The sequence below is a fragment of the Lepidochelys olivacea genome, assembly GCF_965140295.1.
Source record: "Lepidochelys olivacea isolate rLepOli2 genome assembly, chromosome: 8".
In the NCBI taxonomy this organism is placed as follows: domain Eukaryota; kingdom Metazoa; phylum Chordata; order Testudines; family Cheloniidae; genus Lepidochelys; species Lepidochelys olivacea.
This window is the reverse complement of record NC_140418.1, coordinates 102,290,542-102,425,208: the sequence shown is the minus strand read 5'-3', so window position 1 is coordinate 102,425,208 and position 134,667 is coordinate 102,290,542. Positions and strand designations below refer to the sequence as shown.

The 134,667-nt window shown below is 44.9% G+C and overlaps 3 protein-coding genes and 1 long non-coding RNA gene across 4 annotated transcripts; all 4 read left to right on the top strand.

Annotated features, from left to right (window-relative positions):
• Positions 1 to 7,185: 7,185 nt before the first annotated feature.
• LOC311524810 lies at positions 7,186 to 14,640 on the top strand. The gene is made up of 3 exons (XR_014712621.1): positions 7,186 to 7,318; positions 13,488 to 13,575; positions 14,097 to 14,640. It is a non-coding gene; the product is annotated as an uncharacterized lncRNA (long non-coding RNA).
• A 21,470-nt stretch (positions 14,641 to 36,110) lies between these two features.
• Positions 36,111 to 64,259, top strand: LOC311524809 (cytochrome P450 4B1-like). The gene is made up of 12 exons (XM_084636333.1): positions 36,111 to 36,437; positions 38,807 to 38,945; positions 41,191 to 41,235; positions 45,936 to 46,063; positions 47,833 to 47,954; positions 50,064 to 50,215; positions 51,106 to 51,212; positions 51,991 to 52,181; positions 56,193 to 56,326; positions 60,355 to 60,419; positions 62,325 to 62,407; positions 63,281 to 64,259. Exons 1-12 carry the CDS (start codon positions 36,231 to 36,233, stop codon positions 63,447 to 63,449), a joined length of 1,542 nt encoding a protein of 513 aa, XP_084492459.1. The 5' UTR covers positions 36,111 to 36,230; the 3' UTR covers positions 63,450 to 64,259.
• Positions 64,260 to 77,336: 13,077 nt separating this feature from the next.
• On the top strand, positions 77,337 to 97,853 carry LOC311524808 (cytochrome P450 4B1-like). The gene is made up of 12 exons (XM_084636332.1): positions 77,337 to 77,643; positions 80,246 to 80,387; positions 82,013 to 82,057; positions 83,735 to 83,862; positions 84,302 to 84,426; positions 85,565 to 85,716; positions 86,178 to 86,284; positions 87,228 to 87,418; positions 88,725 to 88,858; positions 92,697 to 92,761; positions 93,479 to 93,561; positions 97,373 to 97,853. The coding sequence occupies exons 1-12, from the start codon at positions 77,434 to 77,436 to the stop codon at positions 97,539 to 97,541; spliced, it is 1,551 nt and encodes a 516-aa protein (XP_084492458.1). The 5' UTR covers positions 77,337 to 77,433; the 3' UTR covers positions 97,542 to 97,853.
• Positions 97,854 to 106,854: 9,001 nt separating this feature from the next.
• Positions 106,855 to 130,490, top strand: LOC311525726 (cytochrome P450 4B1-like). The gene is made up of 12 exons (XM_084638073.1): positions 106,855 to 107,261; positions 108,855 to 108,996; positions 110,155 to 110,199; positions 112,655 to 112,782; positions 114,390 to 114,514; positions 114,603 to 114,757; positions 115,575 to 115,681; positions 120,017 to 120,207; positions 120,994 to 121,127; positions 125,122 to 125,186; positions 125,871 to 125,953; positions 126,873 to 130,490. Exons 1-12 carry the CDS (start codon positions 107,076 to 107,078, stop codon positions 127,039 to 127,041), a joined length of 1,530 nt encoding a protein of 509 aa, XP_084494199.1. The 5' UTR covers positions 106,855 to 107,075; the 3' UTR covers positions 127,042 to 130,490.
• Positions 130,491 to 134,667: the final 4,177 nt, after the last annotated feature.

The window sequence follows — 134,667 nt, the reverse complement described above, 5'->3', positions numbered from 1 at the left end:
CAATGTGGCAGGGGACTCCATTCATTTTTGTCTAGTGCTTGTTTTAATGTCATCACAACACCCTCTGCCAGTCCATGAGATGCTGACTTAATATGTTTCACTGAATTTTGCTGTGGGAATGTCTGAAAATCCCAGAACTAAACTGTGGACTGTTATGTGGAAAGACATCCTCGGGTAACCCATAAGTGGCAAATATTGCAAAGCACTTCAGTTGTTTATTACAGAAGAGGTTTTAAATCATGTGCTCCACCTCTGGCCACCAAGAATAATCATTAACCACTACTAAATATATTTGCTTTTTCTGCAAAGCCAATGCACAGCTGCTGCCAGGGGGACAGTGTCTCTTCTGGCATGTTCCTGTGGCTATAACAGGAGTCACACTGGCTACTTTCCATTTCTAAATCTTAATCTAAAGCCGGCCACCAAAAACAATTTCTGGCCATCCCTTCCATATGTATTAACCCTCAGTGCTGCTCGTGTAATTCCACCAGCATCCTTTTCTGTTCACATATTGGTGTTATCACTTGTATTCCCCATAGCAAACAACCCTTCTGCATGGCTATCTCCAGTTTCCTGAAATAGTAACAGCTAAGTTGCTCTTTGGTTATGTGATTTGGGCAGTCTCAAGTGTGGTGCATCATCTTTAGCTAAATCACATTTTTGTCTTGTTAAGAGAGCAACTTCCTTAGCTGTAATAGGGAGGTCATCTAGGAAAGAGACTCTGTCCACGGAATTTTCCTCTCTCCGATTCCCTGTGTGCAAGGGCAAACAGGACAATGCAGCTGCATTAGCATGGTTTTCAGATGGCCTATAATATATCCCATCTTAGTAGGTAGCTAAGATCAAAACCCCCTCTTTGAAGTCTAGCTGCCGCTAGTGGTGGAAAGCCTTCATCTGGGTCCATTATTTTTACCGTTGGTTTATGATTGGTAACAAGGGCAAATTTTTTTACAAACAGGTACTCATGGAAATTAATAACCCAAGTCTCTTTTTCTATCTGTGAGTATTTTTTCTTGGCCTTTGGCAACGTTCTGGGAGCAGATGTTATGGGTTTTTCACTCCCGTCTTTACAAAGGTGAGAAACAAAAACCTCAATTCCTACAGGAGACACATCACAGGCTAGCATTGTGGGAAGCTCCAGATTAAAATGCACCAATAGGCTGGCATGACTTAATTTCTTTTTTGTTTTCTCCAAAGCCTTATTTTTTTTTTCTGTCCAAACCCACTTCATATGTCTCCATAACCAGGCAGACATCAGACTGGTTACTGCTGATAAGTTTTGAATGACTCTTCCATAATAGTTTTAACATAGCCTGAAACAATCTAAGCTCCGAGACATTATATAGCCCAAGGGCATTCTGAATGGCTTTTGTCATCACTTTTAACAGGTGTACTCCTGCATCTAGAAAATGGCTGGATGAAGTAACCCGATTTTGAAGAAAAGCACACTTATCTTTAAAGCCATGTTTTTACAAGCTCTTTAGAACCCCCTCTATGATTTTTAAATGTTCTTCTGACATAGCAGACAAAGGTAACACTATCCAAAGGTTGGCAGTGGAAGTTAGACAAATTCAGACTGGAAATCAGGTGTATCTTTTTAACAGTGAGGGTAATTAACCATCGGAACAATTTACCCAGACTTGTGGTGTGTTCTCCAGCAGCCAACTTTAAAATCAAGATTAGATTTTTAAAAACAAGATCTGCTGTAGAAATTATTTGGGGGAAATTCCCGTGTTATCCAGGAGGTCAGACTAGATGATCAGAGCGGTTCCTTCTGGCCTTGGAATCTATGAATGAATGTGTCATCCAAATAAAAGGCAACACCATTTACCACCAGCACTAACTGCTCCATTATTCTTTGAAACATAACACACGCACTAGCTACCCCATACGATAATATTTCATATCTAAATAGCACCTTATATGTGTTCATTGCCCACATTTTTTTGAATCTAGCTCCAATGCCATCTGCAGGTCAGCTTGAGACAAGTCTACTTTAGTAAACTTCACTCCCACTGTCAGCTTTGCAAATAAATCTTGTGGTTTAGGAACTGGATATTGGTCCAATTTCAGCCAGGGGGATATGGCACATTTATAGCCCTGCAAACTCTTATGCTGCCATTACCCTTTGGGCTACCTACAAGTGGTGCATCCCATTCGCTGAACTCCACAGGTAAAATTATGTCCTGCTTTTGCAATTATGCCAGTTGGAGTTAGATAACGTAAAATACTCTTGCTGGAAGGTTGCAATGTAACACTATTTTGTTTCTTAGGATGCAGAATGGTACCCCAAAAGAGAGAGTGACAAAACAGGCACAACTCAAGTCAACTCACCTCACTCTAGGATGGCTCTCTGCAAGTTGCTTACTAAAAGACCCAGATCATATGCCTCCTATAGAGCCCCCAAGCCTGCAAACAAGACCAGGAAAACCCCATAGAATTTAAAGTGATAGATCACAATTTTAACCCAGCTATAGAGGCCCAGCTACAGCCTCAATAATAAGGTTACAATCTAGCTAGGCCATAACATAATGAAGATATATCAAATATGGGTCTGATCCAAAGCATATTGACATCAATGGGAAGTCTTGCTAATGACTTTAGTGGCCTTTGGATCAGTTCCTATGTACATAGACCTCCGTGGACTAAGCAACCAGTCACAGGCTCTTCTCACTATTGTGTTTTGAATGTGCTAAATCCGTTAGCCCCTGTGAGGAAACCAAGTACCAAATAAATGTCCGTTGTCTTCCCTGTGGACTATTTGAATGTTAATTTCCTCGGAGGGTTCTTCCTTCAGGTGAAGGTCACGCCTTTAGTCAGGCAGAAGGAAAGTGAAGATTATGCCAAGAGCCTGTCTGATCTGAATGACAAGCACCGATGATCTTTTTAGCTCTTCAGAGGAAGGACTATCTCTAATGATGTGTTTGTGCAGCACCTCACACAATGGTGCAGCGGCCTTGCATGGGAAATAAATAATAAGAACAACAGCAATGGTGGAGCATTCCTCCATGACCCTTGTAAATTACACACGTGAGTTAAAGTGGCACAGACTTACTCTTTCAAAAGATGACCAGCTTCAAGACTGTGGACACAGAGCACTTTGTATCCTTTTAATTCAGAACACCACTAGCCATCACCTTCAGCCCCCAACTAAAACCTCTCCAACGCATCATCAAGGATCTACAACCTATCCTGAAGGATGAACCTTCACTCTCATGGATCTTGGGAGACAGGCCAGTCCCTGCTTACAGACAGCCCCCCAACCTGAAGCAAATACTCGCCAGCAACCACACACCACACAACAGAACCACTAACCCAGGAACCTATCCTTGCAACAAAGCCCGTTGCCAACTGTGTCCACATATCTATTCAGGGGACACCATCATAGGGCCTAATCATAGAATCAAAGAATATCAGAGTTGGAAGGGACCTCTGGAGGTCATCTAGTCCAACCCCCTGCCCAGAGCAGGACCAATCCCCAACTAAATCATCCCAGCCAGGGCTTTGTCAAGCCTGACCTTAAAAACTTCTAAGGAAGGGGATTCCACCACCTCCCTAGGTAATGCATTCCAGTGTTTCACCACCCTCCTAGTGAAAGAGTTTTTCCTAATATCCAACCTAAACCTCCCCCACTGCAACTTGAGACCATTACTCCTTGTCCTGTCATCTGCTATCACTGAGAATAGTCTAGATCCATCCTCTTTGGATCCACCTTTCAGGTAGTTGAAAGCAGCTATCAAATCCCCCCTCATTCTTCTCTTCCGCAGACTAAACAATCCCAGTTCCCTCAGCCTCTCCTCATAAGTCATATGTTCCAGTCTCTACGTAAAAGAATAAATGGACACAAATCAGATGTCAAGAATTATAACATTCAAAAACCAGTCGGAGAACACTTCAATCTCTTTGGTCACTCGATTACAGACCTAAAAGTGGCAATTCTTCAGCAAAAAAACCTTCAAAAACAGACTCCAATGAGAGACTGCTGAATTGGAATTAATTTGCAAACTGGATACAATTAACTTAGGCTTGAATAAAGACTGGGAGTGGATGTGTCATTACACAAAGTAAAACTATTCCCCCATGTTTATTCCCCTCCCCCCCCCACTGTTCCTCAGAAGTTCTTGTCAACTGCTGGAAATGGCCCACCTTGATTATCATTACAAAAGGATCCCCCCACCCCACCCCCCCATTCTCCTGCTGACAATAGCTCACCTTACCTGATCACTCTCATTACAGTGTGTATGGTAACACCCATTGTTTCATGTTCTCTGTGTATATAAATCTCCCCACTGTATTTTCCACTGCATGCATCCGATGAAGTGAGCTGTAGCTTGCGAAAGCTTATGCTCAAATAAATTTGTTAGTCTCTAAGGTGCCACAAGTCCTCCTGTTCTTTTTGCGGATACAGACTAACACTGAAACCTTTTAATTCTGTTACTCCTCCCACTTTCTTTAAGTGGGAGGAGTAACAGAGGGAAATAGGGAGTTCCAATAAGGAACTCCCTCATCAAATACATTTTACTCAGGTCAGGCAAATTCCTAGTAAAAGCATCCAGGTTTCCCCTTGCAATGTGAGATTAAACCCTCTCCCCATCTATACCTGCAAGAGGACTACTTGGAAGCTTATTTGGCAAGGAGAGATGTCCTTAAAATAATAATAATAAAAAAAGGTCTTGGGCTAAATGGCGACTATCACAAAATGTAATGTGCAAGATGTCACACCAATGTCAGCAAATGGGACACCTGTATCACTTGACGGTGCTGTATACAGAAGAGTTTTAAGAATAAGTGTGACCTAGGAGCTAAATATTATTATATATTGAAGAATTCAGTTTGTTGTGTATTTGTTAACAGATTGTTTCTAACTTCTCATTGAAGTATTACTGCTCTCTTTCATTGTATTGCTGAAGCACATTTGCTCAACAGAGGCTTGGGCTGGGCTTCTCAAAGGAACCCAAGTGAGTTAGGCATTGAAATGTCACTGTGTTTCAGTGGGAGTTGGGCGCAAAGACCCCACTCTCAGTAGTGCAACATGCTGTGTTCATCCCCTAAGAAAAAACCCCATCTCTTGTGACTTCACACCAGCTTTCCAGGTTGGGCCTTTGGTTTGCATATCACATTCCCTCCACAGCTTTATAATCTGCTAATAAGGAACACAGCATTGTAAGGAATTAACATGAACAAGGTGGGAGCTACTCTTCTCTGGTGAAGATACACCACTTTATTTAAACATACTGTTACCCGATTGAAGTCAAGTATGTGTCGGGGTGGTGTGGGGGAGATGTAGTGGCCATGCAGACATGCCCTGAGACTATTCTTTCAAGCAGATCAGGAGACCAATTTCATAGCTAGGCTCATAAAAGAAGTATGCCCTTCCTTGAAAACTAATGCTACCATGCCCAAACTGATGGTTTAGGACTGTAGAAAGATTTAACCATATCCTTGAAAATATGCCCAAGAAGTGTACATCCCATGAACCCCACCAGTGGGATCAACTATTCCTGGTTCCTATTCTTTGCTGCACGTTGGATACCTCAACAGGATTACCCAACTGAAGTTACTCTATGGCAGTCAACCTCAGGGTATTCTTGATTTGCCGAAAGGGCATGTGGGAAGAATAGGTCCCCAGATGGGAAAGTGTTCAAAATGGCTTAATCCATTGAAATAATTTCATTAAATTCTATGGATGCTGAATCAGGTCCCATGTCTTTACACTGTATGAGAAGTTAAAAGCTCTAGGGACTTATATAACAGACCTTATAGATTGCTTTGCAGGTCCAGGAACAACATCACAGCTAAACAGATGCTAATACCGCTGACCCAAAACCGGAATTTGAGATTTTGAAATGTCACATGTCCCAGACCTGGGCAAAAAGTAAAAAATCTCAGAATTTTTCATGAAATGAAATATTCTGAAACATTTTGTTTTAACCTTATCATTTTTGACATATCATATATTACAAAAGTCAAAACATTTGCACTTTTGTATTATAAATAATAACATAACAAAAGTCACAACAAAACATTTCAATACACATGTATTGAAAATTTAGACAGAATTGATACATTCCTCTGAACCACTTCCATTTAACTGCACAGCAGACTTCCACTGATGTGCAGCCTATTGCTTTGGAGCATCAGACTCCTTCCCTTCTTATTGATGTTCCTGTTTCTACTCTTTCAACCCAGGAAAAGTTTGTACAATTCAGCAGCAGAGTAGCACTTGGGTCTATATGCAACTGCCTCTTTGCACAACGTGTGAAGATGCCAACTGAACTCAAATGGAAGGTTGCAGGATGCTTAATTAATTATATGTGGGAACATGCAGTGCTGCAGGAACATGAAATCTGTGGTAGAGAGGGTGGAAAAACATCTCTTAGTCATGAGTGTAGGAGGATGTCTCTTGGATTGATCACCTTCCTGCTGCTGAAAGTGATCCAGCTGTGTCACAGGAGACAGGAGATGATCAAAAACTTAGTTTCCCAGGTCCTCCGACCTACTTGTTTTATGGCAACCGCCACAAGGTAGGAAGGAGTTGGACTGATGCTACATGCCCTGAAAGAATGAGCACTGACACAGCAATAGACATATTGCAACTGAAACTTAACTCCAAAGCACTGGACCTTGTGGCAGATAAGGGATGGGTTCCTAGTGCTGGCTGCCCTGTCAACGGCTCTTTGTGCTGGAGTGTGGAGACAACTGCCTGTTCCAGTAGGGATAAGAATAGTTATATACGTTACTGGAGGTTGTGGGGAGTCCGTTACCCATGATCAGAGAAATAATTCCCTTTCCAGGCTTAATGCTAAGGTAATTTCTTTAATGCTACATGAACTATGGGGCCTGATCTCTCTTAAACTGGTGTAAGTCAGGAGTAACTGTGTTTAAATCTGTGGAGTTACACTGGTGTACATGAGAAGCAAATATAGCCTGCTGGTTTAGATCGGGCTGGTAGTCTGTAGGACGTCTGCCTCATTTGTTGCAGAAGTTGGAAGGTGTGTAGTAATAAGGGCATTGCAGAACGAGAAAGGACAGTTTCACGGGTAAGGCAGTTTAATGCCACCCACGCATCTTCCAGGGGTATAAATTAGTTAATGTTTGTGAAGCAGTCAGATACCTTAGCAACAGGAGTTAATAATTCTGTCTTTAGAGGAATGTTTGAATAACCTGCCATGAATAAGGCATGGGGCCACACATTGAAAGCAGAGGAGCAAACAAAATATTGAATAGCTGCTCATTCACTGAACACCGTCCATCCTGTGCTCTGAATGAGGCAGGGGTTTCTGGGCCTGTGCTTAGCTACTGCAGTGATGGAGGCCATGTAAGTATCTCTGTATCTAGCTATTGCTAAAAAGGAAAGGCTCAAGATAGTGATCTGCTCACACCATATGAGCACATCTCACAAATCCCGCTCTAAGCAGGTCACATGGGTTTCCCTTATTAACAGGTCATTATCTATTTGTTAAAAAGTTAAATATGCTTTGCTTATATAGATGCCTTAATATATATTACTAATTGAGGACCAAATTCTGCTTTCAATTATACCAGTATAATTCTGAAATAAACTCACATCACTGGAATTATTCTGGATTTACACTGGTTTAGCCAATAGCAGAATTTGAGCCTGACTGTCAAACTGGTGTCCTCGGGCCTGATTCTGATCTCACTTACAATGGCGTAAATCAAAGTTAATTCTACTGAAGCCAATAGAGTTACATCCTATATCTGAGGTGCAGTTCTTCTCAATGAAAATAGCAGTGTGGAGTTCCATGTTAATTATCTCTCAGTGACATCGAGAGCAAAACATGTTTGTTCAGTTACAAGAGAAGAGTGGTTGGGGTTTTTTTGGTCAGCTCTGCAAACTCAGCTTGGGATCTGAGAAGCAAGCTGGGTTCTTTCTGGCTCATGGAACATCACTACTAATAAAGCTTTAAGATCAGCCAGAGTGCTTATGCTCAGAGTCCATAGAAGCATTTCTCTAGAGGATTGCAGAAGGGCATCCTCAAGGCGGGATTCCTGATTTTGGAATTCATCTTTCTAATTAATCCAGCAAAGCCCAAATCTCAGGACCTCCATGGGACACTTACTACTTACTTAGACTTTCCCTGAGTACAGCAAGTTGCATAAGAAGGCTTGGCCTTAGATCTCTAGCTAAGCTGATTCTTATCCAGTGGGCTGTTTTTAATTATGTTTTAAGATGTTTTTAATTATGAAAATATGCCCAAAGCATATAAAGGCGTGTATCTTACATGTCTAATAATTGCTACATGCAGCAGTGTTTGTGTTGCCTCTTATTCTTTCTCATGTTTTCTTCTAGCTACTATTGTGAGTCATTGCTATTAATGTTTATAGAGAAACAACTAAAAGTACAGAAAGGTAAATGGTTTACAGCTCGTATATGATCCCAAATACAGCACACTTCACAAGATCACCGATGGAATGGGACTGTTACTCAGTTTTACAACTCATCAAAATGACACAACCAAACAATGCTGCATAGACACAACTCATTTGGGTGGGGATTACTGAAATAAAATAGGAGAAGATGTATATGAAAGGGAAAGGAGGGGACTGGGAGGAGGGAAAAGGATGAAAGATTGGGGGTGGGAGCCATAGGTGGAATGGAAGTCTGGCACTCTTTGAGCTATCTTAATGGTCTTTATTCAAACGTATCTAGAAATAAGTTGTAAATTTCTTTAAATTCATGTCACTGATCTCTGCGGTGATAAGTGATTTTTTCTTTGGCTGCTAACTAGAACATGTCTGAATACCACTGCTGTATTGTGGGCATGGGCAGATGGTACCATAGGCTGAGGAAGACTGCCTCCCAGAACAGCCTGGTGTGGCCCCACCGTCAGGCCCCTTCCTGCAATTCCCGGCGTTCTGCCCTGGCCCTGGCTGGCTGGGGCTCAAGGGTGGGCTGCCAGGCGCTGGGGACTGTGGTGTGGGTGCTCTGGGCTCCTGCGGGGATGGGGTTGGGGGGGTGGGAGATGAAGGGAGGGCCTCAGGCACAAGGGGAGGTGTCAGGGGCTAGCTTCTCCCAATGGCCGGGTCATAAGTATACTCTTCCACATTTGTAACCACATGGGCTTGGTGATCATTACAGCCCTCAAGAAACAAGTCTTTGAGGCAGAGTGAAACCCAGCCCAGCCAGCACATGTCCTAGGATATAAGTTCCAGGAGAGGTCTGGCTGCTGAAGTTGAGTAGCATTTGAACTCTCATATCCACCTCTTTCTGTAGCTCCCTGGTGGTTGGACAGTCCCATAGCATATGCACCAGGGTCCCTTTTTCCTTATTAAGCACCACAGACATCAGAAGACAAGGGCTTACGTTGTGTGACCTCAGTGGCATCCAGTCGTGGTATCAAGTATAGCCTGAGATCCACAGAGGCATTTTTAACATTATGTGACATGCACCATGGCAGGGGGTTAGACTAGATGACCTGTGTGGTCCCTTTTATGATTCTACCATTGGGGTTCTTTCACATACAACTGAAGACTAATGAAGTTCCTCTTAATTCATAAATCATAGAGTGGGCATGAGCCTGGGGAGTTTATGAAGCATTTCTAAGGTTCTTGGTAGTTCTGGGGCCTTGGGCAGTGTCCAGATCAAATTGATCTGTCACCATTTGTTTTAGCTGTAAGTACTGCAACTCTGCTGAGGGTAGCAGGTCATAGTTTTGCTTCAGCAAATCCCTCATCATTCACTAATCCATATGATGGCCCTACTCAGTCAATTCTTCCAAATTATAGACTCCCCTCCCCGCAATTTGTAAGGCTGGGTTTTCCCATATAGGTGCTTTTGGAGGAAGGTTAGGCTGAAATTGGTACCTCTTAGCTAGGATAGATCAAATTCTTCTAAAGGCAGCTACCACTTCAGGCTCTTAAGTGAATTTTTGAAAAATATAGCAAAAGAGATAGCCCATTCTTTGATATCTACCAGTCCTCATGTTCTTTCTTCTCAGTAATACCCCTGGTAGATTGTTTTCTTGTCTTTTGTCTCATGGATCACATATGACAATTTTGGATCCTTTTCAATACTGCACGAGCTGCTGCTTGAGTATGAAGAAGCTGAATATGAATGTCTGAAGGTGAGTTCACGCCCATGACCCCACTTGTTGCACTTTCGAAAAAGCACCTTCATGCTTGTCTCTCATCCTGGCCCTCATGGTTGGGAGGAGTTCCCCATTAACACCAACCCATTATCCTGCTCCAAACTCTCCTTTGCTGTGATGCCTTCAAAAAACTTGACTGACGGTATACTGAAATCACAACCTATCATGCTGATCAATATTGTCTCATTGTTTCCTTGTACACCCCCATTTATCTGCATACATCCGTTGTCGCTTGTCTGATACTTAGACGGTAAGACCTTTGGTGCAGGGACCGTTGTTTTGTTCTGTGTCCATACAGTACCTAGCATGATGGGGTCCTGGCCCGTGACTGGGGTGCCTAGGTGCTCCACAAACACAAATAATAACTAATGATCATTAAAAAGACTCTTGGAGTTGATTAAAAATGCCAAGTGGCACTGCAATACTCTCATGCCAGCTGGCATTTCAGCACTGACACGGAGACATATTTGGATAGATCATAAACACATAACGCCCCGTATATATTTATTATTAAACCATTCCAAAACAAAACACCCCACCACAAACAATTCTGCCCCTGAAGAGCCAATGAGAACAAACACAAGACCAGGTGTTAGTCATGCTGCTTAATGCACTACAGAATAGTCATTCTATTCTATTTAGGTTTTTTACACTTCACCCATCAATTTGGTCTCTGAATGGCTAATGAGCCATTGCCGGTTTGTAATAGCCTCTGGTGATCATTTTTTGACTCTGGAAAGACTCTTGCACTCTGTAGGAAGGAGGTTTTGTCAACAATCTTATTTTCCTCTGCTGTCCCCACCGACCCCCTTATTGCCGCCATTTCAGCAAGATGAAAATGATGTAGGCAAGGTGGTGATTTGGAGCCACAAATACTTCTATGACTTTCCTGTTGAGTGGAGAGTTTCTCGGTGTATTTAAGGATCAGCTGCCCTGATTACATTCAGGCCATATCTGCCAGAGAAGGGAAGAGTTATTGCATTCTATTTCTGAATGGTCACAAAAATGCCAAGTGCAGCGCAGATCCATCCCTTCATAGGACAGCCTGGTTCTCCAAATCTATTACAAAGAGCTCACCGTTCCCTATAGCCAGCTGTGTAAAGTTGTCTGATAACAACCACTGACTGTTATAAGCTCAGTACTGTTAGCATATTATCTGTCATGGAAGAGCCCATTGTCTTTCAAGGAAAGACACCAGTCACCCCTTCCATTGCAGTAGCAGCCATAGCTTTGTTGCAAACCTCATTTTCTAGAATGCTACGTACAGATATGTTCCTAAACAGGAATCTTCGCTCCAGACCATTGAACTTTGTCTGTTTGGGTAAAATGGAACCCAGAACCAAACCAGCCCCCATTTGGGGTTTATTAAACCAACTGATGACGTTTTCAAAAACATAAAGCAAATCCACACTCAGTTTGCCCATGATGATCTTTCATCCTCCACCCTCAAACTTCACTGAGTCAATTAAAAAGAAACCCAGCTCTGAATCAACTCTGGTTTGCGCTCTGAGGGTGCAAAACCTAAGCCCAGTTTCCCAAGACAACTAGGAACGTTGGAACTGCCAAAGAGGGTCAGACCGCAGGTCCATGTAGGCCAGCGTCCTGTCTGACAGTGACCAGCACCAGATGAAGGTGCAAAAATCCTCACATCGGGCCGATGTGGGATAATTTGTCTTCCATTTTAGGTCTCAGCCACTGTGATGATTAGAGCTTGTTGCTCCTAGTGCCTTCAGAGAGGGATTGGTTTAAACCCTGAAGTGATTGGTTTAATTCTAATTTGGACTTAGCCACTATCTAAATCATTGATGAAGATATTGAGCAGAACCAGACCCAGAACTGATCCCTGCAGGACCCCACTCGATATGCCCTTCCAGTTTGACTGTGAACCACTGATAACCACCCTCTTGGAATGGTTTTCCAACCAGTTACGCACCCACCTTAGAATAGCTCCATCTGGGTTGTATTTCCCTAGTTTGTTTATGAGAAGGTCATGCGAGACAGTATCAAAAGCCTTACTAAAGTCAAGATAAACTATATCTACCACTTTCCCCTTACCCACAAGACTTGTTACCCTGTCAAAGAAAACTATTAGGTTGGTTTAACATGATTTGTTCCTGATAAATCCATGGTGACTGTTACTTACCACCTTATTATCTTCTAGGTGTTCACAAACTGATTGCTTAATTATTTGCTCCATTATCTTTCTGGGTGCTGAAGTGAAGCTGACTAGTCTGTAATTCCTCGGGTTGTCCTTATTTCCTTTTTTATAGATTGGCACTATATTTGCCCTTTTCCAGTCCTCTGGAATCTCTCAATAGGTAGCTTTGTACTTCTAGACCCTCTTGGTGGCTACATCACAAATTTGCTCAAATTGAAAGATTATTTTTGTAACTGGCTAGTGATGTGGGAATTGAAAAAAAATAATCCCTCACCAGTAATAGGGATTATGCAAGCAGACCTCAGCTAGTAATTTTATTGCTGATGGATGAGGCAGAATGGGATTCAACTCTTTCTTCCACAGCTGCATGGATGCTCCAGGGATAAGGGAAGGTAAAAATTATTTCAGTCATAAAGGGTCAAATTTCCAAAAGCGCTTAAATAACTTAGGATCATAGGTGCCTATGGGATTTTTGAAACTGGGACTTATGTGCTTTTGAAAATGCTGCCCAAAGTCATTAAGTAAATGGCTGTGACCCTGAGGCTCCATCTATATTATGAGCTAGGGGTGTGATTGCCCTGCTTGCATCAGCATTCTTGCACTAGCTCTCATCATGCTAGCTCGACTATAAATAGCAGTGTAGCCAAGGTGGCACATTGAATGACAGAGGAAGCGCGACCTAGCTGTGCTGAGTACACGCCCACTGGTTTCGGGGGGGTTGTACGCGGCATGGCTAAGTGATGTCTCTGCTGATTCTACCTGTGCTACCTTGGCTACACAGCTACTTATACCCATGGTAGTTTGATGAGAGCTAGCGCGGGTATGTATACACGAGCAGGGGAATCGCCCCTCGAACTCATAGTGTAAATGTAGCCTTAGACACACAAGATCTATAAAGTAAGAAGGAGTCACTTTTCTGCTCATAACTACACTTTAAAGACTACTCTAATCTAACTATTAAAGTAGCTGGAATTTAACTCAGGCAGAGAAAGAAAAATTACTTTGGGCCTCTACCATAAATGAAAGGTGCAATCATACATCTTGTTCTTATTTTAAAGATGGCATCTCTAAAATGTAAATAACCAGGCATCATTCTCCTTTCTGCCCAATTTTGTTGCATAAACGTTGAAGGTACCTTGGGTGTATTTTAAAAATGAAAGGACAATGGCATCTCACCAAATCATCTGGTTCCCTCTTATCCCTGTCTCCTTTTTTAGGTTAAATGGGAAAAACTGATCACAGAGGAGAAACTGGAGGAAATCTCTGAGCCAGTTACCAGGAGGCAGTATTCCAGGGCATGTCTAGGTGGGTGAGGGGGCATGTCTGGGGGCAATGCTGCATGTTGGCATAGTGAAACAGTCCCCACCTCCATGCAGTTCCAGGAAGTCATCTCACCCCATCCCAGCCCTAGGATGAACTTGGCCCTAGGTCATAGAATCATAGAATACCATGGTTGGAAGAGACCTCAGACGGTCATCTAGTCCAAACCCCTGCTCAAAGCAGGACGAATCCCCAATTTTTGCCCCAAATCCCAAATGGCCCCCTCAAGGATTGAACTCACAACCCTGGGTTTAGCAGGCCAAAGCTCAAACCACTGAGCTATCCCTCCCCCCTCCAGAATTTAAGGCCAGAAGGGACTGTTACGACTATGTAGTCAGGAGAATTTAGGTTTGAGTCAAATCTGAAGTGAAATTCTTGGCTGTTTCTTACTTTAGTCAGCCCTTGTCACCCTCATGACTGGTGCAGTGAGATCCAGCAAGATCTGTGAACATAATGTCCAATGGCTGGCTGATTTGCACCCCTGAGTAGTATCCTTGCTTTACCAGGAGAAAAATGGAGCTGGATTATCCTGTGAAGATCTACGTGCTGAGGTGGACAATTTCATGTGTGAGGGGCCCGATACCATGGCCAGTTGGATCTCCTGGCTTGTACATTGCCTGGTCCTGCACCCAGAGCACCAGCAGAGGTGCAGGGAAGAGATCAAGCAGATTCTGGGAGACCGGGATACAGTTCAGTGGTGAGATGTCACATTGTACTTGATGACTTTCCCCCTCAAGATCATTTTCAGGAGACTGATCTACTCTTGAGAGCATTATTCACCAAACCAAGAAGCTCAGCATCTCTTCGGACACCTTATGTCATTGTGTGTCTTGAAGGGCTGTATGTTGTCATCAGTTGCATAGGACTTTCACCTTCCTAATTATGAGTGCTACTAGAATCATTTCAGGAACAAATGGCTTACGTCAAATAGCGGAGGCCCAGAGTTTATCCTACATTAAAAATACCAATCAAAGAGGTGCATTCCCTGGATTTTGTGTATCTGTCTTTAAAATCCCACCAATGAGAAATTAAACAAAACACAGCTACTAAGTCAATGAAACTCATACCCCATTATTTGTGTGCTCTATGTACCCTCCGCTGGACCTGTAGAAGCATTTACCAAGCACTGTTCCCCAAACAGTGCTCATACCATCAGCAGCACTGGGATACAAATTGGGGAGCAAATGGTAAATCTGTTTAAAACATAGTCGGCAGGTGGAGAGGGGGAAACATTTTCCAGACAGAAAACGACAATCTCGCTGGCACTGAAATTAATGGCAGTATTCCTCTTGCTTCCGAGATCAGGATAGGACTCAGAATGGATAAAGGGAAAGAAATTGTACTGTGGGGCTTCTACATAACAGCCATAATAATAGAACCTCCCCTGAGAACGAAGCACATAGGAATTGTCACACTGGCTAGATCAGCTGCTTGCACGAGTAGACACACCGACATCAGTGGGCTGCGCTCACCAATGTGAGTAAGACTGTGGTTCCCAAACTTTTGGGCCTTGAGTCTCCTTCAGGAGAACAGAACCAACCATGCCCCCCTGCAAACCCGCCATAGGGGGACCCCTCCTGGGGCACCCTCCAGCCTCAAGCCACAGAACGAGAGGTCTGTCCGGCCTCACTTTCCCTTTTTTGTCCGACCATGAAAGGAACATGATCTCTCCGACCCAGGGTTTTAAAGGTATTTAGGTGAGGCTGCACAGCTTTGCAACACCTAAGTCATTTAAGAGCCTACCTCTTATCTGAAAATGATTTAGGCACGTAGCAACCTAAATCCTACTGAGGCCTGGTCTATACTACAGAGTTAGATCGATGCAAAGCAGCTTATGTCGAAATAACTCTGCAAGTGTCTACATTCAAATTTTGCTCCTCCACTACACCGATTTACTAACTTCACCTCCACGAGCAGCATAGAGACAAGGTCAATGTAATTTGGTTGTCCGTGTCCGTGTAGAGACCGTGTTGCTTTCGTTCGCTGTTGCTGCAGTTCAGAAGCTGTCCCACAATGCCCTGCACTGACAGTTCAATTGGTGCAAGTGCTCCTGGTGAGGACGCGCATCGCTGACACAGGGAGCAAAGTGTAGACATGCACAAGCGATGTGATTACTGCAGCGGCTGTGTGCCGACGTAAGCTAGGATGACTTAGTTGTGTTGTAGAGACGTGGGCGATCCGCACCGTCAATGGGATTCTGGCTCCAAGGTGACTAAATCCCTGGTGAAAATGAAACGTCGAATCCTACGTCAGTTAGGTGCTGCAACGCTGAATCCAGCGACGCCTTCACCTCTTCAAAAATCTCGGCCCCAGTGTCCAGCACACAGCTCACCGCTGGGCACAATGCATTCCCACGGGCCAGCACAGCAGCTCCCCAAAAGCCTTCCCGTAAAAGCATTCTGCAGTTCCCACCATCAACATCTAATGGGACAGCTTTCTCCAGCCCCCTCTCCGGGGCCATCCTCGAGCTCACCCACCCAAGAGTCAATAGCACCATATTGTTCACAGTTCCTGAGTCAGGGCCCCGCTCTCCAGGCCATTCACCTCTCCAGCCTTTTGACTCTTTTACCACCGCCCTCAAGTCAGGTCTCTCACGAGAGGCCCCTCCCCACTCCTGCTTGCCTAGGACTCCGACCCCTGCTCTGGGAACGGCCCTCCAGGCCCAACCCCTCATACCTTGGCTCTTCCTGGAGCCATTCACCCTGGGAGATCCCATAGCGTTTCTCTCCCTGCGCCTCCCTGCTTGTGAGTCCCATCCCTGCTCAGGGGAGCCAACCCTTTTGCCTTTGGGTTCAGCTTCCCCACACCAGCCTGGATCTTCCCCTCTGCCTGAGCCGGCCACTCACGGTGCCCAGGTTTGGTCAAGTTCTCACCAGCAGTTGTGTTCCAGCTCCCATCAGAACTCAGCTCGCTCTCTTCCAGGTCTCCTGTGGCTCTTTCCCAGTAGCTCTTGCCAGAGCTCCCCTGCAGCCCTTACCTGTCATGTCTGACTCCTCTCCGGCGCCGACTGTCCGAATGTCCTCCCTTGTAGGGCCCCGGTGCCCTTTCTTAAGCCCAATTGGGGTCAGATGACCAGTCACAGGTAGACTGGCCTCTTTTCTCTTAAAGGGTCCATGTTAGCCCCAGACAGTTATTAACAGCTTGCACATTGAAATTATATATCTCCCATGTGCCTCTCTCCTCCTTCCATACAATTTGAGCAACAGAGCTTTATGCTATGACCCTTCCTCTCCTTTTTTACATGCTTCGATGAGCAGTGAAATAGTTAACTGCGCTGACATTTAAAGTATCACCTTCCGCATCAGCAAGACACATGGAGCAGTTCACACCTCTCAGAGCTGCTCTTTCCCTCTCTGCTCCATCAGTCACTCTCACTTCACATTTTGAAGGTTCCCTCCTCTATAATAGCTAGAGGCTTACCTAAGAAATGGAACCGGATGGGACCTGCTGGGTCATGGAGTCCAGTCCCCTGCTCTCACAGGCTACCCCATCATGCAATTCCTTCGCTTTTAAACAGAAACTGAGACTCTGGAGGCAACTGAGGGTTAAGCCACACCCTTCCTTCTCCCCCAGCTAGTCCCTACTGCCCCCATCCTCTACAAAACGCTGGAGAAAGCGGGGCACAATCTTGCCCTATCCAAGTTTAACTATGTAAAATCCTATATAAAATATTGAATATGTAAAATCCTATATTTCCAGATTCCCATACTTCCTGCATTCATCATATTGATCTCCTCTCTCACCTCTCCACACAGTACCATGATACTTTCACTAACTGTTGTTCAATATTAGAGCTTTTTACAGGCTTCCAGCCCACCCTGGATCATGTGACAAAAAGGTTGGCATGTGATCAAGCAGCAATTTCAGGGTCTTTTAATCCAAATTCTTTCCCTAAAAAATGAGATTAGGCAGGTTCTTAGTTTGTAATGTGGGTTGCTCCTTGGGCAGGTTGTTGGCACATAAATCAGCAAATGACAGGACTCCATAACAAAGGAGCACATTGGTTTTCCCGCACACCGTTCACTTAAAAACCATGAGCCGGATCCTCAGCTGGTGTATATCGACGTCGCTCTGTTGGCATCAGTGAAGCGCCACCCATCTAGATGAGCTGTGGATTTGGCCAAAGTGATTTCCAGAAGCTGAGAAGGGAGCTACTAAAAAATGAATTCAAAAGAATTTAAAAAAAATATATTTTAAAAGCCCGTGTGAAGAAGTTGAGTGCCACACTTTCAGAGCGCCAGCAGCTCTGCTTCTAAATTTGCACACCCCAAAATGTGTGTGATGCAGGCTCCAAATTTGGACTGCGGTCACAAATGCCGTTTGGCCATGTGCCCTGGAGAGTTAGATGTCTCATCATCATTGTTCTCTCTGTGGACTTTTTATCTGAATCTGAGTTCAGATACTGAATAACCCCAAGGTTTGGTGGGATTTGGAGATGGGGTTTTAATTAGGGGCCCATCCTCAGATGTAAAGAAGAGACAGAAGTGCAGTATTGTTTTTTATCCTCTTTAAAATTGTTTGGGGGAAAAATAAATTATTGTGGTGTACCAGAGAGACAAAGTGGGTGAGGCAACATCTTTCATTGGACCAGCTTCTGGTGCTGAAAGACGCAAGTTTCTGAGCTTAGACAGAGCTCTTCATCAGGTGTGCCAGTCGTTTGAACAGATCCCATATCAATATAGAGATTTGCAACTTGCAAATGGCATTGCACTCTGTGTACCAGCGTTGGGCATGGGTTGCCTACTCGACTTTCTGTACCAAGAGGCAGGTGCCACTCATTCACAGTCTCTGTCTTTGGTTCGTTTTAAGAGTGACTGTGTCAAGATGCCCTACACCGGTATGTGCATTAAGACGAACCTTCACCTTCATCCTCCAGTACCTTTTGTGTCCCGACAGCTCAGCAAACCCGACACATTGCATGATGGACACTCATTACCAAAAGTTCTGCTTATTCCATTGCCCCCTTTCCATTAAACCTTGGAAGATGGAACCTGTGATGATTGAAATGGGGACATATGGAATGACTCAGACTAATAATCATCAGGTAGTCCCTGGGTGGGGCCTCTGCACCCCAACCGCCACCTTATGATGAGAGCCAGCAATTTCTGGCAAATCCTAAATTGAAACCTAGAATGGTACCTGTTGCAATGGGAAAAGTGAGTGCACAGGAGGAAGAAGTAGCAAACAATACTGTCACTGGCTTGGTAAGTCAGATGGAGGAGGATATGGAACAGTTAGCCGTGCACATTAGATGGCAGAGGCTGTGACTTGATTGCAGGAGAGTGGATAGAAAAGAATTTGAAAGTGAAAAACCAAGAGTGAGTGAGTTAGCACCTAGAATTGAGGCAGTGCGGTGCCCAGAAATGGTTAACTGCAGCAGGGACGGGCACTTCAGCAATCCATTTGGCAGGCAGACAAAAGCAACAGACGCTGAGGGGGAAACAAATGCAGGTTTTTCAGGAGCAGGTAGCAACCCCCACTCTCCTCCGAGAGTCAGGATAAAAACTAGGAGTCCGGATTTCCAGCCCCCTGCTCTAACCCATGGAGGCCCCCTCAGAGGTAATAATATAACCATTTTTCTCAGACAGTTTTGCACACCCCTTAAGCTTTCCTTCATATCCTCGGTGAGTTTGCTAAAATTCACTGCTACACTGGCTCAGGTCTCTCGCCCTTCCTAGGTTGCTCTCCACCCCCTCTCCTCACTTCTGCCCTCTCTTTGTTTTAAATATTAAAAGTCATAGTTATTACAGAAACCCGCATCACAGAAAGAAATGGAGCTGCTGAAAAAACCCATAAGAAATAATCAGAATGCTGAAGACGGTAACATTACTTTAAATAAGTCCAGTAAAGTCATTATTTTAAGAGTATTTCCAGCTGTTGCACTCCTGAAGTGTTGACTTTCTTGACCATATGGTTGCCAAGCAACGGAAATGTTAACTGCTTCCAATTAACTAATATTTGAAACATGGGTTTACTTATTTCCACATAGTAGCGTTTTTACAATAAAAGTCACATGAAGCAATGGAAACTGCCATGAGATAATGAAATTAATACAACAAAGTGGGCAAATAACTTTATAGGAATTTGGTACCGATTCTTATGAAAAGTTTTAAATAAAAAAGGGAATAACTTGCCTGTTTAAAGATTTAACTCTTTTGTTTACCTATCTGCTTTCTAAAATGCATTGCCTTAATAACTTTAAGCTCGTAATGCCTTGTCTTGTACAGCTATAAATTCAATTCTGGCACCGTTCATCTTTAATTGTAAGTTTGTGTTGTATGTTGTCCTCTCTCGTCATATGTTATGTGTGTTACATGACTAATTTTTTGTTTGTTTTTATTTTGTAGCAACAAAAGCCAATTTGATACTCATTTTTAATATAAGTGGTATCACACTATTTTAATATTATGGTTGGATTATAACCATCATAATGGTTTTTAGATGCATGGGTGGAATAATGGTGAGCGTAGCTGCCTTCCAAGCAGTTGACCGGCGTTCGATTCCTGGCCAATGCAGGGATAAGAGATTTGGGGGGAAGGATAGCTCAGGGGTTTGAGCATTGGCCTGCTAAACCTGAGATTGTGAGTTCAATCCTTGAGGGGGCCATTTAGGCATCTGGGGCCAAAAATGGGGATTGGTCCTGCTTTGAGCAGGGGGTTGGACTAAGATGACCTTCTGAGGTCCCTTCCAACTCTAATATTCTATGATAATACCAATTAATTTTTGCAACGCCCAAAAAGGCCTCAGTTATTGATATATGTACATAGATTTGTGCCTCAGTTACTATTGCAATTACAAACATAAAGGGTTCTCTTTTATTGATCAAACGCTTTTTGTTCAAATTAAAAACCTCAACATTAATGCAAAGGTCATATTAACAAAATGTCAGTTCCTTTTGGGGGTTTTGATAAACTTGTTTGTGCCTTTATTGAATATTCAAATATAATTATAGGAATGCTATAGCAAAAATGTCAAAAAATGTAATAATATTTACTAGGACTGGTTATCTTGCAAAATGTTAAAGTGAACCAAACAATTTCAACAGGTTTCCACATTTGTCTCCCAGACACAACCAAGTGTCATGAAAATTTAATACCCTCAAGGAGTTTGCATTTAAAATTAATTTGGGTTTAATTTTTATGTTATGTTAAAAAGAAGTAGTGGTTGTTAAAGTTTGTGCTTTCAAGCAGTTAACAAAAGGGGATTGCTATCATAAACAAATAACTCTTTCACTAAAACAGAAAGCTCAGCAGGGGAAAGCAATACACCCTCTCACAGAAGATAGTGAGCATCTATTTTAGCAGCCAAGCACTTTATTTATTATGAAAAAATTAATAGTGCACATGTTAAGTGAAAATGACTGCCTATGCAACAACTGTAAGAGCATCGAAAACAGGTATATTTAAGCTAAAGAATTGGGAAAATCAGAACAAAAGCACAGCTTGCGCTATAGAAGATTTGATTCCTATTATATGGTAAACAAGCTAAGTTAATGTATTAAATTCGGGTTATTGAAAACAAGAGAAATGTAAAACGAAAAGACTTGATTGTGTTAACCAAGTTAAGCTGTTTAAGGGTGCATCCGAAATACTGAAGACACCAAAAGATATCAGTGCACAGTGAAGAAACCCCGAGGTGTCAGAAGAAGAAAAGATAAAGTGCTTTATAAACAACAGACTAGTCAACCACATTTCAACCTACCATATATGGGCAATTAACTGCAAACAACTATAAACCACAAGCTGGACCAGTCTGTTAGTTAAACAATATGCTACTAAGCAAAGTGAGTTCATGTGCTGGTGATTTTAAATCTTTCTTCCTGAAATATGGCTGAATTTGGTTAGCGTGTGTAAGCAGTGTCAGGATGAGCTCCACCCTGACATCTGGTGGTGAGGTGTGGCAAGTTGTGGAAAAGAACTTCAGGGGCTGATCTCATTTGCATAGGCACATCCACCACGCCTAGAATGAGACCATAGCTGCCCAAATGGTCACTTTGGCTGCTGTGGGATCCCCAGTGTCTCTGTTATTGGGGCAGGAAGAATAAATTGTTATTACCCTGATTATGGGAACTGTGCTTGGAACTGTACGTGGCCTTTTGTTATGATGGAGGGATTCACCATCAACTAAGTAGCACTCGCTAGGCAAGGGTCATGGGTTCCAAAACTGTGTGAATGGAGAGAGGCTGGGGACAAGTATTAATACTTAGTGGCATGGGCCCCTTGGTGAGGGCCTTACATGCTGATTGCACTTCCTCCTCTCTCCACTGTGGAATATCAGAGCTAATTTTGATTTCATTAGAAGTCTAGTTATAGGCTGCTGAGCTCACTTTGGGCTGACAGTGCACTAGCACTGGGGCTCCCCTACTATAAGCTGAATTCACCTAAGAGCTGAAATCACTGAGTGTTGTGTTAAGTAGTGGGGGAGCCTGAAGATATATTGTGGAGCAGGTTGCGGGACGGCTGGTGAAGCAGTTCGACGCGGAGCAGTGTGTGGATGGCAGGAGCTGCTTGTGGGCCGTGGAGCTGAGTGAGGGAGTTCGTGGGGCGGCTGGCGGAGCGGAGCGCAGCTGAGCGAAGGAGTTCGTGGGGCGGCTGGTGGAGCGGAGCGCAGCTGAGCGAAGGAGTTTTGTGGGGCGGCTGGCGGAGCGGAGCGCCGCTATGGAGCTATGGGGCGGTCAGCTTCAGATCACGTAAGGTGCCTCTTACCCCCGTCCCATTTCCACCCAGGTTGGGAGGTAAAGCTCTGCCGATAAACTTTCGAACTCTGGGGCTGCCCTGACCAGGGACAGAGACTTTTGGGGCATTGGACTTTTGGGACTTTGGGTGATTTGGGGTTGCTGGACTCAAGAACCAAAGGGAAAAGGGCATGCCCCAATTTGCCTGGGGTGGGGTTGTTTTTGCTCATGGGTTGTGTTATGAATCCTGTTGGTGGTGTTTCCCCAACATAATGCCACATTGTTTCTCTCTGTTATTAAAAGACTTTTGCTACACTCAGACTATGTGCTTGCGAGAGGGGAAGTATTGCCTCTTGGAGGCGCCCAGCGGGGGTGGTATATATTTGTCCCAGGTCACTGGGTGGGGGCTCGAGCCGGTTTGCATTGTGTTATTGGAATGGAACCCCTAGATATTGAACCCGGCCCTTGTTGCTGCCAACTCTGACGGGCAGAAGGGTTACACGTGTAAAAGCAAATCTATTATTACCATATACTTCTTCGTTAATTAACACACTAGCATCTTATCAGGAATATGCACAAGGCTCAAGGGTTGGGTAAGAGACTATTCCACAGTCTGGTATCTTTCAAAATAGGAGACTCCAAATCAAACACAAGTAAAAATGAACAAGCTAATTGCAGCAAACAATATGAAGGCAAGGAAAAATTGGATTGGTAAAGAAATTATTTGTACTGCTTATGAGAGTTGCATAGTAACTTCCATAACTAACTCATCAGAGAATATTTAAAAAAGGAAAGTCACCTGACCTTATTAGTAATAAATAGTTAACTGGGATTGCCCTCAGGGTATAACAAAAACAGTGGTAAATTGGCAATGTGTCAAACTGTGTAGACAGACAAATTCCCTGTTACTACCAGTTGTAATTGAGGATCAGTGACACTGCATCTGAACTGAGGTACATGCTATTCAAAACAATCTTGTTCAGTGTCTGGTTACCAATATTGAATCCTGACACAGCAATATTTGTAAAGTAGTTACTCTCCATTCAGTAGGGTATCTGGAAGACAGCATCCATAAGAAACAAGTGCATCTGCATCAGCTGCTGGTGTATCACGCAGCAATGCAAAGCTGAAGAATTCTGCACACGTCTTGCAATGCCAGGAATGCTGTTGACATCGCAACTCGAGTGTGTGGCCACAGTGGTTCAGGCCAATCTAATAGAACAGAGAAGCTAGTCGCTCCTGGGTCCTGCCCGGCAAAGTGCTGTGTAGAAACAAATGACAAGAAATTTATATATGAAGCCCTCATTTGTGATGTCATTGCTTTCTATTATATTCCTCATGTACGTCGCATCGTGGGACACACTGTAATAGTGCCTAGACCAGGTTTTCAAAGTGAATGGAGGGGCTTGTCGTCACTACTGAGGTAAGTCGACCTAAGTTACGCTACTCCAGCTATGTTATTCACGTAGCTGGAGTTGACGTACCTGAGGCTGACTTACCGCGGTGTCTTCGCTGAGCTGCGTCAATGAGAGACGCTCTCCAGTTGACTTTCTTTACTCTTCTCGGAGAGCTGGAGTGCCGGGATCCACCGGAGAGCGCTCTGCCATTGATTTAGCGGGTCTTCACTAGACCTGATTGCAGCAACGTTGATCTCCCCATAGTGGAGACCAGCCCTAAGACTACGCCTCTTAATGTCTCAGACCTAACATTCCCAGGTCCACTATATGGGACTAAGAACAAATGGAAATGGAAAAAGTCCACAGGTCGTACAAGGGAATGTGCGGACCATTGGACACATGGGGCACGAATGTATGGTGGGCAAAGCACAATGGCCAAAACACTGTTTAGCCCACTGGGTCATTTTCAGTTCATATGTTATGCGTTTCCGGGATGATGGATAAACATCCTCCCCATAAAAAGACAAAAAGAGGGGAACATAAGCCTTGCTGGAGCCCTAAGCATAAGTAACAGTAGGAACCAAAGCCTGTGAATGAGAGTAGGCCTGGACTTGGCAAAACAGAAGTGTACCAGGTGTCAGCTCACCAAATAAGCACATTCCTGACCAGAAAGGATGGTATAAAAACACACAGATCTCTCAAGTACCTATGTAAACACATTCCTAAGAGATGGTAGAGGAACACACTGACCCCTCATAAGATAAGGATGGGGTGACAGGATAATGGATGAGGATGTTTTGTTCAGACTAGCAGGTACAAGGTGTAGGGTGGTAACTAGCAACTTCTGGGGTGTAATACGGAACTTGTTTGTATCAAGGTGTAACAGGAGATGTCACAGGAGATGCAGCGTTGTTCTTGCCGATGGGCCAACATCCTGCTGTGCCGGTTGAGCTGTACCATTGGTGCTAGGACTGTGCTTTGTTGACCATAAACCTGACTGAGCTCCTTCACCGCCGAACTGAGCCCGTGGTCCTTCTTTGTGAACGACATCGAGGTCTGCCGAATCAGCCAGCTGTGCTCCCTGCTAGCGCAGCTGATATCGGAGCTCTGGAAACAGCAGCACCTAGTGGTCTTAACAACCCTCTGCAACACTAAGAACAGGAGTAACTGAGTGCCCAGGGAGTGATGTTTCCAGGGGTACAGCTAGCTACATTTATAATTTCCTTAACCTGTATTTTATGATTTTCCTCTCATTTCCAATAATTTGAAATAAAACCTGAAAATCTTCTTTGATGTGCATGGAACTGACTTGGGCCTTGGGTACTGTTAAGTGGGTCAGTCACTCTTCAGAGAGAGATTTGAATTCTGATCTCCAGGAGGCAGGGCCAGGATAAGGTGAGCCCTTGAATAAAAGTCCATGGCACTGAAGAAAACGTTATCTCCCTCATAGAATATTAGGGATAGAAGAGACCTCAGGAGGTCATCTAGTCCAATTCCCTGCTGAAAGCAGAACCAACTAAATCATCCCAGCCAGGGCTTTGTCAAGCCAGGCCTTAAAAACCTCTAAGGATGGAGATTCCATCACATCCCTAGGTAACCCATTCCAGTGCTTCACCACCCTCCTAGTGAAATAGTGTTTCCTAATATCCAACCTAGACCTCCCCCACTGCAACTTGATACCATTGCTCCTTGTTCTGTCATCTGCCACCACTGAGAACAGCCTAGCTCCATCCTCTGTACTGGGCCCAGTCCTATTTAACATATTCATAAACGATCTGGAAAAGGGGTAAACAGTGAGGTGGCGAAATTTGAAGATGATACAAAACTACTCAAGATAGTTAAGTCCCAGGCAGACTGCAAAGAGCTACAAAGGGATCTCACAAAACTGGGTGACTGGGCAAATAAAATGGTAGATGAAATTTAATGTTGATAAATGCAAAGTAATGCACATTGGAAAACATAATCCCAACTATACATATACAATGATGGGGTCTAAATTAGCTGTTACCACTCAACAAAGAGATCTTGGAGTCATTGTGGATAGTTCTCTGAAACCATCCACTCAATTTGCAGCGGCAGTCAAAAATGCGAACAGAATGTCGGGAATCATCAAGAAAGGGATATTGCCTCTATATAAATCCATGGTACCCCCACACCTTGAATATTGCGTGCAGATGTGGTCACCCCATTTCAAAGAGGATATATTGGAATTAAAAAGGTTCAGAAAAGGGCAACAAAAATGATTAGGGGTTTAGAACGGGAGAGATTAATAAGGCTGGGACTTTTCAGCTTGGAAAAGAGGCAACTAAGGGGGGATACAATAGAGGTCTACAAAATCATGAGTGGTATAGAGAAAGTAAATAAGGAAGTGTTATTTACTCCTTCTCACAATACAAGAACAAGAGGCCATGAAATGAAATTAATAGGTGGCAGGTTTAAAACAAACACAAGAAAGTATTTTTTCACGCAATGCACTGTCAACCTCTGGAACTCCTTGCCAGAGGGTGTTGTGAAGGCCAATACTATAACGGGGTTCAAAAGGGAGCTAGATAGATTCATGGAAGATAGGTCCATAATGGCTATTAGCCAGGATGAGGAGGAATGGTGTCCCTAGCCTCTGTTTGCCAGAAGCTGGGATTGGGTGACAGAGCATGGATCACTTGATAATAACCTGTCTGTTCATTCCCTTTGGGGCACCTGCCATTGGCCATTGTCAGAGGACAAGAAACTGGGCTTGATGGACCTTTGGTCTGACCCCGTATGGCCATTCTTATGTTCTCTTTGGAACCCCAGTTCAGGTAGTTGAAGCCTGCTATCAAATCCCCCCTCACTCTTCTCTTTTGCAGACTAAATAACCCCAGTTCCCTCAGCCTCTCCTCGTAAGTCATGTGCCCCAGCTCCCTAATCATTTTCGTTGCCCTCCGCAGGACTCTCTCCGATTTGTCCACATCCCTTCTGTAGTGTGGGGGGGGACCAAAACTGGACACAGTATTCCAGGTGTGGCCTCCCCAGTGCTGAATAGAGGGGAATAATCACTTCCCTCAATCTGCTGGCAATACTCCTACTAAAACAGCCCAATATGCCGTTGGCCTTCTTGGCAACAAGGGCACACTGTTGACTCATATCCAACTTCTCATTCACTGTAATCCCCAGGTTCTTTTCTGCAGAACTGCTGCTTAGCAGTCGGTCTCCAGCCTGTATTGGTGCATGGGATTCTTCTGTCCTAAGTGCAGGACTCTGCACTTGTCCTTGTTGAAGCTAATCAGATTTCTTTTGGCCCAATCCTCTAATTTGTCTAGGTCACTCTGGACCCTATCCCTACCCTCCAGCGTATCTGCCTCTCCCCCTCATCTTAGTGTCATCTGCGAACTTGTTGAGGGTGCAATTAATCCCATCGTCCAGATCATTAATAAAGATGTTGAACAAAACCGGCCCCAGGACCAACCCCTAGAGCACTCCACTTGATACCAGCTGCCAACTAAACACGGAGCCATTGATCACTACCCGTTGAGCCCGACAATCTAGCCAGCTTTCTACCCACCTTATAGTCCAGGAGTGGCACATAAAGGCTGTCCAAGGCCTCATCGGTGAAAGGATCCATGGAACTTGCACCTAGGGGTGAGGAGCCTGGGACAGCTGATAGTCCCACATCACCACCAGGAAGCCATACAGTGTTACCTCCAAGAAGCACTGTGGAGATAAGGCGCCGCAGGAAGTACTCCCCAAAGGGGCCAGAGCAACAGCACTCTGTGGCCTTCTGATCAGTCCATGCTCAATATTTGATCCTGCAGATTGGCCCAGGAAGTTGTCTGGGCCCACTACACAGACTTCTGACCTGCTTGACTCCAGACCTCACTGTGCTTTCTGTTCTCCAGTTTCTGACCCCAGCCTGACCCTGACTGTTGCCTCCTGATTCCAGCCTGGTTACTATCTCTGGTCTCCAACCCCAACCTGGCTTTGACCCTGACTCTTGCCCATTGATCTAGGCTCTAGTAATTATGCTGATCCCTGCTTGCTGGTTACTGTCTTGTGGCCATCCTTGACTTGTGGACACCACCCAGCTGTGACCACTAGGCCAGACTAGTGCCCTAGTTCCTTACAGTGTGTGTGAGAGTCAATCAACCTGGAAGGAACTGGGTGCAATGACAATCCATGACAGATACCTATATCCTGTGTTTTCACTAGCATTTTATTCCTTCTCTTGCTTTTCAAGCTCCTTAGCTGCAATAAGTATTTATTCTCTTCATAAGAACTGCAGTGAGTGGCAAGACCCAGAGGTATGGTACTTCTTTAGTCCTTCTGATAAGCTGCTTAACATAAACTAGGTTATTAAACAGCTGAAAAAAGCTCCCCATTACAGATCGGCCATCCCCTTGGAAAATGGTGGATTCCATAAATTTCAAAGATACTGTTCTATGATTCTGCTGACTTTTGATTTTCTCCGCTGTTTAAAAACATGTCTGTGGAGCAGTGCTATTCAGTTCCCTCTCCATAGAGAAGGGGCATCAAGATGTCTGGGTTGTATTCCTAGATCAGCCATTGATTCACTGGGCAACTCCTGGGTGAGTCACTAGAGACCTCTCTTCTTTAGTTTGCCCCAGTTCAAAATTGGTCCAATGACACCATAGCAAAGGTGGCAGAAGAGGGAAGGGTGGGGAAAGAATGATTGAAAATAGAGAGCAGGAGAGAGAGATGGGTGGGGTAATGAAAGAAATAGAGCGAGATAAGGTGCTGTCTGGAATTAATAAGAGTGCAACTGTATCTCTCTACAAATTCATGACTAATACCAATATTTAGATCAAACCCCTTTTCGTCCCAGTGCCGTTTTACAAAACATCATCCTGGGGAACTGGAAGGAGAAATAGAATTGCCCCTGGAGTGCATCATCACACAGTGAGACTGTCAGTAGCTTCCTAGACCTTAAGGCAGAACAGACCATTCTAAACACCTAGTCTGACTTCAGTCATGCCAGGTCACCTGTCCAATCAGAACTTTCCTTATTAAGGAAAGTAGCAGGGTCCAGAAGCTTAGTCCCGCTCAAAGCCAGCACACAGAAAGTAAGAAGTGTGGTCTTCTGAGGAAGCCACTGGCCTGAGATTCAGGAAACCTGGGTGTAATTCCCAGCTCTTCCCCTTGGTTTCTTATGAAACCTTCAGGAAATCACTTCATCTCTCAGTGTCTCAGTTTCCTCTCAGTGAGCTGGATGTAATAGGACTACCTTCCCCAGTCTTTGTTTCTCTTCTCTGCTTAGACGGGAAGCTTTTCGGGACAGGGACTGTCACTTACTATGTGTACATCAGCTAACACAATGAGGTCTTGATCTCAGATGGGTTGTTGCAGTTGCTATCAGAATACAAAGAAGAAATAGTAAGAAAAATCTTCGGGAAAACTCTCTCCTTTAGGCCCTGCTCTCACTGCAGCATCTGATTGGTGGCTTTACAATGCTATAATCCCAGTTATACAGCCAGTGGGCAGCAGTTTACTTAACCACAAGAAGACTAGAGTGAGTTGTGAAACCAAACGATCACTTTAGAGTGAAATGCTCCTTTTAGTTTACAATGGAACTGACTATTTCTGTTTCAGGCGTTTGACCCATTGAGGATTTTCTCCACAGAGCCCACCCCTCAGACATTCTCATGCCTTCCGACCTTTGGCATCTGTGACTTAAAAAGAGAGGAAAGAATCCCTACAGAATCAGTCTTCCCTGCACTTTGATGAATAGGATTTGGAATGATTCTTTCCCATTTGATGTGGCTTAGTGGGAACTGGGTGCAGTGAACGTATTTTGGTGTTTTGTGAACATGGGTATATAATTCTGGGACAGAGTGCTGGGCAACAGCAGCTCTCCCAGCTCTCTGATCACTGGATCACCAAGTAAATCACCCCACAGTTAATCTGAGGGGCAAAACTGAGCCTAATTGATAGATTAGGGATGGGTGGGAGAGAGCTACAAGGCTAATCAAGTCGAAAGTAGAAAAGCACTGGAAGGAAGTTCTCAGAGGGAAAGAGAAACCGGCAAGTTTTTCAGAGTCAGAGCCAGGACCAGGAGAGCTCTCTTGGGTGGACGATACCTTCTCTCTCCCCACTCCTTGGCTGAGTGAGCTAAGGAGCATACACTATTGTAAACACAGAGCTGCATGAGATTTTAAGGCTGTAGGAAGAACTCTGTAAAGACATTAAACAAGCTGTTTGACCAGAAGAAGATCTCCGAGAGGTTTGTGGCTCAACGAGGAACAGGAATGGGGTGATACTCTTTCTTTCCTTCCCGACTCGCAGTGGAAGAGTGTGTTGGTTGATAGATCATTGACTGAGGAGGCTTTGCGGAACCATAAGCAGCCCTGGTTATGCCCACCACTATTTATTATTGTGATGGATTGTGCCAGGAGTGATAGAAGACACTCACTTGACCTTTGGCCTCATGGCTAAGTGTGCGATGGTAACTAATAACACACACCTTTGTAGGGGTTTATCATGGCAGTTAACAAAGAAGAGGAGGGAAACCTCAGCTCTCCTGCTGCCTTTATACCCAAGCCATGCACGGTATATTATTACTATTACGTTCCTACTGGGCCCAAACTTGAGGTCTTTATGAATGAAAATTACCTGTAACCTGAGTTCTTTGTGATATTGTTGCATGTCATGGTTATGGGTAATGCACCAATCTTCCAAGCAGTGCTCATCAGAGCATCCATGCACCCCTTGCCCCCCCCCCCGCCTTTCCCCTCAGGGTCTTAGACTGTTCTGAGTGTGAGGGTATACCAGGGAGTCCTGCACCCTCTATCCTTCCACTGCAAACCCAGAGAAACCACTGCAGGATACTGAGAAAGAGAAGAAGGTGGATGGGAAGTAGGAATATGCAGAGTCATCTCAAAGAACTCCATTTACAAGCAATTAACCCTCATTTATTCTTCAAGTGGCTCAGCATATTCCCACTTATGGGTAGTTTGCCAAGCAGTGCTGAAGATGCAGGAGGAGGGAAGCGGAATCCCTGATTAAATAATGTTTGGAGCACTGCTCTACCAAGTCTAGCATCCACTCTCGAAGGCAGAACCAAAGCACAAAGTTTAGGAAAGGTGTGAGCAACCTTAACAGATTTTCTCTGATAGGAACATGTTTAAGGCAAGCAAAACATGCCACAACTGGCCTAGCAAAATGAGACCTTAAAAAAGTAGGCGCAGAGACTGCTGTTAAGTTGTACCATTCAATGGTATGTTGTTTAACCCATCTGGAAATAGTCTGAGAAGAAAGACACATGTGATTATGGGTAAGGTTAAGATTTTGTCACTGTTATTTTTAGTAATAGTCAGGGACAGGTCTTGTGACTTGTCCCTGTGACTTGCCCCTGACTTTTTCTAAAAGTAACAGTGACAAAATGGGGCTGATGGGGGGTGGGTGTGTTAGACCTCAAGACCTGCTGTGGTAGTGGAGAGTGGGGGGTCCAGCACCAACCACCATGGTGGCTGACAGCTCCGGGGTCCCCCCCAATCGCCCGTGGCTACTGACAGCTGCAGGCGCCCCCTGCCACACACAATGGCTGAGAGCTCTAGGGACCCTGCCAGCTGACAGCTGCAGTCCCACCACCATGGGGCTGAAGTGGAAAATGTCATAGAGGTCTCTGTGACTTCCGTAACCTCTATGACATAATCTTAGCCTTAATTATCAGCATAAGAAACAACCTAGATGACTTTCTAAAACCCTTTGTTCTATTTAAATAATATGCTAAAACCTTTCTAACATCTGAGGTATGTGACACAGATTCCCTTTTATTAGTATGCAATTTGGGGAAAAATACCAGTAAATTTAGTCTGACCTGAACTCAGATACTATTTTTGGTTAAAAATCCAGGACCAGGCCTAAGATCCACTTTGACTTTGTGAAGGCTTATCGGCCATCACAGCAAGCAATTCACTCACCCTTCTGGCTGATGGTTATAGCAATAATAAACAGTTCTGAGAGATAAATAAAACAAAGAACACTGTGCTAAGGGTTCAAATAGTGGCTTCATAAGCACCGATAAGATTAGTTTAAGGTCCCTTTGTGGAACCAGATCCCTCAAAGGGGGACACATATTATACAACTCCTTCATAAACCTTTAACTGTATTCTGCACAAACAATGATCTACCATCAATCAAAGCATGCTAAGCTGAGAAAGCTGCCCAGTGAACTCTTAGGAGAGGAAATAAATAACCCTTCAAACTTTCAGTACACTAAATTCTCTAAAACACAAGGAATAGAAGCTCTAACTGCTGAATGAGATCTTCCCACATTCAAGAGGCAAATCTAGTCCATTTCAAACAATGAGGTTGGGTCAGCTCATCCTGTTCCAAGTAGGCATAGACAACCTGTTGGTTATAAACAATGGGGTGGCCATGCCTACACAAGTGCTCCCACTATTCCTGCCCCCACTGGAGCTGTACTAGGAGTATCTACAATAGGAAATTTCTAAGAGGAAAATGAGACTGTATCAGAGGCCTAAGAGATCTTAACCCTAGATCTGTGGAGGATGTAGAGCATCTTCCCACTGAGTTCAGGGCAAGGTCCCTGCGTCTAGATGAACTACACTTAAAGAACCCAGGGCAGGGGAAGAAATGCTATCTACGTGAAATTTCCACTGCCTTGAGCAGCCTAAGGGCTGCTTTAAATTACTCTGGCAAGAGCAGTCCCATAGGGATTTCCCTACGGACTGGGAATCACTGGAAGACAGAGTACAAAGAAGTAATAGTAAAAAATACTTCAGTTCTGCCCCTCATGCTTCTGGCCCTCCCAGAAAAGTCCCATCCAGCTTTGGGTGAGCAGGTGGCATAGAAGAGTTTATGCCAGGTTTGCTGTACCCAGCGACTCATCATGTGTCAGAGCCGACACGTTGGGAGAGATGTCTGTGCCCTTTGTACCACCAGGCAAACACAAAGTGACCAGGAATTGGTTCTGAGGATGCCCGGTCATTTACAAGAGGCCCACTGACTCTCACAGGATCTAGCCTTTTGTAAAACAGGAGCACACACTGTGTCTAGGCTTCAATGAATTCGAACACAAACACTCACCTCTTCTTTAAGGTTAAGTAAGTAACAGCTGTAAATTCCTGCAGTTCCATTAGCCTTAAAAGACAGCAAATAACAGATGGATGGGACAGCTCCCCAGCTGATACAGCTGCATTGAATTCAATGGAGCCACTCTGATTTACGTCAGTTGAGGGTCTGGCCTTGGGCCTCAGAAGGACAAAGAATTTTAACTCAACTTTTAATTGCTGGTTTGTTCTAAGCTGAGGAATGCGCAGGGGCCTAGAGACCTTTCAGCTACTGGACTGGGTACATGACCATGGGAAAGTCAGTAGGTCAAGTTTTTGAAACTGGGGGCTTGATTCTGATCTCACTTACAACAATGTAAGTCTGGTGTAAACTCCACTGAAGCCAATAGGGTCACACTGCTATACGCCTGGTGAAAGAGACTGGAGAATCTGGCCCTTGGCATCTAAGATTAGGCACTGGATTACAGTCTTAGTCTCCTTGCCCAGCCAGTCCCAGTGGTCTCATGACCACTCATAGTCCTGTGACTTTATTAATAATAACCTGTGACCGTATAGATCATTGGTGCAACCACTGCTATATATTTGCAGCAAATATTGTACAAAGGTTGTTGTGTAAGGTGTCTATGGAAAGGTTATGATTTGCTAATTATGATTATGCTATCTGTGTGTGTATCATTTTTGTAGCTGAAGTTATGAATATTGGCTATGTACTTGTATATCAATGTGTTTTGATTCTGAAGTAACCTTAGTGAAGCATTTGGTCAGCTTCTTGAGAAAGGAATTTGCAAGTTAAGGGCCCAATCAAGAAACACTTAACTGACAAAAGACCTTGGAAGACTCCAGTCCACATAAGTCCTCCTGGGGACGTTCAAGGTAGCATGTGAGCAACGGCTGCCACCTGTAAAGAACTGTGTCATGCATGGACATGTGGCTTGCCCAGGTGACTCCAGGCTCCATCTTGCTGCTGTGGTCTTTCACAGGGCAGAGGATATAAAAGGCCCTGGAAACCCCTCCATTTTGTCTTCAGTCCTGCTTCTTGCCTCCGGAGGGACTGTGCTACAAACTGATGTTCTGAATAAAGGACTGAATGACTCATCCCAGCTGTGGGTGGTCTCCAGAGACTTGATTTGAACCTGCAGTTTTTTCCATCACTGATACAAGCCTGAACCAAGACCTCTGCCATGACTGTATGTCATTGATTCCATTTAACCATTTCTAGCTCTCCTCTGTATCTTTTTCCTTTTATGAATAAACCTTAGATTTTAGATTCTAAAGGATTGGCAACAGCATGATTTGTGGGTAGGATCTGATTTGTATATTGACCTGGGTCTGGGGGACCTTTGGAATCGAGAAAACCTTTTTTATTTATGGGGTATTGGTTTTCATAACCATTTGTCCCCATAACGCGTGGCACTGGTGGTGATACTGGAAAACTGGAGTGTCCAAGGGAATTGCTTCTGTGACTTATGGTTAGCCAGTGGGGTAAAACCAAAGTCTTCTCTGTTTGGCTGGTTTGGTTTGCCTTGTTGTTCAAAGGAACCCCAGCCTTGGGCTGTAACTACCCTGCTTTAAGCAGTTTGCCCTGAATGGGCACTCTTAGTTGGGGCCCACCAGAACCAGCATCGCTACAAGTCCATGTTTCTCTTCCCCCTCCTCTTGGTTCCTTGTTCCAAACTGCTCCCCTCTCCCTAGGATCTGAGTCTTGTTCCCTGATTCTAAACAGGGAGGTCACTCCCCCACAGAGCCTGCAACCAGCGGGCAGACACCGGCATGGCGAATGTCAGCCCAAACAGTTTAAGTAAAGCAACTGAAAATGGTCTGATAATGGGAAGTGTTGGATAGCACCGCCAATGACTGAGGTTATCAGCCCCCCCAATATTATATATGTAAGCAGTGTCAGGATGAGCTCCACCCTGACATCTGGTGGTGAGGTGTGGCAAGTTGTGGAAAAGAACTTCAGGGGCCGATCTCATTTGCATAGACACACCCACCATGCCTAGAATGAGACCATAGCTGCCCAAATGGTCACTTTGGCTGCTGTGGGATCCCCAGTGTCTCTGTTACTGGGGCAGGAAGAATAAATTGTTATTACCCTGACTATGGGAACTGTGCTTGGAACTGTACGTGGCCTTTTGTTATGATGGAGGGATTCACCATCAACTAAGTAGCACTCGCTAGGCAGGGGTCATGGGTTCCAAAACTGTGTGAATGGAGAGAGGTTGGGGACAAGTATTAATACTTGGTGGCATGGGCCCCTTGGTGAGGGCCTTACATGCTAATTGCACTTCCTCCTCTCTCCACTGTGGAATATCAGAGCTAATTTTGATTTCATTAGAAGTCTAGATATAGGCTGCTGAGCTCACTTTGGGCTGACAGTGCACCAGCACTGGGGCTCCCCTACTACAAGCTGAATTCACCTAAGAGCTGAAATCACTGAGAGTTGTGTTAAGTAGTGGGGGAGCCTGAAGATAGATTGTGGAGCAGTTTGTGGGACGGCTGGACTGCCTTGCGGACTGGCTGGTGAAGCAGTTCGACGCGGAGCAGTTTGTGGATGGCAGGAGCTGCTTGTGGGCCGTGGAGCTGAGCGAAGGAGTTCGTGGGGCGGCTGGCGGAGCGGAGCGCTGCTATGGAGCTATGGGGCGGTCAGCTTCAGATCATGTAAGGTGCCTCTTACCCCCGTCCCATTTCCACCCAGGTTGGGAGGTAAAGCTCCGCAGATAAACTTGTGAACTCTGGGGCTGCCCTGACCAGGGACAGAGACTTTTGGGGCATTGGACTTTTGGGACTTTGGGTGATTTGGGGTTGCTGGACTCAAGAACCAAAGGGAAAAGGGCATGCCCCAATTTGCTTGGGGTGGGTTTTTTTTGCTCATGGGTTGTGTTATGAATCCTGTTGGTGGTGTTTCCCCAACATAATGCCACATTGTTTCTCTCTGTTATTAAAAGGCTTTTGCTACACTCAGACTATGTGCTTGCGAGAGGGGAAGTATTGCCTCTTGGAGGCGCCCAGCGGGGGTGGTATATATTTGTCCCAGGTCACTGGGTGGGGGCTCGAGCCGTTTTGCATTGTGTTATTGGAATGGATCCCCTAGATATTGAACCCAGCCCTTGTTGCTGCCAACTCTGATGGGCAGAAGGGTTACATATATATACATGTCTGTATGTGTGTGTGTATAAATACATACAAAGGTTTCTGTCTATATATGTAAAAAGAACTTCCCCTGCTGGTTTAACAGGGTACGAATGTACTGATCTTCAGACCATGCTGCAAAGTCCGTCTGTTTACTTGTGTGTTGTGGGGAGGGGCTCAGCACTGGACTGGTATCAGTTTACCTCTGGCCACTGAGCATTTCTCCTCATCCCTGTGTGATCGCTGATAGGTTGCTCCAGTTTCCATCTGGGCGGTTTAGCTCTGTAACAGGATATCTCAGGGCCAGTCCAGCTCTGGCTCTTCACTCCAGCTTCCACCACAGAGGGATAGGTGTGCGTGTGTGTAGATTGTGAAGTCTGTGTATATGCAAGAGAGACAAAGGCTGACAGCACCATGACATCTGTGCTGGACAGCATGGGGCCCTCCTGGGCCTGGCCGCATGTGAACATCTATCAGATTTTTTTCCTGGCTGCTGTGTTTTGCCTGATCTATGTGCTGCTGAAAATGATCCAGTTGTGTCAGAGGAGACAGCAACTGCTCAAAGCCCTCGATTGTTTCCCAGGCCCACCAAGGCACTGGCTGTATGGCCATGCCCATGAGGTACAGTCTACTTATGATACTACTTGATAATGTATTAGGGAGCGTGTCGGAGTGTGTGTTACAAACGAATGAAGTCTTGGTAATCTCAGCACACTTCCTTGCTGTCCTGTACTTGCAGAGAATTGGGGAGATGTCATTGGTTTTATGTGTGAATGGCAAAGGACACCGTCACCATTGGAGGGGGGCTGCATTTTTCAGTGCCCAACCTTCAATACCTAGGGCTCGATTTCTTCAGAGGTGCTGAGCATCCTCAACTCCAATTCAACCAGGCTCAAGGTACCTTACTTAGGCACCCAAAAATGGAAGTACCCCCAAAATAGAGGCCACTTTTGAAAACTTGGGCCAAAATATTGCAAGGCTGTGCTGTAACAAGGATCAGTGCCAATTCTCACACATCAGCAGCTGCCAGTGGCTTCCTGAGGGGTCTTACATCAGAGGGGAGCTATCCCAGCTGGAATTTTACCTAACGGGTTTTGGAATTCATACCCCTCTCTATTTTACTGTTCATGCTGATCTCGCTGTATTTAATGCTTTGAATATTTTGTACTCGTGAGTGTGAATGTTTGTGTGTGTGTGGACTGGACTTGGTAACACTTGTATTTGCCATCCTAAGCACCAGGAGGCTGCCTTAGACTCTACAGATGTGAACAGGATTGTGAGGTGTCCGGTTTTTGACCAGAACAACTGGTTGACAGGGGACCTTGGTAGCTCCTGGAAGCATTGCTGACTGGGCCGTTAAAAGTCTGGTCGGTGGCACAGTGGGGCTAAGGCAGGCTCCCTGCCTGCTGTGGGTCCGTGTGGCTCCTGGAAGCAGCGGCATGTCCCTCCCTCTGGCTCCTACGCATAGGGGCAGCCAGGAGGCTCCATGCACTGCCTCCCCAAGCACCAGCTCTGCAGCTCCCATTGGCCAGGAACTACAGCCAATAGAGCTGTGGGGGCGGTGCTTGCAGATGAGGCAGTGCACAGAGCTACCTGGCCATGCCTCCATGTAGGAGCTGGAGGGGGGACATGCAGCTGCTTCCGGGAGCTGCATGAGGTAAGCACTGCCTGGAGCCTGCCCCCCTCACCACCTCCCATGCCCCAACCTCCTGCCCCAGTCCTGATCCCCCTCCCACCCTCCAAATCCCTCAACCCCAGCCCAGAGCACCCTCCTGCACCCCAAATCCCTCATCCCCAGCCCCATACCAGAGCCTGCACCCCCAGCTGGAGCCCTCACCCCCCCCCGTACCCCAACCCCCTGCTCCAGCCCAGAGCTCCCTCCCACACCATGAACCCCCAATTTCTGGCCCCAATCTGGAACCTGCAACCCCAGCCCAGAGCCCATACTCCTCCACACCCCAACCCCCTGCCTCAGCCAGAGACCCCTCCCATACTCTGACCCCTCAGCTCCACCCCGCAGCCCCCTCCTTCACCCCAAACCTCTCATCCCCAGCCCTATCCCCAGAGCCTGCACCCCCAGCCAGAGCCCTCTCCCACCCCATCCCAACCCACTGCCTCAGCCTGGAGTCCCCTCCCACACCCTGAACTCCTCACTTCTGGCCCCATCCACAAGGGCCCGCACCCTCACTCAGAGCCTTCAACCCCTCCCGCAGCCCAGCCCACTGCCTCAGCCCAGTGAAAGTGAGCAAGCAAATGAGGGTGGGGGAGAGCAAATGATTGGAGGGGGGATGGAGTGAGCAGGGGGTGGGGCCTTGAAGAAGGGGCTGGGCCTCAGAGGAGGGGCGGGGCACGGATGGAGCAAGGGTGTTTTGTTTTGTGCGAGTTGAAAGTTGGCAACCCTAGATGTGAATCATACTAATTAATACTTGGTATTTATTGTTTCTCTTATAGGGGCACCCACAGACCTCTCTTTAGTTCAGGGTTCCATTGTGCTAGGCACTGCCAAGAGTTTACAATCTAAGTAGATGAGACAGGCAAACAGTAGGAGAAAGAAAATATTATCCCCCTTTGAGATACAGAGGTCCAGACTGGAATGATCTTTCCTATGTAGGCTACTAACTTTGTCACAAGTACAGCAACTGAAATCAATGGGACTATTTGGTGGGCTGGGGAAAGGTGCTACTCAGACTATCAAAAACTGACCCAGGGGAGTTAACTGATTTGTCCAAGGTCACACAGGGAGTCAGTAGCAGAACTGTGAATTGAACCTAAATCTGCATCCTAGTTCAGTCCCTAAGCTCTTCAGGGCAGGGATTGCCTTTTTTTCTGGGTTTGTACAGCTCCCAGCACAATGCGGCCCCAGTCCTGATATATTTGGGTGCTACCATAATATAAACCTTTATTAATACTTAACCACAAGACCATCCCTTCCTGTACCTTTATTTTCTCCATAAACAGTATTTTTTTTTCTTTGTAAAAAATCATTACAGCTTCAAGATCAAGAACTCAACAAGATCATATCTTGGGTAGAGAAATACCCAGGTGCTCACTCTGTATGGTTTGGAGGTTTCTTAGGATTCCTGAATATCTACCACCCCGAATACGCCAAGGCTGTATATAGCAGAGGAGGTGAGAATATGCAACTTTATTTCTGAGTTATACAGAAAAATCGTTTTAGGATTACCGTTGCTAAGTGCTCATGCCACCAAAGTCCAGTTTTAGTGGAGCACTGATATCTTTAAATCTGTAGCCTTGTTATAGAACTATTTGCTCCTACCTATTAACATCCCTCGCCCCAGACACACCCCAACTTGCATCCTTATAGAAAATTCCTCTCCTGTTTGGTGGGTTTACTCTCTATACATATTTGGACACCATTCTGCCCTGGCAGGCTGGTGCTTAGCTAAGTCACACATATTCAGCTGTTTTGGTCTTTCTTTGTGACTTAGCTCAGCACCAGAAATAAAGAAGTGAAGCAGCGAGACCTGCTTTCCATGTGTAACACACTGGGCAGTTAGTGTTGATGGACGGTCCCCCTCTGGGTCTGATGCACAGAGGATGCAAGTACAGACACTGCTAAGGAGGCAGGCTCTTCATCTTTTGCTTTAGCGGCTCATTCATTTCGCTCTGGAATTTCCCAGTTCAATCTCTGGTATGTCAGCCAAGGTGGCGACCATCACACAGGCAATCTGCTGACAGATGTTTTGTGTTCTTAGAAGACTATGCAAATAATTGCACAGGGTAAAATTCACTCCCATACAGAGGGTTTGCATCTAGCCTATGCACAACTTAACTTCCATTTTAGCCTGTTTGGAGGGCTTCATAACCCTTGGCCTGCCCTCCGCACATGAATTAATTTTGTTGTTCTGAGTTCACTTTGGTTTTTAATTGAATCTTGCATAAGCTGAAGAGCCTGACTTGTGGTTTTGTGGTTTATACTGTTCACTTATTTGGAGACCATTCAACCCCTGCAGGCTGTTGCTTAGCTAAGCAACATGTATCCAGCTGTTTTGAGCTTCCTTAATGACCCCCATACATCATTTCTGTTGCTCTTCTCTGAACTCCCGCCCAGTTTCTGAATAGTTTTCTGACAACAAAGGGACCCAACTGGACACGGTCGCCTCAGTTCAGCCTTGGATTGACTAGGCACAGGGTTTGGATTTCCCTTTTCTCCTCTAGAGGTTGTCCCTCTAGCCAATGGCTCTGAGGCACAGCACTGTGGAAGCTTGCATGGCACATTGAGTTAATTTGTGTGAACATATTGGCCTCTAGCAGCTAGCTGCTGTGAGGATATGACTCTCCTTCATCACAGCCAAAGAAGGTGCTTCTTTAATTCAAGTGGTGTTGTTGCTGAAGGTCTCAGGGGTGAACATTTGTGCTGTTTGTGTGTCAGCAGCCGCAGGTTTATTGGACCTGTGCACTCACTACCCGATCAGTAACTCTAAAGAGGACTGTCAACCCAGTGCCTTTCACGCACCTTGAGCTGGTGGACTTCACTTCTGAAGGAAGGCGAGAGGCAGAAGAGAGTACTCTCAAGTGAGGCTGCCAGGTGTTCCCGGCCTTCTGAGCTCTGCGATAAAATCACCTGTCATCCCTCCCTATCACATGTGGACTTTGCTCCAAGATTAGAGAAAGCACTTCTGTCCCAATCCGACCTCAAGTTCAATGACCTTTCCCTATACATCGATCTAAACGTAGGGCTTGTTTCTGCTCCCGTCCCCCCGCCCGTCTTGTCGGATTGCTCGCCTCCTCCCCAGCCCAGCCAGCAGCGCTGGGAGAGACTGGCTGAGATTCTGGGCCACCTGCTCAGGGACGAGGGAGGCAAAGTGGGCTTGAACTGACATTTCTGCCCTCCTGACTATGGGCTGCTCCAGCAACCAAGACTGCCTCTGGTGTAAATGCTGCAGTCATCCCCAGGACTTCCTATGGCTGGTGGTGCAAGCCACAATGGGTGCGTTGGTGCCAGCTTAAGCCCCCCCCCAGGGCACACCCCATGCACGGGGGCTTGCGGGAGAGGGACAGGGATAATGCCCAGTGGATTCCCTTCATGGAGGTAATACACCCCCACCTCTGTGCAGGCTGTTATCAGAGCATGCAGGCTATTGGAGCACCACGGAGAATCCTGACCACTATACCTGTCTATGGCACAACCTCCTGTTGGGGCATGGCAGATCTACAATACCTCCACCCACTGGAGTTTAAAAGCCCTTAAGGGGTTCCATGTAAATGCTTTACTTTTCCCTACTGAAGTATAGGATGTCAGGGGAGGGCGAGAACTTACCACCCTGCATGACCCCTTGATTTAACTGACTTGGCTTGCGTTAGAAGGCAAAGTTGTCTCCATTAAAACACACATCTCTGGTGCATTTTTCAGATCCTAAGGCTGGTGACTTCTATGATTTCTTTGTCCCATGGACTGGTATGTATACTTTTTGGCTCTCACATTACATTACATAACTCGTTTCTCTAGGGACTGTTGGGATAACTGGGTGTGCAAATTTACCCTACTTGTGAGCCCAACTGTGAAAAGTGAGTGTCACAACAACCTATAACAATAAACGTTGATGGAGAGAGACTGAACTAGTCCACACAAAAAGGCCTCTGGATATAACTCAAGGGCTGTGTTCAGATCATGCCTGGTAAACAAGAGAAGTGGGGGACTAGACATCAAAGGACCAAAATCGTTGTGTCAGAGACTAGGCCTAATTGGTGAATGAAATAATGAAGGGCTGGGCTCTTCAGCCCCTCGTTCCCTTCTGAAGTCCTTAAAAAGAAAGAGACATTTTGGGGAAAAAGCCACCCAGTGTGATGATGACTGATGGAAAGAAGGGGAAAGGGTGAGCTTAACCATCATGGCTGCCATCCCCTCTTTCTCCTGCCTCTCCAGTGTGGCACCCTTGTGTCAGAAGGGGTCGTAGTGCAATGAAGTTTGAAAACCCGGGGATTAGATGAACACAGGGGTCCCTTCTAGCCTTGGAATCTATGAATCTATGGCTTAGTCGGCCAATCATGGGTACTTTGAAACACTGCTGTGAGCTTATGACCAAAAAGGCAACTAACGGCAATGTCCAATGTTATACCAACAAAATGAAAACCAGCAGAAGCTTATTAAAGGGGATAAGACAAAATGTCACATTTATTGTGAATACAAACAGAATCATAGTAGGCAGTCAGTTATAGCTATAACATTTCATTCAGTTTCACATTCATTCACACGTTCATTCATACACACACACAGAGGTTCTGCAAATTTGTTATAGTTACCAGCCTAGAGGTTGCTCATGCTAAGTTAGTGGCCAGGTAACTTGGGCATGAGGATGGAGCCGAGTCTTTGTCAGATGCACATCCGATGCTCCTGGAGCGTGGTAGCAAAACCAGACTCAAAGTTCTCAGTTTCTAGAGTCCATTTTTATAGGAATTTCTTCCTATGCCAGTCTGTGGGAATTGCTTCATCATGCTGTTGCTGAATCAGTCAGAAGATGGCACATTCCTGATGGCTCCATGCTGCCAGATGTTATCTTGTTCTTCGGTTCTCCCATTCTTGAGGCTGTTGGGTGGATTCCAGTCTGCCCTCCGGAGGTCATCTGGTTGTCTCCACTCTGCCCATTCTTTGGCCGATCGATACTGAACTCCTAGGCTGGCACCTCCCTGATCATTCATTTATTATCTACACCAAGCACCCATCCACATACATCCTTTATCTCTATTTTAATCACAATTGTTAACAAAGCGAGATAAATACAACAAAAGGATGGGGAGTCTCTGTGTGCTGTCTCTGTTGTTACAAAGTATCGCTTTGAGTCTCTCTTTGTCTTAGGATCTACTAACACAATTAGCAGCTTGAAAGCTTCACACAGAGAGGGAGAGAAACACTAACAAAAAACAAAACAAAACAAAAAACCCCAAGAGACCTCTTAATTAGCAATGCCCTAGAATTTAAACTGTGGGGAATCAAACTTACTTGTGATTTTAATACAGAACTTCTTTAATATGATTCAACACCGAAACAGCCCAAAGCTAGTACGTGTTTGCCACATCTCTGAGAGGCACAGCTTACAATCTTATCAGCTAGTGTTTTTCCAGCACTGAGGTTGCAAGTAAAAGTCAACACCAGAGACAGAAGCTGCAATGTCTATCTTTGCTGTTCTTAACTCCCCTTTGGGGTTTGTCTTGTTTTGTCTCTTAGGAAATGGGATTGGACTTTAACAACTACAACAACAATGACAGCTCCAGGCCATTTCAACTAACTTCTCTCTCCCCCCTAAGGACAGTTATTACCGTCTTTGGTACCATGTAACAGACTGTCTCACAAGGGTGTTTTTCCTTCTTAAAAGCCTCTCTCCAGCTAAAGGGAAAGGGAACAAGGGACGTGGTTACAATGAAAGCCTTTGTCAAGGTTCCTCCCCCACTCTGAACTCTAGGGTACAGATGTGGGGACCTGCATGAAAAACCTCCTAAGCTTATCTTTACCAGCTTAGGTCAAAACTTCCCCAAGGTACAAAATATTCCACCCTTTGTCCTTGGATTGGCCACTACCACCACCAAACAGATACTGGTTACTGGGGAAGAGCTGTTTGGAAACGTCTTTCCCCCAAAAATACTTCCCAAAACCTTGCACCCCACTTTCTGGACAAGGTTTGGTAAAAAGCCTCACCAATTTGCCTAGGTGACTACAGACCCAGACCCTTGGATCTTAAGAACAATGAACAATCCTCCCAGCACTTGCACCCCCCCGTTCCAGGGAAATGTTGGATAAAATGCCTCACCAATTTGTATAGGTGACCACAGACCCAAACCCTTGGATCTGAGAACAATGAAAAAACATTCAATTTTCTTACAAGAAGACTTTTAATAGAAATAGAAGTAAATAGAAATAAAGAAATCCCCCCTGTAAAATCAGGATGGTAGATACCTTACAGGGTAATTAGATTCAAAACATAGAGAACCCCTCTAGGCAAAACCTTAAGTTACAAAAAAGATACACAGACAGAAATAGTTATTCTATTCAGCACAATTCTTTTCTCAGCCATTTAAAGAAATCATAATCTAACACATACCTAGCTAGATTACTTACTAAAAGTTCTAAGACTCCATTCCTGGTCTATCCCCGACAAAGACAGACTATAGACAGACACACAGACCCTTTGTTTCTCTCCCTCCTCCCAGCTTTTGAAAGTATCTTGTCTCCTCATTGGTCATTTTGGTCAGGTGCCAGTGAGGTTACCTTTAGCTTCTTAACCCTTTATAGGTGAGAGGAGCTTTTCCCTGGCCAGGAGGGATTTTAAAGGTGTTTACCCTTCCCTTTATATTTATGACAGCCTTACTTGAGACTTTACATTTCAAATGCTTAAACTGTTTTTTCTTCTTTTCCAGCATCATTAATAAGGGTTTAAAAGGGTTTGTAATGGTGTGTTTGCCCTGGTACTAAGCAGGCTGAGGTTTCTGCACACCAAACCCTGAACCTTGTTTGAAACTGGTTAACGTTGGACAGTGACTGGGTTATGTTAACACGCTTGGCTCTTGGGCACATTTATTCTATCTAAATTAATACAAGAGGAAGAGATCTTATGGGGTGAAACTCACTCCACCTGCTCAAAGACCCAGTACTGAAGATTCATCCATCCCCTCCCCTGCAGATGAGTCTGTGTGGGTGGGGAGAGCAGGAAGCAGCTGCCTCAGGACCTGGTGAGGGCCAGAGAAGGGATGGGATGAGAGCATCAGGAGGACAGAGTGAGGGAGCAAGCTGCCCCTTCCTAACCTCCCAGGGATCCCATAGGAACCATGAGATTTTGCTGCTTTCCACCACCCCACTATGGTCCACCCTAGTTTGTATCTCATTGACTGAGAAGTCCTGGTGTACGGCAATGACCAAAAGGCTGGGAATCAGAAGCTCTAATCCTGCCTCCCTGTAGCTGTTAAAGCCCAGTGCAAGTTAAAGTAGTGAGCACAAGGGCTCTTCGTGTAAGGCCCCCAGCTTCAGGCCAAAGCAAAAGGGAACCTTCAGCCATCCTTGCACACCATCTCCCTGACGTATGCTCTGTACATTACAGCCATGCCAAAAATGGCCGGGGACTCCTGCCACCTCCTCCATGAGAAATGGGAGCACAAAGGTGGCCCAGGATAGGATGTGGCTTTGTAGAGCGTATACACCCCCCTGTCACCACACACACAATTTAGTTGCTTAGCATTTAGATGCTTTGTGAGCACCACTGTATACCTACGTGAATTAAATAAAACTGGATATATGCACAAGAACAGACCCAAATAGTAGAGATGGCTGCACAAGGGTGATTGACTGATGCAATTAAAGTCCCTGTTCTTGTTGAGCTAGAATCCTAAAAGCTCATAGGGAGATAGAACATAGGACTGGAAAGGACTGCTTGGGTCACCAAGTACAGTCCCCAGACACGGCAGGCAACCCCACCATATAATCCTGTTCTTAAATGTATCAAGCTACATCTTCAAACCAGTTAGGTTGTTTGTCCCCACAACTCCTATGGGGACATTGTTCCAGAACCTCACTTCTCTGATGGTTATAAACCACCTTCCAACTTCCTGCCTAAGGCCAGCTCTACACTAGGGAATTACTTCGTTATAACTACATCACCGGGGGAGTGAAAAATAAACCATTATGAATACAAAGATCCTTTTTTTGATTAACAACTGTCTTTCAAGGGCATAACACTGTCTCTTTGGGCTAGTCGACACTAGAAATGCTACAACGGCTCATCTGCACGGATGCAGCTATAGTGCGTCTGGTGAAGACACTCTATGACGATGGGACAGAGCTCTCCCATCAGCATAATAAATCCACCACGGCGACATAGTGCTGTCCACACCAATGTTTAGGTTGGTGTAATGTACATCACTCATGGAGTGGCTTATTCACACCCCATGTGCGACATAAATTATGCTGATACAACCTATAGTGTAGACAAGCCCTCAGATTCCACCTTTCACAGCCCAGATTGTCTGGGTTTAATCTTGTTTCAGAGAGGCCTTTTGTTAAGCCCATATAAGCAGTCTAATTTCCTTTGTCATGAGCTGTAAGTTATGGACAGAAGTCCAAACTCTCTGCCACAATCCAGAAGGCTTAAAACTGTGTGTTTCCCTCCTCAGGGAAAGGATTAATCGTTTTACATGGACCAAAGTGGCTCCAGCACCGTAGATTGCTGACTCCTGCATTTCATAATGATATTTTGAAAACTTATGTGTCATTGATGGCGGATTCCACCAAGGTGATGTTGGTAGGTAACCCTCTGCTCCTGTCGTCATCCTTAACCTACCCATTTCCACTTTGAAAAGTAAGGCCTGTCAAGCTGCACTTTATGTTCGTTCGATACAGTGAGACAAGCTGGCGTGAGATGTTCCTCACCATTTCCATCCTAGAAATAAATCACATCTGGGTACAGATGTGGGCCAGTCTCAGGGACGGCCTTAGACTCCATCCAGCAATGGCCTAGTAGAGTACGTTCCCAACACTGTCTTCTTACCCCTGAGACAGTAGCATCAAGAGGAGCAGGGGTGGGCCCCTGTTAACATTACTGCTTCATAGTGAATTGTGATTCGAATTAGAGTCCTCAGCCCATTCTATAGCCTGTGCGTAACAAAGGCCCAGATTTTCTTCTCCTCTATCCCAGTAAAAATCAGTAGTAAGCTCAATGACATCAGTGAAATTACAGTGGTGTATGCAAAAGGAGAATCAGGCCTAATATGTCTTTAGTCATCGCCTCTGCTTACAGTTCTAATCACCGCTGGCATTTTATTTTAATTAACTCACCTAAACAGCACTGTTATAAAGTGTGAAGCTAGTCCCCACTAGATGAAAGGGATCCACCTAACACATGATCTGCTAAGAAAATAAATGTAAATTCAATATGGCAATCCCCCTCCCCCTCTGGACACTGATTCACCATCTTCCAGATGTTCCTTCTGCTTCATGTGGCCAAAGGACTTGGGATTGCATAGCAATATGCTGGGCTCTATACCTATTGATAAAATTTGTATTGCCAATGTGTTTGAAATGCCAACAAGAAGTTAGTCCTATAAAAGATATTCCTCACTTACCATGTCTCTGGCCATGTCTACACTTACAAGCTTAAAGTGGCACAATTATACTGATACAGCTATGCCGCTGTAAGATCGCTCGGGTAGCCACGTCATACCAATAGGATAGAGCTCTTCTGTCAACTTAATAAAACCAGCTCAACAAGGACAGTAGCTATGTCATCGGGAGAGCGTCCTCCACAGATATAGCGCTTTGCACACAACTGCTTATGCTGGAAACGCTGATACCTCTCAAGGGGGTGTTTTTTCACATCACTGAGCGGCAAAAGTTTTGCAGACATAATGCTAGTGTAGACATGGCCTCTCTCAACAAGAATAAAGTATTATGAATAACATATGGAATGGAATTTGTTTAATGCTGTCACTCCACAAGTTGAGTGTAAATATCCAAAACAGTTGACTCAGGATATTAAAATCAGCTATGCCGTATCCGAGGGTTGGGTAATTGAAGAATTACCATAAAAGAGTGAGACAAAGTGGGTGAGGTAATATCTTTGGTTGGACCAACAAGCTCTCTCACCAACACAAGTTGGTCCAATCAAAGATATTACCTCACCTTGTCTAACTCTTTCATGATAATTCCTTAACTACCCAACCTCATCCATCTTGTCTCTTTAATATCCTCGAACTGACATGGCTACAACTACACTACATACATAGAAGAGTGAGTCATAATCAACTATTGGAACAGATTAGTGAGGAAATTTTTAATTCATCCTTGTTTGGAATCTTTAAATCAAGATTGGATGTCTTTCTAAAAGATATGCTCAAATTCAACCACAAATCCTCCGTTTCTTCACTTCCACACCATATCCCTAATGCTGTACAGATTGCAAATGAATCTTGGATCCTACAGACAAAGAAATTATTCAAAGGATGATGGCTGGGATTTTAGTGATCTAGAAATTCCATTTGCTTTATGAATGCTGACCTCTCTTTTTTACATTAGGATAAATGGGAAAAGCGGGTAGCAAAGGACAAGTCGCTGGATATCTTCGAGGACGTTGGCTTGATGGCTTTAGATAGCATGCTGAAATGCACCTTCAGTTATCAAAGCAACTGCCAGAACAGGTCTGTATGAGAAGAACTGTGGTTTTGCCTTTAAGGTATTGGACTCAAACTCAGGAGCTCTGAGTTTAATTTCTGGCTAAACCAGAGACTTCTTGTGTGACTTTGGGAAAGCAATTTAGACTGGGATTTTCAATAAAAGCAAAGAAAATGCACAAATTCCTGTGGCGGGTGGTGGTGGGAAAGTATGAAGTTGCACTGAGGTAGCATAAATGTCCCTCTTTAATTAATACTAGGGCTGTCGATTAATTGCAGTTAACTCATGCGATTAATTTTAAAAAAATTAATCTTGATTAATCACAGTTTTAATCACACTGTTAAACAATAGAATACCAATTGAAATGTATTAAATATTTTGGATTTTTTTGATATTTTCAGACATATTGATTTCAATTACAACACAGAATACAAAGCGTACAGTGCTCACTTTATATTATTTTTATTACAAATACTTGCACTGTAAAAATCATAAACAAAAGAAATAGTATTTTTTCAATTAACCTCATACAAGTACAATAGTGCAATCTCTTTATCGTGAAAACCCAACTTACAAATGTAGAATTTTTTTGTTACATAACTGAACTCAAAAACAAAACAATGTAAAACTTTAGAGCCTACAAGTCCACTCAGTACTACTTCTTGTTCAGCCAATCACTAAGAGAAACAAGTTTGTTTACATTTACGGGAGCTAATGCTGCCTGCTTCTTATTTACTATGTCATCTGAAAGTGAGAACAGGCTTTCCCGTGGCTTAGTAGCCGGCATTGCAAGGTATTTACATGCCAGATCTGCTAAATATTCATATGCCCCTTCATGCTTTGGCCATCATTCCAGAGGACATGCTTCCATGCTGATAACACTCGTTAAAAAAGAATGCATTCATTAAATTTGTGACTAAACGCCTTGGAGGAGAATTGTACGTCTCCTGCTCCATGTTTTACCCACATTCTGCCATATATTTCATGTTATAGAAGGCTCAGATGATGACCCAGCCCATATTGTTTGTTTTAAGAACACTTTCACTGCAGATTTGACAAAACCAAAGAAGGTACCAATGTGAGATTTCTAAAGATAGCTACAGCACTTGACCCAAGATTTAAGAATCTGAAGTGCCTTCCAAAATCTGGGGTGTGGGGCAACTTTCAGAAGTCTTAAAAGAGCAACACTCCAATACGGAAACTACAGAACCCGAACCACCAAAAAAGAAAATCAACCTTCTGCTGGTGGCATCTGACTCAGATAATGAAAATGAACATATTTCGGTCTGCACTGCTTTGGATTGTTATTGAGCAGAACCAATCATCATCATGGATGCATGTTTTCTGGAATGGTGGTTGAAGCATGAAGCGACATGTGAATCTTTAGCACATCTGGCACGTAAATATCTTGCGATGTTGCGTACAACAGTGCCATGAGAATGCCTGTTCTCACTTTCAGGTGACGTTGTAAACAAGAAGCGGGCAGCATTATCTCCTGCAAATGTAAACAAACTTATTTGGGGTGGGAGGGATAGCTCAGTGGTTTGAGCACTGGCCTGCTAAACCCAGGGTTGTGAGTTCAATCCTTGAGGGGGCCATTTAGGGATCTGGGGCAAAAATTGGGGATTGGTCCTGCTTTGAGCAGGGGGTTGGACTAGATGACCTCTTGAGGTCCCTTCCAACCCTGATATTCTATGATTCAGTTTATTTGTCTGAGCGATTGGCTGAACAAGAAGTAGGACTGAGTGGACTTGCAGGCACTAAAATTTTACATTGTTTTATTTTTGAATGCAAGTTCTTTGTATATAATTCTACATTTGTAAGTTCAACTTTCATGATAAAGAGATTGCACTACAGTACTCATATTAGATGAACTGAAAAATACTGTTTCTTTTGTTTTTTTACAGTGCAAATACTTGTAATCAAAAATAAATATTAAGTGAGCACTGTACACTTTATATTCTGTGTTGTAATTGAAATCAGTATATTTGAAAATGTAGAAGATAACCAAGAATATTTATATAAATAGTATTCTATTATTGTTTAACAGTGCAATTAATCGTGATTAATTTTTTTAATTGCTTGACAGCCCTAATTAACACACATTAAACTCCCCTTTTTTGTCTTCCCTTTAGCGAGAACACATTTCTCACAGCTATACGTCAGCTCACAGCCATGGTACAAGAGAGAACGAGGACGTTTCTGTACCACAATGACCTCATCTACTGGTTCAGTCCCCCTGGGCGTCGCTTCCGGAATGCCTGCAGAATAGTCCATTGCCATACAGGTATTTCTTTCCTCCTTGACTCAAGATTTTCGTCTGTATGACTGAGACATTAACCCTGCTCAAGATACTGGGTCTGTTAAGAGGGATGGCCTTCTGGGCAGTGTAGGGGACACACTGGAGGATATTAGATTAAAAAAGGGGGGGCTATGTGGTGGTAAGAGACCTTGAATGTTCCTCAGATTACCTGGATCCTGAAATTTATGCTTTAGGGAAACTCCACTGCCTAGGAGAACCTCAGATTCTGGTCCATTAATTGAATCATACAGTGGAATCAGAGAAGAAAGAAATCTAGACTACTAGGTCATTTAATCCAGTGGTTCTCAAACTGTGCTCGTGGAGTACAAGCAGTGCACAGAGACCCGCCTGGCAATCTGCAGAATGAAATATACTGAGAATCAGGCAGTGGTGGAATTGGAATGTTGCAATGGGATGGGAATATGACCTATGAGAAAATCCTTCTCTTACTAAGTGGTCCTGGAACAAAAAGGTAGGAGAATCTATGGATCTATTTCATGAGATGGTTTTGTGATTATAACAGGACTGGGAGTCAGGAGATCTGAGATATATTCTTGCATTTGCTACAGACGTCTCATGTGACCTTGAAACAAAATCACGTAATACTTCTGTGGCCTAAATTTCCTTACCCAGGAAAAGGGGGAAATACCACATAATGTACATACGTCAAAGAGTTCTGAGAATACTGAATGTAAAGAACTTGGAGATTCTCTGTTGAAAGGTGCAAAGTATTCTGTTTTCTAGTGATTTGACCGGTCCATTTTTAAATGTATCTAGAGATGCGGCTTCCACCATTTGCCTTCCAAGGTGATTGAATTACTAGTGAATCACGGTGACATTTTAACTAAATAATATGTTGATCATTCTTTCCCTAGAGAAGGTGATAAGGGAGAGAAAGGAGTGGCTCAAGGATGAGCGAGAGCTCGAAAAGATCCAGAAGAAGAGGCGCCTGGACTTTCTGGATATTCTTCTATGTGCCAAGGTGAGTCCTGAAGAACACACATGAACAAACTGCTCTATACCATGTGCACATTTCACTAATTATCACTGGCAGATACCTGAGCATTGCTGACTGCAGTTTCCTCACCAAATACTCCCTTTTCTAATCTTATTGGCTGTTGGGTGTGGTTGGAATGTCTGGATGCAATAGGTCAAATTCAAACATGCTATAAATGGGCACAAGTCCTATTGAGTCTCATACCAGGGGTGAATTTGTTTGGATGTGTTTGTTTTTTAATAAAGTCAATCAAAATATTTTAAAACGGTTGAAATCTAAATGAAATATTTTAAGTTTGTTGAAAAAAATGTTTCATTCAACTGAACATTTCAATTCACCAAAAATTTTCAAAAAAAAATTGGTTTTGGTTCATCATGAAATCATTTTTCAAAACTTTTTTCAGAAGTGCAAGAGAACTGAATAATCCGTTATTCACCCAGCTCTAGCTAAAAGGGCTATGTTTGTCTGGCTCAGACCTGCACTACCTGAGGTCACACCAAAATTGGTTCTTCCTGAAACCTGACCCTCTTTCTTAAGTTCCACCTATGTGAATTCATTACACAGCAGTGGCCACAGGGTGTCTAAGTGGTTGGATTTAATTAATTCCCAGCTCCTTCAAGTGAAGTTGTAAGAACGCTGCAATAGCAGATGTGGGATAATCTGCCCACCACATCAGGTCTTATCCTCATCTCTAATAATTAGAGATTGTCTTAAACCCTGAAGCATGGGGTTTAATTGCAAAATTTTTCTATTCCAAAATTAGGATGAAAATGGAGAAGGACTACCTGATGAAGATCTACGTGCTGAGGCTGACACTTTCATGTTTGGAGGTCATGACACCACAGCCACTGGGATCTCCTGGCTCTTATACTGCATGGCCCTGCACCCAGAGCACCAGCAGAGATGCAGGGAGGAGATCAAGGAGATTCTGGGAGACAGAGAGACCATTCACTGGTGAGACACCTCATTTATTGCACATTGCTTCCTCTTGAAGATTGGGTCAGCTAATGCTGAGACTTAAGAATGTTCCAGACTCTGCTTTTAATCATTACACATTAACACTTGGGATGGAAGTTTGAAATTTTGTGAACATCTCAAGTTAAATTTTAGGCATGTGCAGAGTCTGAGAATATAAATCTGGAGTAACTCTTCAGACTTCAGTGCAGTTACTCCAGACTTACACTGGTGCTACTGAGAACAGAATTTGGCTCTAAGAAATAATGTGCCAGACCCTCAATCAACCCCACTGAAGACACTTAGTGCTCCAGGGCATTCCTGCTGACATGCATTAACTGGGCATCTGGCTTAACATGCCTGTTCTGTCTCATCTCAGACACCTTAGATGTTTATTGATGAACTGCATCTTAAGGTTTCGTGGTAGGCCTGTCATCCCCTACTCATGATAATTGTTGGTTTGGGGCATTAACTGCCATAGGTTTTACAATTGACAAACAACTACAAATGAAATGCACTAAGTAAGTGCCAAGAATTATCAATGAGATGAAAGCAGTCTATGGCAGAGTTAGTGCCCAAGTCATCAATGAAAATAAATAGGGAAGCACAGATCTGTCACAGTTTTCTAAAGTTTACAGCTGGCAAAAATTTGGGATTTCCAGTTTGAGAAATTTTGGCACTTTGAATTTTGACTGTGTTCCGAATCAGAACAAAACCAAATTGTTCAAAATTTCTTGTGAACTGGAAATCCCCCAAACCATTGTTTTGAAAACACTGACATATAGTCAGGGACCCCAGGGCTTCCAGTACCCTGGGTCAGCTGGCTTCCTGGGCTGCTGGGAGTCTGGAGTCCCTGGGATCCCTGGCCCTGTGGCAGTCTGCATGGAAAGGCTTTCCCACAACATCCAAGAAAATAAGAACGTAAGAACAGCCCTACTGGGTTAGACCAAAGGTCCATCTAGCCCAGTATCCTGTCTTTTGACAGTGGCCAGTGCCAGGTGCCCCAAAGGGAATGAACAGAACAGGTAATCATCAAGTGATCCATCCCTAGTCACTCATTCCCAGCTTCTGGCAAACAGAGACTAGGGACACCATGCCTGCCCATCCTGGCTAATAGCCATTGATGGACGAATCCTCCATGAATTTAACTAGTTCTTTTTTGAACCCTGTTATGGCCTTGGCCTTCACAACATCCTCTGGCAAAGAGTTCCACAGGTTGACTGTGCATTGTGTGAAGAAATACTTCCTTTTGTTTGTTTTAAAACTGTTGCCTATTAATTTCATTTGGTGACCCCTAGTTTTTGTATTATGAGAAGTAGTAAACAACACTTCCATATCTACTTTCTCTACACCAGTCATGATTTTATAGATCTCAATCATATCTCCCCTTAGTCTTCTCTTTTCCACACTGAAAAGTCCCAGTCTTATTAATCTCTTCTCATACGGAAACCATTCCATGTCCCTAATCATTTTTGTTGCCTTTTTCTGAACCTTTTCCAAGTCCAATATATCTTTTTTGAGATGGGGCAACCACATCTGCATGCAGTATTCAAGCTGTGGGTGTACCATGGATTTATATAGAAGCAACATGATATTTTCTGTCCTATTATCTATCCCTTTCTTAATTATTCCCAGCATTCTGTTCCCTTTTTTGACTGCCACTGCACGTTGTTTTCAGAGAACTATCCACAATGACTCCAAGATCTCTTTCTTGAGTGGTAACAGCTAATTTAGACCCCATCATTGTATATGTATAGTTGGGATTATGTTTTCCAATGTGCATTACTTGGCATTTATCAACATTAAATTTCATCTGCCATTTTGTTGCCCAGTCACCCAGTTTTGAGAGACCCTTTTTTAGCTCTTAGCAATCTGCCTGAGTCTTACCTATCTTTAGTAATTTTGTATCATCTTCAAATTTCGCCACTTCACTGTTTACCCCTTTTTCCAGATCATTTATGAATATGTTGAATAGGACTGGTCCCAGTACAGACCCCGAGGGACACCACTATTTACCTCTCTCCATTCTGAAAACTGACCGTTTATACCTACCCTTTGTTTCCTATCTTTTAACCAATCCATGAGAGTACCTTCCCTTTTATCCCGTGGCAGCTTACTTTGCATAAGAGCCTTTGGTGAGGGACTTTAGCAAAGGCTTTCTGAAAATCTAAGTACACTATATCCACTATATGGTCACTATTACCAAGAGGTCCAGCTATATTCACCTCCTGGACAAGATCCTGTGCTCCACTTAGGACTAAATCAAGAATTGCCTCTCCTCTGGTGGGTTCCAGGACCAGTTGCTCCCTAGCGCTATATTCTTATTATTAGAGTATGGAATTTCTATCCATAGAGATTCTATGGTACAGTTTGATTCATTAACGATTTTTACTTCATTTGATTCTAAGCTAAGAATCTGAGAGCCCGATCCGGGTCTCCCAAGGCTTCCAGACTCCTAGCTCCCCAACAGAGAGCCTAGAAGTCCTGGTATGGCAGGGCTGCTCCAGAGCTTCAGACTACAAAAGCTTGAGTTCCCTAGCTCCAGGACAGTCTCCAAGGGCAGTCCCACCTGGCAGGGACCCCGGTAGTTTTTCAATATAACTGCCTGAGATTCAGCAAATGGTCTTTGAACTCAAATCACATTTGTGAAAAATTGTAGGTTTGATGAACTGGCATTTTCCAGTTAAACTCGGTTTCATCAGAAATTTTCCCACCGGCTCCATGAAGGATGCATTTTATCAAAAAAAATCTAAGATGTCCAATAACGTCAGAGGGACAAGGTGACCATATTTTAAAAATTAACATAAAAGTTGGACCCTTTTGTGGTGACGTTTTTTGGAATTGTGAAATACTCATCGAAATTACATATTTTTTTAATATGTGTACTGATCTCACCTATTTCTAACTTCTAACTCCACAGCTACATAGACATATGTCTCAGAGTGGAGGACTTTCCCTCCCAGTAACTTAGTGCCCTGAATGAGTTTCTTGTGTAACCTTGAAGGAATGTTGTTAAACATGCACTTTGAGCAAAAGAACAGCTTTGATTGTACCTGCGGTTTTTAACTTTTCCTTTCACTGCAAACAGCATTCATTACATTGAATGCTTGTTCCACTGGGCTGGGGCTTCTGGGAAAAAACAGAACAAATGGTACCTGATGTAGCAATAAGTCTTGGAAAAAGCATTGTAAGTTATTAAAAATGTCTGATATGGATGAAATGAAAACAGAGGACATTGTGGGTGTCCCAAACAGAGTTCCTGAGACAAGAGAACGGGAGCTGGCTGAAATATGCAAATAATTTTTCATGGAAAATTTAAGAACATTACTTTCAAAATTTCCCATATTTTGTTTTGATTTTTGAAGACAAAACAAAAACAAATCTTGAAGAAATGTCCGAAAAAGATTTTTCTTTTCACGAGCTAAAACCCAAGCATGTGTACCAAAACCTGAAAAAAACTTTTGAACATTTTTCAGTTTTTAGTTTCTGCTTTTGAAAAACCAGAAAATTTCAACAACAAAATAGATTTTCATCAACACTTTTTGGTTTGGTCAACCCATACAAAATTTTCCTCAAAAACTTTCATTTTGATCAAAAAGGCATTTTTCATTAAAAATATTGTAATGAAATAATTTTGAGCTGTTGTATCCATGGTATCAGATAAGTAACTGATCCTGTTTTTGGAAATCGGGTACTCAGTTACAGATTGAGAACCCCACTGAAGTTGGTAGCATTGCTCCAGCTGAACACACTGCTGGTGAGAGCAGAATTTAGGCCTTACCGCTCTTTGGATATGGAAAAACATAACAGCATTTCCCAGTTTTAGTCAGCACTCAAAAGCCTTCCATTTGAAGAGGACAAGAGGGAACTTCTTTTAGACTGTAGATTGCCTTGAGGGTTTGCAATCTTAAAAGATTCACCTAGAGAAACAAGAGGTTGTGCAGGCAGCCTTCTACTTCTGCATTGGGGAGGAGGTTCCCACATTCAGGCATATCTTTGGTTTCTTTTCAGGAATGACCTTAGTAACATGCCCTACACCACCATGTGCATTAAAGAGAGCCTCCGCCTTTACCCTCCAGTACCTCAAGTGTATCGACAACTCAACCAACCAGTCACGTTTTTCGATGGAAGGACTTTGCCAGAAGGTCTGATTCTATCCCTTTCTCTGTGTTCTTTATAAGTTTAAGGGGTGCAACTTTATATATAGTAGCTAATGGGCATTGTATGTGCATATATCAGCTAATTATGGACCCAAGTCATGGCATTTGGATCAGGATTAAGAACCCATTTCTAAAGTTAAAAGGGTTTTAATTCCAGAGTTTTAGTTTACTCCAGTTAGGAAGGTAAGCAGAGAAATAAGAGTCTGAATCTTGGTTTAGTTTCTGAACCCTGCAACATTTGCGGTGGTCAAGGGAGGTGTCTGACCCAGGTTCTGATTTGGCCCTTTGTACAGAGAAGAGCAAGCCATGAAATTCGGATCAGGCTAAAGGTTCTGATTCCAGCCACTTCCGTGCCCCTGACTCAGGGTACTTCTAGACTACAGCCAGTGGTGTGATTTGCACCTCATGTAGACATCCTCAAGAAGGATGTGGATAAATTGGAGAGAGTCCAGCGAAGGGCAACAAAAATGATTAGGGGTCTGGAACACATGAGTTATGAGGAGAGGCTGAGGGAGCTGGGATTGTTTAGCCTGCAGAAGAGAAGAATGAGGTGGGATTTGATAGCTGCTTTCAACTACCTGAAAGAGGGTTCCAAAGAGGATGGCTCTAGACTGTTCTCAATGGTAGCAGATGACAGAACGAGGAGTAATGGTCTCAAGTTGCAGTGGGGGAGGTTTAGATTGGATATTAGGAAAAACTTTTTCACTAAGAGGGTGGTGAAACACTGGAATGCGTTACCTAGGGAGGTGGTAGAATCTCCTTCCTTAGAGGTTTTTAAGGTCAGGCTTGACAAAGCCCTGGCTGGGATGATTTAACTGGGAATTGGTCCTGCTTCGAGCAGGGGGTTGGACTAGATGACCTTTGGGGTCCCTTCCAACCCTGATATTCTATGATTCTATGATTCTATGATCCCTGTGCTAGCTGTAACCTAGCTAGCCTGCTAAAATTAGCCGTGAGGATGCTGCAGTACAGGCTGTACAAGTGAGTACGTACCCGTGGCATCAGCCTATGCTGAAGATCGCACTGCCATGTCCTCTCTACTATTTTTTTAAAAAAGAAAAGGAGTACTTGTGGCACCTCAGAGACTAACAGGTGCCACAAGTCCTCCTTTTCTTTTTGCGAATACAGACTAACACGGCTGCTACTCTGAAACCTACTATTTTTAGTGAGCTAGCTAGATTAAAGCTGGCCTGGGTATGTCAACACAGGCCACAAATCACACTCCCATCTGCAGTGGAGTTGTACCCTCAAAGTCAGGGAGTTTGGACCTGAGATTTTTATTCATACCCAACTCCACTATCAGCAGGAGAAGGTTCCCAAAGTGGGCACCAATGCCCAAAATGGATTAGGACAAATATTCTGCAATCACACAAAACAGAGACAGTCTAATAATGCCAGCTGAACCAAAAATCCAGGAAGCTTTTCCTTGAATTCATATCCATCTCAGTCATTAATTAATCACCAGCCAGGTGTCTCAGCCATATTTCACATATCCCTCTGACCACAGCAATCTACTGCAAGGAAACAATGGCACTTTGATCATAAAGAGACTGGGGAAAAAGAGAAGTCATGGACTGGGAAGGACATTAATTCCAGAGGATGTGGGGAATGATCTGGTCCACTCATAGGAGGAGGATGAGTTTGCTTTGCCAGCTGACAAAATCTATGTGCTCCATTGAGAGGCGTAAGAAGTGGGGTGTGGCTCTCTGATCAGAGGGAACTAACTGCAGAGACATGGCGGGACACACTCTGAACAGCTGGGCTTAGGGGAAATGCGTAGCTTTATGTCACTTCATTGTTATGGGTGTTACCATTAAGCCAAACCCCATAAAGATGTGATATATGCCATCATGTGCCAGCAATGCCCCTCTGCCATGTACATTGGTCAAACTGGACAGTCTCTAGGTAAAAGAATAAATGGACACAAATCAGATGTCAAGAATTATAACATTCATAAACCAGTCAGAGAACACTTCAATCTCTCTGGTCATGCGATTACAGACATGAAAGTTGAGATATTACAACAAAAAAACTTCAAATCCAGACTCCAGTGAGAGACTGTTGAATTGGAATTCATTTGCAAATTGGATACAGTTAACTTAGGCTTGAATAGAGACTGGGAGTGGCTAAGTCATTATGCAAGGTAACCTATTTCCCCTTGTTTTTTCCTACCCCTCCCTCCTCAGACGTTCTTGTTAAACCCTGGATTTGGGCTGGAAATGGCCCACCTTGTTTATCATACACGTTGTAAGGAGAGTGATCACTTTAGATAAGCTATTATCAGCAGGAGAGTGGGTTTGTGTGTGGGGGGGAGAAAACCTGGATTTGTGCTGGAAATGGCCCAACTTGATTATCATACACATTGTAAGGAGAGTGATCACCTTAGATAAGCTATTACCAGCAGGAGAGTGGGGTGGGGGGAGGTATTTTTTCATGCTTTGTGTGTATAAAAAGATCTTCTACACTTTCCACAGTATGCATCCGATAAAGTGAGCTGTAGCTCACGAAAGCTTATGCTCAAATAAATTGGTTAGTCTCTAAGGTGCCACAAGTACTCCTTTTCTTTTTCCCATAAAGAGGGTGAGCTTAACCTGATACAGTATGTGTGGACTTTATCCAGAACTGTCTAGGAATAGCACCTGTGAAAGAGCAGGGGGTTGTACTAGATGACCTCCTGAGGTCTCTTCCAACTCTAATCTTCTATGATTCTCTGATTGTGACCATGTTATCTCTTAACCCTCTCTTCAATAAACTAAGTAGATTGAACTTAGTAAATCTCTCACTATAAGGCATGTTTTTCAAACTTCAGGTCATTCTTGTAGCTGTCTTCTGTGTTTCCATTTATCTTTTTATTAATTATATTATATTATATTCCATTTATACAGCGACCGGTAAGTCGCTCAGACAAGGCGGTGCTGAGCGTGACTTACATGCTAGAGAGATGAATAAATAGATGTTCGCATACCATTAAAAATAAAGCAGCAACCCCATATACTTTGGGTGGATGGACTGGACATACTTGGCAGGGCTTGACAAAATTCACTCCAGGGACTTAAAGAGTCGATGCAATCTTGGAACCATTAGCAATTATATTTGAGAACTCATGGAGGATGGGTGAGGTCCCAGAGGACTGGAGAAGGCTAAGCATAGCACCTATCTTTAAAAAAGGAAACAACAGACCAGAGTAGTTTCATTACTTGGAAAGATTCTGAAACAAATTATTAAACTATGATGCCAAACCAGCTTAATTTCTTTCTTTGACAAGGTTATTGGCCAAGTGGATAGAGTGGATCCAGTAGATTTGATATATCTTGATTTTAGTAGGCTTTTAACCCAGTCCCACATGACATTCTCACAAACAAGTGTGGTCTAGATTAAACTATTACATGATGGGTGCACAACTGATTGAAAGACAGTTCTCAAAGAGTAGTTATTAATGGCTCACTGTCCAACTGGGAGGACGTATTTCATGGGGTCCTACAGGGGTCTATACCAGGTCCCCTACTATTCAATGTTTCATTAACAACTTGGATACTGGAGGGGAGAGTACGCATAAAATTTGCAGCTGACACAAAGGCAGAGGGGTTGCAAGCACTTGGAGGACAGGAGTAGAATTTTAAAGGATTTTGATAAATTGGAGAATTGGTCTGAAATCAACAAGATGAAATTCAATGCAGACAAGTACTGTACTTAGGAAGGAAAAATCAACAACACATTGGGGAATAACTCGCTAGGCCAGGGGTTATCACAACAATTTTTATGGTTGCCTCAGAGTGCGTCCACCAACTCTTGCTGGTAGCCGCTCTGATGATTTTTCTTAAGATACTTAATAACTGTAGGAAAAACAAATAAATCTGCCATATGATGGGATTACAAAGAACCAGTCAACCAATCAATAATGGCTAACTTCTGAGCGTCAGTAATTGTGTGGTGGGGCAAAAAATATAAATGGAAAGAAAATATTTTAGCAGGTGATTTTCTTCTCATGAGATCTTTTCTCTCATTCTTACCAGGTAGCTTAGTGTCTCTGCACATTTACGCTCTTCACAGAAACCCCACAGTATGGAAAGATCCAGAGGTACGTTACTTTGCTTCTTGTGATATTTAGTTTCCTTTTGCCTGGGCACAATGGAAGGAACTTGCTACACCATCCCTCCTTACCCTCCATTGGGGTAGCGTGACTATATACCACCAGCATCTTGGGCCAGGCCTTAAAAGTACAGTCTGGCCTTCTATATATGCGGAAGTTCTTTATTGGATTGTTTGTTTCGGATGTAGGCTTAGGGCTAGTTTCTTCTCTCAGTCAGACCAATGTAAAACCAGAATACATTTATGGACCCCAATGGAGCTATTCAGGATTTACACCAATGCAACTGAGATCAGAATCTCTTGCCCTTTATCTGCACTACAGACTTCTATTCATTTAGAAAGGTGTAATTGCTCTGAACCTTTTAAATCCCATTATCCCCATTAGGTTACTCAATGAAGGTTCTCCTTAGCAACATGAGGCCTCATTCTCCATCATACAGCTTTGTACATCAGGCAGTCATTTTTATCCCAGTCAGGTAGTTTTGGCACATTGCACGTATGATTGAATATATGAGATGCAAGCATGGGTCGGCACTGTGTCCGTGGTAAAAATTTTGAGGTCCATGGGCACGGACTTCAAAATTTTTTACTAGGAGGACACCTCCCCGCCCCCCAGAGGCAGCCCCCCCTGCCCCCCGCAAACGGCTTCCCTGCATCCCTCTGAGCTGGGGAGTGTCTGTCTCAGCCGCTCTGCAGCATGCTGCCTCCGGAGCTGAGCTTCATTCCGCCCCCCGCAGTGCTGACCCAGATCCCAGCCCATTGGCTGCCCTCCACTGCACAGCCCCCCTCAGCCTAGCTCCAGCCCTTCAGTTCCAACCCCGGATGCACAGCCCCCCTCAGCCTAGCTCCCCAGCAAGAGCAGGAATGAGGGACAACAGAGGTGAGCCCCTCCCTCAAGAATTTGTTCCACCCTGGCCCCTGCTCACAACAGATCCCTGCCCACAACTGGGGCCTGCCCTTGGAGGGGATGCCCTGGTCAGGAGGCAGAGGAGATGCCCACCCACCCCGGGATAACCCCTGCCCAGAGGGGGGTGCCCTAGTTACAGTGAGGGGAAGGGAAACCCTGCTCCACTGAGAGACTCCCCCGACCTCCGCTTCCTAAATCCTGTGACATGATGGGGGAACTCCCGTGTAAGGGACACAAACAGGGGAGAGGGACCCCTTGGTCTCAGACACGGGGTCAATGGTGTACCCTGGTCAGTGGGAGGTGCTCATCCCCCTCCTGCTCACACACACACACATCCTCCCATAAGACATACTATTTAAACAAGAACAATAAAAAAGTAAAAACAACGAGGCGTCCTTGTGGCACCTTAGAGACTAACATTTATTTGGGCATAAGCTTTCTTGGGCTAGAACCCACTTCATCAGATGCATGGAGTGGAAAATACAGGAGCAGATATAAATACATGAAAAGATGGGAGTTGCCTCACCAAGTGTGAGGTCAGTCTAACAAGACAATTCAATTAACAGTAAAATTCAATTAACAGTGTAAAATATTGACTGTGGTGGTGAGGTACATTCAAAAACATTAAAGTGAGTTGAATTTATTATTATTAACTAGCTAGCTACATTACTGTTTTTTTTCAGGGTGGAAAATTGTGCATTATTTTACAGATTGAATAATGACTGAATGACATAACCCCCCACCAATGTCCGTCACTAAGTCTGGTAATTTTGTCAAGTGTCCATCGTGCAACATGGTGGTGCCTACCCCTAGACGCAAGTCAGTGCAGAATAGGGCCCAATTGTACCCTCAGTTACAGAGGAGATGGGGGATAATTTAAATAGCTGAGGGAAGAAATGGGACCCTTGCTGTGTGAACACAGTTGCCAAACTCAGCAGTAGCTTTGTAATTAAAGGTCTTTAGAGTACAAATGATCTTTTCTTCCAGGTGTTTGACCCCCTGAGATTTTCACAAGACAACTTGTCTGATCAGCATCCCTTCGCCTTCATGCCCTTTGCTGCTGGACCACGGTGAAGTATTAATTAATTACTTGTGTGAAAACTACAAACAGAAAACCAAAAACCACAATGAGGGGAGAGAAAATTACCTCGTGTACCTCTAATTGTTCTCAGAAGTGATCATTATGATAGATTGTCCTTTAGTGCTTGATCCCAAGTCCATTGACTATAAATTTATTATTTTTATTACAGTAGTACCTAGAGGCACTAACCAATATTACAGGGCCCCATTGTGCTAGGACCTGTATATACACATAGTAAAAAGAAAAGGAGTACTTGTGGCACCGTAGAGACTAACCAATTTATTTGAGCATAAGCTTTCGTGAGCTACAGCTCGCTTCAAATAAATTGGTTAGTCTCTAAGGTGCCACAAGTACTCCTTTTCTTTTTGCGAATACAGACTAACACGGCTGTTACTCTGAATACACATAGTAAGAGACAGGGTAACCACTGATGAGAGTATGTTAGACGTTCCCCTCTCTGCCCAATCTGCAGAAGCTACTAGTCTGTTACAATCCCACTTAGAGAGCCCAGGTATTTATCTCAAGATGTATCAGCTCATGCTTTTAGCTCTGGAGGTCCCTGAGTCAATTCCCGATGTGTCAGTCAAGGTGGTGGCCATCACAGTAGACCCTGCCTGGAAGAGTTTAAATCAAAATAGTCAAAGGGTTGGAGGGCAAACTGGGGTACAGAACAGGGACGTGACTTGCCCAGGGTCACATGGCAAGTCAGTGGCAGAGTCAGTAATGGAACCCAGGTCCCCTTCACTCCCTGTGTACTAGAGCAACTTCCTTTCTTTACACTCTGGTGGGTTTGGGTCAGACCATTAATAACTTAGCCCATAAATCTCCCTTACAGCCTGAGTGTTTTTCCTTCTCTTCTCAGGAACTGCATCGGGCAGCAGTTTGCCATGACTGAGTTGAAAGTGGCTGTTGCCCTAACCCTCCTCCGCTTCAAACTCACACCTGACCTGACTACACCTCCTAATGAAGTAACTCAACTTATCCTGCGCTCCACGACTGGAATACACTTGCAGTTAAAGAAACTTTCCTAATATCTTTGATATTTCATGCTGAAACTATCTTTGATACTTTTTTCAGCAAAGCTTGCAAGTCACAAGACTTTCTTAGTAGATTTGCTCATCTTAAATCTGAGAAACAGCAAGTTACCATACTAGTGTGCGGGCGGGGTAGAGACATTCTTTAAGGGTGAGGCTAGGTGGAGACTCAGCCACTGTAAAGTGACATAGCTTCATTGACTTGGAGCTATGCCGATATACACCAGGTGAGAATTTGGTCTATGATGTTTTTAGATATGCCATAGACAGTGACACGAGCGAAACTACAATAGGAAATCACTGGTTTTGAAATCCAGTAGATGGAGGGGATAATTATATTCTGTACAGAGAAACTTTTCTCTCTTTTGTCTTTTCCAATGCCCTTTGTCTATTCCTTCCGACCCATCTTACAAAGCAATGAGGATCTTAATGTTATGTCTGCCAGTGTAGAGAGGGGGGAGTATTTTCTTCTTTGCACTAGGAGGTGAGCTTCCCATTAATCTTTGGGCCAAGATGGAAAAATTGGTGGGAGCAAAATTTTCCTGTTATATGCAATCTGAGTTAGTCAATGGTAAAAGCCAGATTTTGATCTCACTTACCCAGTTGTAAATCCACTGTATAATTCCATTGATCTCAGTGGCGTTGCTCTGGATTTGCAAACAGAGAACAGGGTTTGTGTGTTATAAAAGTTGCTTGTGGAGATCCATATTTACTAAATCAGGTGCAGTTTTATCAGGAATGGGTCTGACAATCCCTTCTAGAGTTGAATCCCTTAATAAAGAGTTGTGGTGTTTTTTGAATCCTCAATTACTTGTCCAGGTTTTGCTGAGAGCATTTCAATAAATACATTAATAATCTTCAACCACTAGGTGACATATTCTGGATGTAAAATGCTGAGATGTTTGCTGTTCCCAGGGGTGACAACCTGATTCAGGTCAGTAGACTTTTCTGGAAGCAAAACCCTGCATTGTTAGGGGAGCAGGACAACAAAGTAACATCAATGATCAAAACCTAAGTTTGGAAACAACATTATTAACATCTAGGCTGAAGACTGTGTCAGGTATGGCCAGCTGTGGGGGTTGAGCCAGAAATGACCAATGAGTGTCTTAATAAGCAATAAATAATTAAGGAATAAATGAATTTAATGATGGGTGAGTTTTACATCCAAGGCCTTGTTGGCGGGGATGCTGAAGTCTCCCTGAAGAATGAGTTTGGAGAATTTCAACACCAGTATAGAGTGTTTCATTTTGTTTGCACGATTATGGAGAAAGCTACCTGAGTGGCTGGGTCATTACACAAATTGAATCTATTTCCCCATGTTATGTATCCTCATACCTTCTTGTCAGCTGTCTGAAATGGGCCATCTTGATTATCACTACAAAAGTTTTTTTTTTCTCCTGCTGATAATAGCTCATCTGAATTAATTAGCCTCTTAGAGTTGGTATAACAACTTCCACCTTTTCATGTTCTCGGTAGGTATATATATCTTCTTACTATATGTTCCATTCGATGCATCTGATGAAGTGGGCTGTAGCCCACGAAAGCTTATGCTCAAATAAATTCGTTAGTCTCTAAGATGCCACAAGTACTCCTGTTCTTTTTACCTGAGTCCCTGACGCATGCCTGATCCACTGAACCAGGGTGCCTAAGTCAAACAGAATGGGACTTTTCAAAAGTACCTAGGTTATTTACAAGCACAAGTCCTATAGAAATCAGTGCCACTTGTCCTCTTAAGTTATTTGGACACTTTGGAAAACCTCATCCACAGTCTCTCTCTGTCTCATTTTTCCTATCTTTAAAGTGGGCTAATAATAATTGTGAACTATTCCATGGCTCTTTTGATTACCTCTGCAAGACTCTCCTACAATAATGTCTAATACACCTGTTCAATTTTAAGGACTGAGACTTTCTTCCAGCATTTCTTTACTTCATGGTCTAATTTCAGTTCATTGTGCAGACCTAGTAGCCTCTCCAGGGTTAAGATTGCAACCAGGATCCTATTACACATTTTGCCAATGGTCCAGCTAGTCCAGTGTTTGGACTTCCACACCAGCGAGTACCTGCTTCTATGTAGAAACCCTACAGTAGGCAGCTATGGAATAACATTCTTACAGGGAAAGTTTCTCCCTCACTCCCATCAGCCATAGTTTGGTTTATGATCTGCAGAAGAAGTCTTTCTAGTGCTTCCAGACTTTTCTTTAAAAAGAAAAGGAGTACTTGTGGCACCTTAGAGACTAACCAATTTATTTGAGCATGAGCTTTCGTGAGCTACAGCTCACTTCATCGGATGCATACCGTGGAAACTGCAGCAGACTTTATATATACACAGAGAATATGAAACAATACCTCCTCCCACCCCACTGTCCTGCTGGTAATAGCTTATCTAAAGTGATCATCAGGTGGGCCATTTCCAGCACAAATCCAGGTTTTCTCACCCTCCACCCCCCCACACAAATTCACTCTCCTGCTGGTGATAGCCCATCCAAAGTGACAACTCTTTACACAATGTGCATGATAATCAAGTTGGGCTATTTCCTGCACAAATCCAGGTTTTCTCACATCCCTCCCACCCCCATACACACACAAACTCACTCTCCTGCTGGTAATAGCTCATCCAAACTGACCACTCTCCAAGTTTAAATCCAAGTTAAACCAGAACATCTGGGGGGGGGGTAGGAAAAAACAAGAGGAAACAGGCTACCTTGCATAATGACTTAGCCACTCCCAGTCTCCATTTAAGCCTAAATTAATAGTATCCAATTTGCAAATGAATTCCAATTCAGCAGTTTCTCGCTGGAGTCTGGATTTGAAGTTTTTTTGTTTTAAGATAGCGACCTTCATGTCTGTGATTGCGTGACCAGAGAGATTGAAGTGTTCTCCGACTGGTTTATGAATGTTATAATTCTTGACATCTGATTTGTGTCCATTTATTCTTTTACGTAGAGACTGTCCAGTTTGACCAATGTACATGGCAGAGGGGCATTGCTGGCACATGATGGCATATATCACATTGGTGGATGTGCAGGTGAACGAGCCTCTGATAGTGTGGCTGATGTTATTAGGCCCTGTGATGGTGTCCCCTGAATAGATATGTGGGCACAATTGGCAACGGGCTTTGTTGCAAGGATAAGTTCCTGGGTTAGTGGTTCTGTTGTGTGGTATGTGGTTGTTGGTGAGTATTTGCTTCAGGTTGGGGGGCTGTCTGTAGGCAAGGACTGGCCTGTCTCCCAAGACTTGTGAGAGTGTTGGGTCATCCTTTAGGATAGGTTGTAGATCCTTAATAATGCGTTGGAGGGGTTTTAGTTGGGGGCTGAAGGTGACGGCTAGTGGCGTTCTGTTATTTTCTTTGTTAGGCCTGTCCTGTAGTAGGTAACTTCTGGGAACTCTTCTGGCTCTATCAATCTGTTTCTTTACTTCTGCAGGTGGGTATTGTAGTTGTAAGAAAGCTTGACAGAGATCTTGTAGGTGTTTGTCTCTGTCTGAGGGGTTGGAGCAAATGCGGTTGTATCGCAGAGCTTGGCTGTAGACGATGGATCGTGTGGTGTGGTCAGGGTGAAAGCTGGAGGCAATAACAGAACGCCACTAGCCGTCACCTTCAGCCCCCAACTAAAACCCCTCCAACGCATTATTAAGGATCTATTAAGGGGACTATTTTGCTTGTTTTGCTCAGGTTGGGAGAGGACTGAGGGGGTCTACAAAGATTGTTCCAAGGAATCTTGGCCCAAGAGTGGTGTGGGGAGCTGCCTTAATAAACGCTGTGGCTTCTTGCACCCTACTTGATCCTGCTCCATGATTTCTCAGGGACCCTGAAGAGTTTGCGGCCACACTGTACCTCAGCCCCCTCTGCGGTCTGCTCAGGGTCACCCTTTTAGGTATTGGACTTCTTAGCAAGAAAGGGTCACCTTTCTTGGGGAGGGGACTATCCCCTCCAGACCAGGGATTTAGACTTGAGGTCCCTGTGACTATAGGCCTGCCGTTAATCCAGCACCTGTGATTTGCACTCTCTCAAGGGCCATAGATGGTGTTACCAGAGACCAGACAACTTTCACAAAGCGCAGTGCATTCATTTTAGGACAAAAGGAACACAGAGAAAACATATAATAAAATAGTCTACGTGCATGCTAAGCTCACTAGACAGGGTCTCGTGTCTGTCAGAATTAAGAACCAGGAGAAGGCAGGGGAAGGGCAAAGTGCTCCCTCTTCTGCTTTTCTCCTGCTGCCCACCCCCCAAACTCAATCACAACACAGCCTTCCCCACTCCTGACTGTCCCAACAGCCAGCTCTCTAGGGCAAGGCTGCTTCAAGAGGCAGGAATGGCAAGGACCCCTCTTTGACAGCTCTTCCAGACACCCAATATGATCAACATTCATGCCAATGCCAGTAAGGCCTCTCTGCCTTTGGACCACAGTCAGTTAGGCTGGGCATCGTAGCATCCAGCTAGAATATTGAAGTCCTCTTGTGATGGGGTGCGTTTGGCCTCTTTGGCTCTCTTCTGGAGCAGCCATTTTGGAAAACCTCAGAGATCTGGTCCTCCAAGGGCTAGATGGGCTAGCAACAGGCAGTCAGGGTCCTGATGCCGTAGATAAAAGGAGCTGCCTGTCCTTGGTGGGGCAGTCCCTGACTGGGACCAGAGAAGAGAAGTCAGGTGCCCTTCTCTGGCCACAGAGGCCTGACAATAGATGAAGTTCATGGCTATCTGAACCTGCACAGCTGGGATTGCAGAGAGAGGAATCTGGGGATGCTGGCTCTGAGCTAGTGCTGGAGATAAAGGGCCTGGTTGGAAGAAGCCCAGGGAAATATCAGCAATGGATTGGAGCAGGCAGTATGTGGCTGCTGTACATAGGGGCCCCGGCCTGGAACCTGGAGAAGTGGGTGAGCCAGGTTCCCTTACTGGCCACAAGTAAAATGGTTTAAACCACAGAAAGGGGTGGGATTTGTATGGGAGCCCAAACAAAGGGCTGAATTTAAAGGGCCCAGAGCTGGGACTGAAGCCCCCAATGAGGGCAAACAGACTGTTTATTTACTAGATTCTTTAATACCCCGGAAGGGTCATTCAGAGTTTGTGGCTTGGCTGGAGTGCCAAGCCATAGAAGACCTGCCAAGGTTGTCGGGCAGCCTGCAGAGGGTGCCAGGGATGAGAAAAGACTGGTGGTACCACACATAGCCACTAGGAGGTAGTCAAGAGGTGAGTGCCCCTTTTCACATTGCCAGTTACACAAAGAAGGGAAGTAACACGTATTTCAAACTCACTCCATGTTGCACAGAATCCTTTCCTCATTCTTATTTATAAGAACATAAGAATGGACATACTAGATCAAACCGATGGTCCATCTAGCCCAGTATCTTGTTTCACACAGAGGCCAGTGCCAGATGCTTCAGAGGGAGTGGACAGAACAGGGCAATTTTTGAGTGACCCATCCCCTGTCATCCAGCACCAGCTTCTGCAGTTAGAGGTTTAGGGACACCCAGAGCATGGGGTTGCATCCCTGGCCGTACTGGCTAATAGCCATTGATGGACCTATCCTTCATGAACTTATCTAAATTATGTTTTAAATGCAGTTATACTTTTGGCCTCAAAACCTCCCTGGCAACAAGTTCCACAGGTTGACTGTGTGTTTTGTGTACAAGGACTGTCTTATGTTTGTTTTAAACCTGCTGCGTATTGATTTCATCAGGTGACCCCTGGTTCATGTGTTATGTGAAGGGGTAAATAACACTTCCCTCTTCACTTTCTGCACACCAGTCATGATTTTATAAACTTCTATCATGTCACTCCTTAGTCACCTCTTTTCTAATCTGAACAGTCCCAGTCTTTATAATCTCTCCTCCTATGCAAGCTGTTCCATGCCACTAATTATTTTTGTTGCCCTTCTCTGCACCTTTTCCCATTCTAAAATATCTTTTTTTGAGATGGGGTCACCAGAACCTTATGCAGTATTCAAGGTGACTTTATATAGTAGCATTATGAGATTTTCTGTTTTATTCTCTATCCCTTTTCTAATGGTTCCTCTAATTCTGTTACAATAAACGAGGTGAAGGTGGCTCTTGCTCTCACCCTCCTCTGCTTCGAACTCTCACCTGATCCAGCTAACTCCCCCCCCCCCCTCCAAGGAAAACACGTCTGCTCCAAGAACGAGAGTCACCTACACCTGAAGAAACTTCATGGACACTAATATCCCCAGGACAGGGGTGTGAAATACAATAGGCTTAATTTTGATTGAATAATGCTGTCAAAATAGTCAGTGCATTAGCTCTGCAGACACAGCTCTGATAATTCTTCTGTGTGATTAACCCAAAATATGAAAATGAGAAGTGGGCCTGGGGATAAGTCTATTAATTTTTATTTATCATCTTTGTAGTTATTCCCCTTCCCGTATGGGAGTAGCTAGGCTAGTATAGAGTACCCTTATACGGATATAACTCTACCTGACACGGGGGAAAGGGGCGATTTCACTCTGTGTGGTTTTCAAATAACATACCCCTTTTTCCAAATAATGTTATCTACTGCATACCCTCATCTGAGATATGGTCATAATATACCTATGATTAGATTACCAGGTTTTACCAATTAAAATGTGTGGTCTGACATTACAGGATTTTTCTTCCCTACCCCCTGATGAGAGCTTGTGTACCCCTACGGGTGCGTATACCCCAGGTTGAAAAACACTGCTTACCAGCATAGTCAAAGCAGTACAACTTTCTCGTGTACGCAAGTCCCACTGTAGGGCAGAAATGTGTGTGGCAGAACCTGGATCTCAAATGTTCAGCAAGCAATTTCATCAACATGAGAGATCTGCCCTGTTCATCCAGATTCAATTCAAGGGTGAAACCTATTATCAACTTGTATCCATCTCAGTTATCTTGGGATTTCACAGCCGTGTCACTGATGCACACATTCAATAGCGAGTATTCAACAAATTCTAATGTACTCCTGCTAGTACTTTAGGTTTCCAAATACAACTTGAGCAGGATTCAGGCTCTCAGATCTACTCTTTGGCTCTCATAAGAAATCGATGCTCCTGCTGTATCCTTATGTGATGTCCTCACCCCCTCTAGTACCTAGAAGGCTGCAATATTATCATTTGTACTACAGTAGTGCCTAGAGGCGCCGGCTGAGACTGGGGCACAGGTGTTGTAGAAACACAGTGTTAAGGTAAATAACTTCCCAACAGGAGGTGCTACACTATGATTTTGTATTGGAAATTAGACTCCTGCTTGAAAATCCAGGAAACTCTAGATATGTCTGTAACCCACACACCTCCAGGTGTGGTGCTCTGTCCCATGTACTGGTGCTTAGACCACTTAGAGCGAGATTAATGACTCTGCTCTACAGCCTTAGCTAGAAGCTATATGGTTTTTAACCCATGCAGCAGAGGCTCATGCATTTAGCTCCAGAGGTCCCAGGTTCGATCCCGACGACCGGGGATCTGTTGGCGTTACAAGTGGCGAAAGCCCCGCAGCATGGCTGCGGCTGGCCTGGGTCAGCTGACTCAGGCTGGGGCATGTCGTGATATAAAATTGTCGTGCAGATGTTTAGGGTCAGGCTGGAGCCCGGGCTTTGAGACCTCATGAAGGGGAAGAGTCTCAGAGCTCAAGTTGCAGCCTGACACCAAACGTCTTTACTTCAATTTTTAGTGCCATAACAAAAGCCCACATCACCTGACCCAGGCTCTGAAATGTGGGGTGTTTTTTTTATTGCAGTATAAATAAACTCTCAATATGGAGGAAGGAATACAGCCAGAATGTTGCACAGTCCTGGCTCTCTCTCTTTATGTTCACACACCAACCATGGTGTCAGGTGTGTGTTGGCTCCTGCAGGTCCATGAAATTAGAAGCCAAGAATAGTGAGGGGAGGAGAGGATGCTCCAGAGAAAACAATAAAACATGGCTGCATATCAGATTCCTGTCCCTGAGCAGATGGACATGAAAGCGGATGTGTTTAGGACATTATTGGACATTATTTGGACGGGAAGCCTACAAAATTGCAAGGGACTGGATGAAAAGGAAAAGATAGTAAGAACTGTCACATCATTAGATGTAATGGAGGAAAGCTGCCCCAAGCTCCAGCAGCATCTGAATATGTCAGCAGCAGACCAGGAGGACCCCTGTAAAATCCTAGAACAGTGGTTCTCAAACTTTATTTTTCGTGGACCACTTGAAAAATTGCTGAGGGTCTTGGTGGACCACTTAATGATCTTTACACATGTTGTTTGTACCATTAGCTAACTATTGCAAAGCGATTTGGATAAAAGCACTATATAAAAAAACTGACTAACAATTAACATTTTTGGTTCTACAAATAAAGGCATTTTAATATCAGTAGTCTTACCTTTCTAATGCAATGAATGTGCCCTCTCTCCCCCGCTGCAGCAGCCCACAAGCTGGGGCTGGGAAGGAGGGGTGTCTCCGCCACTGCGGCAGCCCCCAAGCTGGGGCTGGGAAAGAAGGTGGTCTCTTCCCCGCCACAGCAGCCACAGAGCTGGGGCTGGGAAGGGGGGCCATCTCTCCCTGGCAGCCGCAGCCCTGGAGCTGGGGAAAGTTGCCTCTTTCTCTTGCCACCACAGCCCTGCTCCTCCCAAATTCCCCCCACCCCCTCTTCCCACCCCACTACCCCCTCCCACCTACCCTCTATTCCCTCCAAAGCCACCACCTCACCTTACATATGCATCTTCTCCAGGTACCTAATTAGTTATGCCCGCTCAGCTCCACTAATTAGATGGGTGGCCCTTCAATCTCTTGTGTGCGGCAGCCCAGGTGCGCACATTAGAGGGAACTATCCGCGGACCACCTGAATGGAGCTCGCAGACCACGGGTGGTCCACGGACCACAGTTTGAGAACCTCTGTCCTAGAACACTCATGTTTCAAGACTAGTTACACCTTTGACCTCGGTTGCTCTGTGGGCACCTGTTCAAGTGATTGGATCTGCGCCTTCACTTCTCTTAGAGTGGATTCCCATGAGTGACCCCACTTTTAGCCTGGGTCTTGAGGCTGCAGAATTCATGCACCAACTGTAATTACTTCATTGTCCTGATTGTGTTTGGCCACCTGCATGGATTCCCTTCAGCATCTCTGACCAGTAGGTGATACAGTGACTGCAAACAGCTTCTTCAAAGCAAAAATATATTTATCCATAGGAACATAGAAATCAGCAGAAAGGATTAAAACAACAACAGGCCTACATAAATATTGTCTTAGCACTTCCCTCAAGAGTTGGGTAGGCCCAACTCTTCATAGGCACACACCCTGTTTCCAGGGACCTGAGTTCTGTCTGCTTTCCTGCAAGCCCTGCCTCTTCCCCTCTGCTCAGCAGATATGTGCTTTTTAACAACTTAACAGTTCTGAAGTTCTTTGTTTGAGGCCAGCCCGCATCTCTGAGCCAGCCCCTGGTTGAGGTCTGGCTCCCTCTGTCCAGTCCCCAGGCCAAGCAGAGCTCTGGATCTGCTGGGGCAGCACAATGCCCCGGCCAAAAGACAGGTGATTTGTGCCTCCCTTGGCACACGCTTGTTCCTCCCCAGGGAAGTGCAACCCATAGTGAGGACCTCTGCTCCAGACCCATGGTGCATACACTGCTGCTTAATTACATGACATTTTCACTTATAGCCAAGACTGTTGTAAAGTAAAGACCATGTAAAGTAAAAGCAGGTCACCAAAAGGTGGCATGCCTTAGACTGGCTCCTCCAGACAGGAGGTAAAACCGTGCATCTCTCTGCTGGGATGTAAATTCAGCACTTTAAGGGGACACAATGGCTGTGCATTTACAAGTGAAGTCACATGTTAATGAAGAGAGGTGAACTCAACAAAAAATGAGCACGCAGGAAAAAAACCATCCCTGGAGGGTTGTCATGTCTAGGAGTAAAGACAAAGAACTTTGGGTGTATTTCTAAAAGGCAAAGAAGGCATCATGGTATCCTATGGTTAGGAAGTAAATGAGCAGGGACCCTCATTGGAGTGCCTCAGCTGACCTGCCTCAATAACGTATCTGTATTCATGAAAATGGGATCTCTTCCTGCCTTGACTAAAAATGTTGCAGAGGACTTGGAGTGCAATAAACGGCTTTAGACATGCGGGTAAACTGTTAGTTAAGTTTAGTCTCCAGAAAACGTGTTATGATTTCGTTTTATATGTAACCACCTGTTTCCGATATTCTTACTAAATATTCCTGAATCTCTATACTTTAATCCTAAATTTATTCTTGTTTTCACTATAAACATATCTCAGTGCTGTAATATTAAGCAGAATGCTGGTCCTGAGCAGAATCTTACAAGCTGGTCTGAACTGTTCCTTTGGTCACAGCAGGCCTGCTAGTTTTGTGAGTATTCAGTGGAGAAGAGGCTTGACACTGAAGGGAATGCTCAGAGAGTGCTTGGACATTGGTGTGTGCCATTCGCTAACCTGCACAAAGGGAATGAAGCCTGTGGGGCTGCAAGGCTGTGCTTGTGCTACCAGAGGCTGTTGGTTTCAGGGAGCTGAAGCATGGACAAGACTGCATCATTCTAAGGGCATGTAGCAGTGAGGTGCTTTCCAACCCTGGGTACCCCTGCAGAGAATCACAAATACATAATATGCTCGATTTGCGGGCTGCATCCAGAGCCCACTGAAGTCAGTGGAAAAACTCCCATTGAGTTCAGTGAGGGCTGCATTAGCCCCTAAATGCAGATTTATTTTAAATCCATGTAGAGGTTGTAAAAGGTTACACTGCACTTTCACCTTTTACTGGGCTCAAGGCAGGGGTAACTGTAAAATTCTATGGCCTATGTTACACATGTAACCACTTCCTGGGGCATCCCTGCCCCACCGGTGGTGGAGTCCTTTGTTCCATGCTCCTCAGGATGTCTCTGACCTCCACCCCCACCCAATGGGCCCTGGGTTCCCAGCAATTAGTGATTCCACCTAGTGGCCAGGTATACAAAGGACTAACAACCCCTTGTCTGCTAGGACATTCATTAACTAGTACATTGAATCAAAGTCCACATAAAAACAAACTGTTTAATCCCTGGATAGGAACAAGGTAAGCTAAAACAAGGGGACGAGAACAGGGAAAGGACTCAGGGATGTAAATAAATAAGGACCTAACCCATCTTGCAATAACTCCTGAAAACCAACAACAAAAATCAGTGTGAACCTTATACCAGAGGTTATAGGCAATAAAAAGGGCTGGTTCAAATGTCTAAGGTTCCTTTTGAAAATGTAGCAAACACTGGCTCACGCCCCAGCCCAGAAACCTAGGAAAACTACATACCCCCGAGGTGCCCCTGACAGGCAATACTTCTCCTCCCAAGCACCGAGTCCACTGTACAAAACAACAAACTGTGAGTAAAGTTTTCTTTGTCACGGGTTGGCAGAATTCAGGCAGGTCTATGTCCAGCCCCAAAGGAAAGCGCTGCCTGATCTGCTCCAGGAGCTACACCACTTTGCCCAGCTGAACTGATTATTCCTCTCATTCTTGGGTAGCTGGGACCCTCATTGGAGTATCTCAGTTGACCTACCTCAATAACACCTCTGTGTATGCCACTGTCTGCAAAACCATCTCTTCTTCGTGAAAGCTACCTCTCCACCACCTCTTCAGATACAGATCAGTGACATAGCACCTGGACACAGGTCTTGCCACCACAGATGGCATTGCCCCCATAAGGTAGCAGCCCCTTCTCCTTCTCTCATATTGTCGGGGCTCCAGTACCCAACCTTGCCGGACTGCAGTGATGGTTAGGGTGACCCATAATTGCAGGCACAGTTGGTTCAGTTCTCCTGCTCTTTCGTTACTCACAGCGATAACAGTGTTTTATTACCCCTAAATTTACAAATTAACTGAATTTTGACCACAGTTCCCCAAACTGCCACATATGGGAAATGTAAACGAAGCCTGGCCCATCCTGTCATTTCCCTTGGCTGACCAAGAAATGCCAGCAGACAGCTCCCTCCCCGGTGAAGCTTCTGTTATTTGGAGCTCTCAGCAGCTCTGGAGCACCGTGATGGGATACACTCACCAGAGCGGCACCTCCTGCTGGCCGTCTCGGGGATTAGCTCTCTCAGCCCTCTTCTGGCAATGCCTCTCCCACCGCCTTCTCTGCCTGCCGATATGCCTGATTCCAGGAACCAGAAAAAGAAAAGGGTGCCCTGGCAAAGAGCCGAGTGGGTGTGGGCACGGCTCAGCAGAATCACAGCTCGGAGGTGAAGGTCATCAGTGAGCATGTGCGGTAAGGGGTGACAGAGGGGTGAGTCAGTTAAGCCTCTAGCTGGTTTTCAAGGGCAGAGCTGTCAGTCAGAATTCTGAGCTAACGGTCAATTCTGAGCTGTCAGTCAGAATTGTTTCAGAGCTGTCAATCAGAATGCTGAGCTAATGGTCAATTCTGGGCTGCCAATCAGAATTGTTTCAGAGCTGTCAATCAGAATTCTGAGCTAACGGTCAATTCTGAGCTGTCAGTCAGAATTGTTTCACAGCTGTCAATCACAATTCTGAGGTAACCGAGCATGTGCGAGCGAGGAAACTGTCGCTAGGAATAGGGAGCTATATAAAGGAAGAGCTGGATGGGATCTCAGGCAGGATCGAGTCCCGGCGGCCAGTGCAGTGGGGTCTCTGTGGGTTTTCCACTTCCACAGTTGCTGCATCTTCTGGGGACTCGGCCTCTCTTGTGGATCGGGGGGCTCTGGGTCGTCTTCAGACCCTGTGACCAAGAGAGTAAAAATGGCTGGCAATCCCCCCCCCCCCCCCCGAGCCCTGTTGGTCACCAAGCATTGTCAAGCAGGTTTGTCTTGCTGCCACAGATCCGGGTGTCTTCCTCCAGGACAGCCAAACCAGGCAGGCTCAGAGACAGTCCCAGTTTATATCTCTGTGCTACTTTCTGTAGGAGCAGCATCTATAATGCTCCCAAAATGGCAGAGGCTACATACAGGAGGGGAGACTTAGGGTGACCAGACAGTAAGTGTAAAAAATCAGGACAAGGGATAGGGGGCTTTAGGTGCCTATATAAGAAAAAGCCCCCCAAATCAGGACTGTCCCTATAAAATTGGGACATCTGATCACCCTAGGCAGACTAGATGATCTAATGGTCCCTGCTGACTTTAGAATCTCCTAATCTACCCTGTCTGTCAGCAGATTTTTCAGAGCTGAACTCACCAGGGCTGCTAATGGTTCTATCATTTTCTAAATCTGCTCCACTTGTGAATCAGCGTAGCTGCAGCGGAGGATCTAGTTCACAGGTTTTACTATAGAGACAAAGTGAGTGAGGTAATCTCTTTTATTGGACCAACTTCTGTTGGTGAGAGAAAGAGAGGGAAGCTTTCGAGCTTACACAGAGCTCTCCTTCAGGTGTGGGAAACACAGAGTGTCACAGCTAAATACAAGGTAGAACAGATGGTTTAGCATAAGGAGTTACCACTATTTCAAGGGAGCATTCAAGGTGATGTGGCCCTTTAACATCTCTCCCGTTATAGGGGCAAAAAAGATGGGGCGGCGGGGGCTTAATGGGTTATAGATTGTTATAATAAGCCATAAATCCAGTGTCTCTATTCAGTCCATACTTCTCTAACTTTGCTAAACACTAAAAATCCTGCTCCCAACACAGCTACAACTCTGCATGCAGGATTTACGCTGCCATGAAGAGCTGTGTGAGGTGCATTTTCTGATCTGTTTATGTTCTGAGGCAGAGAAAAATGATTACTCCTACCTCAGCTACATAGCTACCCAGAGCTTTATCAGTTATACAATTATCCAGCCTCTTTTGCATGAATTAGAGTCAGAGACAAGCTTCCCACAAAATGCTCATTGCCTTCTAGAGGCTATTATTTCAGCAAACTTCACCCCTGGTTGTTCCGATTTGGGCGGTGCTTATAATCCATTTGAAAAGCACCTGAGAGTCTAATCTTTGCAGTCAGATGTGATAAGAGTGTGTCTGACTCTGTGCATACAGTCAGTACAGAGTGTAACAGAAGCTGACAGGGTTCGGGCTTTATTATACAGTGCCTGCCAATGAGGGCAGCAGCATGAAATCTGTACTGGAGACAGTAATGAACCCTTCTGGGGTTTGGCTGCATGGAGCTGTCGCCCAGATTTTTCACCTGACGGCCGTGGTGTGCCTCGTCTGTGTAGTTCTGAAAGCAATCCAGCTGTACTGGAGGAAGCAGAAACTGCTCAAAATCTTTAAAAGTTTCCCAGGACCTCCCACCCACTGGCTGTATGGCCACCTTAAAATGGTAAAGTAACAACTGGGACTGTAGTGTGTGTGTGTGTCCCCACCTTAAAATGGTAAAGTAGCAACTGGGACTGTAGTGTGTGTGTCCACCTTAAAATGGTAAAGTAACAACTGGGACTGTAGTGAGTGTGTGTGTCCCCACCTTAAAATGGTAAAGTAGCAACTGGGACTGTAGTGTGTGTGTGTGTCCCCACCTTAAAATGGTAAAGTAACAACTGGGACTGTAGTGTGTGTGTGTGTCCCCACCTTAAAATGGTAAAGTAACAACTGGGACTGTAGTGTGTGTCCCCACCTTAAAATGGTAAAGTAGCAACTGGGACTGTAGTGTGTGTGTCCACCTTAAAATGGTAAAGTAGCAACTGGGACTGTAGTGTGTGTGTGTGTCCCCACCTTAAAATGGTAAAGTAACAACTGGGACTGTAGTGTGTGTGTCCACCTTAAAATGGTAAAGTAGCAACTGGGACTGTAGTGTGTGTGTGTGTGTCCCCACCTTAAAATGGTAAAGTAGCAACTGGGACTGTAGTGTGTGTGTGTGTCCACCTTAAAATGGTAAAGTAGCAACTGGGACTGTAGTGAGTGTGTGTGTGCAAACGCGCACATGTGTCTTCCTTGTTTCCATAAGCAAGAAGTTTCTTTACTTTCCTCTACCCTCCCACGAATAGGAGTTGATTGCATTATGGTCATGTTTGCTAAGGAGAGGTCACAGGCTCTCTGTGGTTAAGGCAGAGGGTTGTTTTCTCCTATTAAACCTTCCAGAAAAGGCCAGTTCAGATTCTGCATGCATGCTCTGCAGCCTATAGAGAGATTTTCACTCTCTTTTGAGTTACCAGCACACGGCTCAGAACAAAGAGAGGTGTCTGGCAATGTTTTGAAAATTCTCCCAAGCCACTTGTCCTGGGCCACTTCAGATGAGGTTGATCTGAAAGACCTCAGTGAGTTCTGGGTCCTGTAAGGTAGGAAAAAGGCGCATCTATGAAGTTTTTCATGGGTGCATTCGGAACATCAGCATATCCCATCAAGCTCTTTGGGAAACAGACAGGAAGGCAAAACAATGACTGGAGATATGACACCTCCCAGCAGTGCTTAATTTGTAACGAAAGAGCTGCCAGGGCTCAAGCAATTTTTTTAACGTTCATAACCGATGCAGCAGGCCCAGAGGTGCCAGGACTATGAACTGCTAAGCCTAGAGTTGCTGGGGCTTAGCCCTGGCACAAATTAAGCACTGCCATCCAGTACACACTTCTGGGTGGCTGAGAGACAATGCCTGAGCTGGGGGTGTCTTGAGGAAGTTAAGGCTTCCATCACAGGATGGCAAGCCTTTAGGTAGGATAGACATGCACATAGTTGGTGTTGGTCCTGCTTTGAGCAGGGGGTTGGACTAGATGACCTCCTGAGGTCCCTCCCAACCCTGATATTCTATGATTCTATAGACTATTGTTTTAAAATCCTGTCTGAGTTATGCTATGCTTCATTCCTGCTGTTAACATTAAACTATACTTTGGTTTAAGCAGGCTGTCTGGTCACTAGCTCTCAAAGGGAAGAACTTGCGGTTGCCAAAACCAATGGGGTCTGCATGGCTGATCCACAGGGTGCTGTAACCTAGAATCCTATTTAAGAGTGGGAGGACTGTTGGAATTCAGAGTTCTCCTTTTGGGAGCGAGGAGACCGGTTGAAGGAGGGATTCCTTAAGCAACGCTTAACTGTGTGGGCTGGTTCTTATGGTTCCCCCTGGCCTTGTCCTTATTCATCCACCTCTACCGGCCTTTCTAATGCACAGGGGGGACCTCTGCACTTGGAGTGACTTGCAAAGCTTGTACAATGGCAACTTTACAAAAATACATACATGCAGTCCTGCCAAGGCCCGCTAGCTATTGTCTCATCTGACTAATCCAGTCCCCTGACTGTAGCACGGCTCTTTCCCATTCTGAGTGTGCTGCTAAAGATCTGTCTTGAACTACATCTCCCTTTAACTAACAATGCAGCTTCAACAAGAGGAAAACCTAGACAACCCCCACGCAAGTTGTCAGTCACAACTAGGTCTGTGCTTAAATCCCAGGTGCTGGTGTAAATGGGCATCGCTTCAGTGCCTTCAATAGGGCTTTTCCCATGTCCTTCAGCTGAGGATCTGCCCTGAATGCTCATTTGAGCTAGATTCTAGATGTGCTACATGGGAGAACTCAGGCGGAAAGCTCAAAGGTCCAGGACAGACTCGGCCAGGTGTTCTGTGGGGATGGGATGAGGAAACACAATGGGAGGGGGAGGTAAGGTCCAGATGGGGATCTGAAGGCAGAACAGGGAGAAAGGGGATGGGTTGAAAGAGGAATTACTTAAATAAGAACTGTCTGGGCTAATTCTTATGGTTCCCCCTGGCCTTACCCATATTCATCCACCTTGATCTGCCTTTCTAATGAACAGAGGACCTCTGCACTTTGAGTGATGTTAAAAGCCTAGTCAGTAGCATTATTAAAATGTAGGTGTGTACGTGTTCTTGGCCTATTAACTATTGTCTTATCTAACTAATCAACTCCCTGGACTGTTCCCCATTCAGATAGTGCTGCTAAATATCTGTCATGAACTACACCTACCTTTAATTTACAACACAGCTTCAACAAGAGGATGAACTAGACAACACAGCGTCCTGGGCAGAACAATACCCACAATGTCACCACATGTGGTTTGGCGGTTTCCTAGCATTCTTGTGCATCAACCACCCTGAATATGCTAAGGCGGTATACAGCAGAGGAGGTAAAGACACTACGTCTTGTGATGTCCTGTCCCTCTAAATGTTTGAGCAGTCCCCTCTTCCCAGCGCTATGCCTCACTTTCTTGTTAGTTTCAGTTATTCAGCCAGAACAATAAAGCAAGCGCAGCACAAAGCTGTTGTTTTTGTGGATACAGACTAACACGGCTACCCCCGAAACACAGCAAAAAGCAATGTTTCTAGCATCTCCCTGTGTGTCTCTCTCTTTCTCTGCTGGATCCAAAAATATAACACATCTTATATCTGAGTGATCGTGATATCATTCCACACTGCAAATGCCACTGAATACTGTTATCTGTAAAGCAGAAGTCTCAGAAATGGATATTTACTTAAGGGTGAAGTGAAAAGCATCTATTCAAAGAAAATTCCATTGTTTTAAGACAGAAACTGGTATATAATGAAATCAGAGTATTTTGTTTCAGAGTAACAGCCGTGTTAGCCCAGCTTGATTGTCATGCACATTGTGTAAAGAGTTGTCACTTTGGATGGGCTATCACCAGCAGGAGAGTGAATTTGTGTGGGGGGGTGGAGGGTGAGAAAACCTGGATTTGTGCTGGAAATCACTTTAGATAAGCTATTACCAGCAGGACAGTGGGGTGGGAATAGGTATTGTTTCATATTCTCTGTGTATATATAAAGCCTGCTGCAGTTTCCACGATATGCATCTGAGGAAGTGAGCTGTAGCTCACGAAAGCTTATGCTCTAATAAATTGGTTAGTCTCTAAGGTGCCACAAGTCCTCCTTTTCTTTTTGAGAGTATTTTGTGAGCATTTTGATCAACTGTTTTCAATACTCACACAGAAAATGATCACTCTCCATCTGAAGAGCAATTAATAAATGCTGAAGTCCAAACAATGAGTGGTTTCAGAGTAACAGCCGTGTTAGTCTGTATTCGCAAAAAGAAAAGGAGGACTTGTGGCACCTTAGAGACTAACCAATTGAGCTGTAGCTCACGAAAGCTCATGCTCTAATAAATTGGTTAGTCTCTAAGGTGCCACAAGTCCTCCTTTTCTTTTTGCAAACAATGAGTGTAATTTACACCAGCTAAGCAGGTTCTGGTTCCTAATATACAGGACCTGCAAATATTTATGCCTGAAAATTTGTGGGTGGCAGAAGGTAGACTTATTTAGACCAGTCTGAAAATGCAGCCCTTAATGTCCATTTCAATCTGTATTGCCCACACTCCAGAAAGGTTGGCTCATTGGAAAATACCTGGAAAATGACAGCTTGTGTTCACTAGAGCTGTAGCCTCTTCCTCAGTGGGCCAAGCCTATTCTGCCTTTTTCTGATGTGGCTATAACCCCCCTATAACACCACATATTACTCTGTTACATGCTTACAAAGTCTGTCAGACATTTATTAACCCTTTAGAATCTATGAATGGAACCTTAATATAAAATGTAACAGTTTTCCTGTATGGAGATTGACCTTCCCAATACACATTTTGCTACTAACGAGAGCATGATTAAAGCTTAGAAGTAATTCTAATAATTGTTTGACTAACGTAGGATCAGATTTTGATGCCTTATTCACCGTGAGTAGCACCTTATTCACCTTCTATATCATTTTAACCTAATATTATATTTATCTTCTCTATTGAATTCTACAGACCCTAAGCCTCTTGTGACATACAGTTTCCTGGTTCCCTGGATTGGTTTGTACTGTCATATTTCATTCTCATTTACTTCATGTAACAATATTGCTGGTGATATTCGTGAGGGAAGCAGCACCACATAGATACAGAGCGATAGCATTTAATTGCTAACTCACAAAAAAGACAGTGACAGTAACTGGAAAGGTGTGAATGAAATGCAGGAAAGTGGGGAAATCAGAGTTCAGATTGAGAAATGAGGCGTAAGCTCCAACCCTTTACTCATGTCATCATTGTAACTAGCTATTTCAGAGGTTTAATTCCGAGCACATTAGATACAATATTTTTCACATGATATTATGTGGTAAAACGTGACAAACGTAAACATGTATCAGATCAGCTTTGAGCCTTAACCTTGAATTTCCTTGTCTGGATTGAAATTAGACCTGGTTACACTTTTTTGTACATAAAGTTTTCTCCTCAAAAAATATGGCTTTGTTGAAACTGAAATTTGTGTGGAAAAATATCGATTCTGACACAAATGTTCAGCTTTCAGCAGGAAATTTCTCAGTGAAAAATGTTCTGTTCTATCTTAAAATACCATTTTGTTTTGGTTGTTTGAGTTGAAACAAAACAACATTTTAAGTTTAAAAAAATTGAAAGCTTACATTTAATTTCAGAAAAGTTGATTCAAAATGAATTTTGGTTTGGTTCCCATAGGAAAACTGAAAATTGTTGATTAAAAATTTTCAAACAAAGATTTTTCATTTGAAATTTCTCACAGGGGAAAAATATGGTTTTCCAAAAAGCTCTAAGTGAAATCAAGGATGTTTAATGATGTCACTCAGCAAAAGAAGTACTTTTTCACATAACACAGTATCAACCTGTGGAACTCATTGCCAGGATAAGTTGTGAAGGCTAAAAATCTAACTGGGTTCAAAAAAGAAATAAATAAGTTCATGGAGGATAGGTCCATCAATGGCTAATAGCAAAGATGTTCAGGGATGCAACCCCATGCTCTGGGTGTCCCTCACTTCTGACTTTCAGAAGGTGGAAGTAGACAACTTTATCATTGGATAATTGCTCTGTTCTGTTCATAGCCTCTGAAACACCTGGCATTGACCACTGTTGGAAGATAGGATACTGGGCTAGATCAGTGGCTCTCAACCTTTCCAGACTACTTACCTCTTTCAGGAGTCTGATTTGTTCTGCATACCCCCAAGTTTCACCTGACTTAAAAACTACTTGCTTACAAAATCAGACATAAAAATACAAATGTCACAGCACTTACTGAAAAATTGCTGACTTTCTCATTTTTACCATATAATTATAAAATACATCAATTGGAATATAAATATTGTCCTTACATTTCAGTGTATAGTGTATAAAGCAGTATAAACAAGTCATTGTATGACATTTTAGTTTGTACTAATTCCATTCATGCTTTTTATGTAGCCTGTTGTAAAACTTGGCAAATATCTAGATGAGTTGATGTGCCCCCTGGAAGACCTCTGCATGCCCCGGTTGAGAACCACTGGGCTAGATGGACCAGTGGTCTGACCCAGTATGGATGTTCTTATGTTCTAAAGAAAAATTCTCATCCTTCTCATGAATACACCGGATAGAACTGAAGAGATATTCATTCATATTATGGCTGGATTGTAATCATGCCACCTGAAATGATCAATTGCTTAGTAGGAAGTGATCTAACCAGCTCTTATGCACTGTGCTCCTCCACAGGGCAAGGATTGTTGATCTTAAATGGGCCAAAGTGGTTCCAGCATCGGAGGCTGCTGACGCCAGGGTTTCACTATGATATTTTGAAACCTTACGTGACCATGATGGCAGATTCTGTCCGAGTGATGTTGGTAGGTACTGTCATGATTTCCTAGTGCTCCTTCCTGATTTAAGAACCTTTACCTAGTAGATGAGAAGGATGTAAAAATATTTAGAATGTTCTCCCCGGTGCATGCTGGGTCGGCTCCCAAAGCTGCAGCACTGTAGGACAGTGAGCAGAAGAGAGCCCATGCTAACCCACTGCACATCTCCACACAGTGACCTGTGATGACTTGGCAGACATTGAGCTCTGTTAAAGGTGCTCCTGCCATCTCCCAGCCTCCCGTGCAGCCCAGGGTTTAATCTCAAGACTGTCAGTGAAACTGCCTCGACCATTAAAGATCACAGCCACCTGCCCACAGACCCAAGGTCCCCTGATGTAGGAGGTGGCCCAGACCCAACTGAATGGCTGTAACCAGGATTCTGTACTCCTAGGAAAATTTCTCCCTTCTCGTTACTCTCTTCCAATAGGATAAATGGGAACAGCTGATCACACAGGATAAGTCAGTGGAGCTCTTTGAACATGTCAGCTTGATGACTCTCGACAGCATCATGAAATCTGCCTTCAGTTACCAGAGCAACTGCCAGATGGACAGGTCAGTACCGGGTGATGTCAAATCCTGATGAAATTTTCTTGTTGACCTTAAGTGACTTTAAATTCAGTGCAGTGCAATTGTGTCCGAACTGGGAACTACACAGATGTGATAGAAGTAGTGGATGCATTAGCCTATTGATCTTCATGTCTCTAACACAGGGGAATATTGGGATCAGGGGTGCTGGGACCGATTCAGCACCTCTTACAGCCTGCCTCAGGATCGAGAAGTGCTGGTGTCTTTTAAATGCAGAAGCTACTAGACTATTGATGCCACCAGCTGATCTTTATGAGAATTAGGCGTTGTTTGGTGGAGGTGGTAACAAAAGTGAGACAGTTGTTGTTTAACTGAGACAAGGGGCATTCTTTCAAGGCAAACCAAGAAAGCTGTTTCACGTACAGTCAATCATATTATACAGCTATTTAGATCTAAGAGTAGGTAAAATCATAATGAGTCTGATCTGGAGGTGGTGGAACTAGGGTGCTGGAGGTGCTCCTGCACCCGCTGGCTTGAAGTGGTTTCCATTATATACAGGATTTACAGTTTGGTTCAAGGGCTCTCAACACCCCCACTATACAAACTGTTCCAGCACCCTTGGTCTGATTTTGCTTTGTTGAAGTTAGTGGGGGGTTGCTATGGAATTCAATGGGATCAAGATCAGCCCTAAGTTTTCACGTGACTAGTGACTTTTGGTTCCGCAATCTCACAACCCAAAAGCCTGAACTGGGAAGGCACCGAGCGCCCGCCACTCCTATTCCAATAAAGGAGAGCTGAGGGCACTTGGCACCTCATAGAACTGGGCACATAGTTATCAGATGTTTAGACTGCGGGTGCAAGGCCAGGCAAAAGTATTGCAAGCTCAAGACATTCAACTAGAAACACTCAAGTTATCCCCTGGGAACACTGCTTTGCCTTGTGCAGGCTGGTCTGAATGCTTTGGAAGGAAAAGTCCATTCTCTGAGGCAGTCTACTACATTACCGCCTGTTCACATTGCTGTCATGCTAGCTGAGCCTGGTCTTGCGCTAACCACACACTTACCATTAAAATCACCAATTTTGAAATCTTTGCAATCTCTCCCCCAGTACGCTCAAACTCACTGCCCAGTCTTTATCCATCTCTCCCTTGACTCTCTCTCTGTAGTGACAATTCATATATCCAGACGGTCATGGACCTCAGCTTGATGGTGCATCTGAGATTGCAGTCGCCCCCGTATCACAACCATCTCGTTTACTGGCTCAGTTCTCAAGGGCGTCAATTCCACAAGGTCTGCAGATTAGCACATCACCATACAGGTATTTCCCAGTATCCTCTTCTCACCTCTCATTAAGAATTTGTGCCAGGCTCCAAGATAAACCCTAGTCTATGCTACAGACTTATGTTGGTATAAGTACGTCACTCAGGGATGTGGAAAATCCACACCCCTGAGCAAGGTAGTTATACTGACCTAACTTGTGGTGTAGACAGCCCTAAGTCAACTTCTCCCATTGATATAGCTACCATCTTTCAGGGAGGTGGAGTACCTACACCAACAGGAGATGCTCTCATCAGTGTAGGGAGTTCAGGCAGCTCTGCTGTGGCCCAGATTCTTTACATCCCTCAGAAGCCACGCTGAGTGACCATCTCATTTCAGAAATAATGAGAATCAAAGAATTCTGGCTCCTTGGTATTTTGGGATCCATTGGGGTTCTGGGGAATCACAGTGCACACATTGCTCCAAATGGGATATAATTATTTTAATGTTTTCTTGATGCAGATAAAGTGATCAGAGAAAGAAAGGAGTCCCTTAAAGATGAGCGAGAGCTTGAAAAGATCCAGAGGAGGCGCCACCTGGACTTTCTGGACATCCTTCTGAGTGCTAAAGTGAGTGTTGCAAGACCTGATCGGAGCCAAGTATGCGAGCATTTCGAGTAGCAGCACTGAGAGAGGCCTGGGCATTGTGGACAGCAGCTTCCAAACAATATGTTTCCTTCAGGGAAAAGGTTACAATTGATTAGCCGGCTTCATCAATGTTCAGAAGCATAGTTTTGATGCAAGGGATGGATTCTGCCCTGACTCTGTGGCTGCAGAGCGTGGCAATATACAGAGTCCTGTGTGCATAGTTCAAGCCACAGAAACACTGGAGCCTTGTTCATGTGCAGTCTGGGTTATAAACCACACCTAGTTCCATTAACATAAAGTGGAGTCACTGGCAAGACATAAGCAGACTCCTGTAGATCAAAAGAGTGATCGTTTTATAGAAAAGATCATTTTAACGCAGCGATGATTGGATGGCAGTGTAATTACGCAGGACTGTGCATACCATTTAAGCATAGCTTTGTGTTAGTCTGGGGAAGCTCCAGGAGTAGAGAGAAATTTCCACCCGCTGCTGCACTGTTCATGGGGTACTAGTAAGTCCACTGCTACATCCCTTCTAAGGGATGCAAGGAATCTCCGGTGTTTCCCTTGGTGCATCATGCCCTTTCCATGGGCTAGTGAAGGGGGAGGGGACAGGTATGTCCCAGCTTCCTCCTTACTACTCACCATCCTCCCAGAGGTTTCTTGTCCTCCAGAATGAGCAAGCAGGAAGCAGTATCTGCATTCGAGGAACAGCAAGGACTGCAGTTTTACCTGTCTGCATCACAGGAGTTCATGCAGGGTTCCTTACATTTCTCCCCAACCTAACGGGAAGATCTGACCCACTGGGATTAATGCTCCAGGGTTTCCTTTCTAACGTGTTTGTCACTTAAGCTCTGAGCAGCAGGAAACCTCATGTCTGTTTCCTGGGAAAGCCCATGAAACCCTGATAGAAGCCATGTGTTCTTAGGATGAAAATGGAGCTGGATTATCTGATGAAGACCTACGTGCCGAGGTGGACACGTTTATGTTTGAGGGTCACGATACCACGGCCAGTGGGATCTCCTGGCTCTTGTACTGCATGGCCCTGCACCCAGAGCACCAGCAGAGATGCAGGAAAGAGATCAAAGAGATTCTGGGAGACAGAAATACTGTTCAATGGTGAGAACTTATTTTCCTTTTAATCTACCTCCCAAATAACTTTGAAACCCCTATCAGGTGATCAGTTTATTAACCCCAGTTGTCTCTCCCCTTACCCCTCAGTTCCCAACTGGGAAAGCTAGTTCTCCTGGACTGCAGGCAACCTTTTGTTCTGGGGTGAACCCACTAGAATGGAGGACCATCAAGTTTCATGATTCTTGATTTCTCCCAACACCTCCTGGGTGGCCCAGCCCAAGACGGAGGCCACAGTACAAATCAGAGGGCACGTGGCAGTTTATAGTCAAAATGGCATTCACAAAACAGAATGGCGTTTGCAGCTTGACGTGAGACATTTGTCCCATCTCTGCATAGAATATTGGTGAGACTGATTCTGGAATACTGCATCCAGTTCCGGTGTCCACATTTTAAAAAGGTCATTGAAAAGTCGGAAAGAGTGCTAAAAAGAGACACTGAAATGCTTCAAAGGCTGGTGAAAATGCCTTACAATGAGAGACTTAAAGAGCTCAATCTGTTTAGCTTATCAGAAAGAGGACTGAAAGGTCACTTGATTACAGTGTCTTTCATGGGGAGAAAATGCCAAGTCCTAAAGAGCTCTTTAATCTAGTGAGGAAAGACATAACAAAAGGCAGTGGCTAGAAGCTGAAGCCAGACATACTGCAATTAGAAAATGGACACATTTTTTAAATGAGGGTGATTGACCATTGGAACAAAGAATGAGAGGAAGTGGTGGAGTCTCTATCTCTTGATGTCTTCATGTCAAGGTTGGATGTGTTTTTGAAGATATGCTGCAGTCAAATATAAGCTATTGGGAACAACTGGGCTCAGTTCAGAGGGATCTGGGTGAAATTTAATGGTCTGTGATATATAGGAGGTCAGACTCGATGATCTAATGGTCCCTTCTTGCCTTAAGACCTAAGAACTCTATATATTATAGATGGAGAGGTAGAGAAGGTTGCCTAAGTGTGTCCATTGTAACCACCCTTCCCCTTTCAGCTCCTTTTAAAGTAAGGGAGCCAGGCAGAGTACAGCTCCCCCTTCTCTTATAAAACCAGAGGGAGAACTCTCCCTCCTCTACTTGGCTTGCATAAACACTGCCTCCCCACAGCTCTCCCTCCTCCTTGGATGTCACAGTGAGAACTCCCATCTGCTTGTAATCTACTAGACTTACTGGTTATAACATTCACCTTTCAGTTTTCTATTTTCCAGGTCACAGCTCTGCCTGCAGGTAAATCTCTGTAGAAAATATGAACAATATCTTTTTGGCCATTGTCAGTTGTCCCCAGTCTCTGCTTCTGGTTCCTTTCAGGGATGACTTTGGGAAGATGATTTACACCACCATGTGCATCAAAGAGACTCTTCGTCTTTACCCTCCGGTACCTGGTGTAGCACGAGAACTCAGTGCACCTGTAACATTTGTTGATGGACGTACCTTACCAAAAGGTCTGCTTAGTCTATCTCCTCTTTAAATGCTAATTAAGCTGCTGTATGCCTGTACATCGATGGCAGTGATGTTCATGTCTCTCACTTGTATATTGCCTCTCATTCCAAAAGCATTCTATATACAGAAACTGAAAGGAGGAAAGGGAATTGTTCAGGGAGACATGGGGACTATTATTAGGAGTAATAGTGTGATACTTGATTTAGGCTAAATATCAAGAACATCTGTTAACGCAAATTCAACTACCATCTCCGTGTGGATGATTCACAGATCTACCTCTCTACTCCAGACCTGTTTCCTTCTGTCCAAACAAAAAATCTCAGCCTGTCTCTGATTTCCCCTTGTGGATGTCTAGCCATCAGCTCAAGCTCAATATGGACAAAACAGAGCTCTTATTCTTCCCTCCAAACCCATCTTTGCTACCTCCTTTCTTGACCACCCTGTTACCCATCACTGAGGCCCGCAACTTGGGCATCATCTTTGACTCAGACTCGATGTGAGAATCTAGAGAGAGGTCCATGTCTAAGTCTCGCAGATTGTTTCTGTATAATGGCTCTAAAATCTGGAGTATCCTACCCAGCCACACAGCTAAAACTGTAGCCAATGCTCTCATTATCTTGCATGTCATGAACAAGACAATCTTGCCTCACTGATATGTATTCAGAATGCTGCTGCAAAGGTTATTTTCCTAACCTGTCACTCTGACCTTGTCATCCCTCTTTGCGTCCCTCCACTGGCTCCCTCTTCTCTATTGTATCAAACATAAGCTACTTGTCTTCACTTCATGCAGTATCGCATTCCTCACCCCTACCTATCATCCCTTGTACAGTATCGAAAGGTCAACTCCCACCTCCAGCCCGCCCATGATATCAGCCTCCATCACCCACTTGTTAAATTTTACAACAAGCATCTTCAGGTTTTCTCCCATGATGCCCCTCACACTTGGGGCATCATTAAAATCACATCACATCATTAAAATTCTCCCTTTGCCATAAACCCTACAAAAAATTCACAACTGGCTGCTAATGTGCTGAGACCACTTCTGATGAACGTTACTTCTGTGAACTCCCCCAGCAGTCTGTCTGATTCCATCTGTTGTCTCTTGTCTTATACTTAGATTGTAAGTTCACTGGGGCAAGGCCTGTCTTTTTGTTCTGTGTTTGTACAGCACCTAGCACAGTGGGGTCCTGGGCCATGGTTGGGGCTCCTCAACACTACAGATATACAAATAAATACCAAGAGTAAATTCCTAGTGGTGTGGTGTCAAGGTTCCTTCCCCACTCTGAACTCTAGGTATAGATGTGGGGACCTGCATGAAAACCTCCTAAGCTTAGAATCATAGAATCATAGAATATCAGGGTTGGAAGGGACCCCAGAAGGTCATCTAGTCCAACCCCCTGCTCAAAGCAGGACCAATTCCCAGTTAGATCATCCCAGCCAGGGCTTTGTCAAGCCTGACCTTAAAAACCTCTAAGGAAGGAGATTCTACCACCTCCCTAGGTAACGCATTCCAGTGTTTCACCACCCTCTTAGTGAAAAAGTTTTTCCTAATATCCAATCTAAACCTCCCCCACTGCAACTTGAGACCATTACTCCTCGTTCTGTCATCTGCTACCATTGAGAACAGTCTAGAGCCATCCTCTTTGGAACCCCCTTTCAGGTAGTTGAAAGCAGCTATCAGATCCCCCCTCATTCTTCTCTTCTGCAGGCTAAACAATCCCAGCTCCCTCAGCCTCTCCTCATAACTCATGTGTTCCAGTCCCCTAATCATTTTTGTTGCCCTTCGCTGGACTCTCTCCAATTTATCCACATCCTTCTTGAAGTGTGGGGCCCAAAACTGGACACAGTACTCCAGATGAGGCCTCACCAATGTCGAATAGAGGGGAACGATCACGTCCCTCGATCTGCTCGCTATGCCCCTACTTATACATCCCAAAATGCCATTGGCCTTCTTGGCAACAAGGGCACACTGCTGACTCATATCCAGCTTCTCGTCCACTGTCACCCCTAGGTCCTTTTCCGCAGAACTGCTGCCTAGCCATTCGGTCCCTAGTCTGTAGCTGTGCATTGGGTTCTTCCGTCCTAAGTGCAGGACCCTGCACTTATCCTTATTGAACCTCATCAGATTCCTTTTGGCCAAATCTTCCAATTGGTCTAGGTCCTTCTGTATCCTATCCCTCCCCTCCAGCGTATCTACCACTCCTCCCAGTTTAGTATCATCCGCAAATTTGCTGAGAGTGCAATCCACACCATCCTCCAGATCATTTATGAAGATATTGAATAAAACCGGCCCCAGGACCGACCCTTGGGGCACTCCACTTGATACCGGCTGCCAACTAGACATGGAGCCATTGATCACTACCCGTTGAGCCCGACAATTTAGCCAGCTTTCTACCCACCTTATAGTGCATTCATCCAGCCCATACTTCCTTAACTTGCTGACAAGAATACTATGGGAGACCGTGTCAAAAGCTTTGCTAAAGTCAAGAAACAATACATCCACTGCTTTCCCTTCATCCACAGAACCAGTAATCTCACATAAAAGGCGATTAGATTAGTCAGGCATGACCTTCCCTTGGTGAATCCATGCTGGCTGTTCCTGATCACTTCCCTCTCATGCAAGTGCTTCAGGATTGATTCTTTGACCAGCTTACTTTTACCAGCTTAGGTTAAAACTTCCCCAAGGTACAAATTAATTTTACCCTTTGCCCTTGGATTTCCACTGCCACCACCAAACTTTATCTGGGTTTACTGGGAAACGTAGTTGGGACACGTCTTTCCCCCCAGAATCCTCCCAACCTTTGCATCCCACTTCCTGGGGAAGGTTTGGTAAAAATCCTCACCAATTTGCATAGGTGACCACAGACCCAAACCCTTGGATCTTAGAACAATGAAAAAGCATTCAGTTTTCTTACAAGAAGACTTTTAATAGAAGTAAAGGAATCACCTCTGTAAAATCAGGATGGTAGATACCTTACAGGGTAATTAGATTCAAAACATAGAGAATCCCTCTAGGCAAAACCTTAAGTTACAAAAAAGACACACAGACAGAAATAGTCATTCTATTCAGCACAGTTCTTTTTTCATCCATTTAAAGAAATCATAATCTAACACATACCTAGCTAGATTACTTACTAAAAGTTCTAAGACTCCATTCCTGTTCTGTCCCCGGCAAAAGCAGCATACAGACAGACACGGACCCTTTGTTTTTCTCCCTCCTCCCAGTTTTTGAAAGTATCTCGTCTCCTCATTGGTCATTTTGGTCAGGTGCCAGCGAGGTTACCTTTAGCTTCTTAACCCTTTACAGGTAAGAGGATTTTTCCTCTGGCCAGGAGAGATTTTAAAGGGGTTTACCCTTCCCTTTATATTTATGACATGTGGTCTATAAGTTGTTCCACAATCTTCAAAGGTAAAAGGTGGAGGCCCGACATTGGACTCATTTAGAAGCAGATAAGACAAAGACCAGGAGAACAAACCACAAGAAACAACCTTGCATTGATAAGGACATGGAGCACATCCACCTCTAATATCTTTTGGGACTTCCTCCCCCACTCAACATTTCCCCTTCTCCTGACACTTACCTGAAGTGACTTTTTTCACCTTCTGTAAAAATTCTTTGACATTTTTGGCCAATTTTTGTTTTATTAGTCAGTAAAGGATGAGGTGGTCCCCTGATGAAACTCTGTTACTCAGTAAACACATGGGTGGCAAATGAAAACAAAAGGATTTCAAAAGGAGATTTGTTACTAGTCTAGTTTTACAGTGTAGATGGACAGAACACCATAGTCTAGGACACATTTTTCCCGTCTTATGTTGATTTATTTCTCTCATTCTTAACAGGCTCCCTGGTTTCACTGAATATTTATGGTCTTCACAGAAACCCCACAGTCTGGCATGATCCAGAGGTACTTCTTTTTTTACAGTACTTGAGACTGATAAGATATTTTTGGATATGAGATATCTATTCCTTGTGCATACTCACTTGTCAGATCAACGAGAAGTTCCTATGTGCACAGGAAGCAGCAAGCAGGCCTTTTTCTTGGGTAGATGACCATTTTTCACTAGAAGTATGTAGATAACATAGTATTCATGCTGTACGAGGACTCCAGTTAACTATAGATTGTAGAGGATATGTGAAGACCTTTGGATAATGGGAGATCCAGACAAAACTAAATTTTGTTTCTATGTGAATTTTTAATTAAAGGTGAAGAGAGAACCAGTTTCACCCATGCATTGGGCCAAACCCTAAAGCTGACATAATACATTTCATTGCCCTGATTCCTCCCATATTTGTTTGGGCCCACACCCACCGATCTTCATTTTGGGAAGTTTGTAGGTCTCTCAAGGATCTTCTGGATGGGGCCATTTCTCTGCTGTAAGCTGGGAGCCATATACTAATACAAGGTATTAGCTATGTAGAGAGATTGTGATGGAAATTGTGTCCCTTTTCCCCTCCCAAACCATTGGTACACATTGCCCTGTCATTAAGATAAGGCCATTTACTTGACTTTAGTGGGCTTGTGCAGGGGTAACTGAGAGTGGAATCCGGCCCATACTAGCTAAGCTCGGTTGCCACACTAAGCAATAGTTCCATAACTGCGTGTCTTTACTATTCTTTGCAGGTCTTCGACCCTTTGAGATTCTCACCAGAGAACTCAACTAGACGCCATTCCTATGCTTTTCTGCCTTTTGCAGCTGGACCCAGGTGGAGTATATTTAATTGTATACGTCGCTTTAGTTAAATAAAATCCTCTTCCCTGGACACTGATGAATCACTCCCTCTTTGGGATGACATTCCAGTTCTCATGGAGTCAGTGGGAGTTTTGCCATTGATTTCAAGGGGAATAGAATTTCACCTTTTGTCTTTGCCATGTGCCATGTCAGAGTGCCCTTGTCTTACACATGCTCTCCAAGTATTCAATAGTGTGTGCTTAAAATGAAAGTTGGGACTGAAGCAAAACTCCAAATCCAAACATCCCCAACCTCTGGAAACTCTTGGACCTGGATCCAAATGCTACAGTTCAGGCTTATGTCTGTTTAAATCCACAGCATGTCAGAACAATACTTCCATACCACCTTCAGTGTGGTTCCCTATACATGGTTTGACCTTGAACTCATCTGCAAGGCCCCTGCTTCTCTCTACTGTTATGTCCCTCTTAAAATCCCACTTTTGCTGTGCTACCTATAGGGAACCTTGTTGATTGTTATAGAAAATTGTTTTATTATTTTCCTGCCCTGGCCTCTGTCTGCTTGTTTGTCCCTATACTGTCAACTCTTTGGAGGAAGGGACTGTCCTTTGTTGTCTATCTTACCAAGTGTCTAGCACATTGTAGGCTCTATTGCACAATAATATTAGTGGACAGGGGCACTGGACTGTAAGTCTGGAGACTTGGGATCTATGCCCGGCTTACCCACGGATGTGCTGTGGGACCTTGGGCAAGCCAGTCTACTCTGGTCCCGGTCTATAAAATACACATATTGTGAGGATAAATTCCATTAAAGATTGCAAGTTGCTCAGATATTACTACTAAGGACAAAACAGGTAAGAAAATATTGCAATATAATGTGCCTACTTGATTCAGATTGATCTAGATTGCTTACTAATCTGGGTGCAAGCAAATTATATAATTTTAATATGGCTAAATGTAAATGTCTGCATCTGGGAACAGAGAATGTAGGCCATGCTTACAGAGTGGTGGACTCCATGCTGGGAAGCTGTGACTCTGAAAAAGATTTAGGGGCTGGGTGGATAATCAGCTGAACATAAGCTTCCAGTGTGATGCTCTGGCCTAAAAGGGGTGCATAAACTGGGGGATCTTGAGTAGGTGTAGAGAAATTATTTGACCTCTCTGTGTGGCACGGTTGCAACCACCACTGTAACACTGTGTCCAGTTCTGATGCCCACCATTCAAGAAGGATGTTTATAAATTGGAGAGAGTTCAGAGAAGAGCTACAAGATCGATTAAAGGATTAGAAAAACTGTCTTACAGTGATAGACTCAAGGAACTCAATGTATTTAGCTTAATAAAGAGAAAATTAAATGGTGATTTGATTACAGTTTTTAAATACCTACATGGGTAACAAATATTTAATAATGGGCTCTTTAATCTAGCAAAGAAAATTTCACATGCACCAATGGCTGAAAGTTGAAGCTAGACAAATCCAGACTGAAAATAGGTCGTACTTTTTTAATGGTGAGAGCAAGTGGCCATTGGAACAATTTACCAAGGATCGTGGTGGATTCTCCAGCACCAACAATTTTTCAGTCAAGATTAGATGTTTTTCTAAAAGTTCTGCTCTAGGAATTGTTTTGAGGAAGTTATATGACTTGTGTTAGACAAGAGGTCAGACTAGATGATTGCAATGGCCCCTTCTGGCCTTAGAATGTATGAAACAAAAGGGGTTAGTGCTACTGTGTCATCCTGTCCGAATGGAGAAAATCCCAGCAAGAGAAAACCCACCCTGCTTGCTCTCAAATCAACATCCCGTTTCTAAGGGCAGCACTACCGTCTCCCACATTTCAGTAGTACCCAAGACAGTATCAGCTCATACTCCGTTCTTGAAATGCATCAGCATAAGGGATACTGTTAGAAATACCAGCAGTATTTCCAACCCCAAAGATTCAGAAATCATGAATCAGACTCATACCACTACGAGATGGGCTCAAAAATCATGAGGGTTTTTTTTTTTCAGATTATAGTGTTGTTTTTGGTCTGTCTTTTGATGTGTGAACCCCACTGTTTGTATGACAATTAGTGAGGCCAACACTCCCAGGTTTATTTAGGAGAAATTGGCTTCTGCTGCAGTTGTTCCTACTTAGACATCTACCCATCCCCCTGCCAAGCAATCAATTCTTCCCCCCACTCCACTGCCTCCTTAAATCTTGCCTCCACATCAATTCTGTCCGTTCCCAGCCTCCCTTCTGCTCCTCCTGCAGCTTCCTCAACCTCCTCTCCCAGGCCTGGAAGGACTACAGCAAGGTCCCCTTTCCCTTGTCAGGGCTGGGAGTTGCAGGCAGGGAGAGAGGATGGGAGGAGCCATCCCTGTTGTTCGCAGGCAGGAAACGAGGGATCAGCCCTGAGCTGCCGGGCTTTTTCTGCTCATCCAGTGAAAACAATGTCAGCTACTAAGAAGAGAGCTCTGCCTTCTTCCTGAAGCTGATCTGATTGGCTGCTCTTCCCCAAGAAGTGGGGCAGTGGGGAGAGCAGCCAATCAGAGGCTTCTCCCCACCCCCCAGGGGGAGCTGAAATTCACTAGAGGGCTTAAGATTCTGGCATTACCGGACTCTAGTCCAAGCCAAACTCGTGTGACTTGTGAAGAACTACCAACCCTGTAGCTATTCTTCACTATGGAGAAAGGAGGTGGCAGCTTTCCTGCTGTATTCACAGCAGAACTGTACGTGTAATTGTCACCTGTGTCTAGAATCCTCTTCCCTGACTAATGCCCACAACGAAAGAACAAACCTTTTGTTTAATTACAAATCAGCCAAGAGAAACACCGTTAGGTGCTGCGAATTGCGCTCTCCAGTTCCACCACAGGGACCAAATTCTCAGCCAGTATAGATGGCATAGTTTCATCAACTTCACTATATCTATGCTGATTCCCATCAGCCCTCTGCCTGTGTTTGTTTCTGATAAACTACCCAGTAGAGCTGGTGAGGAATTTTCCATTAGAATAATTTCCTGACGATAGAGGCAATTTCTTCAAAATTGAAATTTTCCTTTGGAACGTCTAAACAAATGCTCCCCAGTCTCTTCACACGGCCTGCTTGGCTTACAGGAGCTTTCATTTAGATTTTCCTCAAAATTTTCCAACAAAAATTGGAAAATTTCTTGAGGAAAATTTCATTGTTGCGAAGACTGCATTTTTGGTTGGAAAATCATTCCAGTGGAAAAATCCCAACCAGCTTCACTGCTTAGTTTATCCAAAACAAATACAGGTAGAGAGCTGATGCTTAGCCAGACTAAATCCACATAGGAAAGTTGATGGCTCTTTGCCACTTTAAACTGGCTTAGCACCTGGTCTTTATACTGTGACCGGAGAGAGCAAAGTGCAGCATTTAGTATTTTTCTTGCCTGACATAAGTAATAAAACAGGCATGTTCTTGGGCTGCAGGCATTAGCTGGGGAAGATGTTTAACACCAGATGACAATTATGTTTACAGCTCTGCTGCCATCTCTTTTCTACTTGGTGAAGAAAGGGCAGCCGCTAGTCGCTTCTCTGCTCCACAGTCTACTCAGGGAACTGGGGGTTGGAGGCTGGTCGGCTCCCCAGGCTGTCACATCCCCAGGCTTATTTGAGACGAAAAAAATTACCAAAAGGTGACATTTTCTTGTGGGAAGGAATTTCCATTTTCCAGCCATTTCTACTAACCCATCAAGTGGGCTCAGTTTGATGCTCAATAGAAGTGAATCTTCTGTGGCCGCCTCTTGTGCTCTGCTTACTACGTTAACTGGCTTGGGTCAGTTTGGTCAGAACTTTTAGCGATGAAATATTTGCCGCTTCTCTCTGCTCAGGAACTGCATCGGGCAGCAGTTCGCCATGAACGAGATGAAGGTGGCTCTTGCACTAACTCTGCTGCGCTTTGAGCTCTCCCCTGACCCAGCCAAGCCTCCCATCAAAATACCTCAGATCGTCCTGCGCTCCAAGAACGGGATTCACCTGCACCTGAAGAAACTTCAGTGACACTTAAATGACTGGGACATGTGTGTGATACATGACAGAGTTGAATCTACATTTGGTTGAATAACTAGAGCTGGGTGGGAACTGAAATTTCCCTTTCGCGGGAAATTCTGTGATTTCAAAAGGTTTTCGTTCAGAATTGCAATGGAAACAACAGAATTTCAAAATTTCCCACAAAATGAATTTTTAAAAAAAGGTCATTTCAATAAAATTTTAAAAATTGTTCTGCGATTATCAAAACTTTTTGTTCTGCTTTTGACTTCTAAATAAAACGCAAAACGAAAAGCCGTTCTGAAATAAACAAATCTAATCCTGTACCGGTGTAAAAAAACATTGATCGATTTTTTTTTCAAAACAAATTCTGTCAAATGCAACAATTTCTGTCAAAATTTTCACAGTTGGTTCTAGTCAAAACAAAGGCTGTGTTTTATCTCTGCAGACGTAGCCCTGCTAACTCTCCTTTGTGATTAACTAAAAAAATATTTGGGGGTGGGGAGGGCCGTGGAGATGCAGCTGGGTATTTTTATTGATCATAACAGTTTAGCAAGGGCTCAGCGTTGTATAGAAGAGAGCAAGGACAGCATTCCAGCTCTGAGAGACTTGCAGTGGGGCCAGACTCTGACACAAGGGGTGAAGGAGGGACAGGAGAGAATAAGGAGACTTCCTCTCCCTCTCTCCTTATTTTTGACAGATTTCCAGCCCTTGTGCAGGGACCACTTCCTCTGAGGGAGCGAGACTAGTAGGTAGGGAGTTGTACTCCAGAAAGGGTATTGCAGTAAGTCCACCAAAGGACGAGAGTGCTCTGCAACTCCTGCTGGAGTAGTGTGCTTCCACACTACCCCCCAGGGGGATGCTATGCTTAATAGGAAGAAGCCCTACCTATTGGTAATGATAATTATTGTTTATTTACATGAGTGCCTAGAAGCCCCAATCATGGAGGTGAGGGATGTGATTTTCACTGCTGGTGTTATACCAGTAAAGGCCTCTAATGTGGATGCATTGACACCTTTATTAAAGTGACTTATACCCGTATAGTTATTCCCTTCCCATACAAAAATAGCAACATGGGTATAGAGCACATTTATACCCATATAGCTGCATCCACACAAGGGAAGGGAGTTGTCCCACTTTAACTGTAGTGGCATAGTCAAAGTGGTACAAGTTTCGACTGTACACTGTAGAACAAAATTGTGTGTGGCAAAACAGGCATCCCAATGACCTAGCAAGCAATTTAATCAGTGTTTGTAAGGATTAAATTCAAGTGTAACCCCTTTTCTCAACTTGTTTGTAACTAAATTATCTTGAGATTTCACAGCTGTGTCAGTGATGCATAAATTAAATAGTGAGCATTAAAAAATATCTTCATGCCAACTTATTAGCACATTCGGCTTCCAAATATAAATGTATCAGGATTCATGCTCTCAGATCCCCTTCTCTCATCCCGTGGCGGATTGTGTCTCTTGCTGTGGCCTTATGCAATGTCCTCATCCCTCTAATGCCTGGAGAGCCAAATAGAGATTGGAGCCCCATTGTGCCAGGCACCGTGGAAACACATGGTGAGAGACAGTCCCTGTCCGGATGAATCTAAATAGACAAGACAGACAAAGGATGGGGTGAGAAACGAGGGGAAGTGACTTGCCCAAGGTCATGCAGTCATTCAGTAGCAGAGCTGGGAGTAGAACCCAAGTCTCCCAATGTAGTGTCCTAGCCACTAGACAACACTGCCACCCCAACAAGGAACTCTGCTGATTGTCAGGGTATGACTCTTTGGGAAATCTGTATGATTTGTGGATTCAATGTGAGATTATGAACTCTGTGCATATCTTTAGCAAGCAGAAAACTCCATTTTGAATGTGAGGGCTTTAAGTGCTGTCTTCTCTGTTCCCTCTTTACCTCCAGGTTGAACTGAAATTCTGACAGGGCTGACAATAGGGGGTCATTAATTCAGGATGGTCCTCTAGTCAAATACAAACATATTAAACAATAGTCTAGATCTCAACCAGGAAAACTGGTTTGTCAGAACAGAGGATGTCTGGCAATGAAGTTGCCTAGTAGAGGTCTATCATTTGTTAAGGCTGTTCTAGGAGTCACTTGACCAAGGGCCTGAAAGGTTATAAAAGGACTCACAGGGGGATGACTGAGAGCCCAGAGGAGTTTGGGGCAGGAGAGAGGATGGAGTGGCCAAGGGCAGAATAGGAGATCTGTGTGGAGAAGGCTCCATGTTTCAGAACACAAGGAGGACTCCAGACCCTAAGATGAGGACAGTGCCTGGACTCTGTTCAGACTCTGGAGGCTTAGGACACCCAGGGGATTCCACGGCTGGATCCCCTCACAGCAGTCTGGTGAGTAACCAAGAGGAGGTGCTCAGCTGGAGCTGTGACAAAGGTTGCCTCTTACAAAAGAACACTAAAAGGAAGGAGAGATGGCTCTATCATCCAAGGAGTGCACACTCTACATCTAGCCATCAAGTTACACCTACCTTCCAAATACACTCATTGTAAACCATTACTGTCTCACGCACACAATTGTCTGCTGACGCTCAAGTGCGTTGGAACCGGTTGGATTCTTTGGGACTCTGTAAAGTGTTGGTGGGTGAGATTCCATGGCCCGTGTTGTGCAGGAGGTCAGACTAGATGATCATAATGGTCCCTTCTGACCTTAAAGTCTATGATTCTATGGAGTGCCTTAATTCATCCAAGAAATGTGACTACTGGTCACATGCCAGTGCATCTGTGGTTATGTTAAGGGGCTGTGATTCTTTAATCGTTTAAACTCGAGTGTATGGTATTATTTAACTAGAACATACAGCATAAGCTACCAATTAGTTGGCAGATACAAAATGAGTAACAAACCATAGAGATACCTAGCAAATATTAAGCTCCCAATAAAACTTTCTGGAACAGACTGGCTGCAGTCTGCGTCATTCCTTCTACTTCTTGAAAAGACCATTTAAATCACCCTTGGACTTTAATACAAATTATCTCTATTTGGCTTAGGTTCTACATAAACTATCACTAGTTACACAACAAACAGAGAAGCCAACTAGGTGGAAAGCTGCTATGTTCAGTAACTGATGGATCAGTTTTCCTGGTCACTCCAAGGCTCTGGTTTTAGTATGGATTTTTCTGTATGCTTTGAAAAACATGTAATCTTCCAATTAGAAGTACATTTCTGGCCCTTATGGGGGTAAAGAGCTGTAAATGCAGGCACATTTTGAGTCTATCTTCAGTTTTTGGCCCTTTATGTCTGCAAGGCTATAGAAATATTCATGCTAATAACCTCACAGTTTATATTGAAACAAGAATAGGACGCAAAGAACCGCTAAAAATTTCATTGCTCTTTGTACTCTAGGCCCAATTCAGCCCTGGTGCAACCAGGGTGTTTACATCAAATTTGGCTCTGTATGTTTATAGAATTTCAGTATACCTCCCTGGGGCTTTACTGCAAGAGGTCAGAGAAATATAGAATCATAGAATCATAGAATATCAGGGTTGGAAGGGACCTCAGGAGGTCATCTAGTCCAACCCCCTGCTCAAAGCAGGACCAGTCCCCAATTAAATCATCCCAGCCAGGGCTTTGTCAAGCCTGACCTTAAAAACTTCTAAGGAAGGAGATTCTACCACCTCCCTAGGTAATGCATTCCAGTGTTTCACCACCCTCCTAGTGAAAAAGTTTTTCCTAATATCCAACCTAAACCTCCCCCACTGCAACTTGAGACCGTTACTCCTTGTCCTGTCCTCTTCTACCACTGAGAATAGTCTAGAACCATCCTCTCTGGAACCACCTCTCAGGTAGTTGAAAGCAGCTATCAAATCCCCCCTCATTCTTCTCTTCTGCAGACTAAACAATCCCAGTTCCCTCAGCCTCTCCTCATAAGTCATGTGTTCCAGACCCCTAATCATTTTTGTTGCCCTTCGCTGGACTCTCTCCAATTTATCCACATCCTTCTTGTAGTGTGGGGCCCAAAACTGGACACAGTACTCCAGTTGAGGCCTCACCAATGTCGAATAGAGGGGGACGATCACGTCCCTCGATCTGCTCGCTATGCCCCTACTTATACATCCCAAAATGCCATTGGCCTTCTTGGCAACAAGGGCACACTGCTGACTCATATCCAGCTTCTCGTCCACTGTCACCCCTAGGTCCTTTTCCGCAGAACTGCTGCCAAGCCAGTCAGTCCCTAGTCTGTACCTGTGCATTGGGTTCTTCCGTCCTAAGTGCAGGACCCTGCAGTTATCCTTATTGAACCTCATCAGATTACTTTTGGCCCAATCCTCCAATTTGTCTAGGTCCCTCTGTATCCTATCCCTGCCCTCCAGCGTATCTACCACTCCTCCCAGTTTAGTATCATCCGCAAATTTGCTGAGAGTGCAATCCACACCATCCTCCAGATCATTTATGAAGATATTGAACAAAACCGACCCCTGGGGCACTCCACTTGACACCGGCTGCCAACTAGACATGGAGCCATTGATCACTACCCGTTGAGCCCGACAATCTAGCCAACTTTCTACTCACCTTATAGTGTATTCATCCAGCCCGTACTTCTTTAACTTGCTGACAAGAATACTCTGGGAGACTGTGTCAAAAGCTTTGCTAAAGTCAAGAAACAATACATCCACTGCTTTCCCTTCATCCACAGAACCAGTAATCTCATCATAGAAGGCGATTAGATTAGTCAGGCATGACCTTCCCTTGGTGAATCCATGCTGACTGTTCCTGATCACTTTCCTCTCATGTAAGTGCTTCAGGATTGATTCTTTGAGGACCTGCTCCATGATTTTTCCGGGGACTGAGGTGAGGCTGACTGGCTTGTAGTTCTCAGGATCCTCCTTCTTCCCTTTTTTAAAGATTGGCACTACATTAGCCTTTTTCCAGTCATCCGGGACTTCCCCCGTTCGCCACGAGTTTTCAAAGATAATGGCCAATGACTCTGCAATCACAGCTGCCAATTCCTTTAGCACTCTCGGATGCAACTCGTCCGGCCCCATGGACTTGTGCATGTCCAGCTTTTCTAAATAGTGCCTAACCACCTCTTTCTCCACAGGGGGCTGGCCATCTATTCCCCATGTTGTGATGCCCAATGCAGCAGTCTGGGAGCTGACCTTGTTCGTGAAGACAGAGGCAAAAAAAGCATTGAGTACATTAACTTTTTCCACATCCTCTGTCACTAGGTTGCCTCCCTCATTCATTAAGGGTCCCACGCTTTCCTTGGCTTTCTTCTTGTTGCCAACATACCTGAAGAAACCCTTCTTGTTACTCTTGACATCTCTCACTAGCTGCAGCTCCAGGTGTGATTTGGCCCTCCTGATTTCATTTCTACATGCCCGAGCAATATTTTTATACTCTTCCCTGGTCATATGTCAACCTTCCACTTCTTGTAAGCTTCTTTTTTATGTTTAAGATCCACTAGGAATTCACCGTTAAGCCAAGCTGGTCGCCTGCCATATTTACTATTCTTTCGACTCATCGGGATGGTTTGTCCCTGTAACCTCAACAGGGATTCCTTGAAATACAGCCAGCTCTCCTGGACTCCTTTCCCCTTCATGTTAGTCCCCCAGGGGATCCTACCCATCCGTTCCCTGAGGGAGTCGAAGTCTGCTTTCCTGAAGTCCAGGGTCCGTATCCTGCTGCTTACCTTTCTTCCCTGTGTCAGGATCCTGAACTCAACCAACTCATGGTCACTGCCTCCCAGATTCCCATCCACTTTTGCTTCCCCTACTAATTCTTCCCGGTTTGTGAGCAGCAGGTCAAGAAAAGCTCTCTCCCTAGTTGGCTCCTCTAGCACTTGCACCAGGAAATTGTCCCCTACGCTTTCCAAAAACTTCCTGGATTGTCTATGCACCTCTGTATTGCTCTCCCAGCAGATATCAGGATGATTAAAATCACCCATGAGAACCAGGGCGTGCGATCTAGTAGCTTCTGCGAGCTGCCAGAAGAAAGCCTCATCCACCTCATCCCCCTGGTCCGGTGGTCTATAGCAGACTCCCACCACTACATCACTCTTGTTGCTCACACTTCTAAACTTAATCCAGAGACACTCAGGTTTTTCTGCAGTTTCGTACCGGACTTCTGAGCAGTCAGACTGCTCCCTTACATACAGTGCTACTCCCCTGTACTCCCAATAGCTGATTTGGTAAAACACACTCTTTGAGGAATGTGACTGATTTGCTTCAATAAGCCGTCAGAGCACTGGAGGTACTAGAGGGCAAGATCAGAGATCTTTTTTCCACTGTGGAAGCAATCTTATGAAGGTCACCCCTGTTCAACCGCAAGTCTATCATCCTCACTAGTATCTATGTACATAGCTGGGAAGGATGATTCCTTCCCCTGTAGGAATCCCTGGGTAAAATGCTTTGGCCTGTGTTATACAGGAGATCAGAGCAAATGATCTGATACCCCTTCTGGCCTTAATATAGATTAATCCAGTGTATGAGTGCCTCCGGTTACCCATTAGTAAAACAGACAAACCACAGATCTGTAACTTGATCAGGGTCCACCAATGGACCTCATTTTTATAGAGGGCCAAAACCAAAACCCCTGTTCCAAACACCCCCCAAACCCAGGAATTTACGCTTAAGCCTCACCATGGGTGTGAGGGTTAATTAATGTTGTTTTAGTGTGCGTCTACACTGCCATGTAAGCCCAGGGTTCGAACTCAGGCTCAAGCCTAACCCTCCTTCCATCTATACACAAATCATGCTCAGACTCAGGATATGAGCACCCCAGGGGGTGGAGGGCCAGAGCCTAAGTCAAGATGGGACCCAGGTTTCAGGCCACATTGCTTTGCAGTGTAGACACGGCCCCACTGGACTCGTGCTCTGGGAGTGCCCCAGAAGTATCCCATGGACTGACTTTCTTTGTCCTCTGGGCAGTCAGGTTTGATGGACGGCCAAGTTTTCCCACAGTGCACCATGACCAAAGGGCTAGAACAGCCACATTTTGGGAGGACACTAGGAAGTCTGGGTATGAGTGGTTGGACTCGAGCCTGAATAATTCAGTGCAGACACTGGAGCCCCAGTTTGGGGTTCTATAATTCCTAACCTAGGGTTACAAATGCGTGTGGACGCTCAAACCCTGGGTTAACAAACCAAAGGTGGTAACTTGGAAGTCATACGATACGTCTTCAGTAGTCCATATATTGAATAAGAACTCATGAAGTCTCCTCAGCTGGCTCTCACCTCCATATTCCAATATTTCTGAAGCCATGCCATCAGATCCGGGAGCCCTGCAGTTCTACATGGCACCGGTTGAAGTGCGGACTTCGTCAAGGGATGGGGCTGTGTCCATGTTGTCATTACACATTGGATGTTCTACTACTCTTATTAGTGCCTTGTCTGTAATGTTGGACAGCATGTTCAAAAGATCACTGGCATGCTGTTGCCACCTCTGAAAAATTTCTCCTTTGTCAGTGATCAGTGTTAGGCCATCCACGCTCTTCAAAGGGACTGTAATAGTACGCATCGGACCATACATGTCTTTAAAAGCAGCAGAGAAATCTTTGGTCTCCTGGTGGTTAGCGTAGCCTTGGACTTCATCTGCCATAGTGCTCCACCATTGTTCCTGCATGTCTCTAATCTTAGATTGGATGTCATGACACAGATTCCTGTATGTTATAACTGTGCTTACAAGGATAAAGCATACAGGAATTTGATGATGCATCTCATGTTTTTAGTAAGTAACTGTAGAATTTCTAGATCATTCTCATCAAACCAATCTTGATGATGTTGTTTTGCTGTACTCAAGATAGAAAGAGTAACTTGATATACCATCTCGAGAAGAGTTGCCCACTCACTGTTTACATTAACACTGGTAGTCAATCCAGCAGGGTCTGACAGAATGCTGTAATGTTATTACAGAGCTCCACTTCATCTTGTAATCACTTTATGCTGAGCCATCTGATTGGTTTAGATGATGACTCTGGTTGAATTACTAATAACAGTTTGGAGCGATCATGTGATGGTCTTTCCAGAAGTCTGACCTCGCATGGTTGCAGTGATTTGTACATCCTGTAGATCTTGCCACTGGACAATGATGTAGAGGATAAGAGGCCATTGTTTGGATCTTGGGTGCACCAACGATATTTTCTTTTTGTCTGGTAGGCGGGAAAAGGTACACAGGATTGCAAATTGACACTTAATGCAATCACAAAGTAGCAGTGTTCCATTGCTATTCTCTTTCCCAGTCTCATGCTGTCCAATGGCAGGCCATCAGATATTACTGCCAACCCTCGCATTAAAGTCCCCCCAGGATAATCAGTGTATCTGATGCCGATATAGACATGATGAGTTTGTCCAAGTCGCCATAGAACTTTTCTTTCTCATTGTCAGCATTCATCATGGTAGGAGCATAAGCGCTGATGACGGTAACAAGCCGGTCAGAGACTTGGCTGAAGTGACTTACTCCGTGAAGCTAAAGGGGTAGGAAGGGGAAGCGGCTTGATGCCCCAAGGTGTCCAGTGTAGCTGCTCACCATTTGGCCCTGATCCAGAGGAGAGCACAGGCCTGGGCTCTCCTATCCACTCCCAGAGGACATTACAGCACCAGGGACCTTCACTTACGGCAATGGTCCCCCAAACTTTTTTTGTCAGCCCCACCCCTTTCCTGGTCTATGCCTCCCACAGAAGTCAAGGTCAGGAGCTGGGCTGGGATCTGAGGGCTCCAGCTGGGAGCAGGGCCGGTGCTCCAGCTGGGGCTGGCGCTGCATCAGGGGGTAGGGCCAGAGTGGAGCCGGGGGCATAGCGGTGCGGGGGGGCGTTCCCTCCCCACCTCCAGTGGGGGCCGGCCCAGACCCCACCATGCCCCCTGGAATGTTCCTCCAAGCCCCCCTATGGGGGGTGTGCCCCACTGTTTGGGGACCACTGACCTAAGGTGATAGCCCTTCTGGAGTAGACCTTGACTGCCCAAGGGTCCATTCCACAGATCCCTGTGCTGAAGGAGAGGATGGGTAATCCTGGGGGCAGGGTGCTGAAAGGCAGCACCATGTTTTCAATGGGAAGACAACCTGCTGACACCCTCCTGACCACTAGGCAGCACTGTGGGAGTTTGTGACATACAAACTACCATACAACCGAGGACGGGATGGAATATGGACTGGATCAGGCCGGAGGTCTATTTAGTTCGGCATCCTCCTCTCTGACAATCCTGGCTAGCACCAGCGACTTCAGAGGAAAGGTGCAAGAAATCCTGCCGTGATAGGATAACCTGTCCACATGGGAAGTTTCTTCTCAATCCTCTGTAATTAGCAGTGCCCTAAGGAAACCTCTAAGTTCCTGAAGTAGGGGGAAAGGGCAGATGAACTCGCAGGACAGTTGGGTCTTCTCCTGCCAAGCAAAGTCTGGGCAATTGCTGGTGAGAACTTCAGAACTTTCTCCTGTACATTCTCAGTAGGTTACTTGGCATACAGCGTTCCACACAAGCTTGTGTGGGAAAGGGGAGGGAGTTATATTGCTTTGACTATTGGCTAACCCAGACACAAAAGGAACGTGAGCACGGTGAGAGATTCGGAGCCTGTCACTGCCACAGAAGCTGCAGGACCATGGCATTTGTGCTGGAGAAAATAGCAAACCCTTCCTCTCTGCTTTTGTACCTGACTGCTGGGTTTTGTCTCATCTACGTCCTGCTGAAAGCGATCCAGCTGTATCGGAAGAAACAACAGCTCCTCAAAGCTTTTGCAAGTTTTCCAGGTCCCCCCAGCCACTGGCTGTATGGACACAACTCTCAGGTAGGGAAAGACGTGGGGTTATGCAGCTATATACACCATCCAGGTTAGTTTCAACAGAGAATAGATAGAGGGAAGGTAAATATAGTGAGTGGGGTATGTGAAAACTGTTTGTTAGGAAAGGATCCTGGCAGGAGGCAGTTTTCTTGTCCTACCCGCTAACAGACACCACGGTCACATGTTAGTGTCATGTTTGTGTGGGACAAATAAAAATGCAGCCACAGTAAGAATTGTGTCTAATTTTCAGCTCCAGTCCTTCAAGCAAACAGTCCCTTTGACTTGACACTTATAGTTAAACATGCTTTCCAAGATAAGGACTTTGGTGATCAAATTTAATAGGAGCCACATAAAAAAAGTTTCTTGCCTCCACTTAAGGGTCACCCACTCTCTAGGAAGTTGGTTCTGTTTGTTTTCACAGCTACTGAGCCCTGCTGTCTGTGTGAACATGAGGAATTTTTATTTCAAACATTTTCAGCGTTTCATGATACAGACATTTGGGGGTTTATGCATTTTTGCATCCAGTTGCAATCATAATAATAGATAAATAGATAGATATAAACTAAATATTCCCCTGTCATACTATTTAAAGATGAATATATAGTACTGTAGTAAATGAAGCAATGAATTCTCACGACTGTGGCTCTTTTGGGTAATGCTGATTGCTAATTTGGCTCCTGAACCACTGAGGTCTGAGTATCACTGGTTTAAAATGTTGAGCCTTATTCTGCAGTGCTTTGCCACTTGCAATGTCAATATTTTTTCATCCGCATGCAATTTTGACCAGAAAAATGGCTTTTTGTCTAAAGCAAAAATTTTGCTGGGAAAATTTCATTTTTGACAGTGTTCCTTTGTTCATGCAAAACCAGAAACTGTTTTTCTTAAGCTGAAACTTTTTTAAACCTAAGAATTGTAACTTAAAACCGCTTTCAAGCACCCCCAACATTTTCAGGTTTTGGGTTCCAGTTTTTTATTTAAAAAATTCAGAGGAAAAGTTTGACAAAAATTTTAATTTTTGAAATTTCTCTGAAAAAATAGCAAATTTTCCAACCAGCTGCATCATTTCTCCAGTGCAAGGGGAGTGTTAAGCTTTACCATTGTGATTTGCAAAGGAGACAGGACTGCAATGCAGTTCCCTCTGGAACTGTGTAGCCACTGGTTTCAGAGTAGCAACCGTGTTAGTCTGTATCCGCAAAAAGAAAAGGAGGACTTGTGGCACCTTAGAGACTAACCAATTTATTTGAGCATAAGGTTTTGTGAGCTACAGCTCATCCAATGAAGTGAGCTGTAGCTCACGAAAGCTTATGCTCAAATAAATTGGTTAGTCTCTAAGGTGCCACAAGTCCTCCATTTCTTTTTGTGTAGCCACTGTGTGTAGATTTTGGTCCTCTCTACCCCAGGCAGTTTGGGGCCAGCATAGCATCTTCCCTCCATCTCGAGGTGTAGAGCCCATCATTGCAAATCCACTCCACCTGCTCCCCATCTCCCACGGAGAGGCCTTGAGCAGCCCAGATGGCCTTGTGCAGACTTTCCACACTGAAGTGATTTCACCGCTTTCTCCCTAAGCACTCTCTCTCTCTCTCTTCGCTATCATTGCAGATTTCTCAAGGTGAAGAATTAAAGAAGTTGCTGTCTTGGGCAAAAAAGTACCCCTATGCTTACCCCAGATGGATTGGAGGTTTCATGGCTACCTTAGTAGTCAACCACCCTGATTATGCCAAAACTGTGTTTGGCCATGGAGGTACGGTCATTGGATCTTATTTCAGAAAGCTTCACACTTGATGCCCTCTCCCACTGCAAAGGCCACGTGTTATTTCCACAGAGAACCATTCAGACTCTTCTTCCTGCTTGTCTCTTCTGTCGACTATTGTAATTCCCCCCTTTATACCCTTCCCAAATGCTTAGCTCTTCACCGTTAAATTGGGGCACTTTATATACGCACCCACAACGGGAAATGAGAACCAAACACCTGCACTCTCAGAAATGTGTCTGTCTTAGGGTTTCCTAGAGCACCCACCACCATAGTATCTAAGTTGTTCCTAGGAAAAGCAGCATAGAACATCTCTTAGGAGACCTCCCAGAGTCTTCAGTTGTTCTCCCTTTCTAGTGTAGGAAGCTCTAATTATTATTATTACTGTTGTGGTAGTAACTAGGGATTTTGACTAAATCGGGGCCACTTTGTTCTAGGACTAGATGCTATACAAACACAGAACAAATGACAGACCCTGTCCTGAAAAGATTACTATCTAGAGGTATTTCTCAATATTATTCCAATGAGAATGGGAAAGCTTTTTGCAAAAAGGAGGTTCTTGCCGCACATCCTAAATGCGGTCAGAGTCTGGATGAGGGTCATCTCTCAGATTGGATTCAACAGTTGCATCATGATCCCAGAAGAGCACAGCTGCCCTGGTGGATCGTTGATGTCAATGTGATCCCTGATGTGGCTTGGACCTGGCACATTAATACCTTTCAAGATCAGGCCCAAAGCCTTGATCGGGCAATAGCATCTCCATTCACTTTCTTGTTCGGCCAGCACAAAATGTCCTTCCTCAACTTTAAAAGCTTCCATGGCCTTCCCTTCCCTTTCCTCACCCATATCTCTAATCTCATCTTCCCATCATCCTCCCCAGTCCCGTGTGCATCTAATTAATGAGATGTATATAAAAGACCGTCTTTAAAATGTAGTAATAGTATGAAAAGAAACATTATTTAAATATTTAATATACTAAATAACACTAAAAGATTTAGCTGTCTAACTTCTATACCACTCATTTCCTAATTAATTGAGCTCCTTCGCCGTGACTAGAAGAGTGAATTCATACCAGAACTGCATCTAGATTTTTTTTTATGGTGTATCAACTCTTAACATTGTACTTGTCTTCTCTGTTGAATTTTACAGATCCCAAGGGTCTTGCAACCTACAAATTCTTAATTCCCTGGATTGGTATGTAGAATCATGCTTCGTCCATCCTTTTGAACAGTTTCATGAATGAATCAAGGGCATGTTATGCCCTGGAGTGTTAGCCCAGAGTTTCAGCCCTCATCCCCAGTTTCCTTGCCTCATCAGTTCATGGTGGGCCACACACTTCTCTTGTAATTTGATTTACTTTATTCCTTGCTATTATAAAACCAGAGAAGATGACCATTCTGCTATGAGAAAAGGAGTACTTGTGGCACCTTAGAGACTAACCAATTTATTTGAGCATAAGCTTTCGTGAGCTACAGCTCACTTCATCAGATGCATACTGTGGAAAGTGTAGAAGATCTTTTTATGCACTCAAAGCATGAAAAAATACCTCCCCCCACCCCACTCTCCTGCTTGTAATAGCTTATCTAAAGTGATCACTCTCCTTACAATGTGTATGATAATCAAGTTGGGCCATTTCCAGCACAAATCCAGGTTTTCTCTCCCCTCCCCCCCAGCCCCCCACACAAACCCACTCTCCTGTTGGTAATAGCTTATCTAAAGGAGAGTGGTCACTAACACGGCTGTTACTCTGAAACCTGTCATTCTGCTATGGAAATCTACTAGGGATGACATGACAAACACAGGAGATACCATATTAGACTAGACCATTTCTCTATTTAATCCAGAATCCTGCTCCACAGTGACTAGTAGCTGATATTTCAGATGGCGGTGATTATCTTCCCCCACAACCAATGCACAATAGAGATTGTGCAGAGCAAATGATGCCCTCAATTACACATGTTCAACTTCATGGTCTTCAGAGTATGCCCTCAGTGCCACCATTGCAACCTCACTGAAGTCTAATGGGGTTTGCAGGTGTCACTGAGGATGCCTAAGAAGGAAAAAACCCAGCTTGACTCTCAGAAGCAAAGCTGAGTTTACAGGGCTGGTAAACTGAGCAAACTGTGTGTAGACTCAGCAAGGTGCTTATGCACTGAGTTCCATAACACTGATTTTACTGAGTAGAACCAAACTCTGTGCATCAGGGTTGTTGTGGAAAACGAGTCACACCATCTGTTTGGCTCAAACAGTCTGAGGTCCTTTTATTTTTGAATACAATCATGCAGGGAGAAGGAGACAGATGGTCACACCCAGGTGCCACCCTGGTCTCCCTCTGTCCTGCCCCTATAATGCCAGTCTTATATAGTTTTTACATTTCAGTCAAATGATATATTTCCTTAATTTTTTTTATCACTCAAGCATTGTTAACAAAGCCTTATAAGGAGCCAAGGCAAACAGCTTTATAATTAGCATTGTGCTGATGCCCTTTTTTATCAAGATCTGCGGTTTGCTTGTGGCAGCGTTTTGTCTAGGGGCTTTTGCAGGTTGGGGGGGGGGGCATGTGTACATAATAGACAGCTAGGGACTTGAGCTAGGTGAAAGGTTGGCCTAGTTTGTTATCTGTGCCAAAATACCACAGCCCAGCATATGCTCTTAGCTTAAGCTAAGTCTTACAGGATGCAGGCCTGTAGGTCTCTTGTGTTACTGCTCTTGCCAATGCTGCGTATAGTGCCTAGGTCTTGTCACAAAGTGGGAGAGGGTCAGGTCAACAATACTGTCCCCCACAGGGTAATTCTGGACATTAGTGTTGTTGTTCCTAGCTCCTGATGTTTATTGCACCGTGTCATTCCATGGCACAGGGTATTAACATTGCTAATACCTATGTCATCTGTAAAAAGAGAAGGAGGACTTGTGGCACCTTAGAGACTAAATAAATTGGTTAGTCTCTCAGGTGCCACAAGTCCTCCTTTTCTTTTTGCGGATACAGACTAACATGGCTGCTACTCTGAAATGTGTCATTTGTAGAGCTGCTGGCAAAATTTTTCTCTCCCATGCAAAACATTCCTGCTTTTAGTCAAAAACCTGGGGAAAAAATGCAGATACCTAAAATGTTGGGTTTCCAACCAAAAAAAATGGTTGCCATCAAATAAAACCCATAAAGTTCTCAGTGTACAACACAAATTTCCCATTTTGGAAAACCAAAATATTTTCAGTTTCAGTTTTCAGTTTTTTGACCCTTTTCATTGAAAATTGGTTTTGCCCAGCTCTACTTGGTGTGGCAGAGATTTCATTCTTGCTGGGGCATAACTAATTTCAGCCTTATTAAGGGCCCTGTGTGGCTGCTATCAAAATACCAATATGGTACCACATCAAATATGGATCCCCTGTGCCCCTGCCCTCTTTCAGTAAGTGCCATTCCCGAATGGTGTGTTCTTTCTAATCCCTCATCAAGTTCTTAAGACTCCCTCTCCTTCCTCATGGTACCATCCCTCAGAAGGCAATCCACTGAGGACTTGCTTAGGTATGGAATTAAGTATTCCTGTTTAAAATGTTCCCTCTCTTCAAAGCACCGAGACTACTCTGAGTGATAGAGTAATTCATTGTGCTGTGAAGGGATCTGACTGGCTCTTTGCTATTTATATTCCCCCAGGCAAAGGATTACTGATCTTACATGGGCCACAGTGGTTCCAGCATCGAAGGCTGCTGACCCCAGGGTTTCACTATGACGTGCTGAAACCTTATGTCTCATTGATGGCAGAGTCTACCAAAGTGATGCTGGTAGGAATGATCAGCTGCAGAGCCAGGAAAATAACTGGGTCTGATGTTGAACAATTAGAAGAAAGTGGAACGAGATGTTCTAACCAGTTTGTTTCCCACACACTCTACAACCCTTTAGTAAAGGGGCCAGACCCTCAGCTGCTGTAATTCAGGGGAGCTACCTCAGCAAACATCAGTTTAGAATGTGGCCCAAGATATTTTTCTGTCACCAGGTTTCCAATAAAGTGATACGGTAACTTTTCTCAGCCCGGGGATGGTGAACATAGAAGATAAATGAGGAGAACAGGCTGTCTGCCAGATAAGAAACTAAACTTGGGCTTGTATAAAAGAGAGCCCAAAACAAACACAGAAACTGGGAAAGAAGAGTAGATGAAGAGGAGGGCAGGAAGGAATCTAATGAAGTTCATATACTATCATGCACCATCCATGAGCTGCCCACTTCTACTAGACCAGCTTGTTGGAAGGGTCCTTTTATCTCAAAATACTCTCTTTAGCTAGAAACCGTGAATTCACAAGGATCATATGTCCCTAATAATAATTAAAGTCTCTGAGCCAAATTGATCTCTGGGGTAACTCCCCTGACTATAGTGGAGATACATCAAGAGTTGGACTTGGCCCCAAATGTCTTCAGCTTTTCAACCAGCACGTGAGGTGTACTCTAACCACCTAGAAATAACCATTATGTCTCGCCTTTTAATAAGGGTGGTTGCTAAACTTACATTAGTTTGTGTACAATGCTGGCAGATAAAACAGTTTGCTAGAGACAGTCACTCAGTTGCAGAGATCAAAGAAATTTTAGACACATCCTTTAACCCAGCTGGATTGGACTCAGATAACCAAATCCTTCTGGCGTGGCATATCTGTTCAATTGTCAATGAACTTTTGCTCAGAGGACATTAATATATGTGGAGAGACTTGTTGCTGAGTCACATCGATTATGAAACCAGTAAAAATCAACTCAAGTCTTAATTTACCTTGATTTCCAGTTATATCTGCTGTGCATTAGATATGCCAGTGGTGAAAGACGTTATAGAAAATACGTTAGGTCAACAATGCACCACTGTATGTGGATTCTTCCTTCCCCCCTCAAATTTGGATCTAGTTCCTGCCAAAAATAATGGCCTAAAAACCTATTACACAGATCAGTTTCTTTTTCACTTTGCTGAAAATAATCTCAGGATATCATGAAAACAATTTGTCTATAGAGATGGCTGTGAGTCACCCCAGGTCTGGTTCCAAACATGCTTTAGAAGTGTTTGGATTTTGGTTTCTAGTTCAGGCCCAGGACAACAAAATCCAGATTTTACCAATCCAAAAGAATGGGAAAGAAGAATTCAGATTTAGTTTTTCACTTTGGCCTGATCTCCAGCCATAAATAAATAATCCTGTAATCTGGTTCCGAAAGGGAATGCCAATCCCAGCTAACATTGTACCTTTTAGATCAGAGTCCTTGTTTACAGACCAGGGTCTAACATGCAACAGGGGTTTGGCAGGATGCAGATATGGAAAGCAGCAAAAATAAATAAAGGGCACTGAATGGGATCTCTATAGTCAGCAAAACCCTTTTCTGGAATCCCATCCCTCCTCATCTCACTCTCCTCCGTTAGGATAAATGGGAACGGCTGATCACAGTGGATAAGTCGGTGGAGCTCTTTGAACATGTCAGCTTGATGACCCTGGACAGCATCATGAAATGTGCCTTCAGTTGTCATAGCAACTGCCAGACTGACAGGTCAGTGCCAGGTGCTTTCAAATCCTAACAAAAATGTTCTTGTCAACCAGACCCATAGTAGCCTTATTTAACTGTTCTTTTCCTTCAGTGACTCAGACTACTACGTCAAAGCAGTCTATGACCTGACCTACCTGGTGTTTCATAGAATCCGCTTTTTCCCATTTCATAATGATTTCATCTATCGAATCAGTCCTCAAGGACATCGCTTTCAGGAGGCCTGCCGACTAGCACACCAGCATACAGGTATTTCCCAGTGTCCTCCTTTTCTTTTCCTATTGTCTGTAGGATGTTGCCTAGTTTGGTGGGATTAACCTACTGTTAGTTGGTCTGTCTATGAATGGAAACCCTGGAGAAACTTATTCTCCAGGGAAGAAGAATGGTTTTAAAATTGAGGCACAAGGCTGGTAGTCAGTAGATCTAGGGCCATATCCAATGCTGGTGGAATTCCATGAACTTCAGTGAAATTCCACTGAGGATGGATTTCTATTCCTAGCTCAGTCATTCATTTACTGTGGGACTTCAGGCAAGTTACTTCGTCTCTCCACAGGTCAGTTTGATCACCTGCAAAATAGAGATGATGAATCCACTGTTTGTAATGTTCTGAGAGATCCTTCAGTGGAAGGGACATTAGAACATAAAAACAGCCATACTGATCAGACTAAAGGTCCATCTAGCCCAGTATCCTGTCTTCCAACAGTGGCCAATGCCAGGTGCCCCAGAGGGAACGAACAGAACAGATAATCATCAAGTGATCCATCCCCTGTCACCCATTCCCAGTGTCTGGCAAACAGAGGCTAGGGACACTATCCCTGACCATCCTGGCTAATAGCCATTGATGGACCTATCCATCAATGATAGTACTTTAGAAATACAAAGTCTTACTGGTTCTAAGAGACCTCATCTCCTGCACTGGTCTACTATATGTCCAGTTCATCATTTGCATTAAGCAGAAGAGCCTCAGACTCTGATCCTTTGACTTCTCTGCAGCATGACCTTTCCAGACAGACAGGTCACAGTGATGTTGAGGTGTAGCTAATATATTTGCCACTCTTGTATGCAGATAAAGTAATAAAAGAGAGAAAGACATTCCTCCAAGATCAGCAAGAACTTGAAAAGATCCAGAAGAAGAAGTACTTGGATTTTCTGGACATTCTTCTGTGTGCCAAGGTGAGTGATGGAAATAATAATGTAAACAGCCAAGCAAGTGTCATCAGCAGACACACCTGGCTATTGTTGATAATAGCTTCCCCATCCTATATATCCTCATGTCTAATTCTGTCAGCTGATAGCGGGGCTGGAAGTGAAGGGAAGAAATGTCAAGCAAGGGTGTGCAAAGGACAGTGCTCAGTGAATGAATAACTACAGCTAGTAACCATGCTGTGAGGGTAAAATTAACTCTTTCCTCTCAGTGAGTTGATTTTCACTCAGCATGTTAATCTGTACAGGAACAGAGGCATGACAGCATGTAAGTGTGAATGAGACGGTTGGCATATTCTAGGGAGGATTCCAGGCAGGTGGTGGTGTCTATACTGTGTGTAACAAGGTAAATGTTCCCTTTTTGGTTTCCTATGTACGACATCTTTAAATTTCTACGTGCCTGCTGGTCTGCCGGAGACAGCTGCCATTTGGAGTTCAGTTGAGTGCAGACTCTTCCGGATGGGAGGAGACACACACTGTGCTCTCGCTCTCCCTCCCCTTCCCCCAAGGGATTTTACTTTTATTCTTTCTTGTATTGTTTGTTTGTCTTGTAATCTTAAAAAAATATATATATATCCTGGCTGAAAGTACATAACTGCTCTTTGTGTAGATAAAAAAAAATAAACAGAATAAGAATTCTTGCGAGGAGCGTGGGCAGCGCATGATAGTTGCCACAAAAGCACAGAAATGCAGGGCTGGAAGAGCCCTCAGGTGGCTCAACCTTTTCAGAGACACAGGCAGTACGGGCAGTTGTGTGGCACCTGTGCGGGCCAGGTACAGAAACAAAATGGCCTCCTCCACGTAGCGTGACCTCACGCACCGTGCTTACAAGGCCATGCTGCACAGAGGATGCCATTTTGTACAGATAGTCTCTGGTACATGCAGCATGTCACTGCAATGCTCTCTGCATGCTGGGCAGCTGCTGCTGGGGGAGTGGACGCCTCGGGGCCAGATGGAATTGGCCCGTGGGCCCGCTCTGGCCCCTGGGCCACCCGTTGGGCTGATCTCTGCATTGAGGCAGGACTAAGTATACCTGGGGTGTCTGTGATGGGGTTATTGGAGGGGCGTGAGGACCTGGGGGGACATGCGAAGGGCCAGGGTCAGGAGGGGGCTCTGTCTGGCAGGGAAGAAGGTGGGGCTCTGTGCAGGTGGTCTGGGCTGCTGAGACCAGGCTTCGTATCCAACTCGCTCCCCCACTGCCGTACCTGCAGCAGCCACCAACCAGCAGTTACCCTCCTCCGCCAGGGAGGGCTCAGAGAGCCGGGGACAGAAGGATGCACCCCAGGAGTACTGTCCCCCCCCCGCCTTGCCAGACAAACCCCCTCCTGACCTTGGCCCTTCAGTGGGGCCCCAGGGCACAGAGCCCCATCCATGTCCCCTGCTGGACAAAAGCCGCACAGGGAGAGCGGATGGGGCCATGCTGAATGCCCAGGGACTGTCCAGCAAGGGTGGGGTTTTACTTCCCTATGCTGAATACAGGATACCTGGTAAAATTACTCGTATTTAAGCGACTTCACCGGCAATCAATCAGAACTATGCAGTACAAACATTCAAATTAACATCACGTTGACCGAGCCCCTGTTAAAAAGAAATATTGTGTAGTTGGATTCTTTTTATTTACCTTCTTGTCTTTAATGCTTTAGGGTTCACACAGGGAGAGTTGACACACAAACACACTCCCATACACCTCTCTCCCATGGGGAGGGGGGTGGCCAGCTGACCCTCCCCTCCCTGCCCTGCGCTCTGTGTCCTCCATGCCTGGCTGGGCCCCCGGAACGGACCCGCTTCTCCTGGTACCTGGCGCCATGTCTTTGCGAGGCAACACGTGGGGGGGCACGCTGGGTCGCATGCCCCCCTCCCCAGATTTCTGCCAAGGTTCACACCAGAATGTGGCTTGCAGCAGCGTTTCGGCACGGAAGGGACGGGAGCTGCTTCCAGCTGCAGGGGAGGAGGAGTGGGAGAAGGGATGATTTGGCTCGTGTCTTTGCAGAGCTCATCTCTTCCCCCCACCCTGATCCCCTGTGGCTGGAAGCAGCTTGTCCGGCAGCTAACACCTCCAGGCTGCTGGTGGCCACAGAGATAACCCAGCCACCTCCTGTTCCCCAGCTACGGTGCAGCCAGAAAGGGGTTAAGCCCTAAGGATGCATTGTGCACCAGGGCCCAGGGAACCTGACTGCAGGGGCTTCAGTGAACCCGGCCGGGGAGGTGGCTCAGCAGGGGAGGGTGCCTAGGGGACGGAGCAGCCCCGCGCTCCCTGGGGGCAGGACCCAGGGTGGGGAGTGGGGGCAGGTGAAGAGGGTGCTAAGCCCCTGCCTGGGGGGCTGCTGAGAAGCCTGCAGGGTCGGGGCGCAAACGGGCGGGAAATAGCTTCCCCTCGCCCACCCCGCGCCAGGCCAGAGTTTAGCTGAGGGGCAGAGAGAGGCTTCCCCATGCCAGCGTTGTTCGGCTCCTCCTGGCCAGCGCCCCAGGCCAGAGCATCTTGAGCTTTCCCGGGGCACTGGTGCAGCCAGAGGCAGGGGGGGAAGGAAGGAGCCTGCTGGCCAGGTTGCTGGTGAGCTGAGCGCTCCGACCCGGGGCTGGTTCTCTGCACAGCACTGGGAACGGGACACACCCCACTGGGGGGATATGGAGGAGCAGCAGGGCTGGGGGGGGGGGAAGGGGCAAAGAAGGGAGAGGACAGCAAGAGGGGGAGCACGTCAAGAGCCGATGGGTGGGCAGCAGAGGTGACACGTAACCGGCCGCTGCCTAGCCCCTGCCCGCACGCACCAGCCACCGCAGCTCACAGCCATTGCTGGCCGGAAACGGGACGGGGCCCCACTGGCCGAGAGCCGGCACACAGCGGGGGCTCAGCTGGCGGACCAGCAGGGGGAGCATCCGGACCTGCTCGCTGCAGCTTTACCACACTACCAGCCTTGCACACCCACCCCCATCATTGGCCACTGGACCCCCCCACTCAGCACTGGTGGGCGGGCGGCTGGTGAGCAGGGATGCGGCCAGCAGCAGGACCCGCCAGTACTGATGGGGCGGAGACAGAAAATATGGGACAATTTGCCCATTTTTTAAGAAAAAGTTGGGACACCTGCAGAGACTGTCCCTTTAAAAACAGGATGTCAGGCCACCCTAACAAGGGGACCAGTACTCACAGGGTGCAGCTTTCTGCTCCCCTCCTTACTCTGGCCCTTCAGAGTGGCCAAGTTTGCCACCCCTGAGAGATTGCCTGACCATGGCAGGGAGCAGAAGGCTTCCTCAACTGTTACGTGGTGAGGACCGTCGCTGGCCCCTGTGAGTACCGGGCATACCACCCCCTACAAAAATACTGTTTCTTAGAAAGAGGGGGCTCGTATGAGACAAATCTCCAAAGTGGGGTCACAGCAAAAACAAGTTGGGAACCTCTGACCTAGCCCATCCCTGACAGGTGTGTGTCCAACCTACTCTTAAAAACCTCCAATGATGGGGACTCCACAACCTCCCTTGGAAGCCTGTTCCTGAGTTTAGCTATCCTTAAAGTTAGAATGTATTTCCTAATATCTAACTGCAGATTAAGCCTGTTACTACTTGTCCTACCCCCGGGGCACAGGGAGAACAACTCGTCCCCGTCCTCTTTGTAACAGCCCTTAACATATTTGAAGACTGTTACCAGGTCCCGCCTCAGTCTTCTGTTCTCAAGACTAAACAAGCCCAGGTTTTTTAACCTTTCTTCACAGAGCCCCCAGGTTTTCTGAACTTTTTATCATTTTCGTTGCTCTCCTTCCAATTTGTCCACATCTTTCCTAAAATGTGGTGCCCAGAACTGGACACAATACTCCAGGGGAGGCCTCACCAATGCTGAGTAGAGTGGAACAATGACCTCCCATGGCTTACATACAACACTCCTGCTAATGCACCCCAGAATGGTTTTAGCTCTGTGTAGGTGGTCTGGGCTGCTGAGACAAACATCTGTCAAGGATGGGCTAGGTCAGAGGTTCACATTGTTGGCTCATATTCAGTTTGTAAGCACTGAAGGTTGGTACCTGATACCCTGTTGCTGAGTAACTTGGATCTTAGCCCATCTCTGCTGCCTTCCTAATCCTAAAAGGGGAACGCCTGCCTTTGTACTCAATGGACCTGAGTCTGATCTCACTTACACTAAGTAGATACTGCATAATTCCATTGCTTTCAGTGGACTGACACCTGATTTCCACTGATGTAAACAAGACAAATCAAGCCTGGGAACTTCACCAGTAATCAAGGCGTATTTTTTCACTCCAAAAATTGCTCATGAAATGAACACTTGTTTGGGGATTATTTACCTCCCTGCTTTCCTAGGATGAAAACGGAGCTGGATTATCCGATGAAGACCTACGTGCCGAGGTGGACACGTTTATGTTTGAGGGTCACGATACCACAGCCAGTGGGATCTCCTGGCTCTTGTACTGCATGGCTCTGTACCCAGAGCACCAGCAGAGATGCAGGGAAGAGATCAAGGAGATTCTGGAAGACAGAGAGACTATCCAATGGTGAGATGTTACCTCACTGGTTTAATATCCTTTGGCTTTGGATTATTTTCTTATGTATCCAATCTGAGGAATTAAAAAAAAAATGTATCCAAGCTCTGCAATGAAGGATCAACACTTAGTATAGCAATGCTACGAAGAACAGATCCAAGGCCAAATCCAAATTTTCCTTGTGTTAAGGGCTGTTCAATTCTAGATCTTTGGTTTAGATCTCTCTCTACATTAATAAAATGCAGCAGTTTGATTGGGATAGGAACTTTAAACTATTGAAGTTGAGGAAGTTCCCCTAAGTTACGCTAGGACTGCATTTGGCCCTTGGAGTTTGAAATTGAATTAAGAATAAAACAAATCTGACAGCAGCTGTTTATTGAAATGCAAACTCTTAATATTTGGGATTAAATTTAGCATGAAAACACATCAAAGTACCTTGTAATTAATATATTACACCTTACAACAATCCTGTGAAGCAGATAGTTATTTCATGGCCCAGGACCCCATTGCACTAGGTGCTGTACAAATATGGAGCAAAAAGACAGTTCCTGCCCCAAAAAGTTTACAGGAGCATTGACAGATCAAGAGTCTTACTCAGTGTTGCAGGAAGTCTGTGGCAGAGGGAATAGAGCCTAGGTCACCTCTATGCTTTAGGCACAAGATCACTTTCCTGTCTTCAAACAGAAATAGGCATGTGGCATGTTTGTTTCACCCACTGATGTTGATGCTGCTGGCTAGTATTTTCAGAGTGGTAGGAGCCATTATTCATTCATACTCTCCACCTATGGTTGCTTTCAGGGATGACCTTGGCAAAATGACTTACAGCACCATGTGTATCAAGGAGAGCCTTCGCCTTTACCCTCCGGTACCTGGAGTGTCCCGACTGCTCAGCAAACCCATCACGTTCCACGATGGACGTACCTTACCAGAAGGTCTGTTTAGTCTCTTCCTTCTTAAGGGCCCGGTTCTGCCTTCAGCCGCACGCACTCCACTCCCATTGAAGTCCCTGAATGTAGTTCACGCCAACAAGAGGGGAAGAAATTCTCCTGTGACACACAAGTGAAGATCTAGGATCTGTTGCGCAGTTTGTGGTGCTCCCATGGCCTATTCTGTCTCCATTGTAAATTGTAACATGACTCTTTGATTGTCCATTACAAATTGCACTTTCCCATACCAACCTGTCTGCCTGAGCCATGGGCCGATTCACCCCAGGGAGGACAGCTGGGACTGCTGCCTGCCCTACCTCAGAGACTTTGCTAGAAAGTAGCTGTGTCAGTCTCCTCCTGAGACTCCATGAGAGTCCTGCCAACTAAGTCCGTCTAGGGGATGCTTTGAATCGATGCAACCTTTGCTGCACACGTGCATGCCTTAGTGATCTCCCATCTCGACACCAGCCAGAGCTGGCTGAATGTTGTTAGTGTTGGCTGAGAGCTTCAAATGAGCCCGTGGGAATTAAGCACCCAAATCTCACTGGAGTTGAATGGAATTTGGGAGCCTAATTCCCTTAAACTCATTTGAAAATCCCAGATATTGTTTCTATTGTTTATTATTTGTACATCGGAGGTATCCAGAAGCACCAACTAAGAAGGAAGTCCCATTTGCTAGACACTATTGCATACACATGAGACATTATACATATGATTTGAGAGAGTCTGTGCCCAGAAGAGCTTACAATCTAATGGAAACCTTTATTACTAATAATCATTCAATGGGGGGAGGGCGAGAAAGAGAGAGAGCACACCCTAATATACAACTAATATTTGCATTGAACAATTCTACTACCTCTAGACTGAGCTGTCTTAGCTTGTGAGATCAGACAAGATCACACCACAAGACTGCTTGGCCGTACATTGTAGGACTGAGCTGGAATTGCTCAGGTCACGGTCTCGTTGACTCAATAAAAGCAGAGAGCTTCATGGGAACAACAGTTATAGAACTGGATCCAAAGCCTTTCAAAGCCAGTGGAAAGACCCCCCGCATTGACTCAACCCACTTTGGGTAGGCCCAGGAGATTTACAAACTGAGTACCCCTATCATTGCTATCTTCTGTTATGTTGGGAATGATGGAGGACTATAGGGGCTGTATTGCCTAAGCAAACCTTAGCTGAATAAAATGGACCATTTAGGACATCATGGTAAATTTCACCCAGTACTTCCTGGCATAGTGTTCTACCCACCTTGTCTTGATCTTACCAAATTCTCTAGCTGCCATTCCTCTCTTCACTCAATGAGGTGGGTATGATTCTGCCAATTGAAAAATGCTACATGAATGGAAAACATTCAAAACGATCAGAAAGCAAACAAACAGAGCATGGCCTTTAATTCCAGCCTGCAGTGCCCATGGCCAGCGCGTGCTGTCCTGTCCCAGGCATACGCCTTGCAGCGTCAGTTCTAGTGGCACCCACAAAAGAGCAGGGAACTTGCAGAAAAATATGTTGCAGGTAGGGGACTGTTGGCTTTATGCTCTCCACTTGCCAGTTGGGTAGCACTACGTCAGGGACTGCTGCCCTAGCGGGGAGAGGGAGAAACAGGGCCCGGCTCAGAATCCCCCAGACCCAGAACTGTGCAAGAAAACCCCCCTATACACATGCTATCACTAGAATCCAGGCAGTGCCTCCCCTTCCCCCATCACGTGGCCTTGGGGGAGAACTGCAGAGCAGCCAGCCAGAGATGCAAGCCAGTAGGAGCAGAAGCAGCCAAAACAAGGACCTTTGGACATTCCAGTCAAAGCTGGAGAATGTTCTCTGCCTTTTCCTGCACTGTGCTGATCATCCGTTTGCTCCAACCCTCCCTCTTCCTCCTCTCAGTCTCCTTACCGTTTCACACCCCATCTGCCCCTCCTGCTCACTTCTCCTCTGCCCTGCCCCCTTCACTACTCTTCCTTCCATTTAACTGGTCCCCTCCTAACTAACCCCTCCCCACAAAATCAATCAATCAATACAATCATGGAACTAATGTGTTTGTTTGCCGCCATCACATTGTTTCCTCTCCTTGTGTGTTCTGCCTCTTCCCCCATCCCTGTCTCTCTTGTCTGTTTTTTCGGGTTGTAGGCTGTAGGGGTCATGTGGCTGTCTCCTTCTGGTTTTCCTAATTCGTGCAATAAACACACCGCAGGAGGTGAGAGGGGAGACGTTCCCCAGCCCCAATAACTATGCTAGTGAAATATTCACCTGAGGCAGCCAGTTACTTGGCTTTAACTGCAGTCTGTTCTTCTAGGTTCAAAGTACAGCCGGCATGTCAGTCATTCTTCCCTAATCATTAGGTGCTCTTGCCCAATCTTCTAACCATTCCCTGCTTCTGACACAAACTCTATTGACTCTGTTGATAACCTGCACGTGCACGCCTGTTGAGTGTAAATTTTTTTTAAAAAGAGAGTTAGTTATTGCATAAGATTAATAAAAAAGATGAAATTCACTAAGGGCCAGATTATCCCGCCCTCCACTTTCACAAGCCAAACATGTAAGTGTGCAGCCATGCGAGCTGTGAAAATCTCACCCTGAACGTAGAATGATTGTCACGCAAGTGATCGTAAAAATAGCGTTGTGGCATTCCAAGTTCTTTCTCTCCACGAATGCTGAAGATTAATATATTACAACGCTGCTTACTATTGCCATTACATCGTTGCTAATAATAGAAGGTCTGCACTCAGCACTCACCTGACACGGTCCCAGATACCTGCAGGACCACTGTGATCATGTAGTCTGACCTCTTGTATTACACAGGCCAGAGAACTTCCCCAAAATAACTCCTAGAGCTTATCTGTTAGAAGAACATCCAATCTTGATTTCAAAAGTATCAGTGATGGAGAAGCCACCATGACCCTTGGTAAATTGCTCCAGTGGTTAATTAGCCTATCTGTTAAAAATTTACATCTTATTTCCAGTCTGAATTTGTCTAGCTTCAACTTCCAGCCACAGGATTGTGTTTTACCTTTCTCTGCCAGATTGAAGAGCACATTATTAAATATTTGTTCCTCATGTAGGTTCTTATAGAGTCTAGACTGTACTCACATCACCCCTTACCCTTCTCATTCTTAAGCTAAATAGATTGAGCTCTTTTGAGTTTATCACTATAAGGCATGTTTTCCAATCCTTTCATCATTTTTATGGCTGTTCCCTGAACCCTCTCCAATTTATCAACAACCTTCTTGAATTGTGGACCCCAGAAATAGACACAGTATTCCAGCAGTGGTCTCCTGCTGCCAAATACAGAGGTAAAAATAACCTCTTTACTCCTACTCAAGAATCCCCTGTTTATGCATCTTAGGATCGTATTAGCTCTTTTGGCCACAGCATCACACTGGGAACTCTTGTTCAGCTGATTATCAACATACAATGACCCCCAAATCTTTTTCAGAGGCACCACTTCCCAGGATAGAGTCCCCCATCCTGTGAGTGCGGCCCATATTCTTTGTACCCACATGTATACTTTTACATTTAGCTGTATTACAAAGCATATTGATTGCTTGTGCCCAGTTTACTAAGCGATCCAGATTACGCTGAATCAGTGACCTGTCCTCTTCATTATTTACCCCTCCTGCAATCTTTGTGTCCTCTGCAAACTTTATCAGTGATGATTTTATCTTTTCTTCCAGGTCATTGATAAAAAATGGCCTAGGGCCTGCGGGACCCCACTAGAAACACACAGTTCAATGACTATTCCCCACTTACAATTACATTTTGAGACCTATCGCTTTTGCTGGCGATACGTGAGTCAGAATGGAACCCAGCTCATTCTCCCATAGTTTAATGTTGCCTCTGCAGGGCTAAAGGGAGTGAAAACATGTATGTAGAAATGACTCAAGACATTTCTCAGACAGCAGGTGTGTTGGTGAAGAAGATTAAGGGCCTTTAACAGAATAGCGTGTTTTGCTGAATAGATGTTTGCCCTGTGAGGTCACCAAGATTTTTCTTATTTTTCTTACAGGTTCTCTGGCTGCAGTGAATATTTATTCTCTTCATAGGAACCCAGCTGTATGGCAAGATCCAGAGGTACTTTTAACTTTACAGAAAGAAGAGGTGGTCACGTAGTTAAAACAAAGGACCGGGTACCAAGAGAGATGGGTGCTATCCCTGCCTCTGCCCCATACTTCGTTGAGCGAAGGATTTCTTACTTCTCCCTTCCTGCATTTCCCCAGCTGTAAAGCAGGGATAATATTGACCTTACCGAGGTGTTTTGCAATCTTATTCATGTAGCATCTGTCCAGATGAAAGGTGCAATAGATCTGCAAAAAGGAGGTTGCCCTACAGATTCTGAGTATCGTAGAGCAACAGAGGAGGGTGTGGAACAGTCTGTTTTTACACATAGTCACGTACATCCGGTGGAATAAGGATTCATAGCGTTTTGGGGCAAATGTAGCAGATGATGCTCTTGGCTGTACCAGCAACTCCACCCAGTCACCTGGCAGCTGTGGTGAGGGGCAGTAGTACTCTGGGCCCAGCACAAGGGCTCACTCTTTAGCTAGGGGGCTGCACAGGGGATGTGTTGCAACAGCACCTCCCCAGCTTACAGGGTGATGGCATTTCCCTGGTTCGCACAGCTCACATTTGGGACAGTGCTGGCCCCTTCTGGGAGGGGAGATCACCGCCCCTTCGCAGTGCTGGCGTCAAACCAAGCAACGCTGCAGTTTGGGAACAAAAAGCCTTTGCCACAACCTTTGAACTCTCTTCCCGCAGGTATATGATCCCATGAGGTTTTCACCAGAGAACTTGTCCAAGATGCATTCCCATGCTTTCGTGCCCTTCGCAGCCGGAGCACGGTGGGGAATATTTCGTTCACTCTCTGGGGGGTCGTGTCAGCTTCACTTTCCCAGCCGCCCCCTATTCAGTTTCACCAAATATATTCGCACAGTAAACATCCCAATAATCCAGGGGGGTTTCAAACTGGGTGTCGGGACCCCTCAGCGGGTTGCAAGGTTATTACATGGGGGGTTGCGAGCTGCCAGCTGCCACCCCAAATCCCACTTTGCCTCCAGCATTTATAATGGTGTTAAATCTATTAAAAAGTGTTTTTAATGTATAAGGGGGGGTCACACTCAGAGGCTTGCTGTGTAAAAGGGGTCACCGGTACAAAAATCTGAGAACCCCTCTAACAATCCGATCAGCACACCATCACCCTAAATTATTACAGAGCAACTCCAGAGCCATCACTCATGGGACTGAATTCTGGATCACTTGTAGGGGGAGGTATTCCATGCACAGGTGTGTGGCAGTTAAGCACATTAAAAGCCAATGGGAGCTAGGTGCCTAATTTCTATATGTGGCTTGGAAAAATCTCCCCTGTGGTCAGCAAAGATCTCTTGGCACTTTTCATTAGAGTGGGGGAGTAACTGTATCAATCTCCTTGCAGGTTCAATGGGAAAGAGCTTTTTCCACACCTGTCCCAAAACTGCCTGATAGTGGTTGCTGTGCACTATTAAACAGCTGCCATGTCTTAACCCAGAAGTGGCAGCACTACAGTGATGGGTAAAGGGATTCGTCTAGGCTATATTACAGTAGCAGCCAAAAGCCCCAATTGAGATGAGGATCCCATGGTGCTAGCTACTGTGCATACACATGAGAAATGGTCACTGACCCAAAGAGCTGGGTTGGTCCACTCAGCTAGCAAAGCGCTTTGGGATACAATTGTGAATGAAAGTTGATTGCTAAGTTCTTATAGGCTTCCCCTCCCTCTTCCAGGAACTGCATCGGGAAGCAGTTTGCCATGTACGAGCTGAAAGTGGCTCTCGCCCTGACTCTGCTCCGCTTTGAGCTGTCTCCTGATCCAGCCAAACCACCCAAGGAAATACCTCAGGTTATCCTCAAGTCCAGCAATGGGATCCACCTGCTCTTACGGAAACTTCCCTGACACCGCAGAAACCATGGAGCTCCGCACTGGAAGTCTGTAGGATCGACTCATTTTCAAGGGAGTGCAATCCATGGGTGTTTCCCGGGATAGCCCCACTTCAGCCAACCCGTTCCACAACCTTTCCTGAATTCTCAGCACCAGCTGGTTTCTCTGGGGCCTTCCCCATCCCCAGAGTTGGAGGGATGTTGTTGGGAGGAGACCTGGATATGGGAGTAAAGCATCCCAAGCGCCCCCTCCCTGGCTAAGGAGCACTCTTGCCTGTCAGCGCCATGCTCTGGGACCCGAGCTATGCAGGCTCGAGGGCAGCGCTTCTCCCCTTTCCACAGCCCCTCACGCGGTACTGAGGGTACAAACAGAGCTCTGAGTGCAATTTCACGTCCGTTCCCTAATGCAAACTGTAGAGGGCAGCACTGCGACGGAGCTAGCTCTCCTTCCCCGACAGGAGTCCAGGTGTCTCTGCAGCTCTCATCGGAAGAGAGCCAGTGATCTAGCTGGGATTTAAGGCCTCCTTACACTGGGATTTTAGGCACCCCTAGTGTAGACACAATTTACACCGGTGCACTGCAATGTGCCCTAATGCCTAAGCTCAGAGGGTAGACCGAGCCCAACCCTTATCCTCACACAGAAGCACATTGGTCTGTTTTGCACTGATCTCCTATCCATCCAGCCTTGCAGGGAGGTGTGAATTCCACCACCAAGGCCACTCTCATCCCTTATGAGGGATTATCATCAACGCTTGGTTGGGAAGATTGAAGTGTGAGCTGGGCCAAGTCTCCCAGTCGAGAGGTGGGTGGACACTGCTCCCCACTGAGAAGCTCTGGAGTTTTGGTTTGGCCCACTACAGCAATAGAGGCCAGTGAGAATTTTTGCTCCAACTCTGAACTTTCTTCCAGTGGAGGCTGCTCAGATCTTGGCTCGGAGCTCTCTGTAATTTAAACACCGACACGATGCAACATGGAGAATCAAAGATCCATGCAGGCTGCCTTCAGACTACACACACGGCTCTGATTGGCCCTAAAAAGTCACTCAGCTGGCGCCAAGATACCTCTAATTCCCCCTCTAATCCAGGATGGATACTTACATGATCCCCAGAGTAGAGCTTCCTTGTCACATTGTTTATGCTAGACAGATATTGAGGGTTCTCCCTGTGCATTCATCCTTGGAAACTGCCCCTCCCATGTAGCAATTACATCAAGATACCTTCCAGCCCAGAGAAAGGTGCAGCAATTCCCTCCTCACTTGGAGCCTGATCCCCAGTCTGTCAGTAGGAGTCTTCTTCCCATTGACTTCAACGGCCTTTGGGTCCTTCGTTTGGAGAACGTGACAGCTAACTCTGCCAGTTTGCTGATTAGCAACATTCTATGCATTCTTATGCCCATGCTATCTCGGACGCTGTGCCTTTGAATGAAAAATCTGGAGCAACCTGGAGCCGGAAAGGCCTGCCAGGGTGAGACTCAGATACCCCCTTCCAGATGAGACACCAGTTTGCATTCAGAAGGAAGGAGGAAGGAAGGTTAGCTTGTCAAATGCCCTGAATACAGCCATGCCCTGTAGAATGCAGCTGAAAGATTATGAATTGGTCAAGATGTCTTTACATATCCTTTTCAGGCTGTGAGCTGTAGACCGAGCAAACCCTAATATGCAGTATCCATAGCTACCCATCTGCGAACTTTGTCACTCACCTTCCCTAGCTTATGCCTAGAGGAAAACCAGTTCAACAACTTGCCATTGGCTTTATGTTTCTCCTCTCTAGTTCTGTAACGAGCAGGATGTTGTTCAACTCCCGCTCTGGTTTGGATGTGGCCATTATTGCAGGGATGTCGGTGTTGCCCAAATGTCCCAAGATCTGAAAGAATCTCTTACCCTAAGAAAGGAAAGAGCAGATGGGGTCACTGCTCCAGGTATCCCCAAAGTGGGCATGAGAAGGACTATGCCCATAAAGGCATCACAGACAACAAAGGGGGATTCATGCGGGCATAGAATGAATTCTCATACCTTAGGGGCACTGGCTGTTACAGTGGAACTGACCCTTTAAGTAGCTGTGCACCTCTTCAGCCATTCTCCCTGCTGGGTGAATGCATGGGAGACACAACAGCTCCTGGTTGGATGTGGGAAAGAGAGCGAGATGATGACCGAGGTTCTCTCTCTCTCTGGCTGGCTGTGGTGCCTTGTGAATAGGAATACGTTTGTCCATTTTTTTTCCATTGTAAAGGCTCTCGCCTCTGCAGAGTCATGCTTGGATCTAAATCAAACCCTTTACAGATTAGACACATAGGCTCAAAACTGGGGAAATGAGAGCTGAATAGGCTTGCTGCTGAAATGGGCCTGGCTTTAGTATGAACCCATTTTCACAAGGCAAGGAGTCTGAGTTTGTCCTGCACTGAACCAAGGAGTGTACTGAACAGGATGTTCCTAGATAAAGCAAGGCCATTTGCTCCTTTCCCACAACAAACTAAAGGGGTCTTTGTTCAAAATCCTTTTCTGCACTGAACCGTGTTTTCTGGCCAAGTGGGTAAAGAGAAGAGGTGCTTTGGGGGCAGTCGGCAAAGGCTTTTAGAAGAAGTCAGAGAGAAAATTCCTAGAAGACAACAGACCAATAGAATAAGAGGTTCAATATAACAGAGCTAAATCCAGCCACTAGACAAGGCAGTATGTAGCTGACAAAACAGACTCAGGGTGAAGGCCCAGGCTGAAAGTTCAATGCTCATCTCAGACCTTGTTCAGCAGAAGCCAAGGACTGACAGCTCAATAGTAAGAGGCAGAATATAATAACATACATAAGAGCAGCCATACTGGGTCAGAGCAATGGTCCATCTAGCCCAGTAGCCTGTCTTCCGACCATGGCCAATGCCAGGTGCCCCAGAGGGAATCAACAGAACAGGGAATCATCAAGTGATCCATCCCCTTTCGCCCATTCCCAGCTTCCGGCAAACAGAATCACCCCCTACGTCAGAGAAAGGCATCTCTACACCTTTAGAGGTTTATTTAGGCCATTGGCTACAGCTGAGTCCAGGGACTGAAACCAGATGGGGAAAGCTGTGTGTCTCGTGCCTGGGACTAACCTGTGGGAAAAGCACCAAGTCAAGACAGACTTAAGAAGTAGAGAATCAATTCCTGCTCTGTGACTCCAGTTACGTGTCTCAAACCTGGACAGAGACTAAAACATTATTCCACACTCCTTAAGTATTAGAAGCCTGGTTGGAGAAATAGCTAAGAAGTCTCACCATGCTATCCAGCTAAAAATCCTTTAATTTACTCCAATTCTAAAGCTGTAATCTGAAAGCCCCCTTCAGGAGATGAGCTACTGAAAATAATGACTTCCAGAATAACTGAAGTTTTAACATCCTGCTTAACCAATGCACTAAGAACCTTTGGCCTAAGCTGCACCTGTGATTTCTGTAACCGACAGTGGATACTGCTAACGGAATAAAGTGGGAAATGCTCCAGAACTTGCATCTTGCTTGGGTTTGCAGGTCAAAGTGTAAGCTACAGAAGTGCCGGGTGTTGTGACAGGACCTGCTTTGCCTCCCATCGGAGACAATCACCGGTGAATTTAATTTATTTCATGGGTAGGGTCTGAGTCTTCTGTCTTGAACTAATTCATTTGCGGGGGAAGAGTTTCAAAGGCAAACGAGACACTTAGGTGTCTAACTCTTTTTTGAAAAATCAATGGGAAATCTCTCCCTGTCCCCAAATCAGACTCTTGGTAAAACTTTTCAAATGTTAGCTTTGTTTAAATTGGGTCCTAAGTCACTAATAGAGCCCCGACCACGAACGTGGGATGTGTCTTTACCCTTCATGACGCTGAACTGAGAGAAATAGAGACATCATGAGTCCGGCCAGTTTCGGACACCAGGTACAAAGGTCCCTCAACTCCTGTGCAGTATTTCCCTGCTGCACGAACTGGGGGTGCCGAGAGCGTCTAGTGTTTTATAGGTTTCAGAGTAGCAGCCGTGTTAGTCTGTATCCGCAAAAAGAACAGGAGGACTTGTGGCACCTGAGAGACTAAAACATTTATCTGAGCATCAGCTTTCGTGAGCATCATGAAGGGCGTTTTATAAACATCTACTTGTGCCCCAGAGAAGGGGTATCCCAAAAAATAATGGGTGGGCATAAGAGATGGAGTTCGAAGTGTCCAAGGGGAGACTGGAGGAGGACAGCTAATTGAATGCAGTGGGGCTCTTTAAACAGAGATCTGCTTACATGTGACTTTTGGATCCAGGCTGGCTTCAGAATCTGATCTTCTCCAAAAAGATGGGTGGAGGGGTGTTCATGTTTGATTCTTCACGTTAGCCCACCCTACATACTTAGAGAGAAGCCATAGCTGTGAAATCCAGAGCCGGGTCTGGATCCAGATCAGAATCTCTGCAGAGTTCAGGACTGGGATTCCGTCTGATGCCCTGGTTCAAGCTGAGGGATCTGGAGCAGGAGAGCTGCTTGGAATAGGGAGGAAGGATGGCCTACTGGATAAGGCACTCAGGATACCAGGGCTCAATTCCTGGCACTGCCTCTCACATCCTGTGTGACTTCGGGCAACTGACTTCAGCTGCCCTGTGCCTCAGCTTCCCCTCTGTAAAACAGGAATGATATTTCCCTCCCTCAGAGGAGTGCTAGAGATTATGAGGTGCTCTTGTATGATAGTGATGAGGGCTATATAATCACCGAGACAGGGGAGGCCATTCCAGGCACAAAATGCAGCATGAATATACACAAAGACCAGTCTAGTTAAAACAATACAACTTGTGTGCAGACCATTTCTGAGAGCCGAATTCTGCCTTGACCTACATTTCTCTCAAGCCTCCCTCAAATGAAGGGCATAAACTGCTGTGGAATTTGGCACCTTTACAACAGTCTACTAGAAGAGCAACCATACTGTCTGTGATGTGTCCCAGCATCATGAGTAACCATGGAAATATTACTGAGCTATCTCTCCCCCTTGTTCTGAAAACGAAAGCAAAATTCACCCTTGCTGTCATCCCCCTGGAAATTTTTCTTTATCTTCAGTAATTCTGCAAATGCAGTCACAAGTCAGCACCCAGAGTCCAGATGAACTTGAAGAAAAAGTTCACACCCAGATTTGAATTTCATGGTTACAGGCCCATCCTGGGATGCATAAACAGGGGAATTTTGAACAGGCTTAGAAAGATTTATTGATCTCATGTATGGCAATGGTGCGACCGCTGCTGGGATCTTGTATCCAGTTCTGGTGCCCACACTTTAAGGAGGATGGAGGTAAATTGGAGAGGGACCAGAGAAGAGCCATGAGAATGATTAAAGGATTAGAAAACCTGCCTTACAGTCAATGAGCTCAATCTATTTGGCTTAACAAAGAGAAGGTTAAGGGGTAACGTGATTACAGTCTACAAATACCTACCTGGGGAATAAATATTTAACAATGGGCTCTTCAGTCTAGCAGAAAAAGGCGTCCAATGGCTGGAAGTTGAAGCTAGACAACTTCAGGCTGAAAATAAGGCCTAATTATTTAACAGTGAGAGTAATTACCCACTGGAACCATTTATCAAGGATCGTGGTGGATTCTCCGTCACGGACAATTTTTTAACTCGAGAGTGGATATTTTTCTAAGAGATCTGCTCTAGGAATTAATTGGGCGAGGCTCTGCTGCCTCCAAAATGCAGGAGGTCAGAATAGCTGATCACAATTGTCCCTTCTGGCCTTGGCATCCATGAATCTCTACTTAAAACAGCCCAGGGTTTGAAACTCTCTCGATACATCAGGCCCTGTTGGTGACTGTAAGCGGTGAAAATGTACAAGGACACAGCCAGCTTTTAGAAACCAGTAATTAGCGTAGATGAGCATCTAGTCTGACCTCCTGCACAGCCCTTAGGACTTCCCTGTCTTAATCCTGCTTCAGCTTCAGAGCTGGGCTTGAAATAGAAAAATATCTGCTCTAGATTTAAACATTCCAGTACTGGAGGATCCATCACAACCCTTGGTAAGTTGCTTCAGTTATTATTATTTATTGGTATTCCTGTAGCACCTAGAACAAAAAGACAGTCCCTGCCCCAATGAGCTTACAATGTAAGTAGGAAATAAGAGACAACAGATGGATACAGACAGAGGAGGGGAAACAAGGCAAAAATTAAATGATATTGGTCAGCATGACAGGCAGCTGTCTTAGCACATCAGTGACCTTACAGTTGTCAAGTTTTTTGTAGGCATCACAGCAAAGGTGAATTTTAGGGAGGGATTTGAAGGAGTAGGAGGACTTAGTTTTGCAGATGTTTACAGGGAGCTCCTCCCAAGCACGAGAAGCAGGTTGCGAGAAAGCACAAAGGGAAGGAAGGGTTTGGAAATGTAACAAGCAGGGGGATTGGAGATGGGATATTACCTCTTGTCACTGAATCAGAGTTGAAAGGAAGGGTGGGGGTAAGCCCAGAAGGGCCTTGAAAGTGAAGACAAATAGCTTATGTCTGATGTGGTAGAGAACCAGGGGAGGGATGCAGAGGAGTAACACGATCAACCCTAGGGAAATTATGTTTGCAGATAGCCAACGGTTAATCACCTTCACTGTGAAAAATGTACATCTTCTTTCAGGTCTGAATTTCTCTAGTTTCAACATCCAGCCATTAGTTGTTAGATGTTTGTCTGCTGGGTTCAATTTCTGTTCTCCTTGTAGGTCCTTCTAGACAGCTTGAGTCACCCCTTAACCTTCCTCTTTGCCAAGTAGATTGAGTGACTTGAGTCTTTCATCATAAGGCCTGGTTTCCAATCCTTTAATCAGTCTTGTGTCTTTTCTCTGAACTATCTCCAGTTTTTCCAACCCCCTTCTTGAAACGTGGACACCAGAATTCAGCACAGTCTTGCAGTCACGGTCACACCAGCACCAAATACAGAGGTAGGAGAACCTGTCGACGCCTACTTAATATGTCCCTGTTTATGCATCCCAGGATCACATTAGCCCTTTTGGCCACAGTGTCACATTAGAGGCAGCTCATGTTCACAGCTGACGATCCACTGTGGCCCCCAGGTCTTTTTCAGAGTCACTGTGTCCAGGATAAAGCCCCTGGCTTGTAAGTAAGCCCTGCATTTTTTTTTCCTAGGTGTATGTCTTACATTTGGTTCTTGTTGATTTGATTTGCTATATTGTTTGATCTGCTAATAAAATTACAACATGGGCCAGAATAGTCCTTATAAAAAACCACAGTGAAATCACTTCAACCTGCTATTACCTGCCACCCCCTCTGGGGTGGAGCACATCGGTGGTTTAACAGCACACAACTCAACAGTCTAACTAAAGATGTGAAAGAATATGTATCTCATCACAACATGCAGAGGAAATTTTCGATAGGCAAATGTGATTTGCCAAACTGGAACTGATCGAAGACACTCAGATTAATCCCTGACTCCTGAGAAAAAATGCCATAAAAGGACAAATTGGTCAGGATCTGTTTGACTCAGCAAATTAGTGAGTACAGGGTCCCTGACATTATTGATGGGGCACAAATTCAGCTCTGACTCAGATAGGAGGAGGGAAAGTACCCAGTCCACCACCAGGATTGTAACTGGAGGTTTAAAATAGGTTTAAATATATTTGCCTGAAAATATTCCAATGTTTTGTGTTGTTATCTACAACGTAACACTAGGTGGCAGCAGAGAGATTCAGAT

Bases quoted from the DNA above. Each gene is read 5' to 3' on its own strand.
- LOC311524809 (XM_084636333.1), top strand. From the start codon at position 36,231: ATGACATCTGTGCTGGACAGCATGGGGCCCTCCTGGGCCTGGCCGCAT. The intron at 36,438-38,806 runs GTACAGTCTACT...AAATCATTACAG, and splicing joins TGTATGGCCATGCCCATGAG to CTTCAAGATCAAGAACTCAA. The intron at 41,236-45,935 runs GTATGTATACTT...TTCCCTCCTCAG, and splicing joins TTTCTTTGTCCCATGGACTG to GGAAAGGATTAATCGTTTTA.
- LOC311524808 (XM_084636332.1), top strand. From the start codon at position 77,434: ATGAAATCTGTACTGGAGACAGTAATGAACCCTTCTGGGGTTTGGCTG. The intron at 84,427-85,564 runs GTCAGTACCGGG...CTCTCTCTGTAG, and splicing joins AGCAACTGCCAGATGGACAG to TGACAATTCATATATCCAGA. The intron at 88,859-92,696 runs GTCTGCTTAGTC...CATTCTTAACAG, and splicing joins TGGACGTACCTTACCAAAAG to GCTCCCTGGTTTCACTGAAT.
- LOC311525726 (XM_084638073.1), top strand. From the start codon at position 107,076: ATGGCATTTGTGCTGGAGAAAATAGCAAACCCTTCCTCTCTGCTTTTG. The intron at 110,200-112,654 runs GTATGTAGAATC...ATATTCCCCCAG, and splicing joins ATTCTTAATTCCCTGGATTG to GCAAAGGATTACTGATCTTA. The intron at 115,682-120,016 runs GTGAGTGATGGA...CTGCTTTCCTAG, and splicing joins ACATTCTTCTGTGTGCCAAG to GATGAAAACGGAGCTGGATT.